A 144,179-nucleotide genomic window follows, 5' to 3' on the forward strand; every position below is an offset into this window, starting at 1 on the left:
GGGTGATGATGATGAGGTCGGAGATCCCACTTACTGTCAACCCACAGTCAGCCAAGAGATGAGGTCAGCAGAGGAGGTGGAGGAAGATGCTAGTGACGACGAGGTCAGGTTGCGCCTTCCTGGACAGAGACGTAATACTGGAAGCACGTCAACAACTGCATCCTCAAACACAACTCTGCCTCTCACCACAAGTCGTGGTGGCTCTTCAGGTCGCATGGGTGCTAAGCCTTGCATAGCCTGGGCATTTTTTCAGATCGATAAAGATGACCCAACTCGTGTTATCTGTAACATTTGTCAGCAAAAGCTAAGTAGAGGCCAAAAAATACATAGTTTGAGTACTTCATGCATGAACCGGCACATGGACATGAAGCATAAGTTGCAGTGGGAAGCTCAGTGTGCTACAATGCGGCCTAGCCGGCCGGGCCAACCACCGTCTGCCATATCTTGTGCATCCGCGGCCTCTTCATCCTCTGTGACTGGGGGGACAGCAGTCACACCTGTTTTGGGGCGCAGACCTGCCACCTCTTTACCCGCAACAGCCAGCGTGATTGGCAGGTCATCATTTTCTTTGGAGGTGGTAACACCAGCTGGTGTTGAGCGCTGTCCGACATCGATAGCACCACCTTTGGATCAAGGCAACCTAACATGTCCGCCTGCATCTTCCTCACAGACCGTCAGTTTGCCGGGGACACCCTTATCAACCCCGTCTAAGCACAATAGCCAGCCCTCGGTCCCTCAGATGTGGACAAGTAAAAGACCATTTCCTCCTAGCCATGAGAAAGCTAAGAGGTTGAATTTCACCATCTGCAAGCTCTTGGCTACAGAAATGCTGCCTTTCCGCCTGGTGGACACAGAGGATTTTCGAGACCTTATGTCCGTCGCAGTGTCCCAGTACCAGATGCCCAGTCGGCACGACTTCTCAAAGAAAGGTGTGCCTGCGCTCCACCAGCATGTCGCACATAACATCACCGCTTCTTTGAGAAACTCTGTGTGTGACAGGGTGCATTTCACCACAGACACTTGGACGAGTAGGCATGGACAGGGGCGTTACATGTCGCTGACTGGGCACTGGGCAACTATGGTGACAGCAGGACAAGGGGCTGCTGTCCAAGTTTTGCCGTCCCCACGAGTTGTGCGTCAATCCTCTTTATGTCAAAGTTCCTCCACTGCTTCTGCCTCCTCAACCTCCTCTCGGTCTTCCACCTGCACCCAAAGCCTGTCTGGTCATGCCACAAGCTTTCTAACTGCGCAGAAGGGATCCTGCACACCTCCTTACTATGCTGGCAGTAGGGCTCAACGTCATCAGGCGGTTTTTACATTGAAATGTCTGGGAAATGTGAGTCACACAGCTGAGGAGTTGTGGTCAGCTCTGGAGAACCAATTTCATGAATGGTTGTCTCCACTGGACCTGAAACCAGGGAAGGCCGTGTGCGACAATGCTGCAAACCTGGGTGCGGCCCTTCGCCGGGGCAATGTCACACACGTGCCTTGTATGGCTCACGTGTTGAACCTGGTTGTCCAGCAATTTTTAGCCCACTATCCCAGACTAGATGGCCTTCTGCAGAGGGCACGGTCGCTGTGTGCTCACTTCCGCCGTTCGCATCCCGCAGCTCAGCGACTTACATCTCTACAGAAGTCGTTGGGCCTGCCACTTCACCGGCTAAAATGCGATGTGCCTACCCGGTGGAATTCAACTCTGCACATGTTGCAGCGACTGTGGCAGCACCGACAAGCCCTGGTGCAATACGTTCTGACGTATAGCCTGGGCCAACGAGATTCAGAGGTGGGGCAAATCACGCTGGAGGAGTGGTCTCAGATCAGGGACCTATGCACCCTTCTGCACAGTTTTGAAATGGCGACGAAGATGTTTAGTGCTGACGATGCCATTATCAGCATGACTATTCCGGTGATTTACATGCTGGAGCACATGTTAAACAGAATTCGGAGTCAGGTGGTGGCACAAGAGGAGGTGGAGGAAGTAGAGGAGGAGGAGTTGTATGCGGAAGGGCTAATATCTGCAAGGTCCAGACGGTCGGCAGCACCAAGGCGGCAGGCATGTGAGGGTGGGGGGTGATGGTTTTACCAGGGCGCATGGTAGCAGCCAAACTAGTGAGGAAGGTGCAGGAGCCCAGGAAGAAGTGGAGGACGAACTGATGGAAGACTCATCAGATGAGGGAGACGTTGATCACATTTCTGTTGTGCGAGGTTGGGGGGAGAGGACAGAGGAAGGAAGCATGATTGTTACCTCGCCACCAACACAACAGGGACTTGGTGCTCCTGGATGCGCAACACACATGAGTGCCTTCTTGCTGCACTACCTGCAACATGACCCTCGAATTGTGAGAATTAGAAATAATCCTGACAACTGGGTTGCCACACTGTTAGATCCCCGGTACAAAAGTAAATTTGCAGAAATTATTCCTGCCATAGAAAGGGATGCACGCATGCAGGAGTATCGGCAGAGACTGTTGCAGAATCTTACATGTGCTTTTCCACAAAATACCAGTGGTGCACGTAGTGAATCTCACAGTTCCAACTTGCCAACCGTGGGACCGTCAAGTGTTCAGCACTCAAACCGTAACAGAACCACAGTATCTGCTGGTAACATCAATTTTGCGGAATCATTTCACCACTTTTTTAGCCCATCCTTTGCAAGGCCACAGGAGACAAGAAGTCTGACACATAGTCAACGCCTAGAGACGATGGTACAGGAGTATCTCCAAGTAAACATTGAAGCCACGACTGTGTCACTGGACCCTTGCTCTTTTTGGGCTTCCAATCTGGATAAATGGCCGGAGCTAGCCACTTACGCCTTGGAGATCTTGTCATGCCCCGCAGCCAGCGTTCTGTCTGAACGTGTATTCAGCGCTGCTGGTGGTGTGCTGACAGATAAGCGCACGCGGCTCTCCACTGATAATGTAGACAGACTCACGTTCATAAAGATGAACAAATCATGGATCCGAAACGACTTTTCTACCCCTATGTCATCCTGGGGAGAGTAAAAGCTTGATGATTGGTTAAAATCACCCTACCAACCGTTTTAAGCTTTCAAATTACTAATTCATGTTTATCTGTATCTTGACTGGAAAATAATTTGGGCTTTGTAGCAGTGTGCAGCACTGATCCTATTAGGCCATCTATACTAAAGCTTCACCAGATTTAAAATTAAAAATAATTTTTAGCTGCATCTAGCCCGGAAAATAATTTTGGGGCTCCGAGATGCGCAAGGCACATAAGTGCCTTCTTGCTGCACTACCTGCAGCATGACCCTCATATTGTCAGAATTCGAAGTAATCATGACTACTGCGTTGCCACACTCTTAGATCCCCCAAACTTTTCGATCAACCTTTTCATTTTAATAAAGACCAAAAAAATGGTCATTTTTGAAATTATAAGCATTAGCAGGTTGTTAGAAACTGAAATCAAACAGTTTTCAACTCAAAACTTTATTCTAGGTGATGTTACATTTTCACATAGGACCCCTTGTTCGAAAGGAGCTTCTGAACTCTCTCGTCCATTGAATTTGTCAGGTTTTGGATGGTTTCTGCTTCAATTGTTTTGCATGAGGACAGAATACCCTCCCAGAGCTGTTGCTTAGATGTGAACTGCCTCCCGCCATCATAGACACTCCTTTTAATGATGCTCCAAAGGTTCTGAATGGGGTAGAGGTCAGGGGAGCATGGGGGTCACACCATAAGTTTGTCCCCTTTTATGCCCATATCAGCCAGAGATGCAGATGTTTTATGTGCAGCATGAGATGGTGCATTATCATGCAGAAAAATGATCTTGCTGTGAAATACACGGTTCTTCTTCTTGAACCATGGCAGGAAGTGCTGTTTGAGAAAATCCACATACATTATGGAGTTCATCTTTAGCGCCTTCAGGGATCCTAAAGGGGCCGACAATCTCTCTCCCCATGATTCCAGCCCAAAACATTACTCCACCTCCTCCTTGTTGGCGCTGTAGCCGTGTTTGCGTGGGGTGTCCATCAACCAGCCATCCTCCACTCCATCCATCTGGACCATCGAGCGCTGCACGGCACTCATCCGTGAACAAAACAGTTTTGAAATCAGTCTTCATGTAATGTTTGGCCCACTGGAGCCGTTTCTGCTTGTGTGAAGTGGATAGAGGAGGTCGACAGGATGGCGCATGCACAGCTGCAAACCTCTGAAGGACCCTGCATCTTGTTGTTCGGGGGACGTTGGAGGCACAAGCAGCTTCAAAAACTTGTCTGCTGCTATGACAAGGCTTTTTTGCCGCTGCTCTTTCAACCTGACGTAATTGCCTGTAGGAAAGAGTCCTCAATTTGCCCTTATCAGCACGCACACGTGTGTACTGTGAATCAGCTACATACTTCTTGATTGCCAAGACACTTCATCCTGATCATCGCACAATGTTGATTGTAGTCATGCCTTGACCTAAACACTCCACAATTTGTTGATTCTCAGCAGCCGACACATCCTTTTTCTTTCCCATTTTGGCAGAAAATGTAGGCTGCTTAATAATGTGAGAGAGCCTTCTTAAGTAGTCTTGCCTTTCATTGGACACACCTGCCAAACTAATTAGCACAGGTGTCTGCAATTGCTTACAGTGATATAAAGAGCCCTGACACACATCACCATCAATGAGTTTAACTGACAAACAAACAAATTCTTCCCTTATCACTCCTAAACACTTTTTGCATAATAATTTGGAACGCAGTGTACATGTGCTTTTCCACAAAACACCAGTGGTTCACGTAGTGAATCTTACAGTTCTAACTTGCCAACCGTGGTCTGTATGGAGTTGTTCAATAAAGGGCCCAAAATTAAGATAACATAGATGGGAGAGGTCTCTATGAATAGGAATTCCTAAGTATTTGATACCCTGTGAGGGCCAGGCAAAGGGAAAGTTGGACTGGATGGAATCCTATATGGATTTGGGGAGGGAGACATCGAGGGCCTCAGACTTCGCTGCATTGATTTTAAAATTTTACCATGTAACAAAGTGATCTATTTCAGCCATAACAGCATGGATGGATATATGTGATTGAGTGATATATACTAGGACATCATCAGCAAATAGAGAGCACTTGTACTCGGTGCCTCCCACCTCAATCCACCTAATATTGGGGTTATGGCGAATTGATGAGAGCAGGTGCTCCGTCACTAGGATGTATAAGAGAGGGGACAGAGGACATCACTGCCTTGTCCCATTGGTGATTGTGAAAGGTGATGAAAATGTTCTGACGCACCCCCTGGGCCTTGGGACACCCGGAGCCGGACCCTTTTTGGTGGATGCTGGTGGTTGTAGTCTTCGTGGCGGTGACCCGGTTCCGTGGCTCAGGGCGGTCAAACCAGTGGCGGAACTATTTATGTGGTTTTGATGTTTAAATGTCCGACTATGCCACCCGTGGATTGCGGTCAGAGTGAACCGCCGCTACAGGGCAGACCGCTGAGGCTGGTGTTGTGGGTGCAGCAGAGCGTAGCATAACTCCCCACGGGAGGAGTATAGCCTCAGGGCAGTGTATGCGGAGGATGGGGGTGATGGTGCAGGGCAGCAGCAGTAACGACACGGAGTCAGTGATGCAGTTCAGGGCCTTTACTCACAGTTCTTATTATCCAGACCACGCCTGCAGGTAACGGCTGCCCACGTCGTACTGTGCTCACCAGGTGAGGGGCTCAGACAACTCCCAGATAACTTTGGAGCACTTCACAGGACCCCCTTTGTGTGTCCTTTGTCTGGCCTTTCTTACCAACACTTCTGTCCGGCTGCCTCGGGCCTCCTCTTGGTAAACTTGGCGCCAGTTTCCCTGACCCTATGTGGTGCCTTCCTAGCGGGTGTAGCGAGGGGCTGCGCCACATAAAATGTCAGAGCCTCCGGTTTCTAGCTGAGGGTCGTTTCCTGCCTCCACTAGTTCGGGGACCGGTCTCCCCCTTTGGCCTGACCCCTCCACGCAGGTGGATTCGGGCGTGCGGTGGCGACTCGCCCGTCCGCACCCCTGGGATCCCTTCATTCCTCGTTCCTGGAGCCTTCTCCGCTCCTCTTCCTTCCTTCTCCCTCTTCCAGGCCTGGGCCTCTGTTACTAGGCCCGCCTCCGGAGCAGAGCTCATGCAGAGCCCCTGCTCCCTGCCACTTCTGCTCAGACTTCTCTGCACTGAACTAAGATGGTGCCCACCTTTTATACTCCCTTCTCAATGCACCCAGGAACTGCTTCCTCCCTGCTCCTGCACTACAGGGTTCCCCTTCCTCAGTGTTCCCTCCCCCCACTCCAGCCAGGGACAGGGACTGTCGTGCCCATCTCAGGGGCATATTGGTCGCCCTGCCCCACGGAAATGTGGTGTAATGCATGCAGGTGTCGGGTCCTGATCCACACTCCATCCTTACCTGAGAGTGAGATATCACACCTCTGGGTGAGGTGCAATACGTCTGTAGCAATCGAGCCCTCAGGGTGCTACAGTTCCATTTATCTTCAGCCTAGGTGACGTATTGCGATACAGGCCCGTGATTTTGGCTATAAAAGGGTCCCCTAGACCCCTACCCCAAGCTTTTTAAGAGAATCATATATGGCGTGCCAGAAGACTCTATGGAATGCTTTCTCAGCATCCAACGAGAGTATCTAATTACAAATTTTTAACTGCATCTAGCCCAGGAAATACTTTGTGCCTAGTAGCAGTGTCTGCTAGTCAGCGGATTATCCCGGCTGTTAAGCAATCTGCACCACCTGTAGTTTAGACACTTAATTTTTTCAAAGGAAATGCTTCGGGACCATGGGATACTTAGTGAAGAGCATCAGGAGGCACCCCAAGGCATAGGGGCTGGGACTGGCAGTAGGATGCCTTGCGGTGGACAGCCGAGCTCGATCCTTATAAAAGCTTTTTAACTGCAGCAGCTTTAGTGGACGCTACTGGAGCTGGAATTACCGCGGCTGCTGGCATGAGACTTGCCCTCCAATAGATCCTTGTAAATGGATTTAAAGTGTATTCATTCAAATTAGAGAGACAATTTAAATTAAAAAGCTTAGAGCTGCCTCCACCACAGGGGGGCTCGCTCGACCCACCAGCGGACAGGCACCAGTATTGGGAGAGGGGGGCTGGCCGTCAGGGTTCACCGCGGCTCTGGCACAAACCCGGCGACACGGAGGTGGCACGGGCAGGAGCGGACTGGCCGTGTCGGCTTCTCACTTTTTGGATTTTTAGAAGGGCATGACATGCCTATATCTGTGTCTCCCCCTCCTTTTACTCCTCCACCTCTTTTATTTTCGCATGACTATATGTACTTGTCACTTTTCCATGTGTTAGTTATGTCTTCTGAGCAGTTTGTCAGCTTTTGGACACCTTTGAAGGTGTTTTCTATGTGTTTTTGTTTGCCTGCCATTGGTTTTAACGGTGTTCGAAGGTGTTCGACGAACAGTTCGGCGAACACACGGGTGTTCGACGAACCGAACCGAACTCGAACACTACGGGGGTGGCTCAACACTAATACTGACCTCCATCAGGTTGCAAATTAAAAATAATTTATATCTGCATCTAGCTCTGAAAAACTATTTGGCCTTCTAGCAGTGTGTGGGACTTTCTCTATTAGTCCATCTATACTGACCTCCATCAGGTTGCAAATTTAAAATAATTTTTTGTCTGCATCTAGCTCTGAAAAAATATTTGGCCTTCTAGCTGTTATGTTCTGCTACCAGAGCTAAGGAAAGAGAGGAGATCTGTCCCTACGATAGAACTCAGTTGAATCCCTACGATGTAACAGGGAACCTGATCCTGCGATCAGACCTGCTAAAGTCCTAAGCTAGTCTGTACGGAGACCTATAGATGTGGGGAAGGAATCCCTACAAGTACTAAGGACTGGGAGGAAAATGGGACACCTCCTAACAGAAATAGTAGCAGACAGACGAACAAACAAAATATATAGAACATAGAGGTCCGTAGACCAAGCAAACTAACAGAGTTAGATACAGAGCACAGGCTAGCTAGAAAGTAGTTATACAATGAAGTCCAGCAAAGCCAGAAGGGCGGAGCAGGATTAAATAGGCCAACAAGGTCATGTGACCAGCAAAGGAAAAAACCTAAGATCAAGGTTCTAACAGTACCCCCCCTTCTAAGAGGATCCTCCGGATCCCCTAGGACCAGGCTTATCAGGAAATCTCCTGTGAAACGCTCTGATAAGTCTGGACGCGGAAACATCATCTGACCTCACCCAAGAGTTATCCTCGGGTCCGAAACCTTTCCAGGCCACAAGATACTGCAAACTACCTCTATACCGTCTAGAGTTAAGGATGCGAGACACAACATCCGACACAACAGCTTTTTTTAACAGAGAGACATGAAATACCGGATTAATTCTCCAGGAGGTAGGAACCTCCAACCTAACAGCAGATTGGTTGACAACCTGAAGCACCTTAAAGGGCCCTACAAACTTGGGACCCAATTTCTTAGAAGGAATCCTCAACCGCAGATTCCTAGAGGACAACCAAACCATGTCACCAACAGCGAACAAAACCTCCTGTCGTTTCCTATCAAAGTAGTCTTTAGATTTTCTGTTGGCCTCCTGAAGATTACCACGCACATCCGTCCAAACTCTCACCAAATCACCGGAAAAATTCTCCTCCTCAGGCACGGCAGATCCCAACTTGGAGAACGACCCAAACGACGGATGTCTCCCAGAACAACAAAAAAAAGGCGAACAACCAGCAGAAGAAGATGTATGATTGTTCAGAGCAAATTCAGCAAGTGGCAGAAACTCAGACCACCCCTCTCGATTGTCTGCCACAAAACAACGCAAGAACTGCTCAACATCCTGGTTTTTCCTTTCTGTCTGGCCATTAGATTCAGGATGATATCCGGACGAGAACGACAAATGAACTCCCAACCTGTCACAAAAGGCACGCCAAAAACGAGCCACGAACTGAGGACTAGAGATGAGCGTTGTTCTACTCGAACTGTTCGCCAATCTCAAATTCGAGCTGTTTTGGGCGGTGTTCGAGCCGTTCGGCGAACACGAACAATTTGAGAAAAATTCGGCTGTTCGAGGTTATGTTCGATAACTGTTCGTGCACCAAAATCATAACTGGATTTTTTCTCAGTAATGATGAAAATTAATGTTAATACGCAGTTTGAGTGTACAGCGGGGTGGGGGGAGGGGCAGGGGATGGATCTCTGCAGGAACAATGAAGATCTCCATTTTTTTTCTCTTTCCCGCATTTACAGTGGGGAGGTGCAATCTGTCAGCCTATCAGCAGCGCACACACGGAGCGAAGTGCTTTTTTTCACACAAGCAAGGGCATGTGTCATTGGCAGTGTATGTCACATGTCCTTGCCCTATAAGACCAAGCCATTTTCCCCGTCGCCACCATTTTCTCACTGCTGCAGCTGCGTGTTAGACGGCACCGCTGTTGCTGTGTGCGCTATACCTTGTTAATTTCAAGCCAATTTTCGCACAAATATACAGATAGCTTGGGAGTAGGGAATAGTTGTGATTGCAGTCCTTTTAAGGACTAGGTTACAGCATTTCCTACGACTTTTATCAGGCAGGTCTGTGCTCTTAAATAGATAGGTTGTGGGAGTAAAGACTAATTGTAATTGGAGTCCTTTTCAGGACTAGGTTACATCAGTTCCTATCAGTTTTTGCCAGGCAGGTCTGTGCCAGTGCTGTGCAAGATTTTTCACAGCATTTGGCTGAATCTAGCAAAGCTAATCCTTTTTGGCCTATTGCAGAGTGTGTTAGTCAGTGGAGTAGCCTATCTGTGTTGCAAGATATACCACGTGTGTATAGAATACCAATTTTTTTACTGCACCTAGTGAAGTAAAATCTTTTGGGCATAGCATCATTCTATTAGTCCATCTATACTGACCTCCATCAGGTTGCAAACTGAATCTAATTTTTTTCTGCATCTAGCTCTGAAAAAATATTGGGCTTCTAGCTGTGTGTGGGTCTTGTTCTATTAATCCATCTATACTGACCTCTATCAGGTTGCAAACTGAATATAATTTTTTTCTGCATCTAGCTCTGAAAAAATATTGGGCTTCTAGCTGTGTGTGGGTCTTGTTCTATTAATCCATCTATACTGACCTCCATCAGGTTGCAAACTGAATATAATTTTTTTCTGCATCTAGCTCTGAAAAAATATTTGGCCTTCTAGTAGTGTGTGGGACTTTCTCTGTTAGTCCATCTATACTGACCTCCATCAGGTTGCAAACTGAATATAATTTTTTCTGCATCTACCTCTGAAAAAATATTGGGCTTCTAGCTGTGTGTGGGTCTTGTTCTATTAATCCATCTATACTGACCTCCATCAGGTTGCAAACTGAATATAATTTTTTTCTGCATCTACCTCTGAAAAAATATTGGGCTTCTAGCTGTGTGTGGGTCTTGTTCTATTAATCCATCTATACTGACCTCCATCAGGTTGCAAACTGAATATAATTTTTTTCTGCATCTAGCTCTGAAAAAATATTTGGCCTTCTAGCTGTGTGTGGGACTTGTTCTATTAGTCCACCTATACTGACCTCCATCAGGTTGCAAACTGAATGTATTTTTTTCTGCATCTACCTCTGAAAAAATATTTGGCTTCTAGCTGTGTGTGGGACTTGTTGTATTAGTCCATCTATACTGACCTCCATCAGGTTGCAAACTGAATATATTTTTTTCTGCATCTACCTCTGAAAAAATATTGGGCTTCTAGCTGTGTGTGGGTCTTGTTCTATTAATCCATCTATACAGACCTCCATCAGGTTGCAAACTGAATATAATTTTTTTCTGCATCTAGCTCTGAAAAAATATTTGGCCTTCTAGTAGTGTGTGGGACTTTCTCTGTTAGTCCATCTATACTGACCTCCATCAGGTTGCAAACTGAATATATTTTTTTCTGCAACTACCTCTGAAAAAATATTGGGCTTCTACCTGTGTGTGGGACTTGTTGTATTAGTCCATCTATACTGACCTCCATCAGGTTGCAAATTGAATATAATTTTTTTCTGCATCTAACCCAGCCAATAGTTTTGGCCTAATACCACAGTTTGGCCACTCAGCTCTGCTCGGTTACCATCCATTGTTTTTTTGTGCAAACAACTCCAGAGTTGTGAATTAGTTAACCACCAAAATGAGTGGAAAAAGGCCTGCTGCTGGTGGAAAGGGGAATAGGCGTGTTGGGAAGGGGAAAAAAGGTTGTGTCCGTGGGGTAGGTGTTAAAGCAACAGTAACATCTGCAGAAGAAAGACCATCTTCCAGCCAAACTAAAATGTCTACTTCTTTTAGCGGACAATGTGATAAGATCCCTTTCTTACGGCCACGCCAATCGCTACAAATTCCAGATGAGGCACACAAACAGCAGGTGCTTCAACGGATATCAAGTGCTCCTTTAAGTGGGCTCTCCTCCACATCAACTTCAACATCACAAATACTCCAGTCCTCAAAGGTGTCACCCAAATCGCACTTGCTTCCTCACAGCTCCCAAATCTCCAGCTGCCCGTCTGAGTATGAGGTAGAACAGATGGTTGAGTCTGCAGAGCTGTTTACTCATACTATAGCCTGGGAATCAGAGGTCGACTCCAGCGCTTCTGTGAATCCAGACGAGGAAATGATCTGCACTGATGCCCAGAATCTTTATGAGTCGGATCCAGGACCAGACGCAGAAGGTTCTGACCATAATGTAGACCCTCATTCCCAAACTGTAACTCCTGTTGGTGGAGACAATGAGGAAGACGATGATAAGACTCAAATACCTGATTGGAGCGACAACTTTAGTTTTTTGTCAGGGCAGGAACAGGTTGGCTCTGAGGACGACGGGTGTGATAACACACAGGGTGATGATGATGAGGTTGGAGATCCCACTTACTGTCAACCCACAGTCAGCCAAGAGATGAGGTCAGCAGAGGAGGTGGAGGAAGATGCTAGTGACGACGAGGTCAGGTTGCGCCTTCCTGGACAGAGACGTAGTACTGGAAGCACGTCAACAACTGCATCCTCAAACACAGCTCTGCCTCTCACCACAAGTCGTGGTGGCTCTTCAGGTCGCATGGGTGCTAAGCCTTGCATAGCCTGGGCATTTTTTCAGATCGATAAAGATGACCCAACTCGTGTTATCTGTAACATTTGTCAGCAAAAGCTAAGTAGAGGCCAAAAAATACATAGTTTGAGTACTTCATGCATGAACCGGCACATGGACATGAAGCATAAGTTGCAGTGGGAAGCTCAGTGTGCTAAAATGCGCCTAGCCGGCCGGGCCAACCACCGTCTGCCATATCTTGTGCATCCGCGGCCTCTTCATCCTCTGTGACTGGGGGGACAGCAGTCACACCTGTTTTGGGGCGCAGACCTGCCACCTCTTTACCCGCAACAGCCAGCGTGATTGGCAGGTCATCATTTTCTTTGGAGGTGGGAACACCAGCTGGTGTTGAGCGCTGTCCGACATCGATAGCACCACCTTTGGATCAAGGCAACCTAACATGTCCGCCTGCATCTTCCTCACAGACCGGCAGTTTGCCGGGGACACCCTTATCAACCCCGTCTAAGCACAATAGCCAGCCCTCGGTCCCTCAGATGTGGACAAGTAAAAGACCATTTCCTCCTAGCCATGAGAAAGCTAAGAGGTTGAATTTCACCATCTGCAAGCTCTTGGCTACAGAAATGCTGCCTTTCCGCCTGGTGGACACAGAGGATTTTCGAGACCTTATGTCCGTCGCAGTGCCCCAGTACCAGATGCCCAGTCGGCACTACTTCTCAAAGAAAGGTGTGCCTGCGCTCCACCAGCATGTCGCACACAACATCACCGCTTCTTTGAGAAACTCTGTGTGTGACAGGGTGCATTTCACCACAGACACTTGGACGAGTAGGCATGGACGGGGGCGTTACATGTCGCTGACTGGGCACTGGGTAACTATGGTGACAGCAGGACAAGGGGCTGCTGTCCAAGTCTTGCCATCCCCACGAGTTGTGCGTCAATCCTCTTTATGTCAAAGTTCCTCCACTGCTTCTGCCTCCTCAACCTCCTCTCGGTCTTCCACCTGCACCCAAAGCCTGTCTGGTCATGCCACAAGCTTTCTAACTGCGCAGAAGGGATCCTGCACACCTCCTTACTATGCTGGCAGTAGGGCTCAACGTCATCAGGCGGTTTTTACACTGAAATGTCTGGGAAATGTGAGTCACACAGCTGAGGAGTTGTGGTCAGCTCTGGAGAACCAATTTCATGAATGGTTGTCTCCACTGGACCTGAAACCAGGGAAGGCCGTGTGCGACAATGCTGCAAACCTGAGTGCGGCCCTTCGCCGGGGCAATGTCACACATGTGCCTTGTATGGCTCACGTGTTGAACCTGGTTGTCCAGCAATTTTTAGCCCACTATCCCAGACTAGATGGCCTTCTGCAGAGGGCACGGTCGCTGTGTGCTCACTTCCGCCATTCGCATCCCGCAGCTCAGCGACTTACATCTCTACAGAAGTCGTTGGGCCTGCCACTTCACCGGCTAAAATGCGATGTGCCTACCCGGTGGAATTCAACTCTGCACATGTTGCAGTGACTGTGGCAGCACCGACAAGCCCTGGTGCAATACGTTCTGACGTATGTTCTGGGCCAACGAGATTCAGAGGTGGGGCAAATCACGCTGGAGGAGTCGTCTCAGATCAGGGACCTATGCACCCTTCTGCACAGTTTTGAAATGGCGACGAAGATGTTTAGTGCTGACGATGCCATTATCAGCATGACTATTCCGGTGATTTACATGCTGGAGCACATGTTAAACAGAATTCGGAGTCAGGTGGTGGCACAAGAGGAGGTGGAGGAAGTAGAGGAGGAGGAGTTGTATGCGGAAGGGCTAACATCTGCAAGGTCCAGACGGTCGGCAGCACCAAGGCGGCAGGCATGTGAGGGTGGGGGAGATGGTTTTACCAGGGCGCATGGTAGCAGCCAAACTAGTGAGAAAGGTGCAGGAGCCCAGGAAGAAGTGGAGGACGAACTGATGGAAGACTCATCAGATGAGGGAGACCTTGATCACATTTCTGTTGTGCGAGGTTGGGGGGAGAGGACAGAGGAAGGAAGCATGATTGTTACCTCGCCACCAACACCACAGGGACTTGGTGCTCCTGGATGCGCAACACACATGAGTGCCTTCTTGCTGCACTACCTGCAACATGACCCTCGAATTGTGAGAATTAGAAATAATCCTGACTACTGGGTTGCCACACTGTTAGATCCCCGGTACAAAAGTAAATTTGCAGAAATTATTCCTGCCATAGAAAGGGATGCACGCATGCAGGAGTATCAGCAGAGACTGTTGCAGAATCTTACATGTGCTTTTCCACAAAATACCAGTGGTGCACGTAGTGAATCTCACAGTTCCAACTTGCCAACCGTGGGACCGTCAAGTGTTCAGCACTCAAACCGTAAAAGAACCACAGTATTTGCTGGTAACATCAATTTTGCGGAATCATTTCACCACTTTTTTAGCCCATCCTTTGCAAGGCCACAGGAGACAAGAAGTCTGACACATAGTCAACGCCTAGAGACGATGGTACAGGAGTATCTCCAAGTAAACATTGAAGCCACGACTGTGTCACTGGACCCTTGCTCTTTTTGGGCTTCCAATCTGGATAAATGGCCGGAGCTAGCCACTTACGCCTTGGAGATCTTGTCATGCCCCGCAGCCAGCGTTCTGTCTGAACGTGTGTTCAGCCCTGCTGGTGGTGTGCTAACAGATAAGCGCACGCTGCTCTCCACTGATAATGTAGACAGACTCACGTTCATAAAGATGAACAAATCATGGATCCGAAACGACTTTTCTACCCCTGTGTCATCCTGGGGAGAGTAAAAGCTTGATGATTGGTTAAAATCACCCTACCAACCGTTTTAAGCTTTCAAATTACTAATCATGTTTATCTGTATCTTGACTGGAAAATAATTTGGGCTTTGTAGCAGTGTGCAGCACTGATCCTATTAGGCCATCTATACTAAAGCTTCACCAGATTTAAAATTAAAAATAATTTTTAGCTGCATCTAGCCCGGAAAATAATTTTGGAGCTCCGAGATGCGCAAGACACATAAGTGCCTTCTTGCTGCACTACCTGCAGCATGACCCTCATATTGTCAGAATTCGAAGTAATCATGACTACTGGGTTGCCACACTCTTAGATCCCCCAAACTTTTCGATCAACCTTTTCATTTTAATAAAGACCAAAAAATGGTCATTTTTGAAATTATAAGCATTAGCAGGTTGTTAGAAACTGAAATCAAACAGTTTTCAACTCAAAACTTTATTCTAGGTGATGTTACATTTTCACATAGGACCCCTTGTTCGAAAGGAGCTTCTGAACTCTCTCGTCCATTGAATTTGTCAGGTTTTGGATGGTTTCTGCTTCAATTGTTTTGCATGAGGACAGAATACCCTCCCAGAGCTGTTGCTTAGATGTGAACTGCCTCCCGCCATCATAGACACTCCTTTTAATGATGCTCCAAAGGTTCTGAATGGGGTAGAGGTCAGGGGAGCATGGGGGTCACACCATAAGTTTGTCCCCTTTTATGCCCATATCAGCCAGAGAGGCAGATGTTTTATGTGCAGCATGAGATGGTGCATTATCATGCAGAAAAATGATCTTGCTGTGAAATACACGGTTCTTCTTCTTGAACCATGGCAGGAAGTGCTGTTTGAGAAAATCCACATACATTATGGAGTTCATCTTTAGCGCCTTCAGGGATCCTAAAGGGGCCGACAATCTCTCTCCCCATGATTCCAGCCCAAAACATTACTCCACCTCCTCCTTGTTGGCGCTGTAGCCGTGTTTGCGTGCGGTGTCCATCAACCAGCCATCCTCCACTCCATCCATCTGGACCATCGAGCGCTGCACGGCACTCATCCGTGAACAAAAACTGTTTTGAAATCAGTCTTCATGTAATGTTTGGCCCACTGGAGCCGTTTCTGCTTGTGTGAAGTGGATAGAGGAGGTCGACAGGATGGCGTATGCACAGCTGCAAACCTCTGAAGGACCCTGCATCTTGTTGTTCGGGGGACGTTGGAGGCACAAGCAGCTTCAAAAACTTGTCTGCTGCTATGACAAGGCTTTTTTGCCGCTGCTCTTTCAACCTGACGTAATTGCCTGTAGGAAAGAGTCCTCAATTTGCCCTTATCAGCACGCACACGTGTGTACTGTGAATCAGCTACATACTTCTTGATTGCCAAGACACTTCATCCTGATCATCGCACAATGTTGATTGTAGTCATGCCTTGACCTAAACACTCCACAATTTGTTGCTCCTCAGCAGCCGACACATCCTTTTTCTTTCCCATTTTGGCAGAAAATGTAGGCTGCTTAATAATGTGAGAGAGCCTTCTTAAGTAGTCTTGCCTTTCATTGGACACACCTGCCAAACTAATTAGCACAGGTGTCTGCAATTGCTTACAGTGATATAAAGAGCCCTGACACACATCACCATCAATGAGTTTAACTGACAAACAAACAAATTCTTCCCTTATCACTCCTAAACACTTTTTGCATAATAATTTGGAATGCAGTGTACATGTGCTTTTCCACAAAACACCAGCGGTTCACGTAGTGAATCTTACAGTTCTAACTTGCCAACCGTGGTCTGTATGGAGTTGTTCAATAAAGGGCCCAAAATTAAGATAACATAGATGGGAGAGGTCTCTATGAATAGGAATTCCTAAGTATTTGATACCCTGTGAGGGCCAGGCAAAGGGAAAGTTGGACTGGATGGAATCCTATATGGATTTGGGGAGGGAGACATCGAGGGCCTCAGACTTCGCTGCATTGATTTTAAAATTTGACCATGTAACAAAGTGATCTATTTCAGCCATAACAGCATGGATGGATATATGTGATTGAGTGATATATACTAGGACATCATCAGCAAATAGAGAGCACTTGTACTCGGTGCCTCCCACCTCAATCCACCTAATATTGGGGTTATGGCGAATTGATGAGAGCAGGTGCTCCGTCACTAGGATGTATAAGAGAGGGGACAGAGGACATCCCTGCCTTGTCCCATTGGTGATTGTGAAAGGTGATGAAAATGTTCTGACGCACCCCCTGGGCCTTGGGACACCCGGAGCCGGACCCTTTTTGGTGGATGCTGGTGGTTGTAGTCTTCGTGGCGGCGACCCGGTTCCGTGGCTCAGGGCGGTCAAACCAGTGGCGGAACTATTTATGTGGTTTTGATGTTTAAATGTCCGACTACGCCACCCGTGGATTGCGGTCAGAGTGAACCGCCGCTACAGGGCAGACCGCTGAGGCTGGTGTTGTGGGTGCAGCAGAGCGTAGCATAACTCCCCTCGGGAGGAGTATAGCCTCAGGGCAGTGTATGCGGAGGATGGGGGTGATGGTGCAGGGCAGCAGCAGTAACGACACGGAGTCAGAGATGCAGTCCAGGGCCTTTACTCACAGTTCTTATTATCCAGACCACGTCTGCAGGTAACGGCTGCCCACGTCGTACTGTGCTCACCAGGTGAGGGGCTCAGACAACTCCCAGATAACTTTGGAGCACTTCACAGGACCCCCTTTGTGTGTCCTTTGTCTGGCCTTTCTTACCAACACTTCTGTCCGGCTGCCTCGGGCCTCCTCTTGGTAAACTTGGCGCCAGTTTCCCTGACCCTATGTGGTGCCTTCCTAGCGGGTGTAGTGAGGGGCTGCGCCACATAAAATGTCAGAGCCTCCGGTTTCTAGCTGAGGGTCGTTTCCTGCCTTCACTAGTACGGGGACCGGTCTCCCCCTTTGGCCTGACCCCTCCACGCAGGTGGATTCGGGCGTGCGGTGGCGACTCGCCCGTCCGCACCCCTGGGATCCCTTCATTCCTCGTTCCTGGAGCCTTCTCCGCTCCTCTTCCTTCCTTCTCCCTCTTCCAGGCCTGGGCCTCTGTTACTAGGCCCGCCTCTGGAGCAGAGCTCATGCAAAGCCCCTGCTCCCTGCCACTTCTGCTCAGACTTCTCTGCACTGAACTAAGATGGTGCCCACCTTTTATACTCCCTTCTCAATGCACCCAGGAACTGCTTCCTCCCTGCTCCTGCACTACAGGGTTCCCCTTCCTCAGTGTTCCCTCCCCCCACTCCAGCCAGGGACAGGGACTGTCGTGCCCATCTCAGGGGCATATTTGTCGCCCTGCCCCACGGCAATGTGGTGTAATGCATGCAGGTGTCGGGTCCTGATCCACACTCCATCCTTACCTGAGAGTGAGATATCACACCTCTGGGTGAGGTGCAATACGTCTGTAGCAACCGAGCCCTCAGGGTGCTACAGTTCCATTTATCTTCAGCCTAGGTGACGTATTGCGATACAGGGCCGTGATTTTGGCTATAAAAGGGTCCCCTAGACCCCTACCCCAAGCTTTTTAAGAGAATCATATATGGCGTGCCAGGAGACTCTATGGAATGCTTTCTCAGCATCCAATGAGAGTATCTAATTACAAATTTTTAACTGCATCTAGCCCAGGAAATACTTTGTGCCTAGTAGCAGTGTCTGCTAGTCAGCGGATTATCCCGGCTGTTAAGCAAGCTACACCACCTGTAGTTTAGACACTTAATTTTTTCAAAGGAAATGATTCGGGACCATGGGATACTTAGTGAAGAGCATCAGGAGGCACCCCAAGGCATAGGGGCTGGGACTGGCAGTAGGATGCCTTGCGGTGGACAGCCAAGCTCGATCCTTATAAAAGCTTTTTAACTGCAGCAGCTTTATTAATGGACGCTACTGGAGCTGGAATTACGCGGCTGCTGGCATGAGACTTGCCCTCCAATAGATCCTTGTAAATGGATTTAAAGTGTATTCATTCAAATTAGAGAGACAATTTAAATTAAAATGCTTAGAGCTGCCTCCACCACAGGGGGGCTCGCTCGACCCACCAGCGGACAGGCACCAGTATTGGGAGAGGGGGGCTGGCCGTCAGGGTTCACCGCGGCTCTGGCACAAACCCGGCGACACGGAGGTGGCACGGGCAGGAGCGGACTGGCCGTGTCGGCTTCTCACTTTTTGGATTTTAGAAGGGCATTACATGCCTATATATCTGTGTCTCCCCCTCCTTTTACTCCTCCACCTCTTTTATTTTCACATGACTATATGTACTTGTCACTTTTCCATGTGTTAGTTATGTCTTCTGAGCAGTTTGTCAGCTTTTGGACACCTTTGAAGGTGTTTTCTATGTGTTTCTATGTGTTTTTGTTTGCCTGCCATTGGTTTTAACGGTGTTCGAAGGTGTTCGACGAACAGTTCGACGAACAGTTCGGCGAACACACGGGTGTTCGACGAACCGAACCGAACTCGAACACTACGGGGGTGGCTCAACACTACTGAGGACCCCTATCCGAAACAATGTCAGTAGGAACGCCATGAAGTCTGACAATTTCCTTGACAAAGGCCTTAGCGAGAGTTTTAGCGCAGGGCAGTTTGACGAAGGGAACCAAGTGACACATCTTGCTAAAACGGTCCACGACCACCCAGATGACAGTAAAACCCTCAGAGGGGGGAAGGTCAGTTATAAAGTCCATAGCCAAATGTGTCCAAGGAGCACTGAGAACCTCCAAAGGACAAAGCAACCCCGCAGCAGGAGTATGTGAGGACTTAGATCTAGCACATATAGTACATTGACGCACCCACTTAATGACCTCCTTCTGCCATCCAGGCCACCAAAAACTGAAACCCACCAGTCTCTTGGTCTCAGAGATTCTGGGATGACCTGCCAACCGAGACTCGTGACACTCAACAAACAAATCTCTCCTAAAGGTCCCAGGCACAAACAACCTCCCATGAGGAGTGTTAGATGGGGCATTCTCCTGTGCTTTAAGAATCTCATCTTCCAAAACGGAGTCCAAAGCAGCTATCACAACACCTTCTTGTAAAATGTTCTCCTCTTTCTCAGCACCGACTATGGGAGAAAAACTGCAAGACAAGGCATCCGCCTTAACATTCTTAGTACCAGGGACGTAAGTAACGGAGAAATTAAACCGCGAGAAAAACAGTGCCCACCTAGCCTGACGGGCATTCAGGCACTTGGCAGCATCAAGATATATCAGATTTTTATGATCCTTAAGAACCTGAACGGGAAATTCCGCACCTTCCAAGAAGTGGCGCCAGTGTTCAAATGCGAGTTTAATAGCCAATAATTCCCGATTACCAATATCGTAATTCAGTTCAGTCTCCGAAAATTTTTTTGAAAAAAAGGCACAGGGATGTAATCCACCCCCGTTATCCTGAGACAATACTGCGCCAACCCCCACAGAGGAAGCATCACCCTCAACCAAAAACGGCTTAGTCACATCAGGCTGCATAAGGATGGGAGCAGAGGTGAACCTCTCCTTGAGATACACAAAAGCTTCAATGGCCTCAGAAGACCACTGAACCGCATCAGCACCTTTCCTGGTGAGATCGGTCAGAGGTTTGACAATACTAGAAAATTTTTTTATGAATTTTCTGTAATAATTGGCGAAACCTAAAAACCTCTGTATCGATTTCAAACCAATAGGCCTAGGCCATTCCTGTACAGCTTGAACTTTAACCGGGTCCATCTCAAAACCATCGCTGGAGATAATGTAACCCAAAAAACTAATTCTCTGTACAGCGAACTCACATTTCTCCAGCTTAGCAAAAAGCGAATTGTCCATTAATAACTGTAATACCTCACGTACGCTCCGCCAATGAGACTCCAGATCCGGCGAATAAATCAAAATGTCATCCAAATACACAACCACATTTATGCCGATCAAAGGTCTAAGGATGTCATTAATAAGATTCTGAAAAAATGCAGGAGCATTAGTAAGACCAAAAGGCATAACCAGATTCTCAAAATGACCCACAGGAGTGTTAAAAGCAGTCTTCCATTCGTCACCCTCCTTCATGCGCAACAGATTGTATGCCCCCTTAAGGTCAATTTTAGAGAACCACTTGGCCCCCATTAACTGGTTAAACAGATCAGGAATCAATGGCAGTGGGTAAGGATTGCGTACAGTAATTTTGTTAATCTCACGAAAATCCAGACAAGGACGTAAACCGCCGTCCTTTTTTTTTACAAAAAAAAATCCAACCGCCACAGGAGACTTAGAGGGCCTAATGTGACCGGCGGCCAAACTTGTCTGTATGTATTCCTCCAAAGCCTTCCTCTCAGGAATAGTAAGGTTAAATAAACGACTTTTAGGAAGAGTCGCTCCAGGAACAAATTCAATAGAACAATCATAGTCTCTATGGGGAGGCAAAACCTGCGATTCCTTCTCAGAAAAAACTCTCCAAAAATCCTGAATAGGAACAGGCAATTCTCCCCTATCCAAAGCTGCAATACGCCCATTACAAAAACTTGTCATAACATTTATGGCTCCAGGATTTAATTTCACTGGTAGACCAATCCAGTACAGGATTGTGAAATTTTAACCAGGGCAATCCCAATATTACTGGAGAAGGCAAGTTATTCAAAACTACCAAATCCAATTTCTCATGGTGAACACCATTAATAGTGAGAGGAAATTCACAGACCTTGAGAGTAATATTCTTCAAAGGGGAACCATCCACAGAAACCACAGCAATGGGGGATGATAAAGGTTCGGGTTTTAAATTGAGTCTTTCCAAGAATCCCCCATCAATTACATTCAGAGTAGACCCACAATCAACAAACACCCGAAATTCCATTAATTTTTCCTGAGCAATCGTGGAAGCAGCTAAAAATACACCCTTGGAATTTAAACAGGCAATACGGGCATGACTGACCATTTTTTTTTTCTTTCTTCATACGAAGCTCACAGCCTTTAATCAAATGACCAGATTTTCCGCAATAGAAACACAAGCCTTCAAAAAATCTACGGTCTTTTTCTTGAGAGCGAGGTGCCACCGATCCAATCTCCATCGGTTCACCACTGTTAGTACACACATTCTCATAACCAGAAACTGACATAGCAGAGGATTTTCTCTCATTAACCCTTGCACGCAGTCTCCTATCCACCCGTATAGCTAATTGCATAGCCTGTTGCAAATCTTCAGGTGTAGGATAAGCAATTAGCAGGTCTTTAACCCTTTCATTGAGCCCAGCAAGAAATAGACTTTTCAGAGCAGAATCGTTCCACCCTGTTTGAGTAGACCAACGACGGAAATGAGTACAATATTTTTCCACATTACCTGATCCCTGTTTCAAACGTCTCAACTCAGTCTCAGCTGATGCGACACGGTCAGGATCATCATATAATAGTCCCAAAGCAGAAAAAAAACTATCCACTGATCTGAAGCATGTATCACTAGGTTGCAAAGAAAAGGCCCACTCCTGAGGCTCTTTGCGCAAAAGTGACATTATGAACCCTATGCGCTGGGATTCATCCCCAGAGAACTTGGGTCTCAAACGAAAATACAATAAGCAAGCATTTTTAAATGAAAAAAATTCTCGGTGTTCACCAAAAAATAAATCCGGCAAACATACCTTAGGCTCCAAGAAATGTGCTCCAGGACAGTTACTCACGTGCTGACGGAGCTCGGCCACCTCCAGAGAGAGTCCCTGCAGGCGATGAGCCAAATCCTGAACCGACACCATGATGGAACAGAAAAATCTTTCCTTAGAGAATTTGCAGGCTGGACTTACTGTTATGTTCTGCTACCAGAGCTAAGGAAAGAGAGGAGATCTGTCCCTACGATAGAACTCAGCTGAACCCCTACGATGTAACAGGGAACCTGATCCTGCGATCAGACCTGCTAAAGTCCTAAGCTAGTCTGTACGGAGACCTATAGATGTGGGGAAGGAATCCCTACAAGTACTAAGGACTGGGAGGAAAATGGGACACCTCCTAACAGAAATAGTAGCAGACAGACGAACAAACAAAATATATAGAACATAGAGGTCCGTAGACCAAGCAAACTAACAGAGTTAGATACAGAGCACAGGCTAGCTAGAAAGTAGTTATACAATGAAGTCCAGCAAAGCCAGAAGGGCGGAGCAGGATTAAATAGGCCAACAAGGTCATGTGACCAGCAAAGGAAAAAACCTAAGAGCAAGGTTCTAACACTAGCAGTGTGTGGGACTTTCTCTATTAGTCCATCTATACTGACCTCCATCAGGTTGCAAACTGAATATATTTTTTTTCTGCATCTACCTCTGAAAAAATATTGGGCGTCTAGCTGTGTATGGGACTTGTTCTATTAATCCATCTATACAGACCTCCATCAGGTTGCAATCTGAATATAATTTTTTCTGCATCTACCTCTGAAAAAATATTTGGGCTTCTAGCTGTGTGTGGGACTTGTTCTATTAGTCCATCTATACTGACCTCCATAAGGTTGCAAACTGAATATAATTTTTTTCTGCATCTAGCTCTGAAAAAATATTTGGCCTTCTAGCAGTGTGTGGGACTTTCTCTATTAGTCCATCTATACTGACCTCCATCAGGTTGCAAATTAAAAATAATTTATATCTGCATCTACCTCTGAAAAAATATTTGGCCTTCTAGCAGTGTGTGGGACTTTCTCTATTAGTCCATCTATACTGACCTCCATCAGGTTGCAAATTTAAAATAATTTTTTGTCTGCATCTAGCTCTGAAAAAATATTTGGCCTTCTAGCAGTGTGTGGGACTTTCTCTATTAGTCCATCTATACTGACCTCCATCAGGTTGCAAACTGAATATATTTTTTTTCTGCATCTACCTCTGAAAAAATATTGGGCTTCTAGCTGTGTATGGGACTTGTTCTATTAATCCATCTATACAGACCTCCATCAGGCTGCAAACTGAATATAATTTTTTTCTGCATCTACCTCTGAAAAAATATTTGGGCTTCTAGCTGTGTGTAGGACTTGTTCTATTAGTCCATCTATACTGACCTCCATCAGGTTGCAAACTGAATACAATTTTTTTCTGCATCTACCTCTGAAAAAATATTTGAGCTTCTAGCTGTGTGTGGGACTTGTTCTATTAGTCCATCTATACTGACCTCCATCAGGTTGCAAATTGAATATAATTTTTTTCTGCATCTAACCCAGCCAATAGTTTAGGCCTAATACCACAGTTTGGCCACTCAACTCTGCTCGGTTCCCATCCATTGTTTTTTTGTGCAAACAACTCCAGAGTTGTGAATTAGTTAACCACCAAAATGAGTGGAAAAAGGCCTGCTGCTGGTGGAAAGGGGAATAGGCGTGTTGGGAAGGGGAAAAAAGGTTGTGTCCGTGGGGTAGGTGTTAAAGCAACAGTAACATCTGCAGAAGAAAGACCATCTTCCAGCCAAACTAAAATGTCTACTTCTTTTAGCGGACAATGTGATAAGATCCCTTTCTTATGGCCACACCAATCGCTACAATTTCCAGATGAGGCACAAAAACAGCAGGTGCTTCAACGGATATCAAGTGCTCCTTTAAGTGGGCTCTCCTCCACATCAACTTCAACATCACAAATACTCCAGTCCTCAAAGGTGTCACCCCAATCGCACTTGCTTCTCACAGCTCCCAAATCTCCAGCTGCCCGTCTAAGTATGAGGTAGAACAGATGGTTGAGTCTGCAGAGCTGTTTACTCATACTATAGCCTGGGAATCAGAGGTCGACTCCAGCGCTTCTGTGAATCCAGACGAGGAAATGATCTGCACTGATGCCCAGAATCTTTGAGTCGGATCCAGGACCAGACGCAGAAGGTTCTGACCATAATGTAGACCCTCATTCCCAAACTGTAACTCCTGTTGGTGGAGACAATGAGGAAGACGATGATGAGACTCAAATACCTGATTGGAGTGGCAACTTTAGTTTTTTGTCAGGGCAGGAACAGGTTGGCTCTGAAGACGACGGGTGTGATAACGCACAGGGTGATGATGATGAGGTTGGAGATCCCACTTACTGTCAACCCACAGTCAGCCAAGAGATGAGGTCAGCAGAGGAGGTGGAGGAAGATGCTAGTGACGACGAGGTCAGGTTGTGCCTTCCTGGACAGAGACGTAGTACTGGAAGCACGTCAACAACTGCATCCTCAAACACAACTCTGCCTCTGACCACAAGTCGTGTTGGCTCTTCAGGTCGCATGGGTGCTAAGCCTTGCATAGCATGGGCATTTTTTCAGATCGATAAAGATGACCCAACTCTTGTTATCTGTAACATTTGTCAGCGAAAGCTAAGTAGAGGCCAAAAAATACATAGTTTGAGTACTTCATGCATGAACCGGCACATGGACATGAAGCATAAGTTGCAGTGGGAAGCTCAGTGTGCTACAATGCGGCCTAGCCGGCCGGGCCAACCACCGTCTGCCATATCTTGTGCATCCGCGGCCTCTTCATCCTCTGTGACTGGGGGGACAGCAGTCACACCTGTTTTGGGGCGCAGACCTGCCACCTCTTTACCCGCAACAGCCAGCGTGATTGGCAGGTCATCATTTTCTTTGGAGGTGGTAACACCAGCTGGTGTTGAGCGCTGTCCGACATCGATAGCACCACCTTTGGATCAAGGCAACCTAACATGTCTGCCTGCATCTTCCTCACTGACCGGCAGTTTGCCGGGGACACCCTTATCAACCCCGTCTAAGCACAATAGCCAGCCCTCGGTCCCTCAGATGTGGACAAGTAAAAGACCATTTCCTCCTAGCCATGAGAAAGCTAAGAGGTTGAATTTCACCATCTGCAAGCTCTTGGCTACAGAAATGCTGCCTTTCCGCCTGGTGGACACAGAGGATTTTCGAGACCTTATGTCCGTCGCAGTGCCCCAGTACCAGATGCCCAGTCGGCACTACTTCTCCAAGAAAGGTGTGCCTGCGCTCCACCAGCATGTCGCACACAACATCACCGCTTCTTTGAGAAACTCTGTGTGTGACAGGGTGCATTTCACCACAGACATTTGGACGAGTAGGCATGGACAGGGGCGTTACATGTCGCTGACTGGGCACTGGGTAACTATGGTGACAGCAGGACAAGGGGCTGCTGTCCAAGTCTTGCCGTCCCCACGAGTTGTGCGTCAATCCTCTTTATGTCAAAGTTCCTCCACTGCTTCTGCCTCCTCAACCTCTTCTCGGTCTTCCACCTGCACCCAAAGCCTGTCTGGTCATGCCACAAGCTTTCTAACTGTGCAGAAGGGATCCTGCACACCTCCTTACTATGCTGGCAGTATGGCTCAACGTCATCAGGCGGTTTTTACTTTGAAATGTCTGGGAAATGTGAGTCACACAGCTGAGGAGTTGTGGTCAGCTCTGGAGAACCAATTTCATGAATGGTTGTCTCCACTGGACCTGAAACCAGGGAAGGCCGTGTGCGACAATGCTGCAAACCTGGGTGCGGCCCTTCGCCGGGGCAATGTCACACATGTGCCTTGTATGGCTCACGTGTTGAACCTGGTTGTCCAGCAATTTTTAGCCCACTATCCCAGACTAGATGGCCTTCTGCAGAGGGCATGGTCGCTGTGTGCTCACTTCCGCCATTCGCATCCCACAGCTCAGCGACTTACATCTCTACAGAAGTCGTTGGGCCTGCCACTTCACCGGCTAAAATGCGATGTGCCTACCCGGTGGAATTCAACTCTGCACATGTTGCAGCGACTGTGGCAGCACCGACAAGCCCTGGTGCAATACGTTCTGACGTATAGCCTGGGCCAACGAGATCCAAAGGTGGGGCAAATCACGTTGGAGGAGTGGTCTCAGATTAGGGACCTATGCACCCTTCTGCACAGTTTTGAAATGGCGACGAAGATGTTTAGTGCTGACGATGCCATTATCAGCATGACTATTCCGGTGATTTACATGCTGGAGCACATGTTAAATAGAATTCGGAGTCAGGTGGTGGCACAAGAGGAGGTGGAGGAAGTAGAGGAGGAGGAGTTGTATGCGGAAGGGCTAACATCTGCAAGGTCCAGACGGTCGGCAGCACCAAGGCGGCAGGCATGTGAGGGTGGGGGAGATGGTTTTACCAGGGCGCATGGTAGCAGCCAAACTAGTGAGGAAGGTGCAGGAGCCCAGGAAGAAGTGGAGGACGAACTGATGGAAGACTCATCAGATGAGGGAGACCTTGATCACATTTCTGTTGTGCGAGGTTGGGGGGAGAGGACAGAGGAAGGAAGCATGATTGTTACCTCGCCACCAACACAACAGGGACTTGGTGCTCCTGGATGCGCAACACACATGAGAGCCTTCTTGCTGCACTACCTGCAACATGACCCTCGAATTGTGAGAATTAGAAATAATCCTGACTACTGGGTTGCCACACTGTTAGATCCCCGGTACAAAAGTAAATTTGCAGAAATTATTCCTGCCATGGAAAGGGATGCACGCATGAAGGAGTATCAGCAGAGACTGTTGCAGAATCTTACATGTGCTTTTCCACAAAACACCAGTGGTGCACGTAGTGAATCTCACAGTTCCAACTTGCCAACCGTGGGACCGTCAAGTGTTCAGCACTCAAACCGTAACAGAACCACAGTATCTGCTGGTAACATCAATTTTGCGGAATCATTTCACCACTTTTTTAGCCCATCCTTTGCAAGGCCACAGGAGACAAGAAGTCTGGCACATAGTCAACACCTAGAGACGATGGTACAGGAGTATCTCCAAGTAAACATTAAAGGCATGACTGTGTCACTGGACCCTTGCTCTTTTTGGGCTTCCAAACTCGATAAATGGCTGGAGCTAGCCACTTATGCCTTGGAGATCTTGTCATGCCCCGCAACCAGAGTTCTGTCTGAACGTGTGTTCAGCGCTGCTGGTGGTGTGCTAACAGATAAGCGCACGCGGCTCTCCACTGATAATGTAGACAGACTCACGTTCATAAAGATGAACAAATCATGGATCCGAAACGACTTTTCTACCCCTGTGTCATCCTGGGTAGAGTAAAAGCTTGATGATTGGTTAAAATCACCCTACCAACCGTTTTAAGCTTTCAAATTACTAATCATGTTTATCTGTATCTTGGCTGAAAAATAATTTGGGCTTTGTAGCAGTGTGCAGCACTGATTCTATTAGGCCATCTATAATAAGCTCCACCAGATTTAAAATTACTAATCATGTTTATCTGTATCTTGACTGGAAAATAATTTGGGCTTTGTAGCAGTGTGCAGCACTGATCCTATTAGGCCATCTATACTAAGCTCCACCAGATTTAAAATTAATAATAATTTTTAGCTGCATCTAGCCCGGAAAATAATTTTGGGGCTCCGAGATGCGCAAGACACATAAGTGCCTTCTTGCTGCACTACCTGCAACATTACCCTCATATTGTCAGAATTCGAAGTAATCATGACTACTGGGTTGCCACACTCTTAGATCCCCCAAACTTTTCGATCAACCTTTTCATTTTAATAAAGACCAAAAAAATGGTCATTTTTGAAATTATAAGCATTAGCAGGTTATTAGAAACTGAAATCAAACAGTTTTCAACTCAAAACTTTATTCTAGGTGATGTTACATTTTCACATAGGACCCCTTGTTCGAAAGGAGCTTCTGAACTCTCTCGTCCATTGAATTTGTCAGGTTTTGGATGGTTTTTGCTTCAATTGTTTTGCATGAGGACAGAATACCCTCCCAGAGCTGTTGCTTAGATGTGAACTGCCTCCCGCCATCATAGACACTCCTTTTGATGATGCTCCAGAGGTTCTGAATGTGGTAGAGGTCAGGGGAGCATGGGGGTCACACTATAAGTTTGTCCCCTTTTATGCCCATATCAGCCAGAGATGCAGATGTTTTATGTGCAGCATGAGATGGTGCATTATCATGCAAAAAAATGATCTTGCTGTGAAATACATGGTTCTTCTTCTTGAACCATGGCAGGAAGTGCTGTTTGAGAAAATCCACATACATTATGGAGTTCATCTTTAGCGCCTTCAGGGATCCTAAAGGGGCCGACAATCTCTCTCCCCATGATTCCAGCCCAAAACATTACTCCACCTCCTTCTTGTTGGCGCTGTAGCCGTGTTTGCATGGGGTGTCCATCAACCAGCCATCCTCCACTCCATCCATCTGGACCATCGAGCGCTGCACGGCACTCATCCGTGAACAAAACAGTTTTGAAATCAGTCTTCATGTAATGTTTGGCCCACTGGTGCCGTTTCTGCTTGTGTGAAGTGGATAGAGGAGGTCGACAGGATGGCGTATGCACAGCTGCAAACCTCTGAAGGACCCTGCATCTTGTTGTTCGGGGGACGTTCGAGGCACCAGCATCTTCAAAAACTTGTCTGCTGCTATGACAAGGCTTTTTTGCCGCTGCTCTTTTAACCTGACGTAATTGCCTGTAGGAAAGAGTCCTCAATTTGCCCTTATCAGCACGCACACGTGTGTACTGTGAATCAGCTACATACTTCTTGATTGCCAAGACACTTCATCCTGATCATCGCACAATGTTGATTGTAGTCATGCCTTGACCTAAACACTCCACAATTTGTTGCTTCTCAGCAGCCGACACATCCTTTTTCTTTCCCATTTTGGCAGAAAATGTAGGCTGCTTAATAATGTGAGACAGCCTTCTTAAGTAGTCTTGCCTTTCATTGGACACACCTGCCAAACTAATTAGCACAAGTGTCTGCAATTGCTTACAGTGATATAAAGAGCCCTGACACACATCACCATCAATGAGTTTAACTGACAAACAAACAAATTCTTCCCTTATCACTCCTAAACACTTTTTGCATAATAATTTGGAACACAATGTACATGTGCTTTTCCACAAAACACCAGTGGTTCACGTAGTGAATCTTACAGTTCTAACTTGCCAACCGTGGTCTGTATGGAGTTGTTCAATAAAGGGCCCAAAATTAAGATAATATAGATGGGAGAGGTCTCTATGAATTGGAATTCCTAAGTATTTGATACCCGGTGAGGGCCAGGCAAAGGGAAAGTTGGACTGGATGGAATCCTATATGGATTTGGGGAGGGAGACATCGAGGGCCTCAGACTTCGCTGCATTGATTTTAAAATTTGACCATGTAACAAAGTGATCTATTTCAGCCATAACAGCATGGATGGATATATGTGATTGAGTGATATATACTAGGACATCATCAGCAAATAGAGAGCACTTGTACTCGGTGCCTCCCACCTCAATCCACCTAATATTGGGGTTATGGCGAATTGATGAGAGCAGGTGCTCTGTCACTAGGATGTATAAGAGAGGGGACAGAGGACATCCCTGCCTTGTTCCATTGGTGATTGTGAAAGGTGATGAAAATGTTCTGATGCACCCCCTGGGCCTTGGGACACCCGGAGCCGGACCCTTTTTGGTGGATGCTGATGGTTGTAGTCTTCGTGGCGGCGACCCGGTTCCGTGGCTCAGGGTGGTCAAACCAGTGGCGGAACTATTTATGTGGTTTTGATGTTTAAATGTCCGACTACGCCACCCGTGGATTGCGGTCAGAGTGAACCGCCGCTGCAGGGCAGACGGCTGAGGCTGGTGTTGTGGGTGCAGCAGAGCGTAGCATAACTCCCCACCGGAGGAGTATAGCCTCAGGGCAGTGTATGCGGAGGATGGGGGTGATGGTGCAGGGCAGCAGCAGTAACGACACGGAGTCAGTGATGCAGTCCAGGGCCTTTACTCACAGTTCTTATTATCCAGACCACGTCTGCAGGTAACGGCTGCCCACATCGTACTGTGCTCACCAGGTGAGGGGCTCAGACAACTCCCAGATAACTTTGGAGCGCTTCACAGGGCCCCCTTTGTGTGTCCTTTGTCTGGCCTTTCTTACCAACCCTTCTGTCCGGCTGCCTCGGGCCTCCTCTTGGTAAACTTGGCGCCAGTTTCCCTGACCCTATGTGGTGCCTTCCTAGCGGGTGTAGCGAGGGGCTACGCCACATAAAATGTCACAGCCTCCGGTTTCTAGCTGAGGGTCGTTTCCTGCCTCCACTAGTTTCGGGGACCGGTCTCCCCCTTTGGCCTGACCCCTCCACGCAGGTGGATTCGGGCGTGCGGTGGCGACTCGCCCGTCCGCACCCCTGGGATCCCTTCACTCCTCGTTCCTGGAGCCTTCTCCGCTCCTCTTCCTTCCTTCTCCCTCTTCCAGGCCTGGGCCTCTTTTACTAGGCCCGCCTCCGGAGCAGAGCTCATGCAGAGCCCCTGCTCCCTGCCACTTCTGCTCAGACTTCTCTGCACTGAACTAAGATGGTGCACACCTTTTATACTCCCTTCTCAATGCACCCAGGAACTGCTTCCTCCCTGCTCCTGCACTACAGGGTTCCCCTTCCTCAGTGTTCCCTCCCCCCACTCCAGCCAAGGACAGGGACTGTCGTGCCCATCTCAGAGGCATATTGGTCGCCCTGCCCCACGGCAATGTGGTGTAATGCATGCAGGTGTCGGGTCCTGATCCACACTCCATCCTTACCTGAGAGTGAGATATCACACCTCTGGGTGAGGTGCAATACCTCTGTAGCAACCGAGCCCTCAGGGTGCTACAGTTCCATTTATCTTCAGCCTAGGTGACGTATTGTGATACAGGGCCGTGATTTTGGCTATAAAAGGGTCCCCTAGACCCCTACCCCAAGCTTTTTAAGAGAATCATATATGGCGTGCCAGGAGACTCTATGGAATGCTTTCTCAGCATCCAACGAGAGTATCTAATTACAAATTTTTAACTGCATCTAGCCCAGGAAATACTTTGTTCCTAGTAGCAGTGTCTGCTAGTCAGCGGATTATCTCGGCTGTTAAGCAAGCTACACCACCTGTAGTTTGGACACTTAATTTTTTCAAAGGAAATGCTTCAGGACCACGGGATACTCAGTGAAGAGCATCAGGAGGCACCCCAAGGCATAGGGGCTGGGACTGGCAGTAGGATGCCTTGCGGTGGACAGCCGAGCTCGATCCTTATAAAAGCTTTTTAACTGCAGCAGCTTTAGTGGACGCTACTGGAGCTGGAATTACGCGGCTGCTGGCATGAGACTTGCCCTCCAATAGATCCTTGTAAATGGATTTAAAGTGTATTCATTCAAATTAAATTCAAATTTAACGGGTGTTCGACGAACCGAACCGAACTCGAACACTACGGGGGTGGCTCAACACTACCTGAGACCTCCACTCCACCAGAGGCATTAAAAGAATCTTGTTAAGCTACTGGGACCTCCATGTCTCTTCTCAGGGGCATGAAAAGCGTCTTGTTAAGCTACTACGACCTCCACGTCTCTTCTGAGGTGCATTAAACGCATCTTGTTAAGCTACTGGGACCTCCACGTCTCTTCTGAGGGGCATTAAAAGCATCTTGCTAAGCTACTGTGACCTCTTCCACTATTCCAAGGGGTATAAAAAGCGTCTTGTAAAGCGACTGGGACCTTCAAGTCTCTTCTGAGGGGCATTAAAAGCATCTTGTTAAGCTACTGCGACCTCCACGTCTCTTCTGAGAGGCATTAAAAGTGTCTTGTTAAGCTACTGGGACTAGTGTTAAGCCACCCAAGTAGTGTTCGAGTTCGGTTCGGTTCGTCGAACACCCGTGTGTTCGCCGAACTGTTCGTCGAACTGTTCGTCGAACACTTTCGAACACCGTTAAAACCAATGGCAGGCAAACAAAAACACATAGAAACACATAGAAAACACCTTCAAAGGTATCCAAAAGCTGACAAACTGCTCAGAAGACATAACTAACACATGGAAAAGTGACAAGTACATATAGTCATGCGAAAAGAAAAGAGGTGAAGGAGTAAAAGAAGGGGGAGACACAGATATAGGCATGTCATGCCCTTCTAAAATCCAAAAAGTGAGAAGCCGACACGGCCAGTCCGTTCCTGCCCGTGCCACCTCCGTGTCGCCGGGTTTGTGCCAGAGCCGTGGTGGACCCTGACTGTCAGCCCCCCTCTCCCAATACTGGTGCCTGTCCGCTGGTGGGTCGAGCGAGCCTCCCTGTGGTGGAGGCAGCTCTAAACTTTTTAATTTAAATTGTCTCTCTAATTTCAATGAATACACTTTAAATCCTTTTACAAGGATCTATTGGAGGGCAAGTCTCATGCCAGCAGCTGCGTAATTCCAGCTCCAGTAGCGTCCACGAAAGCTGCTGCAGTTAAAAAGCTTTTATAAGGATCCAGCTCGGCTGTCCACCGCAAGGCATCCTACCGCCAGTCCCAGCCCCTATGCCTTGGGGTGCCTCCTGATGCTCTTCACTGATTATCCCGTGGTCTCGAAGCATTTCCTTTGAAAAAATTAAGTGTCCAAACTACAGGTGGTGTAGCTTGCTTAACAGCCGGGATAATCAGCTGACTAGCAGACACTGCTACTAGGAACAAAGTATTTCCTGGGCTAGATGCAGTTAAAAATTTGTAATTAGATACTCTCGTTGGATGCTGAGAAAGCATTCCATAGAGTCTACTGGCACGCCATATATTATTCACTTAAAAAGCTTGGGGTAGGGGTCTAGGGGACCCTTTTATAGCCAAAATCACGGCCCTGTATCGCAATGCGTCACCTAGGCTGAAGATAAATGGAACTGTAGCACCCCGAGGGCTCGGTTGCTACAGAAGTATTGCACCTCACCCAGAGGTGTGATATCTCACTCTCAGGTAAGGATGGAGTGTGGATCAGGACCCGACACCTGCATGCATTACACCACATTGTCGTGGGGCAGGGCGACCAATATGCCCCTGAGATGGGCACGACAGTCCCTGTCCCTGGCTGGAGTGGGGGGAGGGAACACTGAGGAAGGGGAACCCTGTAGTGCAGGAGCAGGGAGGAAGCAGTTTCTGGGTGCATTGAGAAGGGAGTATAAAATGTGGGCACCATCTTAGTTCAGTGCAGAGAAGTCTGAGCAGAAGTGACAGGGAGCAGGTGCTCTGCATGAGCTCTGCTCCGGAGGCGGGCCTAGTAACAGAGTCCCAGGCCTGGAAGAGGGAGAAGGAAGGAAGAGGAGTGGAGAAGGCTCCTGGAACGAGGAATGAAGGGATCCCAGGGGTGCGGACGGGCGAGTCGCCACCGCACGCCTGAATCCACCTGCGTGGAGGGGTCAGGCCAAAGGGGGAGACCGGTCCCCGAAACTAGTGGAGGCGGGAAACGACCCTCAGCTAGAAACTGTAGGCTGTGACATTTTATGTGGCGCAGCACCTCGCTACACCCGCTAGGAAGGCACCACATAGGGTCAGTTAAACTAGCGCCAAGTTTACCAAGAGGAGGCCCGAGGCAGCCGGACAGAAGGGTTGGTAAGAAAGGCCAGACAAAGGACACACACAGGGGGTCCTGTGAAGCGCTTCAAAGTTATCTGGGAGTTGTCTGAGCCCCTCACCTGGTGAGCACAGCACGACGTGGGCAGCCGTTACCTTCAGAAGTGGTCTAGATAATAAGAACTGTGAGTAAAGGCCCTGGACTGCATCACTGACTCCGTGTCGTTACTGCTGCTGCCCTGCACCATCACCCCCATCCTCCGCATACACTGCCCTGAGGCTATACTCCTCCCGTGGGGAGTTATGCTACGCTCTGCTGCACCCACAACACCAGCCTCAGCGGTCTACTCTGCAGCGGCAGTTCACTCTGACCGCAATCCACGGGTGGCATAGTCGGACATTTAAACATCAAAACCACATAAATAGTTCTACCACTGGTTTGACCGCCCTGAGCCACGGAACCGGGTCGCCGCCACGGAGACTACAACTACCAGCATCCACCAAAAAGGGTTCGGCTCCGGGTGTCCCAAGGCCCAGGGGTCGCGTCAGAACATTTTCATCACCTTTCATAATCACCAATTGGACAAGGCAGGGATGTCCTCTGTCCCCTCTCTTATACATCCTAGTGACGGAGCACCTGCTCTCATCAATTCGCCATAACCCCAATATTAGGTGGATTGAGGTGGGAGGCACCGAGTACAAGTGCTCTCTATTTGCTGATGATGTCCTAGTATATATCAATCAATCACATATATTCATCCCTGCTGTTATGGCTGAAATTGTTCACTTTGTTACATGGTCAAATTTTAAAATCAATGCAGCGAAGTCTGAGGCCCTCGATGTCCCCCTCCCCAAATCCATACAGGATTCCATTCAGTCCAACTTTCCCTTTGCCTGGCCCTCACAGGATATCAAATACTTAGGAATTCCTATTCATAGAGACATCTCCCGAATATGTTATCTTAATTTTGGGCCCTTGATTGAACAACTCCATACAGGCCACGGTTGGCAAGTTAGAACTGTAAGATTCACTACATGAACCACTGGTGTTTTGTGTAAAAGCACATGTACACTGTGATCCAAATTATTATGCAAAAAGTGTTTAGGAGTGATAAGGGAAGAATTTGTTTGTTTGTCAGTTAAACTCATTGATGGTTATGTGTGTCAGGGCTCCTTATATCACTGTAAGCAATTGCAGACACCTGTGCTAATTAGTTTGGCAGGTGTATCCAATGAAAGGCAAGACTACTTAAGAAGGCTGTCCCAAATTATTAAGCAGCCTACATTTTCTGCCAAAATGGGAAGGAAAAAGGACGTGTTGGCTGCTGAGAAGCAACAAATTGTGGAGTGTTTAGGTCAAGGCATGACTATAATCAACATTGTGCGATGATCAGGATGAAGTGTCTTGGCAATCAAGAAGTATGTAGCTGATTCACAGTACACACGTGTGCGTGCTGATAAAGGCAAATTGAGGACTCTTTCCTACAGGCAATTATGTCAGGTTAAAAGAGCAGCGGCAAAAAAGCCTTGTCATAGCAGCAGACAAGTTTTTGAAACTGCTGGTGCCTCCAACGTCCCCTGAACAACAAGATGCAGGGTACTTCAGAGGTTTGCAGCTGTGCGTACGCCATCCTGTCGACCCCCTCTATCCACTGCACACAAGCAGAAACGGCTCCAGTGGGCCAAGCAATACATGAAAACTGACTTCAAAACTGTTTTGTTCACGGATGAGTGCCGTGCAAAGCTCGATGGTCCAGATGGATGGAGTGGAGGATGGCTGGTTGATGGACACCCCACGCAAACACGGCTACAGCGCCAACAAGGAGGAGGTGGAGTAATGTTTTGGGCTGGAATCATGGGGAGAGAGATTGTCGGCCCCTTTAGGATCCCTGAAGGTGTAAAGATGAACTCCATAATGTATGTGGAGTTTCTAAAACAGCACTTCCTGCCATGGTTCAAGAAGAACCGTGTATTCCACAGCAAGATCATTTTCATGCATGATAATGCACCGTCTCATGCTGCACATAACACATCTGCATCTCTGGCTGATATGGGCATAAAAGGGGACAAACTTATGGTCTGACCCCCATGCTCCCCTGACCTCTACCCCATTCAGAACCTCTGGAGCATCATCAAAAGGAGTGTCTATGATGGCGGGAGGCAGTTCACATCAAAGCAACAGCTCTGGGAGGGTATTCTGTCCTCATGCAAAACAATTGAAGCAGAAACGATCCAAAACCTGACAAATTCAATGGACGAGAGAGTTCAGAAGCTCCTTTCGAACAAGGGGTCCTATGTGCAAATGTAACATCACCTAGAATAAAGTTTTGAGTTGAAAACTGTTTGATTTCAGTTTCTAATAACCTGCTAATGCTTATAATTTAAAAAATGACCATTTTTTTGGTCTTTATTAAAATGAAAAGGTTGATCCAAGACTGTGGGGGATCTAAGAGTGTGGCAGCCCAGTAGTCAGGATTACTTCGAATTCTGACAATCTGAGGGTCATGTTGTAGGTAGTGCAGCAAGAAGGCACTTATGTGTCTTGCGCATCTCGGAGCCCCAAAATTATTTTCCGGGCCAGATGCAGCTAAAAATTATTATTAATTTTTAATCTGGTGGAGATTAGTATAGATGGCCTAATAGAATCAGTACTGCACACTGCTACAAAGCCCAAATTATTTTCCAGCCAAGATACAGATAAACATGATTAGTAATTTAAAATCTGGTGGAGCTTAGTATAGATGGCCTAATATAATCAGTACTGCACACTGCTACAAAGCCCAAATTATTTTCCAGCCAAGATACAGATAAACATGATTAGTAATTTGAAAGCTTAAAACGGTTGGTGAGGTGATTTTAACCAATCATCAAGCTTTTACTCTCCCCAGGATGACACAGGGGTAGAAAAGTCTTTTCGGATCCATGATTTGTTCATCTTTATGAACGTGAGTCTGTCTACATTATCAGTGGAGAGCCGCGTGCGCTTATCTGTCAGCACACCACCAGCAGCGCTGAACACACGTTCAGACAGAACGCTGGCTGCGGGGCATGACAAGATCTCCAAGGCGTAAGCGGCTAGCTCCGGCCATTTATCCAGATTGGAAGCCCAAAAAGAGCAAGGGTCCAGTGACACAGTCGTGGCTTCAATGTTTACTTGGAGATACTCCTGTACCATCGTCTCTAGGCGTTGACTATGTGTCAGACTTCTTGTGTCCTGTGGCCTTGCAAAGGGTGGGCTAAAAAAGTGGTGTAATGATTCCGCAAAATTGATGTTACCAGCAGATACTGTGTTTCTGTTACGGTTTGAGTACTAAACGCTCGACGGTCCCACGGTTGGCAAGTTGGAACAGTGAGATTCACTACGTGCACCACTGGTGTTTTGTGGAAAAGCACATGTAAGATTCTGCAACAGTCTCTGCTGATACTCCTGCATGCGTGCATCCCTTTCTATGGCAGGAATAATTTCTGCAAATTTACTTTTGTACCGGGGATCTAACAGTGTGGCAACCCAGTAGTCAGGATTATTTCTAATTCTCACAATTCGAGGGTCATGTTGCAGGTAGTGCAGCAAGAAGGCAATCATGTGTCTTGCGCATCCAGGAGCACCAAGTGCCTATTGTATTGGTGGCGAGGTAACAATCATGCTTCCTTCCTCTGTCCTCTCCCCCCAACCTCGCACAACAGAAATGTGATCAAGGTCTCCCTCATCTGATGAGTCTTCCATCAGTTCGTCCTCCACTTTTTCCTGGGCTCCTGCACCTTCCTCACTAGTTTGGCTGCTACCATGTGCCCTGGTAAAACCATCTCCCCCACCCTCACATGCCTGCCGCCTTGGTGCTGCCGACCGTCTGGACCTTGCAGATGTTAGCCCTTCCGCATACAACTCCTCCTCCTCTACTTCCTCCACCTCCTCTTGTGCCACCATCTGACTCCGAATTCTGTTTAACATGTGCTCCAGCACGTAAGTCACCGGAATAGTCATGCTGATAATGGCATCGTCAGCACTAAACATCTTCGTCGCCATTTCAAAACTGTGCAGAAGGGTGCATAGGTCCCTGATCTGAGACCACTCCTCCAGCGTGATTTGCCCCACCTCTGAATCTCGTTGGCCCAGGCTATACGTCAGAACGTATTGCACCAGGGCTTGTCGGTGCTGCCACAGTCGCTGGAACATGAGCAGAGTTGAATTCCACCGGGTAGGCACATCGCATTTTAGCCGGTGAAGTGGCAGGCCCAACGACTTCTGTAGAGATGTAAGTCGCTGAGCTTCAGGATGCAAATGGCAGAAGTGAGCACACAGCAACCGTGCCCTCTGCAGAAGGCCATCTATTCCGGGATAGTGGGCTAAAAATTGCTGGACAACCAGGTTCAACACGTGAGCCATACAAGGCACGTGTGTGACATTGCCCCGGCAAAGGGCCGCACCCAAGTTTGCAGCATTGTCGCACACGGCCTTCCCTGGTTTCAGGTCCAGTGGAGACAACCATGCATGAAATTGGCTCTCCAGAGCTGACCACAACTCCTCAGCTGTGTGACTCACATTTCCCAGATATTTCAAAGTAAAAACCGCCTGATGACATTGAGCCCTACTGCCAGCATAGTAAGGAGTTGAGATGAGCGTTGTTCTACTCGAACTGTTCGCCAATCTCAAATTCGAGCTGTTTTGGGCGGTGTTCGAGCGGTTCGGCGAACACGAACAATTTGAGAAAAATTCGGCTGTTCGAGGTTATGTTCGATAACTGTTCGTGCACCAAAATCATAACTGGATTTTTTCTCAGTAATGATGAAAATTAATGTTAATACGCAGTTTGAGTGTACAGCGGGGTGGGGGGAGGGGCAGGGGATGGATCTCTGCAGGAACAATGAAGATCTCCATTTTTTTTTCTCTTTCCCGCATTTGCAGTGGGGAGGTGCAATCTCTCAGCCTATCAGCAGCGCACACACGGAGCGAAGTGCTTTTTTTCACACAAGCAAGGGCATGTGTCATTGGCAGTGTATGTCACATGTCCTTGCCCTATAAGACCAAGCCATTTTCCCCGTCGCCACCATTTTCTCACTGCTGCAGCTGCGTGTTAGACGGCACCGCTGTTGCTGTGTGCGCTATACCTTGTTAATTTCAAGCCAATTTTCGCACAAATCTACAGATAGCTTGGGAGTAGGGAATAGTTGTGATTGCAGTCCTTTTAAGGACTAGGTTACAGCATTTCCTACGATTTTTATCAGGCAAGTCTGTGCTCTTAAATAGATAGATTGTGGGAGTAAAGACTAATTGTAATTGGAGTCCTTTTCAGGACTAGGTTACATCAGTGTTTGCCAGGCAGGTCTGTGCCAGTGCTGTGCAAGTTTTTTTCACAGCATTTGGCTGAATCTAGCAAAGCTAATTTTTTTTGGCCTATTGCAGAGTGTGTTAGTCAGTGGAGTAGCCTATCTGTGTTGCAAGATATACCACCTGTGTATAGAATACCAATTTTTATACTGCACCTAGTGAAGTAAAATCTTTTGGGCATAGCATCATTCTATTAGTACATCTATACTGACCTCCATCAGGTTGCAAATTGAATATAATTTTTTTCTGCATCTAGCTCTGAAAAAATATTGGGCTTCTAGCTGTGTGTGGGACTTGTTCTATTAATCCATCTATACAGACCTCCATCAGGTTGCAAACTGAATATATTTTTTTCTGCATCTACCTCTGAAAAAATATTGGGCTTCTAGCTGTGTGTGGGACTTGTTCTATTAATCCATCTATACAGACCTCCATCAGGTTGCAAACTGAATATATTTTTTTCTGCATCTACCTCTGAAAAAATATTGGGCTTCTAGCTGTGTGTGGGACTTGTTCTATTAATCCATCTATACAGACCTCCATCAGGTTGCAAACTGAATATATTTTTTTCTGCATCTACCTCTGAAAAAATATTGGGCTTCTAGCTGTGTGTGGGACTTGTTCTATTAATCCATCTATACAGACCTCCATCAGGTTGCAAACTGAATATATTTTTTTCTGCATCTACCTCTGAAAAAATATTGGGCTTCTAGCTGTGTGTGGGACTTGTTGTATTAGTCCATCTATACTGACCTCCATCAGGTTGCAAACTGAATATATTTTTTTCTGCATCTACCTCTGAAAATATATTGGGCTTCTAGCTGTGTGTGGGACTTGTTGTATTAGTCCATCTATACTGACCTCCATCAGGTTGCAAACTGAATATATTTTTTTCTGCATCTACCTCTGAAAAAATATTGGGCTTCTAGCTGTGTGTGGGACTTGTTCTATTAATCCATCTATACAGACCTCCATCAGGTTGCAAAGTGAATATATTTTTTTCTGCATCTAGCTCTGAAAAAGTATTGGGCTTCTAGCTGTGTGTGGGACTTGTTCTATTAATCCATCTATACAGACCTCCATCAGGTTGCAAACTGAATATATTTTTTTTCTGCATCTACCTCTAAAAAAATATTGGGCTTCTAGCTGTGTGTGGGACTTGTTGTATTAGTCCATCTATACTGACCTCCATCAGGTTGCAAACTGAATATATTTTTTTCTGCATCTACCTCTGAAAAAATATTGGGCTTCTAGCTGTGTGTGGGACTTGTTCTATTAATCCATCTATACAGACCTCCATCAGGTTGCAAACTGAATATATTTTTTTCTGCATCTACCTCTGAAAAAATATTGGGCTTCTAGCTGTGTGTGGGACTTGTTCTATTAATCCATCTATACAGACCTCCATCAGGTTGCAAACTGAATATATTTTTCTCTGCATCTACCTCTGAAAAAATATTGGGCTTCTAGCTGTGTGTGGGACTTGTTCTATTAATCCATCTATACAGACCTCCATCAGGTTGCAAACTGAATATATTGTTTTCTGCATCTACCTCTGAAAAAATATTGGGCTTCTAGCTGTGTGTGGGACTTGTTCTATTAATCCATCTATACAGACCTCCATCAGGTTGCAAACTGAATATATTTTTTTCTGCATCTACCTCTGAAAAAATATTGGGCTTCTAGCTGTGTGTGGGACTTGTTCTATTAATCCATCTATACAGACCTCCATCAGGTTGCAAACTGAATATATTTTTTTCTGCATCTACCTCTGAAAAAATATTGGGCTTCTAGCTGTGTGTGGGACTTGTTCTATTAATCCATCTATACAGACCTCCATCAGGTTGCAAACTGAATATATTTTTTTCTGCATCTACCTCTGAAAAAATATTGGGCTTCTAGCTGTGTGTTGGACTTGTTGTATTAATCCATCTATACTGACCTCCATCAGGTTGCAAACTGAATATATTTTTTTCTGCATCTACCTCTGAAAAAATATTGGGCTTCTAGCTGTGTGTGGGACTTGTTCTATTAATCCATCTATACAGACCTCCATCAGGTTGCAAATTGAATATAATTTTTTTCTGCATCTAACCCAGCCAATAGTTTTGGCCTAATACCACAGTTTGGCCACTCAGCTCTGCTCGGTTCCCATCCATTGTTTTTTTGTGCAAACAACTCCAGAGTTGTGAATTAGTTAACCACCAAAATGAGTGGAAAAAGGCCTGCTGCTGGTGGAAAGGGGAATAGGCGTGTTGGGAAGGGGAAAAAAGGTTGTGTCCGTGGGGTAGGTGTTAAAGCAACAGTAACATCTGCAGAAGAAAGACCATCTTCCAGCCAAACTAAAATGTCTACTTCTTTTAGCGGACAATGTGATAAGATCCCTTTCTTACGGCCACGCCAATGGCTATAAATTCCAGATGAGGCACAAAAACAGCAGGTGCTTCAACGGATATCAAGTGCTCCTTTAAGTGGGCTCTCCTCCACATCAACTTCAACATCACAAATACTCCAGTCCTCAAAGGTGTCACCCCAATCGCACTTGCTTCCTCACAGCTCCCAAATCTCCAGCTGCCCGTCTGAGTATGAGGTAGAACAGATGGTTGAGTCTGCAGAGCTGTTTACTCATACTATAGCCTGGGAATCAGAGGTCGACTCCAGCGCTTCTGTGAATCCAGACGAGGAAATGATCTGCACTGATGCCCAGAATCTTTATGAGTCGGATCCAGGACCAGACGCAGAAGGTTCTGACCATAATGTAGACCCTCATTCCCAAACTGTAACTCCTGTTGGTGGAGACAATGAGGAAGACGATGATAAGACTCAAATACCTGATTGGAGCGACAACTTTAGTTTTTTGTCAGGGCAGGAACAGGTTGGCTCTGAGGACGACGGGTGTGATAACGCACAGGGTGATGATGATGAGGTTGGAGATCCCACTTACTGTCAACCCACAGGCAGCCAAGAGATGAGGTCAGCAGAGGAGGTGGAGGAAGATGCTAGTGACGACGAGGTCAGGTTGCGCCTTCCTGGACAGAGACGTAGTACTGGAAGCATGTCAACAACTGCATCCTCAAACACAACTCTGCCTCTCACCACAAGTCGTGGTGGCTCTTCAGGTCGCATGGGTGCTAAGCCTTGCATAGCCTGGGCATTTTTTCAGATCGATAAAGATGACCCAACTCTTGTTATCTGTAACATTTGTCAGCAAAAGCTAAGTAGAGGCCAAAAAATACATAGTTTGAGTACTTCATGCATGAACCGGCACATGGACATGAAGCATAAGTTGCAGTGGGAAGCTCAGTGTGCTACAATGCGGCCTAGCCGGCCGGGCCAACCACCGTCTGCCATATCTTGTGCATCCGCGGCCTCTTCATCCTCTGTGACTGGGGGGACAGCAGTCACACCTGTTTTGGGGCGCAGACCTGCCACCTCTTTACCCGCAACAGCCAGCGTGATTGGCAGGTCATCATTTTCTTTGGAGGTGGTAACACCAGCTGGTGTTGAGCGCTGTCCGACATCGATAGCACCACCTTTGGATCAAGGCAACCTAACATGTCCGCCTGCATCTTCCTCACAGACCGGCAGTTTGCCGGGGACACCCTTATCAACCCCGTCTAAGCACAATAGCCAGCCCTCGGTCCCTCAGATGTAGACAAGTAAAAGACCATTTCCTCCTAGCCATGAGAAAGCTAAGAGGTTGAATTTCACCATCTGCAAGCTCTTGGCTACAGAAATGCTGCCTTTCCGCCTGGTGGACACAGAGGATTTTCGAGACCTTATGTCCGTCGCAGTGCCCCAGTACCAGATGCCCAGTCGGCACTACTTCTCAAAGAAAGGTGTGCCTGCGCTCCACCAGCATGTCGCACACAACATCACCGCTTCTTTGAGAAACTCTGTGTGTGACAGGGTGCATTTCACCACAGACACTTGGATGAGTAGGCATGGACAGGGGCGTTACATGTCGCTGACTGGGCACTGGGTAACTATGGTGACAGCAGGACAAGGGGCTGCTGTCCAAGTCTTGCCGTCCCCACGAGTTGTGCGTCAATCCTCTTTATGTCAAAGTTCCTCCACTGCTTCTGCCTCCTCAACCTCCTCTCGGTCTTCCACCTGCACCCAAAGCCTGTCTGGTCATGCCACCAGCTTTCTAACTGCGCAGAAGGGATCCTGCACACCTCCTTACTATGCTGGCAGTAGGGCTCAACGTCATCAGGCGGTTTTTACATTGAAATGTCTGGGAAATGTGAGTCACACAGCTGAGGGGTTGTGGTCAGCTCTGGAGAACCAATTTCATGAATGGTTGTCTCCACTGGATCTGAAACCAGGGAAGGCCGTGTGCGACAATGCTGCAAACCTGGGTGCGGCCCTTCGCCGGGGCAATGTCACACACGTGCCTTGTATGGCTCACGTGTTGAACCTGGTTGTCCAGCAATTTTTAGCCCACTATCCCAGACTAGATGGCCTTCTGCAGAGGGCATGGTCGCTGTGTGCTCACTTCCGCCGTTCGCATCCCGCTGCTCAGCGACTTACATCACTACAGAAGTCGTTGGGCCTGCCACTTCACCGGCTAAAATGCGATGTGCCTACCCGGTGGAATTCAACTCTGCACATGTTGCAGCGACTGTGGCAGCACCGACAAGCCCTGGTGCAATACGTTCTGACGTATAGCCTGGGCCAACGAGATTCAGAGGTGGGGCAAATCACGTTGGAGGAGTGGTCTCAGATCAGGGACCTATGCACCCTTCTGCACAGTTTTGAAATGGCGACGAAGATGTTTAGTGCTGACGATGCCATTATCAGCATGACTATTCCGGTGATTTACATGCTGGAGCACATGTTAAACAGAATTCGGAGTCAGGTGGTGGCACAAGAGGAGGTGGAGGAAGTAGAGGAGGAGGAGTTGTATGCGGAAGGGCTAACATCTGCAAGGTCCAGACGGTCGGCAGCACCAAGGCGGCAGGCATGTGAGGGTGGGGGAGATGGTTTTACCAGGGCGCATGGTAGCAGCCAAACTAGTGAGGAAGGTGCAGGAGCCCAGGAAGAAGTGGAGGACGAACTGATGGAAGACTCATCAGATGAGGGAGACCTTGATCACATTTCTGTTGTGCGAGGTTGGGGGGAGAGGACAGAGGAAGGAAGCATGATTGTTACCTCGCCACCAACACAACAGGGACTTGGTGCTCCTGGATGCGCAACACACATGAGTGCCTTCTTGCTGCACTACCTGCAACATGACCCTCGAATTGTGAGAATTAGAAATAATCCTGACTACTGGGTTGCCACACTGTTAGATCCCCGGTACAAAAGTAAATTTGCAGAAATTATTCCTGCCATAGAAAGGGATGCACGCATGCAGGAGTATCAGCAGAGACTGTTGCAAAATCCTACATGTGCTTTTCCACAAAATACCAGTGGTGCACGTAGTGAATCTCAAAGTTCCAACTTGCCAACCGTGGACCGTCAAGTGTTCAGCACTCAAACCGTAACAGAACCACAGTATCTGCTGGTAACATCAATTTTGCGGAATCATTTCACCACTTTTTTAGCCCATCCTTTGCAAGGCCACAGGAGACAAGAAGTCTGACACATAGTCAACGCCTAGAGACGATGGTACAGGAGTATCTCCAAGTAAACATTGAAGCCACGACTGTGTCACTGGACCCTTGCTCTTTTTGGGCTTCCAATCTGGATAAATGGCCGGAGCTAGCCACTTACGCCTTGGAGATCTTGTCATGCCCCGCAGCCAGCGTTCTGTCTGAACGTGTGTTCAGCGCTGCTGGTGGTGTGCTGACAGATAAGCGCACGCGGCTCTCCACTGATAATGTAGACAGACTCACGTTCATAAAGATGAACAAATCATGGATCCGAAACGACTTTTCTACCCCTGTGTCATCCTGGGGAGAGTAAAAGCTTGATGATTGGTTAAAATCACCCTACCAACCGTTTTAAGCTTTCAAATTACTAATCATGTTTATCTGTATCTTGGCTGGAAAATAATTTGGACTTTGTAGCAGTGTGCAGCACTGATTCTATTAGGCCATCTATAATAAGCTCCACCAGATTTAAAATTACTAATCATGTTTATCTGTATCTTGACTGGAAAATAATTTGGGCTTTGTAGCAGTGTGCAGCACTGATCCTATTAGGCCATCTATACTAAAGCTTCACCAGATTTAAAATTAATAATAATTTTTAGCTGCATCTAGCCCGGAAAATAATTTTGGGGCTCCGAGATGCGCAAGACACATAAGTGCCTTCTTGCTGCACTACCTGCAGCATGACCCTCATATTGTGAGAATTCGAAGTAATCATGACTACTGGGTTGCCACTCTCTTAGATCCCCCAAACTTTTCGATCAACCTTTTCATTTTAATAAAGACCAAAAAAATGGTCATTTTTGAAATTATAAGCATTAGCAGGTTGTTAGAAACTGAAATCAAACAGTTTTCAACTCAAAACTTTATTCTAGGTGATGTTACATTTTCACATAGGACCCCGTGTTCGAAAGGAGCTTCTGAACTCTCTCGTCCATTGAATTTGTCAGGTTTTGGATGGTTTCTGCTTCAATTGTTTTGCATGAGGACAGAATACCCTCCCAGAGCTGTTGCTTAGATGTGAACTGCCTCCCGCCATCATAGACACTCCTTTTAATGATGCTCCAAAGGTTCAGAATGGGGTACAGGTCAGGGGAGCATGGGGGTCACACCATAAGTTTGTCTCCTTTTATGCCCATATCAGCCAGAGATGCAGATGTTTTATGTGCAGCATGAGATGGTGCATTATCATGCAGAAAAATGATCTTGCTGTGAAATACACGGTTCTTCTTCTTGAACCATGGCAGAAAGTGCTGTTTGAGAAAATCCACATACATTATGGAGTTCATCTTTAGCGCCTTCAGGGATCCTAAAGGGGCCGACAATCTCTCTCCCCATGATTCCAGCCCAAAACATTACTCCACCTGCTCCTTGTTGGCGCTGTAGCCGTGTTTGCGTGGGGTGTCCATAAACCAACCATCCTCCACTCCATCCATCTGGACCATCGAGCGCTGCACGGCACTCATCCGTGAACACATCAGTTTTGAAATCAGTCTTCATGTAATGTTTGGCCCACTGGAGCCGTTTCTGCTTGTGTGAAGTGGATAGAGGAGGTCGACAGGATGGCGTATGCACAGCTGCAAACCTCTGAAGGACCCTGCATCTTGTTGTTCGGGGGACGTTGGAGGCACAAGCAGCTTCAAAAACTTGTCTGCTGCTATGACAAGGCTTTTTTACCGCTGCTCTTTCAACCTGACGTAATTGCCTGTAGGAAAGAGTCCTCAATTTGCCCTTATCAGCACGCACACGTGTGTACTGTGAATCAGCTACATACTTCTTGATTGCCAAGACACTTCATCCTGATCATCGCACAATGTTGATTGTAGTCATGCCTTGACCTAAACACTCCACAATTTGTTGCTTCTCAGCAGCCGACACATCCTTTTTCTTTCCCATTTTGGCAGAAAATGTAGGCTGCTTAATAATGTGAGACAACCTTCTTAAGTAGTCTTGCATTTCATTGGACACACCTGCCAAACTAATTAGCACAGGTGTCTGCAATTGCTTACAGTGATATAAAGAGCCCTGACACACATCACCATCAATGAGTTTAACTGACAAACAAACAAATTCTTCCCTTATCACTCCTAAACACTTTTTGCATAATAATTTGGAACGCAGTGTACATGTGCTTTTCCACAAAACACCAGTGGTTCACGTAGTGAATCTTACAGTTCTAACTTGCCAACCGTGGTCTGTATGGAGTTGTTCAATAAAGGGCCCAAAATTAAGATAACATATTCGGGAGAGGTCTCTATGAATAGGAATTCCTAAGTATTTGATACCCTGTGAGGGCCAGGCAAAGGGAAAGTTGGACTGGATGGAATCCTATATGGATTTGGGGAGGGAGACATCAAGGGCCTCAGACTTCGCTGCATTGATTTTAAAATTTGACCATGTAACAAAGTGATCTATTTCAGCCATAACAGCATGGATGGATATATGTGATTGAGTGATATATACTAGGACATCATCAGCAAATAGAGAGCACTTGTACTCGGTGCCTCCCACCTCAATCCACCTAATATTGGGGTTATGGCGAATTGATGAGAGCAGGTGCTCCGTCACTAGGATGTATAAGAGAGGGGACAGAGGACATCCCTGCCTTGTCCCATTGGTGATTGTGAAAGGTGATGAAAATGTTCTGATGCACCCCCTGGGCCTTGGGACACCCGGAGCCGGACCCTTTTTGGTGGATGCTGGTGGTTGTAGTCTTCGTGGCGGCGACCCGGTTCCGTGGCTCAGGGTGGTCAAACCAGTGGCGGAACTATTTATGTGGTTTTGATGTTTAAATGTCCGACTACGCCACCCGTAGATTGCGGTCAGAGTGAACCGCCGCTGCAGGGCAGACGGCTGAGGCTGGTGTTGTGGGTGCAGCAGAGCGTAGCATAACTCCCCACGGGAGGAGTATAGCCTCAGGGCAGTGTATGCGGAGGATGGGGGTGATGGTGCAGGGCAGCAGCAGTAACGACACGGAGTCAGTGATGCAGTCCAGGGCCTTTACTCACAGTTCTTATTATCCAGACCACGTCTGCAGGTAACGGCTGCCGACGTCGTACTGTGCTCACCAGGTGAGGGGCTCAGACAACTCCCAGATAACTTTGGAGCGCTTCACAGGACCCCCTTTGTGTGTCCTTTGTCTGGCCTTTCTTACCAACCCTTCTGTCCGGCTGCCTCGGGCCTCCTCTTGGTAAACTTGGCGCCAGTTTCCCTGACCCTATGTGGTGCCTTCCTAGCGGGTGTAGCGAGGGGCTGCGCCACATAAAATGTCACAGCCTCCGGTTTCTAGCTGAGGGTCGTTTCCTGCCTCCACTAGTTTCGGGGACCGGTCTCCCCCTTTGGTCTGACCCCTCCACGCAGGTGGATTCGGGCGTGCGGTGGCGACTCGCCCGTCCGCACCCCTGGAATCCCTTCATTCCTCGTTCCTGGAGCCTTCTCCGCTCCTCTTCCTTCCTTCTCCCTCTTCCAGGCCTGGGCCTCTGTTACTAGGCCCGCCTCCGGAGCAGAGCTCATGCAGAGCCCCTGCTCCCTGTCACTTCTGCTCAGACTTCTCTGCACTGAACTAAGATGGTGCCCACCTTTTATACTCCCTTCTCAATGCACCCAGGAACTGCTTCCTCCCTGCTCCTGCACTACAGGGTTCCCCTTCCTCAGTGTTCCCTCCCCCCACTCCAGCCAGGGACAGGGACTGTCGTGCCCATCTCAGAGGCATATTGGTCGCCCTGCCCCACGGCAATGTGGTGTAATGCATGCAGGTGTCGGGTCCTGATCCACACTCCATCCTTACCTGAGAGTGAGATATCACACCTCTGGGTGAGGTGCAATACCTCTGTAGCAACCGAGCCCTCAGGATGCTACAGTTCCATTTATCTTCAGCCTAGGTGACGTATTGTGATACAGGGCCGTGATTTTGGCTATAAAAGGGTCCCCTAGACCCCTACCCCAAGCTTTTTAAGAGAATCATATATGGCGTGCCAGGAGACTCTATGGAATGCTTTCTCAGCATCCAACGAGAGTATCTAATTACAAATTTTTAACTGCATCTAGCCCAGGAAATACTTTGTGCCTAGTAGCAGTGTCTGCTAGTCAGCGGATTATCCCGGCTGTTAAGCAAGCTACACCACCTGTAGTTTAGACACTTAATTTTTGAAAGGAAATGCTTCGGGACCATGGGATACTCAGTGAAGAGCATCAGGAGGCACCCCAAGGCATAGGGGCTGGGACTGGCAGTAGGATGCCTTGCGGTGGACAGCCGAGCTCGATCCTTATAAAAGCTTTTTAACTGCAGCAGCTTTAGTGGACGCTACTGGAGCTGGAATTACGCGGCTGCTGGCATGAGACTTGCTCTCCAATAGATCCTTGTAAATGGATTTAAAGTGTATTCATTCAAATTAAAGAGACAATTTAAATTAAAAAGCTTAGAGCTGCCTCCACTACAGTGGGGCTCGCTCGACCCACTAGCGGACAGGCACCAGTATTGGGAGAGGGGGGCTGGCCATCAGGGTTCACCGCGGCTCTGGCACAAACCCGGCGACACGGAGGTGGCACGGGCAGGAGCGGACTGGCCGTGTCGACTTCTCACTTTTTGGATTTTAGAAGGGCATGACATGCCTATATCTGTGTCTCCCCCTCCTTTTACTCCTCCACCTCTTTTATTTTCGCATGACTATATGTACTTGTCACTTTTCCATGTGTTAGTTATGTCTTCTGAGCAGTTTGTCAGCTTTTGGACACCTTTGAAGGTGTTTTCTATGTGTTTCTATGTGTTTTTGTTTGCCTGCCATTGGTTTTAACGGTGTTCGAAGGTGTTCGACGAACAGTTCGACGAACAGTTCGGCGAACACACGGGTGTTTGACAAACCGAACCGAACTCGAACACTACGGGGGTGGCTCAACACTAGTAAGGAGGTGTGCAGGATCCCTTCTGCACAGTTAGAAAGCTTGTGGCATGACCAGACAGGCTTTGGGTGCAGGTGGAGGACCGAGAGGAGGTTGAGGAGGCAGAAGCAGTGGAGTAACTTTGACATAAAGAGGATTGACGCACAACTCGGGGGGACGGCAAGACTTGGACAGCAGCCCCTTGTCCTGCTGTTACCATAGTTACCCAGTGCCCAGTCAGCGACATGTAACGCCCCTGTCCATGCCTACTCGTCCAAGTGTCTGTGGTGAAATGCACCCTGTCACACACAGAGTTTCTCAAAGAAGCGGTGATGTTCTGTGTGACATGCTGGTGGAGCGCAGGCACACCTTTCTTTGAGAAGTAGTGCCGACTGGGCATCTGGTACTGGGGCACTGCGACGGACATAAGGTCTCGAAAATCCTCTGTATCCACCAGGCGGAAAGGCAGCAGAGCTTGCAGATGGTGAAATTCAACCTCTTAGCATTCTCATGGCTAGGAGGAAATGGTCTTTTACTTGTCCACATCTGAGGGACCGAGGGCTGGCTGTTGTGCTTAGACGGGATTGATAAGGGTGTCCCCGGCAAACTGCCGGTCTGTGAGGAAGATGCAGGCGGACATGTTAGGTTGCCTTGATCCAAAGGTGGTGCTATCGATGTCGGACAGCGCTCAACACCAGCTGGTGATACCACCTCCAAAGAAAATGATGACCTGCCAATCACGCTGGCTGTTGCGGGTAAAGAGGTGGCAGGTCTGCATCCGAAAACAGGTGTGACTACTGTCCCCCCAGTTACAGAGGATGAAGAGGCCACAGATGCACAAGATTGGGCAGACTGCGGTTGGCCCGGCAGGCTAGGCCGCATTGTAGCACAGTGAGCTTCCCACTGCAACTTATGCTTCATGTCCATGTGCCGGTTCATGCATGAAGTACTCAAACTATATATTTTTAGGCCTCTACTTAGCTTTTGCTGACAAATGTTACAGATAACACGAGTTGGGTCATCTTTATCGATCTGAAAAAATGCCCAGGCTATGCAAGGCTTAGCACCTGAAGAGCCACCACGACTTGTGGTCAGAAGCAGAGTTGTGTTTGAGGATGCAGTTGTTGACGTACTTCCAGTACTACGTCTCTGTGCAGGAAGGCGCAACCTGACCTCGTCGTCTCTAGCATCCTCCTCCACCTCCTCTGCTGACCTCATCTCTTGGCTGACTGTGGGTTGACAGTAAGTGGGATCTCCAACCTCATCATCATCACCCTGTGTGTTATCACACCCGTCGTCCTCAGAGCCAACCTGTTCCTGCCCTGACAAAAAACTAAAGTTGTCGCTCCAATCAGGTATTTGAGTCTCATCATCGTCTTCCTCATTGTCTCCACCAACAGGAGTTACAGTTTGGGAATGAGGGTCTACATTATGGTCAGAACATTCTGCGTCTGGTCCTGGATCCGAATCATAAAAATTCTGGGCATCAGTGCAGATCATTTCCTCGTCTGGATACACAGAAGCGCTGGAGCCGACCTCTGATTTCCAGGCTATAGCATGAGTAAACAGCTCTGCAGACTCAACCATCTGTTCTACCTCATACTCAGATGGGCAGCTGGAGATTTGGGAGCTGTGAGGAAGCAAGTGCGATTGGGGTGACACCTCTGAGGACTGGAGTATTTGTGATGTTGAAGTTGATGTGGAGGAGAGCCCACTTAAAGGAGCACTTGATATCCGTTGAAGCACCTGCTGTTTTTGTGCCTCATCTGGAATTTGTAGCGATTGTCGTGGCCGTAAGAAAGGGATCTTATCACATTGTCCGCTAAAAGAAGTAGACATTTTAGTTTGGCTGGAAGATGGTCTTTCTTCTGCAGATGTTACTGTTGCTTTAACACCTACCCCACGGACACAACCTTTTTTCCCCTTCCCAACATGCCTATTCCCCTTTCCACCAGCAGCAGGCATTTTTCCACTCATTTTGGTGGTTAACTAATTCACAACTCTGGAGTTGTTTGCACAAAAAAACAATGGATGGGAACCGAGCAGAGCTGAGTGGCCAAACTGTGGTATTAGGCCAAAACTATTGGCTGGGTTAGATGCAGAAAAAAAATATATTCAATTTGCAACCTGAAGGAGGTCAGTATAGATGGACTAATAGAACAAGTCCCACACACTGCTAGAAGCCCAAATATTTTTTCTGAACTAGATGCAGAAAAAAATTATATTCAATTTGCAACCTGATGGAGGTCAGTATAGATGGACTAATAGAACAAGTCCCACACACTGCTAGAAGCCCAAATATTTTTTCAGAGCTAGATACAGAAAAAAAATATATTCTATTTGCAACCTGGTGGAGGTTAGTATAGATGGACTAATAGAACAAGTCCCACACACTGCTAGAAGCCCAAATATTTTTTCAGAGCTAGATGCAGAAAAAAAATATATTCAATTTGCTACCTGATGGAGGTCAGTATAGATGGACAAATAGAACAAGTCCCACACACTGCTAGAAGACCAAATATTTTTTCAGAGCTAGATGCAGAAAAAAATTATATTCAATTTGCAACCTGGTGGAGGTCAGTATAGATGGACTAATAGAACAAGTCCCACACACTGCTAGAAGCCCAAATATTTTTTCAGAGCTAGATGCAGAAAAAAATTACATTCAATTTGCAACCTGATGGAGGTCATTATAGATGGACTAATAGAACAAGTCCCACACACTGCTAGAAGCCCAAATATTTTTTCAGAGCTAGATGCAGAAAAAAATTATATTCAATTTGCAACCTGGTGGAGGTCAGTATAGATGGACTAATAGAACAAGTCCCACACACTGCTAGAAGCCCAAATATTTTTTCAGAGCTAGATGCAGAAAAAAATTATATTCAATTTGCAACCTGGTGGAGGTCAGTATAGATGGACTAATAGAACAAGTCCCACACACTGCTAGAAGCCCAAATATTTTTTCAGAGCTAGATGCAGAAAAAAATTATATTCAATTTGCAACCTGATGGAGGTTAGTATAGATGGACTAATAGAATGATGCTATGCCCAAAAGGTTTTACTTCACTAGTAGAGATGAGCGTTGTTCTACTCGAACTGTTCGCCAATCTCAAATTCGAGCTGTTTTGGGCGGTGTTCGAGCCGTTCGGCGAACACGAACAATTTGAGAAAAATTCGGCTGTTCGAGGTTATGTTCGATAACTGTTCGTGCACCAAAATCATAACTGGATTTTTTCTCAGTAATGATGAAAATTAATGTTAATACGCAGTTTGAGTGTACAGCGGGGTGGGGGGAGGGGCAGGGGATGGATCTCTGCAGGAACAATGAAGATCTCCATTTTTTTTTTCTCTTTCCCGCATTTACAGTGGGGAGGTGCAATCTGTCAGACTATCAGCAGCGCTCACACGGAGCGAAGTGCTTTTTTTCACACAAGCAAGGGCATGTGTCATTGGCAGTGTATGTCACATGTCCTTGCCCTATAAGACCAAGCCATTTTCCCCGTCGCCACCATTTTCTCACTGCTGCAGCTGCGTGTTAGACGGCACCGCTGTTGCTGTGAGCGCTATACCTTGTTAATTTCAAGCCAATTTTCGCACAAATCTACAGATAGCTTGGGAGTAGGGAATAGTTGTGATTGCAGTCCTTTTAAGGACTAGGTTACAGCATTTCCTATGACTTTTGTCAGGCAGGTCTGTGCTCTTAAATAGATAGGTTGTGGGAGTAAAGACTAATTGTAATTGCAGTCCTTTTCAGGACTAGGTTACATCAGTTCCTATCAGTTTTTGCCAGGCAGGTCTGTGCCAGTGCTGTGCAAGTTTTTTTCACAGCATTTGGCTGAATCTAGCAAAGCTAATCCTTTTTGGCCTATTGCAGAGTGTGTTAGTCAGTGGAGTAGCCTATCTGTGTTGCAAGATATACCACCTGTGTATAGAATACCAATTTTTTTACTGCACCTAGTGAAGTAAAATCTTTTGGGCATAGCATCATTCTATTAGTCCATCTATACTGACCTCCATCAGGTTGCAAATTGAATATAATTTTTTTCTGCATCTAGCTCTGAAAAAATATTGGGCTTCTAGCTGTGTGTGGGACTTGTTGTATTAGTCCATCTATACTGACCTCCATCAGGTTGCAAACTGAATATATTTTTTTCTGCATCTACCTCTGAAAAATATTGGGCTTCTAGCTGTGTGTGGGACTTGTTCTATTAATCCATCTATACAGACCTCCATCAGGTTGCAAACTGAATATATTTTTTTCTGCATCTACCTCTGAAATAATATTGGGCTTCTAGCTGTGTGTGGGACTTGTTGTATTAGTCCATCTATACTGACCTCCATGAGGTTGCAAATTAAAAATAATTTTTATCTGCATCTACAGTACCTCTGAAAAAATATTTGGGCTTCTAGCTGTGTGTGGGACTTGTTCTATTAGTCCATCTATACTGACCTCCATCAGGTTGCAAATTGAATATAATTTTTATCTGCATCTAGCTCTGAAAAAATATTTGGCCTTCTAGCAGAGTGTGGGACTTTCTCTATTAGTCCATCTATACTGACCTCCATCAGGTTGCAAATTAAAAATAATTTTTATCTGCATCTACCTCTGAAAAAATATTTGGGCTTCTAGCTGTGTGTGGGACTTGTTCTATTAATCCATCTATACAGACCTCCATCAGGTTGCAAACTGAATATATTTTTTTCTGCATCTACCTCTGAAAAAATATTGGGCTTCTAGCTGTTTGTGGGACTTGTTGTATTAGTCCATCTATACTGACCTTCATCAGGTTGCAAACTGAATATATTTTTTTCTGCATCTACCACTGAAAAAATATTGGGCTTCTAGCTGTTTGTGGGACTTGTTCTATTAATCCATCTATACAGACCTCCATCAGGTTGCAAACTGAATATATTTTTTTCTGCATCTACCTCTGAAAAAATATTTGGGCTTCTAGCAGTGTGTGGGACTCATTATATTAGGCCATCTATACCAAGCTCCACCAGCTTTGAAATTAATAATAATTTTTAGCTGCATCTAGCCCTGGAAATAATTTTTCCCAATAGTGGTAGCAATAGAAATATGGGGCGCGAGCCTGGCTAACAAAAATATACGCTTCATAACACAAAACACCAGCCTAGCGCTCTGCATTAATAAGATGGCATCATCGTCTCTCCCAGTGCTAGGCCTACCACGCAGGCTAGTATTCCTGTGCCTAAAACACAATGTATGGGTCCGCGCTGGCCACTATGCTGAGGGGTATAAAGCTGCTGCTAACGCTTTATAACAATTCAATTGGCAGATTTTCACAGAGCTCTTCCACAACGCCCACCCATCGGGCAACAGTTGCCCACCCTCCCTATGGGATCTAGTGGCGAATAGTTGATGCCATTAATCAGAGCGTCAGTTGCCCCGTCAACGTGGCAAGCATACGGTAAGGCATGGGAAGAGTGGACACGACTAGTAGCAGGCAGACGGGTTGACCAATGTGAACAAGCCAGATCACAAGTCACCATAGAATTTCTCCACCAGCTAATGATGAGGGGCATATCAGGGGCGTCAGCGCAGCGGTGTCTGACCGGAGTAGCATTTCACTTCCAACTACTGAATTGGGGAGATGTGACAAAGATTCATCATCAGACAATCCATAAAAGGGTGGAAAAGGGGTCAGCCAAGTCAGGAATGTAGACGTCCCGTCCCGTGTCACTAAAACTGATTTCTCACATCTTATCCCTAACACCATTAACATGACACTCACAATTTGAAGCAACACTAATGTCTACCGCATTTGTGATCGCCTTCTTCGGGGCGCTATGTATAAGCGAATTAGTCCCTCAATCCAAAATTACCACCAGTGGACGCTTATTACACCAGGAAGTAGTCATAGCCAATAATGCAATACGTGTACGCATACACCAATCGAAAACGGTTCCAGCGGGCAGGGGTACTTGGGTACTTCTACAACCCACAAACGGTACACTGAGTCGGGTAACAATAGTAAAAACATATCTAACCATCAGATCACAAAGTAATTTCTTCGTATCACACATTGATGGAACGCCATTATCAAGATACCTGTTCTAAGCTATATTTAATAAATGCAGAACATCGGCAGGGAACCACCCCAAAGATTACGGGACACACTCATTCCGCATAGGTGCGGCCACGGAAGGAGCAAGAGCAGGACTGTCAGAAACGGAAGTTCAGAGGATAGGGAGATGGCGATCCACGTGTTTGGCGAGATACATAAGACCGGACTTGTTATCCTAACGTGGTTTGTTTCTTTTACAGGTGACGCTAAGCCAACAGTGTGAGTGATAGGCCACTCGTATATATATTGGGCACAAAAAAGGGCGAAAGTCCGCCCAGGCGGGAGGAAATTAGAGTTTCATAACACATATTTCAACTGGAGAGGTATTAGAGGCCTGCTATGGCCACAGGTACTAATGGAGGTAATCAAGGTAGGGAGAGAGGCAAGAGGTCCGGTCATCTTAGTTATACAGGCCGGGGGAAACAACCTAGGTCATCACAAGAGCGCATAACTAATGGCAATAATGAAACTAGACACTGAGCGCTTCAGAGAATTTTTCACAAAATTAGCTATAGTATGGTCAGAGATTGTGCCGATAGCGGTATGGCAAGGTGCGCGAGACATCACGGCCATCGAATGGACAAGGCGGGTAATAAATATTCGGATGGCAAAATTTAGAAGAGACAGAGGCGGTGTAGTGATACGACACCGACAACTGGAAGGAGATAAAGCAGGCCTCATACGGCCCGACGGTGTTCACTTAATAGATATTGGACTGGACCTATTCCTGTCAGGACTCCAGGACGGAGTGGAACAAGCGTTAAGAGTGATGGGTGGGGGTCAGAGTCCTGCATACGAGTACGCTGGATCCTCCGTGGCCTGGAAATAGAAAGGACATGTTGGAGAGTTACACTTGTTGGCCAACTTGCCGGAGTGGGGACCCAGGGCATGCTGCAACAAGCTGAATTATTTTAGAAATAAAATGCCTTTCTAATGGAATGAGTATAAAGAGTTAATAAAGCTGTGACCGATCCTCACCCATCCAGTTGTAAGAATTACATTATTGGGTTGTCCATGAAAGGGGGGCGGTAGGGGGGCTGAGCATCTGGGTTTGGTTGGGGTTCCCCACAGTCTGCCTAGGCTAGATTAATTTAAAAATTCTTATTAGATACACAGGCGGTGCAGCTTGCTTCGCAGCTGGGCTACTACGCCCAAAGTATTGCCTAGGCTAGATGCAGTTAAAAATTCTACGCTGACTAGCAGACACTGAAGATTTGGAGCAGACCTCTGAGTAAACAGCTCTTCAGACTCAACCATCTGTGTTACCCCAAGCCATAGTGTATGTAGTTTCTTACAGTTAAAAGGGGGGGGTGCGACCCAACCCACCTGGAATTGACGATGCCAACGTCACGTAAGACACAGCAAGGGGACTCCCAAAATTGTGGCACAGACACCACTTAACCCTAGAACGCATACCTGTGGCCTTGCAGGCCCGCCTAGTTAATTGTTTTCTATTTTCTGCAAGATTGCTTTAGTTAGAATTTTGAAACTCTAGGTATTCTTCATGTATATAGTTGTTTGTCATTTGAGTTTGAGTTATTCCATGTTATTTGCACACGGGCCTAAAGGGCCCCAGGTATGTGAAAGTGTAGATTTTTATGGTCATGCGTTCTAGGGTTAAGTGGCATCAATTGCCCCACTGTTGCTTAAAACGGTTGGTGAGGTGATTTTACCAAATCCCCAAGCTTTTAGTCTCCCAAGGATGACACAGGGGTAGAAATGTCCTTGCGAATCCATGATTTGATCATCTTTATGAACGTGAGTCTGTCTACATTCTCAGTGGACAGCCGCGTGCGCTTATCTGTCAGCACACCACCAGCAGCGCTGAACACACGTTCAGAGCAGGGGCGGAACTACCGCCCGTGCAGCCGGTTCATTGAACGGGGGCCCCGAGGGAGAGGGGGCCCCTCCAGCCTCCAGCAGGGCCGCCATCAGGGCATGACTGCCCTGACTCCAGTATGGGGCCCGGCCGGTAGGGGCCCCCTCGGGGGCCCCCCTCTTGTGCGTCTCTCTCCTCATGGGGCCCCCGGCCCCATGCTATGCGCCGGGTCCGGGACATTTCAGCGCTGAGCTGCGCTGTTGCAGCAGCGCCTTCATGATTCCCCTGACTTCCGGTCATGTGACGGTGCCGTCACATGGCCGGAAGTCAGGAGAACCTGCTGTCAGCGATTTGGACGAGCGCCAGGATTCTGCAGGGATCTCATGGGGGTAAGTATAACAAGTTTTATTTTTTTTAAAATACAATTAACTAGGAGTGGAGAGATGGGAGAAGCACATGTGTGTGTGTGTGTGTGTGTGTGTGTGTGTGGGGAGATGGGAGATGCACATGTGTGTGTGTGGGGGGGGAGATGGGAGATGCACATGTGTGTGGGGGGGGAGATGGGAGATGCACATGTGTGTGGGGGGGGAGATGGGAGATGCACGTGTGTGGGGGGGGAGATGGGAGATGCACATGTATGTGGGGGGGGAGATGGGAGATGCACATGTGTGTGGGGGGGGAGATGGGAGATGCACATGTGTGTGGGGGGGGGAGATGGGAGATGCACATGTGTGTGGGGGGGGGAGATGGGAGATGCACATGTGTGTGTGGGGGGGATGGGAGATGCACATGTGTGTGGGGGGGGATGGGAGATGCACATGTGTGTGGGGGGGGAGATGGGAGATGCACGTGTGTGGGGGGGGAGATGGGAGATGCACGTGTGTGGGGGAGATGGGAGATGCACATGTGTGGGGGGGGAGATGGGAGATGCACATGTGTGGGGGGGGAGATGGGAGATGCACATGTGGGGGGGGATGAGAGAGGTGCACATGTGGTGGAGGGGGATGAGAGAGGGGCACATGTGGGGGAGGGGGATGAGAGAGGGGCACATGTGGGGGAGGGGGATGAGAGAGGGGCACATGTGGGGGAGGGGGATGAGAGAGGGGCACATGTGGGGGAGGGGGATGAGAGAGGGGCACATGTGGGGGAGGGGGTGAGAGATGTGCACATGGAGGGGGATGAGAGCTGCACATGGGGGGGTTTGAGAGCTGCACATGGGGGAATTGGGAGTAGGGGGATAATGAGCTGCACATAACGAATGTGGGGTGGGGGAGAGTAATTGATAAATGATGATGGGGTGGGGAGAGCACGGACATGATATAATGAATTGGGGCAGGGGGTGCATGTAAATATTGAATGCGGGGAGCAGGAAGTATAGAGTAGGGGGCGTTGCGGATGCAGGAGTGTGACTGGTAACAAATTGGCGGAAAGAGTAGAGGTTCTAATTAAATTATATATTAAGTGCCTATTTACAGTTAATGGGGGCACAGTGGTGGATTACAATTTATATTTGGAATGGTAGGTTGCCTAATAACTAACCATATATTGATGGTGGATGCACGTCTGTATTCAGCTGCGTAATGTAGAAGTTGGGGAATGTGCTCTAGATAACTGTGTTATTTTATGCAGAGACGAGTCCTGGCTGGAAGACGTGATGGCGGTCTGTGCTGGATGAAGGAGAAAAGCGAAGATGAAGGACTTCACCTAGAGACGTCACCGGTGAGTCAGTCTATTACATGTACACTGTGTATAATGTCACTGGTGATCACTGTATTACCTGTACACTGACACTATATACAGAGCTCCTGTGTATAATGTCACTGGTGATCACTGTATTACCTGTACCCTGACACTATATACAGAGCTCCTGTGTATAATTTCACTGGTGATCACTGTATTACCTGTACACTGACACTATATACAGAGCTCCTGTGTATAATGTCACTGGTGATCCCTGTATTACCTGTACACTGACACTATATACAGAGCTCCTGTGTATAATGTCACTGATGATCACTGTATTACCTGTACACTATATACAGAGCTCCTGTGTATAATGTCACTGTATTACCTGTACACTGACACTATATACAGAGCTCCTGTGTATAATTTCACTGGTGATCACTAGATTACCTGGACACTTACGTTATACATACCATGTATAGAGCTCCCGTGTATAATGACACTTATGGTAATATTAGTAATGTGGTGGTAATATTAGTAATGTAGTGGTAATATGTGGTCTGGTCATGGTGTGGCAGTTTTTCTCCCTTCTGTGTGGTATTATTCGGTCACTATGTTGTGGTAATATGTGGTCTGGTCATGGTGTGGCGGTATTCCCTGTATGTGGTATTATTGGTCATTTAAAAAAAAAATGTATATGACACATTCCCTTAAAGAAAACTAAATAAAAATATATCTAAAAAGAGTATTGGATATTTTAAGAAAATTTTAATAGGTTAGAGTAGGGCCCGCCCAGAAGAGTCTACCTTATCGTGGTGGCGGCTTTAAAAATCTTTTGGCCAAAACAAAAGCTGATGGCTATGTATGTGGCGCCGTCACATGGCCGAACGTCAGGAGAACCTGGTGGCAGCGACGTGGACGAGCGCCAGGATTCTGCAGGGATTGCATGGGGGTAAGTATAACAAGTTTTATTTTTTTTAAATACAATTAATTAACTAGGAGTGGGGGGAATCAGAGATGCACGGGGGGGATGAGAGATGCACATGGGGGGGGTGAGAGATGCACATGGGGGGGGTGAGAGATGCACATGGGGGGGTGAGAGATACACATGGGGGGGTGAGAGATGCACATGGGGGGGTGAGAGATGTACATGGGGGGGTGAGAGATGCACATGGGGGGGTGAGAGATGCACATGGGGGGGTGAGAGATGCACATGGGGGGGTGAGAGATGCACATGGGGGGGTGAGAGATGCACATGGGGGGGATGAGAGATGCACATGGGGGGGATGAGAGATGCACATGGGGGGGATGAGAGATGCACATGGGGGGGATGAGAGATGCACGGGGGTGAGAGCTGCACATGGGTGGGATGAGAGCTGCACATGGGGGGGTGAGAGATGCACATGGGGGGTTATGTTTACATAACTTTGTTGCCTTATGAAGGGCAGGGGGGGCCCCCCAAAATTTCTTGCACAGGGGCCCACTACAGTCTGTGTCCGCCCCTGGTTCAGAGAGAACGCTGGCTGCATGGCATGACAAGATCTCCAAGGCGTGAGTGGCGAGTTCCGGCGATTTTTCAAGATTGGAATACCAAAATGAGCAAGGGTCCAGTGACACAGTCATGGCTTCGATGTTCACTTGGAGATTCTCCTGTACCATCCTCTCTAGGCATTGACTATGTGTCAGACTTCTTGTCTCCTGTGGCCTTGCAAAGGATGGTCTAAAAAACTGGTGAAACGATTCCACAAAATTGCTGTTACCAGCAGATACTGTGTTACTGTTACTGTTTGAGTGATGAAGACTCGACAGTCCCACCGTTGGCAAGTTAGAACTGTGAGATTCACTACGTGCACCACTGGTGTTTTGTGGAAAAGCACATGTAAGATTCTGCAACAGATACTCCTGCATTCGTCAATACCTTTTTATGGCAGGAATTATTTCGGCAAATATACTTTTGTACCGGGGATCTAAGAGTGTGGCAACCCAGTAGTCGGGATTACTTCGAATTCTGACAATCCGGGGGTCATGTTGCAGGTAGTGCAGCAAGAAGGCACTCATGTGTCTTGCGCATCCAGAAGGACCAAGTCCTTGTTGTGTTGGTAGCGAGGTAAGAATCATGCTTCCTTCCTCTGCCCTCTCCCTCCAACCTCGCACAACAGAAATGTGATCAAGGTCTCCCTCATCTGATGAGTCTTCCATGCCCATTGCCAGTTCGTCCTCCACTTCTTCCTCGGCTCCTGCACCTTCCTCAACAGTTTGGCTGCTACCATGCGCCCTGGTTAATCCCTCTCCCCCACCCTCCCATGCCTGCCGCCTTGGTGCTGCCAACCGTCTGGACCTTGGAGATGTTATCCCTTCCGCATACGACTCCTCTACTTCCTCCACCTCCTCTTGTCCCACCACCTGACTCCGAATTCTGTTTAACATGTGCTCCAGCATGTAAATCACCGTAATAGTCATGCTGATAATGGCATCGTCAGCACTAAACATCTTCGTCGCCATTTCAAGACTGTGCAGAAGGGTGCATAGGTCCCTGATCTGAGACCACTCCTCCAGCGTGATTTGCCCCACCTCTGGATCTCGTTGGCCCAGGCTATACGTCAGAACGTATTGCACCAGGGCTTGTCGGTGCTGCCACAGTCGCTGCAACATGTGCAGAGTTGAATTCCACCGTGTCGGCACATCGCATTTCAGCCGGTGAACTGGCAGGCCCAACGACTTCTGTAGAGATGTAAGTCATTGAACTGCGGGATGCGAACGGCGGAAGTGAGCACACAGCGACCGTGCACTCTGCAGAAGGCCATCTAGTCCGGGATAGTGGGCTAAAAATTGCTGGACAACCAGGTTCAACACGTGAGCCATACAAGGCACGTGTGTGACATTGCCCCGGCGAAGTGCCGCACCCAGGTTTGCAGCATTGTCGCACATGGCCTTCCCTGGTTGCAGGTCCAGTGGAGACAACCTTTCATGAAACTGGGTCTCCAGAGCTGACCAAAACTCCTCAGCTGTGTGACTCACATTTCCCAGACATTTCAAAGTAAACACTGATGCGTTGAGCCCTGCTGCCAGCATAGTAAGGAGGTGTGTAGGATTCCTTCTGCGCAGTTAGAAAGCAGGTGTCATTACCAGACAGGCTTTGGGTGCAGGTGGAGGACCGAGAGGAGGTTGAGGAGGCAGAAGCAGTGGAGGAAGTTCGAGATAAAGAGGATTAACACACAACTCGTGGGGACGGTAAGACTTGGACAGCAGCCCCTTGTCCTGCTGTCACCATAGTTACCCAGTGCCCAGTCAACGACATGTAACGCCCCTGTCCATGCCTTCTCGTCCAAGTGTCTGTGGTGAAGTGCACCCTGTCACACACAGAGTTTCTCAAAGAAGCGGTGATGTTGTGTGCGACATGCTGGTGGAGCGCAGGCACACCTTTCTTTGAGAAGTAGTGCCGACTGGGCATCTGGCACTGGGGCACTGTGATGGACATAAGGTCTTGAAAATCCTCTGTGTCCTCCAGGTGGAAAGGCAGCATTTCTGTAGCCAACAGCTTGCAGATGGTGACATTCAACCTCTTAGCTTTCTCATGGCTAGGAGGAAATGGTCTTTTACTTTTCCACATCTGAGGGACCGAGGGCTGGCTGTTGTGCTTAGACGGTGTTGAGTAGGGTGTCCCCGGCAACTGCCGGTCTCTGAGGAAGATGCAGGCGGACATGTTAGGTTGCCTTGATCCAAAGGTGGTGTTCTCGATGTCGGAGAGCGCTCAACACTAGCAGGTGTTTCCACTTCCCAATGAACTGACGACCTGCCAATCACACTGGCTGTTGCGGGTAAAGAGGTGGCAGGTCTGCGTCCAAAAACATGTGTGACTGCTGTCCCCCCAGTCACAGAGGATGAAGAGGCTGCGGATGCACAAGATGGGGCAGACGGTGGTTGGCCCAGCCGGCTAGGCCGCATTGTAGCACAGTGAGCTTCCCACTGCAACTTATGCTTCATATCCATGTGACGGTACATGCATGAAGTACTCAAACTATGTATTTTTTGGCCTCTACTTAGCTTTTGCTGACAAACATTACAGATAACACGAGTTGGGTCATCCTTATGGATCTGAATAAATGCCCAGGCTATGCAAGGCTTAGAGCCCATGTGACCTGAAGAGCCACTACGACTTGTGGTCAGAGGCAGAGTTGTGGTTGAGGATGCACTTGTTGACGTGCTTCCAGTACTCCGTCTCTGTTCAGGAAGGCGCAACCTAACCTCGTCGTCAATAGCATCTGTGATGCCCCGCTGCGCTTGGTATCACAGATCCTACAAGAGTGCATTGATGGAATCCTCCACAAGAGGCCCCCATAAACATTCACAAATCTCCACCTTCCACCTCCGACCAGCAGAGGGAGCCCGTTAGGGATATAAATAGGGAAGGTGGAGCTAGGCAGTTCAGTTCCTCTGAAGAGTTCCTGCAGTAGAGAAGCCTAAGAGAGGTCAGTCTGCAGTGGAGCTCAGTCTAGTCTAGAGAACGCAGTTAATAGTTCAGCAGTGGAGCACGAGGCTCCTGCTTGCTAGATTCAGGGAGCCCAGATAGAGCTTAAGGTGTGCCGGTGCCGTAAGATCAGTGAAGTGCGGCAAGCTGCCGTTAGTGTGTATAGCCTAGTGAGGGCCCGAGTAGGCCGAAGGCGAGTGGCGAGTTAGTACATAAGGGGCAGAGGAGCTTAACCAGCTCACCCCGAAGCATTTACCGGACACAGGATCCGAGCTTACCGGTATCTCTATGACCCAGTAAGGCATAACCGGAATCCCTGGAGAACTACAAGTCCCAGGATCGCTAAGTTGCTGATATGTAACAGAGCCAGGAGACGCTTAGGCCCCGCATACTGGGAGCGTGAACTCCAAGAGAAGGCCCTACCAAAAGGTCAGCCAGCGCAGGACAGAGACAAAGTTAGGCCTAGCTCCAGGCAGGTCAGAAACTTACTACGCAGAGGCAAGAAACAGGAGGCCCTACACCCGCTCATTGGGGAGGATCCTGATATGCACCCTTCGCCCTACAGTGCTCCGGGATGTGCCTGAATTTCCACCAGTAAAAGGTACTGAAGTGACTACCGTGTCCGTTCCCGTTCTTGCTGTGACCCAGCTGGGTCTCGCCTGTCCTGCATTCCCCCTGCATACGCTGCCCTGAGACCTAGCTCCACCTGTGGCGAGCTATACCATCGAGCTGCCTTATCACCGGCCTCAGTGGACTGCTGCAGCGCTGGTGCTTGTCACCAGATACCACAGGTGGCGTCATGAACTCTTATAAAATTAACAATTATCCACCCTTTTAAAGAGAGACCCCAGGGTACGGGCCAGGGAGCCGACCACCGCGACATCCCCAAGGCCAGGCAAATGCCCGGGTACCGAGTCATCCCCATCCCCAGGGCTAGTCACATCCTCCTCCACCTCCTCTGCTGACCTCATCGACTGTCTGACTGTGGGTTGACAATAAGTGGGATCTCCAACCTTGTCACCATCACCCTGTGTGTTATCACACCCGTCGCCCTCAGAGCCAACCTCTTCCTGTCCTGACCGAAAAGTCAAGTTGTCGCTCCAATCAGGTATTTGAGTCTCATCATCGTCTTCATCATTGTCTCCACCAACAGGAGTTACAGATTGGAAACAAGGGTCTACATTATGCTCAGAACCTTCTTCATCTGGTCCTGGATCCAACTTATAAAGATTCTGGGCATCGGATCAGATCATTTCCTCATCTGGATTAACAGAAGCTCTGGAGCAGACCTCCGTTTCCCAGGCTATAGTATGAGTAAACAGCTGGGCAGACTCAGCCATCTGTGTTATCCCATACTCAGACGGGCAGCTGGAGACTTGGGAGCTGTGAGGAAGCAAGGGCGATTGGGGTGACACCTCTGAGGACTGAGTATTTGTGATGTTGAAATTGAGGTGATGGAGAGCCCACTTGAAGGAGCACTTGATATCCGTTGAAGCACCTGCTGTTTTTGTGCCTCATCTAGAATTTGTAGCGATGGGCGTGTCCGTAAGAATGGGATCGTATCACATTGTCCACGAAAAGAAGTCGACATCTTAGTTTGGCTGGAAGATGGTCTTTCTTCTGCAGATGTTACTCCCCCCCCCCACCGTGGGGGGCCTCGACCCACCGGCGGACAGGCACCAGTATTGGGATAGGGGGGCTGGCCGTCAGGGTCCACCGCGGCTCTGGCACAAACCCGGCGACACAGAGGTGGCACAGGCAGGAACGGACTGGCCGTGTTGGCTTCTCACTTTTTGGATTTTAGAAGGGCATGACATGCCTATATCTGTGTCTCCCCCTCCTTTTACTCCTCCAGCTCTTTTCTTTTCGCATGACTATATGTACTTGTCACTTTTCCATGTGTTAGTTGTGTCTTCTGAGCAGTTAGTCAGCTTTTGGACACCTTTGAAGGTGTTTTCTATGTGTTTCTATGTGTTTTTGTTTGCCTGCCATTGGTTTTAACGGTGTTCGAAGGTGTTCGACGAACAGTTCGACGAACAGTTCGGCGAACACACGGGTGTTCGACGAACCGAACCGAACTCGAACACTACGGGGGTGGCTCAACACTATTCACTAGGTGCAGTAAAAAAATTGGTATTCTATACACAGGTGGTGTAGCTTGCAACACAGATAGGCTAATCCACTGACTAACACACTCTGTAATAGGCCAAAAAGGATTAGCTTTGCTAGATTTAGCCAAATGCTGTGAAAAAAACTTGCACAGCACTGGCACAGACCTGCCTGGCAAAAACTGATAGGAACTGATGTAACTTAGTCCTGAAAAGGACTGCAATTGCAATTAGTCTTTACTCCCAACGTATCTATTTAAGAGCACAGACCTGCCTGATAAAATTTTTAGGAAATGCTGTAACCTAGTCCTTAAAAGGACTGCAATCCCAACTATTACCTACTCCCAAGCTATCTGTAGATTTGTGCAAAAATTGGCTTTAAATTAACAAGGTATAGCGCACACAGCAACAGCGGTGCCGTCTAACACGCAGCTGCAGCAGTGACAAAATGGTGTAGACGGGGAAAATGGCTGGGTCTTATAGGGCAAGGACATGAGACATACACTGACAATGACACATGCCCTTGCTTGTGTGAAAAAAAGCAGTTCGCTCCGTGTGTGCGCTTCTGATAGGCTGACAGATTGCACCTCCCCACTGTAAATGCGGGAAAGAGAAAAAAAAATGGAGATCTTCATTATTTCTGCAGAGATCCATCCCCTGCCCCTCCCCCCGCCCCTCCCCCCACCCCACTGTACACTCAAACTGCGTATTAACATTAATTTTCACCATTACTGAGAAAAAATCCAGTTATGATTTTGGTGCACGAACAGTTATCGAACATAACCTCGAACAGCCGAACTTTTTTCAAATCGTTCGTGTTCGCCGAACGGCTCGAACACCGCCCAAAACAGCTCGAATTTGAGATTGGCGAACAGTTCGAGTCGAACAACGCTCATCTCTAACTGGGACCTCCACGTCTCTTCTGAGGGGCATTAAAAGCGTCTTGTTAAGCTACTGCGACCTCCACATCTCTTCTGAGGGGCATTAAAAGCGTCTTGTTAAACCACTCTGAACTCCACAGCTCATCCAAGGGTCATTGAAATGTTGTTTTTAATTAACTCTGACCTCCACGACTCTTCGAAAGGGCATTGCATTTCCTCCTAATTTTTGGCAGCTTTTGCTTGGAAGGCATAAGCAAAGACTATGGGAGATCCTCTCCCCAATAATGGGAATAATGTTTGCAATGTGCTGTACTGCATGGCTCTTGTAAGGGGCATTGCAATTTCCTCCGTCCTAAATTTTCACAGCTTTTGCTTCGAAGGCATAAGCAAATACTTTGGGAGACCCACTCCCCAATAATGGGAATAATGTTTGTAATATGCTGTACTGCATGGCTCTTGTAAGGGGCATTGCAAGTTCCTCCGTCCTAATTTTTGGCAGCTTTTGCTTGGAAGGAATTAGAAAAGACTATGGGAGACCCACTCCCCAATAATGGGAATAATGTTTGTAATATGCTGTACTGCATGGCTCTTCTAAGGGGCATTGCAAGTTCTTCCATCCTAATTTTTGGCAGCTTTTGCTTGGAAGGCATAAGCAAAGACTATGGGAGACAAACTCCCCAATAATGGAAATAATGTTTTTAAGATGCTGTACTGTATGGCTCTTGTAAGGGGCATTAAAATCATCTTGTTAAGCTACTGTGACCTCCACCACTTTTCCGAGGGGCATTAAAACCATCTTGTTAAGCTACTGTGACCTCCACGTCTCTTCCAAGGGGCATTCAAACCGTCTTGTTAAGCTACTGGGACCTTGATGTCTTTTCCGAGGGGCATTAAAACCGTCTTGCTAAGCTACTGTGACCTCCACGTCTCTTCAAAGGGGCATTAAAAGCGTCTTCTTAAGCCACTCTGAACTCCACAGCTCTACCAAGGGCATTGAAATGTTGTTTTTAATTACCTCTAACCTCCACGACTCTTCCAACGGGCAGTGCATTTCCTCCTAATTTTAGTTAGCTTTTGCTTTTCAATGCTAAGGCGAAAACTAAGGGAGACCCACTCCCCAATAATGGGTAGAAGGTTTTTAGTACACTGTAATCCACGTCTGTTTCAAGGGACATTGCAGTTCCTCATAATTTTTGGAAAGCCTTCCATTCACTGCTTAGGCCAACAGTGTACAGGAGACGCAGTTCCTATAAATGGAAAAAACGGTTTAGTTAAGGCTAGAGATGAGCGGTGTTCGACTAGAACTGTTCGCCAATCTCAAATTCGAGCTGTTTTGGGCGGTGTTCGAGTTGTTCGACGAACCCGAACGATTTGCAAAAAATTCGGCTGTTCGAGGTTATGTTCGATAACTGTTCGTGCACCAAAAGCGTGTCCTGCATGTCTGGTGCTATTTAGAGCACCAATCATGCAGGGATTGTCTGCCACTCACTGTAATGCCACAGCCATGGTGGTTGTGGCATTACAGTGATTGCCCAAATCGATGGGAACAGTGCCAACAGTGAAACATGAAAAGCCGGCAATTCAGCAGCGGCATACACCGGTACCCGACAATTTAGAACCGAAAGAATGGAGCTTCACACATAGATTAGATAGATATAAACATGTCAGCCACATATATACGAAGTACAGTGACAGTGCTGCTTACTGTACTTGTCATTTAGCGTAAAGGATTTATCAAAAAAAATAATAGTGTTTTCATGCACCGTCTCTTTAAAAAAGCCGGCCGGCAATTCAGCAGCGGTACCCGACAATTTAGAATAGAAGGAATAGAGAATCACACATAGATTAGATAGATAGAAACATGTCAGTCACATATATATGAAGTACAGTGACAGTGTTGATTACTGTACTTGTCATTTAGTGTAAAGGATTTATCAAAAAAAATAATAGTGTTTTCATGCACCGTCTCTTTAAAAAAGCCGGCCGGCAATTCAGCATCTGTACCCAACAATTTAGAATAGAAGGAATAGAGAATCACACATAGATTAGATAGATAGAAACATGTCAGTCACATATATATGAAGTACAGTGACAGTGTTGCTTACTGTACTTGTCATTTAGTGTAAAGGATTTATTAAAAAAAATAATAGTGTTTTCATGCACCGTCTCTTTAAGAAAGCCGGCCGGCAATTCAGCATCTGTACCCGACAATTTATAACAGACAGAATAGAGCTTCACACATAGATTAGATAGATAGAAACATGTCAGTCACATATATATGAAGTACAGTGATAGTGTTGGTTACTGTACTTGTCATTTAGTATTAAAATAAAGGATTTATTATTAAAAAAATTGGCGTGGGGTTCCCCTTAATTTTAGGCTCTAGCGGAGGTTAAGCAGACAGCTGGGGCAGATGTTTGAAGCCTGGGAAGGGGGTAATACCCACGGAGCTTCCCAGGCTACTAATATCAGCCCCCAGCTGAATACATAGCCTTTACTAGCTATTAAAATGGGGGACCCCCCCAAAAAATGACGTGGGGTCCCCCCTAATTTAATAGCTAGCAAAGGCTAGGCAGACAGCTGGGGGCTGATATTAATAGCCCAGGAAGGGAGCCATGAATATTGGCCCCCTCCCAGGCTAGAAACACCAGCCGTCAGCCGCCCCAGAAATGGCGCATTCATAGGATGCGCCAATTCTGGCACTTAGCCTCGCTCTTCCACGCTGCCCTGGTGCGGTGGCAGGGGGTAATAGGGCTGGGGTTGATGTCAGCTTATAATGCCAGCTGACATCAAGCCCAGGTTAGTTATGGAGAGGCGTCTATAAGACACCCCCCTTACTAACCCCATAGTCAAAGTTAAAAAAAACACAAACACCCAGAATAAAGTCCTTTAATTGAAATAAAGACACAATTCTTTATTGTTCTAAATTAAACCATACTTACCATCACGCCCATTCCAGCTGAAGCCAACGATCTCCTGTAATAAAAATAAAAAAATAAAGCAACCTCATCCTTACCTTTCCATGGTTCCCACGACAGCTTCAGCTCTGCTACATCGAGATGACAGGCTGGACCGCAGCAGAACGCTGCCATCCAGCCTGTCATCCCGCAGACACTGAGAAGAGCAGGCTTGCTTGCGCTCCACATTGTCTCTCTGTGACGGCATAAAGATGAGCCGAGGTCATGTCCAATGAACTCGGCTCACCTCATGCACGTCACTTACAGCGTGGGAGAATTCTCACGCTGAAGCGCTGAGTGCAGGAGAATTTTCCCACGCTGTCAGTGAGGTGCATGAGGTGAGCTGAGTTCATTGGACATGAGCTCACCTCAAGCACGTCACTGACAGCGTGGGAGAATTCTCCTGCACTCAGCACTTCAGCGTGAGAATTTTCCCACGCTGTCAGTGACGTGCATGAGGTGAGCTGAGTTCATTGGACATGAACTCGGCTCATCTGGATGCCGTCACAGCGAGACACTGAGGAGCGCAAGCATGCCTGCTCTTCTCAGTGTCTGCGGCATGACATGCTGGATGGCAGCGGTCCAGCCTGTCATCTCGATGTAGCAGAGCTGAAGCTGTCGTGGGAACCATAGAAAGGTAAGGATGAGGTTGGTTTATTATTTTTCTTTTATTGGAGGAGATCGTTGGCTTCAGCTGGAATGGGCGTGATGGTAAGTATAGTTTAATTTAGAACAATAAAGAATTGTGTGTTTATTTCAATTAAAGGACTTTATTCTGGGTGTTGTGTTTTTTTTAAATACTTTACTAGAAATTCATGGCGGTCATGTCTAATACTGGCGTGACCCCATGAATTTTGGGCCTGGGGCCAGCTGATAATACCAAGCTGGCCCTAACCCCTTTATTACCCAGTGAGCCACCGCACCAGGGCCCTGGATGAGTTGGGTACAGCGCCAGAAGATGGCGCTTCTATGAACGCGCCATTTTCCGGGGTGGCTGCGGACTGCAATTTGCAGCGGGGGGGGCCCAGAAAGCTTGGGCCTCCCTGCGCTGCAGATTCCAGCCCCCAACTGCCTAGTTGTTCCTGGCTGGACACAAAAATAGGGCGAAGCCCCACGTATTTTTTTTTTAATTATTTCATGAAATTCATGAAATAATTAAGAAAAAAAGGCCTTCCCTATATTGTTGTGTCCGGCCAGGTACAAATAGGCAGCTGGTGGTTGGGGGCAGCCCATTCCTGCCTGCTGTACCTGGCTGGACACAAATATAGTGCGAAGCCCCACGTCAATTTTTTTTAATTATTTCATGAAATTCATGAAATAATTAAGAAAAAAAGGCCTTCCCTATATTGTTGTGTCCGGCCAGGTACAAATAGGCAGCTGGTGGTTGGGGGCAGCCCATTCCTGCCTGCTGTACCTGGCTGGACACAAATATAGTGCGAAGCCCCACTTCAATTTTTTTAAATTATTTCAGGAAATTCATGAAATAATTAAAAAAAAATTGACTTGGGGCTTCGCACTATATTTGTGTCCAGTCAGGTGCAGCAGGCAGGAACGGGCTGCCCCCAACCACCAGCTGCCTATTTGTACCTGGCCGGACACAACAATATAGGGAAGCCCTTTTTTTCTTAATTATTTCATGAAATAATTTAAAGAAAATTGACGTGGGGCTTCGCCCTGTTTTTGTGTTCAGCCAGGTACAACTATGCAGCTGGGGGCTGGAATCCGCAGCGCAGGGAGGCCCAAGCTTTCTGGGCCACCCCCGCAGCAAATTGCAGTCCGCAGCCACCCCGGAAAATGGCGCGTTCATAGAAGCTCCATCTTCTGGCGCTGTACCCAACTCATCCAGGGCCCTGATGCGGTGGCTCACTGGGTAATAAAGGGGTTAGGGCCAGCTTGGCATTATCAGCTGGCCCTAAGCCCAAAATTCATGGGGTCACGCCAATATTAGACATGAACACCATGAATTTCTAGTAAAGTATTTTAAAAAAACACAACACCCAGAAAAAAGTCCTTTAATTGAAATAAACACACAATTCTTTATTGTTCTAAATTAAACCATACTTACCGTCACGCCCATTCCAGCTGAAGCCAACGATCTCCTGAAATAAAAGAAAAATATTAAAGCAACATCATCCTTACCTTTCCATGGTTCCCATGACAGCTTCAGCTCTGCTACATCGAGATGATAGGCTGGACCGCAGCAGAACGCTGCCATCCAGCCTGTCATCCCGCAGACACTGAGAAGCGCAGGCTTGCTTGCGCTCCACAGTGTCTCTCTGTGAGGGCATCTAGATGAGCCGAGTTAATGTCCAATGAACTCGGCTCACCTCATGCACGTCACTGACAGCGTGGGAAAATTCTCCTGCACTCAGCGCTTCAGCATGGGAGAATTCTCACGCTGAAGCGCTGAGTGCAGGAGAATTCTCCCACGCTGTCAGTGACGTGCAGGAGGTGAGCTGAGTTCATTGGACATGAGCTCGTCTCATCTTTATGCCGTCACAGCCAGACACTGCAGAGCGCAAGCAAGCCTGCGCTTCTCAGTGTCTGCGGGATGACAGGCTGGATGGCGGCGTTCTGCTGCGGTCCAGCCTGTCATCTCGATGTAGCAGAGCTGAAGCTGTCGTGGGAACCATGGAAAGGTAAGGATGATGTTGCTTTATTATTTTTCTTTTATTGCAGGAGATCGTTGGCTTCAGTTGGAATGGGCGTGATGGTAAGTATGGTTTAATTTAGAACAATAAAGGATTGTGTCTTTATTTCAATTAAAGGACTTTATTCTGGGTGTTTGTGTTTTCTTTTAACTTTGACTATGGGGTTAGTAATGGGGGTGTCTTATAGACGCCTCTCTATTACTAACCTGGGCTTGATGTCAGCTGGCATTATAAGCTGACATCAACCCCAGCCCTATTACCCCCTGCCACCGCTACAGGGCAGTGGGAAGAGCGAGGCTAAGTGCCAGAATTGGCGCATCCTATGAATGCGCCATTTCTGGGGCGGCTGACGGCTGGTGTTTCTAGCCTGGGAGGGGGCCAATATTCATGGCACCCTTCCTGGGCTATTAATATCAGCCCCCAGCTGTCTGCCTAGCCTTTGCTAGCTATTAAATTAGGGGGGACCCCACGTCATTTTTTTGGGGGGGTCCCCCATTTTAATAGCTAGTAAAGGCTATGTATTCAGCTGGGGGCTCATATTAGTAGCCTGGGAAGCTCCGTGGGTATTACCCCCTTCCCAGGCTTCAAACATCTGCCCCAGCTGTCTGCTTAACCTCCGCTAGAGACTAAAATTAAGGGGAACCCCACGCCAATTTTTTTTTAATAATAAATCCTTTATTTTAATACTAAATGACAAGTACAGTAACCAACACTATCACTGTACTTCATATATATGTGACTGACATGTTTCTATCTATCTAATCTATGTGTGAAGCTCTATTCTGTCTGTTATAAATTGTCGGGTACAGATGCTGAATTGCCGGCCGGCTTTTTTAAAGAGACGGTGCATGAAAACACTATTATATTTTTTAATAAATCCTTTACACTAAATGACAAGTACAGTAAGCAACACTGTCACTGTACTTCATATATATGTGACTGACATGTTTCTATCTATCTAATCTATGTGTGAAGCTCTATTCTGTCTGTTATAAATTGTCGGGTACAGATGCTGAATTGCCAGCCGGCTTTTTTAAAGAGACAGTGCATGAAAACACTATTATTTTTTTTAATAAATCCTTTACACTAAATGACAAGTACAGTAAGCAACACTGTCACTGTACTTCATATATATGTGACTGACATGTTTCTATCTATCTAATCTATGTGTGATGCTCTATTCCTTCTTGTCTAAATTGTCGGGTACCGGTGTATGCCGCTGCTGAATTGCCGGCCGGCTTTTTTAAAGAAAGCGTCTTCTGAGCAGTTTGTCAGCTTTTGGACACCTTTGAAGGTGTTTTCTATGTGTTTCTATGTGTTTTTGTTTGCCTGCCATTGGTTTTAACGGTGTTCGACGGTGTTCTAAGGTGTTCGACGAACAGTTCGACGAACAGTTCCTCGAACATCCCGGTGTTCGACGAACCGAACCGAACCCGAACACTACGGGGGTGGCTCAACACTAGTTAAGGCCCTCTGACCTCCATGTCATTTCGAAGGGGCATTGGAGTGGCTCAAAATTTTTGGTAGGCATTGAACTCACTGTATGCCCTGAAACTGTGTAGCCGAACCGCTCCTTTTGTTACAGAAACATATCCTACAAGACATATGTGGTTGACTGGCCTGATATTGATGTGAATGGTCCCTGTTCCTCCTGCTCTTTCTCCTTTGCCACTACCTCATCATCATTTATCACCTGAAGCTTTGTTTTAACGGGAGTCAAAGAACTGGGATAGTAGCAGGAAAACATCTAGCAATCCGCGGAGGAGGTAGGATATGCGTCAAAACACTGACCACCTCAGGCCTAGCCGCTACTACATACATGCGCTTGCATTCCAAGAAAACAAAGCAGATGCTAACTTCTATCATCATCATCATGGTCCTCACCTTGGCACTCTCAACTCCCCTGATGGAGAAGCCAGGGCTCACCAGAGGAGTCTGGTTCTCTGGTGGGCTCGTCCAATGCTGCCCTAAGCAGGTCGGACTAAGAAAAGTGTGTGGGGGGGAAGTTGACAGGAGAAATAGGGGTGGCTGGGGACCGTTTATGGACACCCGGCTGCCCCCAGGTGGCTGGGGACCGTGTGGACACCTGGCCGCGGGGCGGCTGGGGACTGAGTGTGGACACCCGGCCGACTGGCGGCTGGGGACAAAGTATGGATACCAGGCCGCCAACGCAGCCATGATGTGGTGGCCAGATTCAACCTCCACATGCCTAAGAGGCCCAATTTCAAGTGCAAGCAAGCAAGAAGTATGGTATTGCAGCCTGGGTGTGGGTGGGTGGCAGCCTGCACACTTACGCTTGCATTCCAAGAAAACAATGCAGATGCTAACTTTTATCATCATCATTATGCTCCTTACCTTGGCACTCTCAACTCCCCTGATGGAGAAGCCAGGGCCCACTGGAGGAATCTGGTTCTCTGGTGGGTTCGTCCAATGCTGCCCTAAAGCAGGCCGGGCTAAGAAAAGTGTGTGGGGGGAAGATGACAGGTGAAATAGGGGCAGCGGGGTACCCTTTATGCACACCCGGCTGCCCCCAGGCGGCTGGGTACCGTGTGTGGACTCCCAGCCACGGAGCGGCTGGGGACTGAGTATGGACACCTGGCCGCACACTGGCGGCTGGGGACCGAGTGTGGACACCCGGCCGCCGGGCGGCTGGGAACTGAGTATGGATACCAGGCCGCCAACGCAGCCATGACGTGGTGGCCATATTCAACCTCCACATGCCTAAAATGCCCAATTTCAAGTGCAAGCAAGCAAGCAGTATGGTATTGCAGCCTGGGGGTGGGTGGTTGGCTGCATATTTGCGCTTGCATTGCATGAAATGGGGGAAGTACAATTGAACACTGCCCTGGGACAAGAACTTGCACGGGGATAGTTGCAAGTCTGCATCTTCTGATGCAGCAAGGATGACTTCCGATGGGCACACTTTTAGGCAGTGACCTAGGTGTCAGAGATGCTTCAAGGGCTCTTCCCCATGCTGTTCCCATGTCTTTTCAGCACTGTATGCATGTGTCACACAGCACATGGCCAGATAAGGTTGTAAAATGTTAAAATGACATTTCCCGGTGAATGCATTTGTCACGGTTGAAAGCAATACAAAAGTGCAAAAACGCATAAAAATGCTACTTGTGAACATAGCCCAAGGTGTGGAGGAGTATTTTTGATTTTGGTTATTTATTTTACCTTATACACAAGTCTTTACCCTGGAAAGGAACTTCCTTAACATATTTCACAGGTAAGCACTTTCAGTTTCGTTGTTGAACGTTTTATTTTGAGCCCTTAATAGTGGCTTAATACCTCTGACCACATTGTTGACAGCAGTGACCTGGGGGTCAGAAATTCTTCCTGGGGCGATCCCCATGCTGTCCCCATGTCATTTGAGCACTGTCACTGTGACGCCCAGCTGCGTTTGGTATCACAGATCCTGGAAGGGTGCATTGATGGATTCCTCCACAATAGGCCCCCATAATCATTCACACATCTCCACCTTCCATATCAGACCAGCAGAGGGAGCCCGTTAGGGATAGATAAATAGGGAAGGTGGAGCCAGGCAGCAGTTAGTCTGTTGAGAGAGTTCCTGCAGTAAAGAAGCCTGAGAGAGGTCAGTCTGCAGTGGAGCACAGTCCAGACTCAGTTGTAGCTCAGAGTAGTGAGCTTTAGGTGTGCCGGCGCCATAAGATCGGTGATGCGCGGCAAGCTGCCGTTAGTGTGAGTAGCCTAGTGAGGGCCCGAGTAGGCCGAAGGCGAATGGAGAGTTAGTACATAGGGGGCAGAGGAGCTTAGCTAGCTCACCCCGAAGAAGCAGTTACCAGACACCAGGTCTGAAGCTTACCGGGATCTCCATGACCCAGTAAGATATAACCAGAATCCCTGGGGAACTACAAGTCCCAGGATCGCTAAAGTGCTGATACGTAACAGAGCCAGGAGACACACAGGCCCACAGCTAAGGTGCGTGTACTCCAAGAAAAGGCCCTACCACAAGGTCAGCCAGTGCAGGACAGAAACAAATTTAGGCCTAGCTCCAGGCAGGTCAGAAACTTATTACGCAGAAGCAAGAAACAGGAGACCCAAAACCCGCTCACTGGGGAGGATCCTGACATGCATTCCTCACCCTATAGTGCTCCGGGATGTGCCTGAATTTCCATCAGTAAAAGGTACTGAAGTGACTATCCTGTCTGTGCCTGTTCTTGCTCGGACCCGGCTGGGTCTCGCCTGTCCTGCATTCCCCTTCATACACTGCCCTGAGGCCTAGCTCCACCTGTGGGGAGCTATACCATCGAGCTGCCCTATCACATACCTCAGTGGACTGCACAGCGCTGGTGATCCTCACCAGAAGCCACGGGTGGAGAGACCCCAGGGTACGGGCCCAGGATCCGACCACCGCGACATCCCTAAAGGCAAAGGCCCGGGGACCGAGTCATCCCCATCCCATGGGCTAGTCATCACTATTGTTTTGGGGACTTGTTAGGCTTTTAAAAGACTGCCAGGGGTGCCGCCGCAAAAATGCTCTTGTCTCCCATAGACTAACATTGGGCTCGTTGCTCGGGTCGAGCACCCGAGTATCACGGCGAGCTCGGCCCGAGCTTCGAGCACCCGAGCATTTTAGTGCTCACTCAACACTAATTTTAATACATTATGCTTTATTGTTTGTATTCCAATTTCTGTGCTCTGTAATTTGAATATTATTTTGTTCTTGGTTTTAGACCACACTGATGAAGGCCGTCAATTCAGGCTGAAACGTCTGTTTTTGTTTGTACTGTAATAAATTCTACATTCATTTTTCATATCTGAGTGCCGAGGTTATTCTTTATATGCTTGGCTTTGGACCCAACTCGTGCACCTGTACAGTAGTGTGGCGATTCCCTTTTTGAGTGTATACGCCTATACTCCTGCACACTGTACACTGTGTGCAGAATTATTAGGCAAATGAGTATTTTGATCACATGATAATTTTTATATATGTTGTCCTACTCCAAGCTGCATCGGCTTGAGAGTAGTGTTGAGCCACCCCCGTAGTGTTCTGGTTCGGTTCGGTTCGTCGAACACCGGGATGTTCGAGGAACTGTTCGTCGAACTGTTCGTCGAACACCTTAGAACACCGTCGAACACCGTTAAAACCAATGGCAGGCAAACAAAAACACATAGAAACACATAGAAAACACCTTCAAAGGTGTCCAAAAGCTGACAAACTGCTCAGAAGACGCTCTCTTTAAAAAAGCCGGCCGGCAATTCAGCAGCGGCATACACCGGTACCCGACAATTTAGACAAGAAGGAATAGAGCATCACACATAGATTAGATAGATAGAAACATGTCAGTCACACATATAAGAAGCACAGTGACAGTGTTGCTTACTGTACTTGTCATTTAGTGTAAAGGATTTATTTAAAAAAATAATAGTGTTTTCGTGCACCGTCTCTTTAAAAAAGCCGGCCGGCAATTCAGCAGCGGTACCCGACAATTTATAACAGAAAGAATAGAGCTTCACACATAGATAGATATAAACATGCCAATCACATATATAATAAGTACAGTGATAGTGTTGGTTACTGTACTTGTCATTTAGTGTAAAGGATTTATTAAAAAAAATAATAGAGTTTTCATGCACCATCTCTTTAAAAAAGCCGGCCGGCAATTCAGTACCCGACAATTTAGAATAGAAAGAATAAAGAATCACACATAGATTAGATACATAGAAACATGTCAGTCACATATATAAGAAGTACAGTGACGGTGTTGCTTACTGTACTTGTCATTTAGTGTAAAGGATTTATTAAAAAAAATAATAGTGTTTTCATGCACCGTCTCTTTAAAAAAGCCGGCCGGCAATTCAGCATCTGTACCCGACAATTTAGAACAGAAAGATAGAGCATCACACATAGATTAGATAGATAGAAACATGTCAGTCACATATATAAGAAGTACAGTGACAGTGTTGATTACTGTACTTGTCATTTAGTGTTAAAATAAAGGATTTATTAAAAAAAAATTGGCGTGGGGTTCCCCGTAAATTTAGTCTCTAGCGGAAGTTAAGCAGACAGCTGGGGCAGATGTTTGAAGACTGGGAAGGGGGTAATACCCACGGAGCTTCCCAGGCTACTAATATCAGCCCCCAGCTGAATACCTAGCCTTTACTAGCTATTAAAATGGGGGACCCCCACAAAAAAATGACGTGGGGTCCCCCCTATTTTAATAGCTAGCAAAGGCTAGGCAGACAGCTGGGGGCTGATATTAATAGCCCAGGAAGGGTACCATGAATATTGGCCCCCTCCCAGGCTAGAAACACCAGCCGTCAGCCACCCCAGAAATGGCGCATCCATAGGATGCGCCAATTCTGGCACTTAGCCTCGCTCTTCCCACTGCCCTGTAGCGGTGGCAGTGGTGTAATAGGGTTGGGGTTGATGTCAGCTTATAATGCCAGCAGACATCAAGCCCAGGTTAGTAATGGAGAGGCGTCTATAAGGCACCCCCATTACTAACCCCATAGTCAAAGTTAAAAGAAAACACAAACACCCAGAATAAAGTCCTTTAATTGAAATAAAAACACAATCCTTTATTGTTCTAAATTAAACCATACTTACCATCACGCCCATTCCAGCTGAAGCCAACGATCTCCTGCAATAAAAATAAAATAATAAAGCAACCTCATCCTTACCTTTCCATGGTTCCCACGACAGCTTCAGCTCTGCTACATCGAGATGACAGGCTGTACCGCAGCAGAACGCTGCCATCCAGCCTGTCATCCCGCAGGCACTGAGAAGCGCAGGCATGCTTGCACTCCTCAGTGTCTCGCTGTGACGGCATAAAGATGAGCCGAGGTCATGTCCAATGAACTCAGCTCACCTCATGTACGTCACTGACAGCGTGGGAGAATTCTCACGCTGAAGCGCTGATTGCAGGAGAATTTTCCCACGCTGTCAGTGACGTGCATGAGGCTGATATTTAAATTTGGCGCACAAATCGGTGATTGGTCGCGGGCAGCGACCAATATCCGCCTGGTATCCGCCTGGTATCCATACTCAGTTCCCAGCCGACCGGCGGCCGGGTGTCCACACTCGGTCCCCAGCCGCCAGTGTGCGGCCAGGTGTCCATACTCAGTCCCCAGCCGCTCCGTGGCTGGGAGTCCACACACGGTACCCAGCCGCCTGGGGGCAGCCGGGTGTGCATAAAGGGTACCCCGCTGCCCCTATTTCACCTGTCATCTTCCCCCCACACACTTTTCTTAGCCCGGCCTGCTTTAGGGCAGCATTGGACGAGCCCACCAGAGAACCAGATTCCTCCAGTGGGCCCTGGCTTCTCCATCAGGGGAGTTGAGAGTGCCAAGGTAAGGAGCATAATGATGATGATAGAAGTTAGCATCTGCATTGTTTTCTTGGAATGCAAGCGTAAGTGTGCAGGCTGCCACCCACCGACACCCAGGCTGCAATACCATACTTCTTGCTTGCTTGCACTTGAAATTGGGCCTCTTAGGCATGTGGAGGTTGAATCTGGCCACCACATCATGGCTGCGTTGGCGGCCTGGTATCCATACTTTGTCCCCAGCCGCCAGTCGGCCGGGTGTCCACACTCAGTCCCCAGCCGCCCCGCGGCCAGGTGTCCACACACGGTCCCCAGCCGCCTGGGGGCAGCCGGGTGTCCATAAACGGTCCCCAGCCACCCCTATTTCTCCTGTCAACTTCCCCCCCACACACTTTTCTTAGTCCGACCTGCTTAGAGCAGCATTGGACGAGCCCACCAGAGAACCAGACTCCTCTGGTGAGCCCTGGCTTCTCCATCAGGGGAGTTGAGAGTGCCAAGGTGAGGACCATGATGATGATGATAGAAGTTAGCATCTGCTTTGTTTTCTTGGAATGCAAGCGCATGTATGTAGTAGCGGCTAGGCCTGAGGTGGTCAGTGTTTTGACGCATATCCTACCTCCTCCGCGGATTGCTAGATGTTTTCCTGCTACTATCCCAGTTCTTTGACTCCCGTTAAAACAAAGCTTCAGGTGATAAATGATGATGAGGTAGTGGCAAAGGAGAAAGAGCAGGAGGAACAGGGACCATTCACATCAATATCAGGCCAGTCAACCACATATGTCTTGTAGGATATGTTTCTGTAACAAAAGGAGCGGTTCGGCTACACAGTTTCAGGGCATACAGTGAGTTCAATGCCTACCAAAAATTTTGAGCCACTCCAATGCCCCTTGGAAATGACATGGAGGTCAGAGGGCCTTAACTAGTGTTGAGCCACCCCCGTAGTGTTCGGGTTCGGTTCGGTTCGTCGAACACCGGGATGTTCGAGGAACTGTTCGTCGAACTGTTCGTCGAACACCTTAGAACACCGTCGAACACCGTTAAAGCCAATGGCAGGCAAACAAAAACACACAGAAACACATAGAAAACACCTTCAAAGGTGTCCAAAAGCTGACAAACTGCTCAGAAGACGCTTTCTTTAAAAAAGCCGGCCGGCAATTCAGCAGCGGCATACACCGGTACCCGACAATTTAGACAAGAAGGAATAGAGCATCACACATAGATTAGATAGATAGAAACATGTCAGTCACATATATATGAAGTACAGTGACAGTGTTGCTTACTGTACTTGTCATTTAGTGTAAAGGATTTATTAAAAAAAATAATAGTGTTTTCATGCACTGTCTCTTTAAAAAAGCCGGCCGGCAATTCAGCATCTGTACCCGACAATTTATAACAGACAGAATAGAGCTTCACACATAGATTAGATAGATAGAAACATGTCAGTCACATATATATGAAGTACAGTGACAGTGTTGCTTACTGTACTTGTCATTTAGTGTAAAGGATTTATTAAAAAATATAATAGTGTTTTCATGCACCGTCTCTTTAAAAAAGCCGGCCGGCAATTCAGCATCTGTACCCGACAATTTATAACAGACAGAATAGAGCTTCACACATAGATTAGATAGATAGAAACATGTCAGTCACATATATATGAAGTACAGTGATAGTGTTGGTTACTGTACTTGTCATTTAGTGTTAAAATAAAGGATTTATTTAAAAAAAAATTGGCGTGGGGTTCCCCGTAATTATAGTCTCTAGCGCAGGTTAAGCAGACGGCTGGGGCAGATGTTTGAAGCCTGGGAAGGGGGTAATACCCACGGAGCTTCCCAGGCTACTAATATCAGCCCCCAGCTGAATATCTAGCCTTTACTAGCTATTAAAATGGAGGACCCCCCCCAAAAAATGACGTGGGATCCCCCCTAATTTAATAGCTAGCAAAGGCTAGGCAGACAGCTGGGGGCTGATATTAATAGCCCAGGAAGGGTGCCATGAATATTGGCCCCTCCCAGGCTAGAAACACCAGCCGTCAGCCACCCCAGAAATGGCGCATCCATAGGATGCGCCAATTCTCGCACTTAGCCTCGCTCTTCCCACTGCCCTGTAGCGGTGACAGTGGGGTAATAGGGCTGGGGTTGATGTCAGCTTATAATGCCAGCTGACATCAAGCCCAGGTTAGTAATGGAGAGGCGTCTATAAGACACCCCCATTACTAACCCCATAGTCAAAGTTAAAAGAAAACACAAACACCCAGAATAAAGTCCTTTAATTGAAATAAAGACACAATCCTTTATTGTTCTAAATTAAACCATACTTACCACCACGCCCATTCCAGCTGAAGCCAACGATCTCCTGCAATAAAAGTAAAATAATAAAGCAACATCATCCTTATCTTTCCATGGTTCCCACGACAGATTCAGCTCTGCTACATCGAGATGACAGGCTGGACCGCAGCAGAACGCTGCCATCCAGCCTGTCATCCCGCAGACACTGAGAAGCGCAGGCATGCTTGCGCTCCTCAGTGTCTCGCTGTGACGGCATCCAGATGAGCCGACAATGAACTCGGCTCACCTCATGCACGTCACTGACAGCGTGGGAGAATTCTCCTGCACTCAGCGCTTCAGCGTGAGAATTCTCCCACGCCGTCAGTGACGTACATGAGGTCAGCTGAGTTCAATGGACATGAATGAGCTCACCTCATGCACGTCACTGACAGCGTGGGAAAATTCTCACGCTGAAGCGCTGAGTGCAGGAGAATTTTGCCACGCTGTCAGTGACGTGCATGAGGTGAGCTCATTCATGTCCATTGAACTCAGCTGACCTCATGTACGTCACTGACAGCGTGGGAGAATTCTCACGCTGAAGCGCTGAGTGCAGGAGAATTCTTCCACGCTGTCAGTGACGTACATGAGGTGAGCTGAGTTCATTGGACATGACCTCGGCTCATCTGGATGCCGTCACAGCCAGACACTGAGGAGCGCAAGCATGCCTGCACTTCTCAGTGTCTGCGGGATGACAGGCTGGATGGCAGCGTTCTGCTGCGGTCCAGCCTGTCATCTCGATGTAGCAGAGCTGAAGCTGTCGTGGGAACCATGGAAAGGTAAGGATGAGGTTGCTTTATTATTTTTCTTTTATTGCAGGAGATCGTTGGCTTCAGCTGGAATGGGCGTGGTGGTAAGTATGGTTTAATTTAGAACAATAAAGGATTGTGTCTTTATTTCAATTAAAGGACTTTATTCTGGGTGTTTGTGTTTTCTTTTAACTTTGACTATGGGGTTAGTAATGGGGGTGTCTTATAGACGCCTCTCCATTACTAACCTGGGCTTGATGTCAGCTGGCATTATAAGCTGACATCAACCCCAGCCCTATTACCCCACTGTCACCGCTACAGGGCAGTGGGAAGAGCGAGGCTAAGTGCCAGAATTGGCGCATCCTATGGATGCGCCATTTCTGGGGTGGCTGACGGCTGGTGTTTCTAGCCTGGGAGGGGCCAATATTCATGGCACCCTTCCTGGGCTATTAATATCAGCCCCCAGCTGTCTGCCTAGCCTTTGCTAGCTATTAAAATAGGGGGGATCCCACGTCATTTTTTGGGGGGGGGTCCCCCATTTTAATAGCTAGTAAAGGCTAGATATTCAGCTGGGGGCTGATATTAGTAGCCTGGGAAGCTCCGTGGGTATTACCCCCTTCCCAGGCTTCAAACATCTGCCCCAGCCGTCTGCTTAACCTGCGCTAGAGACTATAATTACGGGGAACCCCAGGCCAATTTTTTTTTAAATAAATCCTTTATTTTAACACTAAATGACAAGTACAGTAATCAACACTATCACTGTACTTCTTATATATGTGACTGACATGTTTCTCTCTATCTAATCTATGTGTGATGCTCTATTCCTTCTATTCTAAATTGTCGGGTACCGCTGCTGAAATGCCGGCCGGCTTTTTTAAAGAGACAGTGCATGAAAACACTGTTATTTTTTTTGATAAATCCTTTACACTAAATGACAAGTACAGTAAGCAACACTGTCACTGTACTTCATATATATGTGGCTGACATGTTTCTATCTATCTAATCTATGTGTGAAGCTCTATTCTTTCGGTTCTAAATTGTCGGGTACCGGTGTATGCCGCTGCTGAATTGCCGGCTTTTCATGTTTCACTGTTGGCACTGTTCCCATCGATTTGGGCAATCACTGTAATGCCACAACCACCATGGCTGTGGCATTACAGTGAGTGGCAGACAATCCCTGCATGATTGGTGCTCTAAATAGCGCCAGACATGCAGGACACGCTTTTGGTGCACGAACAGTTATCGAACATAACCTCGAACAGCCGAATTTTTTGCAAATCGTTCGGGTTCGTCGAACAACTCGAACACCGCCCAAAACAGCTCGAATTTGAGATTGGCGAACAGTTCTAGTCGAACACCGCTCATCTCTACTTGAGAGCCAACTACCAATTAAGTAAATCTGGTCATGTGCATCTCTGTAATGAGGAGGGGTGTTGACTAATGACATCAACACCCTATATAAGTTGTGCTTAATTACAAGGCAACTTCCTTTCCTTTGGCAAAATGGGTCAGAAGAGAGATTTGACTGGCTCTGAAAAGTCCAAAATTGTGAGATGTCTTGCAGAGGGATGCTGCAGTCTTGAAATTTCCAAACTTTTGAAGCGTGATCACCGAACAATCAAGCGTTTCATGACAAATAGCCAACAGGGTCGCAATAAGCATGTTGGCCAAAAATGGCGCAAAATAACTGCCCATGAATTGAGGAAAATCAGGCGTGAATCTGCCAAGATGCCATTCGCCACCAGTTTTGCCATATTTCAGAGCTGCAACGTACGTTACTGGAGTATCAAAAAGCACAAGGTGTGCGATACTCAGGGACATGGCCAAGGTAAGGAAGGCTGAAAAACGACCACCTTTGAACAAGAAACATAAGATAAAACTTCAAGAATGGGCCAAGAAATACCTTAAGACTGATTTTTCAATAGGTTTTATGGACTGATGAAATGAGAGTGACTCTTGATGGGCCAGATGGATGGGTCAGAGGCTGGATCAGTAAAGGGCAGAGAGCTCCACTCCGACTCCGGCTGCTGCACGCAATGGTGATCGAAAACAGATCAAGCAACTGACAGAATCTATGTATGGAAGGCTGTTGAGTGTCATCATAAAGAAAGACGGCTATATTGATCACTAATTTTTTTGGTTTTTGGTTTTGCATGTCAGAAATGTTTATCCTAAATTTTGTGCACTGATATTGGTTTACCTGGTGAAAATAAATAAGTGAGATGGGATTATATTTGTTTTTTATTAAGTTGCCTAATAATTATGCACAGTAATAGTTACCTGCACAAACAGATATCCTCCTAAGATAGCCAAATCTAAAAAAAACCCACTCCAACTTCCAAAAATATTAAACTTGGATATTTATGAGGCTTTTGGGTTGATTGAGAACATAGTTGTTGATCAATAATAAAAGTAATCCTCTAAAATACAACTTGCCTAATAATTCTGCACACAGTATAGTGTCATGTCTACACCAATGACCTTTTCATATAATGCGGAGGAGACTTCCAGTATTTTGGCACAATCAAGCTTTTCAAGTGAATTTTTGAAAGTTGCACCCAAGGAGACTCGTGGGCGAGACCTTGAGAGGGAACATCGACATCTTGTCAACCAGGAACTACATTGTGCTACTCTTACCGAGTATTTAAAAACCCAAACGTATTCCAAGGGGATTGAGGGTAAAACTACGGCCAACCCTATTCTCTAATAATACTGAATACACTACAAAATTTGAAAAGATCTTAAATAAGTGTTCTTTTGATTTAATGACATTAACTGTTGATTTTCTAAATAAGGCCATCATCACGACGAAGGAGGAAATCAAGAACATAGAGACTTAACTCCAGGCGACTACTACTCCAGAGGAATACGTTGGTTTACAAAGCAAGATGAGGACTAGCATCGAGAATCACCGATGTGATACCGAAGCAAGGAAAAGATCCAAATTTGTTCGTGACACAGAAGATTACGAGTCCAATAGAGTCTACCGATGGCGCGACAATTATTCTACTGGAAAAAGTTCCCATCGCTACAGCAATCCCCCTCAGACGCCTCTACATCAGGTTCGGAAGTGGACAGATGGGATGATCATTCTCCTTCTGTTCCTTTTTTAGGCCTTCCACAAAGACAACCAAAAAGAAAACGCGGCGGGGCGGGCAACATAAGAAACATGGACTACAAACGAGTAACGAGATCTCAAGCAACCCCCTGGTGGTAAATATATCATCACACACCCTTAATATCCCTCAGCTGTCTGTACTACAATGGGGTCTGTCGTTTTGTCCACTGGGTAGATACAATACATTTTAGTTGGACATGGAGTTACAGCGATTTTATCGCACACTGCAGTTAAAGACCCATTTCTCCAAGACAGTACCCACCAAAGACAGAAGCCAGGTAGATACCATGGCACTTATCACAGACAAGGATCTCGGCTTACGGAATAAAAGCACCTACAGAGCACAATATGGCACCCACGCACTTGAGACATTCATCAGTTTCATTGATGGGTCATTTCAGAAATTACGTTCAGATTGCGATAGAGGTAAACTACATTACCAACAGAACTTGACACCACTTGACCAACAAGCTTTGAGGGAGTTAAGGGACAACAAATCACTCATAATCAAACCAGCCGATAAAGAGGGAGCAATTGTGGTGATGAACAAAATTGATTATATCAATGAAATAGAGCATCAATTGGGAGACACTACAACCTACCGACCATTACCAAGTGACCCCACCTCACATCTGAGTGCACTGATCCAAACCATGGTGCAGAGATACCTAACAGCAGTGGTCATAGATATCAAAACAAGTGAATTTCTAATCAAAAAAATTCCTATTACCCCGATTTTCTATGTTCTACATAAAATACATAAGAACCTGGAACATCCTCCTGGTAGACCCATAGTGGCCTCCACTGACTCACTACTTTCACTGCTCTCAATCTTTTTAGAGAAAATCCTCACTCCATTGACCCAACGAAGTCCATCTTATCTGCTGGACACAGGAGCTTTCCTAACAGGTTTAAGAGATATTGGACAGGTGCCCCCTAATGCTATCTTGGTTTCCTTTGACGTGAAAGATTTATATACATCCATACCTCATGAACGAGGCATTGCCATGGTCCAACGGCTACTGTCACACTCTGAAACAGATCCCAGGATCTCGAGCCTCTGTCTAGACCTCTTAACTAGAGTAGAGCCACCCCCGTAGTGTTCGAGTTTGGTTTGGTTCGTCGAACACCCGAATGTTTGCCGAACTGTTCGTCGAACTGTTCGTCGAACACCGTTGAACACTGTTAAAACCAATGGCAGGCAAACAAAAACACATAGAAACACATAGAAAACACATAGAAAACACTTCAAAGGTGTCCAAAAGCTGACAAACTGCTCAGAAGACACAACTAACACATGGAAAAGTGACAAGTACATATAGTCATGCAAAACGAAAAGAGGTTGCGGAGTAAAAGGAGGGGGAGACACAGCTATAGGCATGTCATGCCCTTCTAAAACCAAAAAAGTGTGAAGCTGACACGGCCAGTCCGTTCCTGCCCGTACGACCTCCATGTCGCCGGGTTTGTGCCAGAGCTGCGGTGGACCCTGACGGCCAGCCCCCCTCTCCCAATACTGGTGCCTGTCCGCTGGTGGGTCGAGCGAGCGCCCCTGCGGTGAAGGCAGGTCTAAGCTTTTTAATTTAAATTGTCTCTCTAATTTGAATGAGTACACTTTAAATCCTTTTACAAGGATCTATTGGAGGGCAAGTCTGGTGCCAGCAGCCGCGGGAATAACAGCTCCAGTAGCGTCCACTAAAGCTACTGCAGTTAAAAAGCTTTTATAAGGATCGAGATTGGGGTCCACTTCAAGGCGTCCTACCGCCAGTCCCAGATCCTGTGGCTTGGGGTGCCTCCCGATGCTCTTAACTGAGTGTCCCGGGGGCCTGAAGCATTTCCTTTGAAAAATTAAGTGTCCAAACTACAGGTGGTGTAGCTTGCTTAACAGCTGGGATAATCCGCTGACTAGTAAACACTAGAGATGAGCGTTGTTCGACTCGAATTGTTCGCCAATCTCAAATTCGAGCTGTTTTGGGCGGTGTTCGAGCCGTTCGGCGAACACGAACGATTTGAGAAAAATTCGGCTGTTCGAGGTTATGTTCAATAACTGTTCTTGCACCAAAATCATAACTGGATTTTTTCTCAGTAATGATGAAAATTAATGTTAATACGCAGTTTGAGTGTACAGCGGGGCGGGGGGAGGGGCACGGGATGGATCTCTGCAGGAATAATGAAGATCTCCATTTTTTTTTCTCTTTCCCGCATTTACAGTGGGGAGGTGCAATCTGTCAGCCTATCAGCAGCGCACACACGGAGCGAAGTGCTTTTTTTCACACAAGCAAGGGTATGTGTCATTGGCAGTGTATGTCACATGTCCTTGCCCTATAAGACCCAGCCATTTTCCCCGTCGCCACCATTTTCTCACTGCTGCAGCTGCGTGTTAGACGGCACCGCTGTTGCTGTGTGCGCTATACCTTGTTAATTTCAAGCCAATTTTCGCACAAATCTACAGATAGCTTGGGAGTAGGGAATAGTTGTGATTGCAGTCCTTTTAAGGACTAGGTTACAGCATTTCCTATGACATTTATCAGGCAGGTCTGTGCTCTTAAATAGATAGATTGTGGGAGTAAAGACTAATTGTAATTGCAGTCCTTTTCAGGACTAGGTTACATCAGTTCCTATCAGTTTTTGCCAGGCAGGTCTGTGCCAGTGCTGTGCAAGTTTTTTTCACAGCATTTGGCTGAATCTAGCACAGCTAATCCTTTTTGGCCTATTGCAGAGTGTGTTAGTCAGTGGAGTAGCCTATCTGTGTTGCAAGATATACCACCTGTGTATAGAATACCAATTTTTTTACTGCACCGAGTGAAGTAAAATCTTTTGGACATAGCATCATTCTATTAGTCCATCTATACTGACCTCCATCAGGTTGCAAATTGAATATAATTTTTTTCTGCATCTAGCTCTGAAAAAATATTTGGCCTTCTAGCAGTGTGTGGGACTTGGTCTATTAGTCCATCTATACTGACCTCCATCAGGTTGCAAATTAAAAATAATTTTTATCTGCATCTACCTCTGAAAAAATATTTGGGCTTCTAGCTGTGTGTTGGACTTGTTCTATTAGTCCATCTATACTGACCTCCATCAGGTTGCAAACTGAATATAATTTTTTTCTGCATCTACCTCTGAAAAAATATTGGGCTTGTAGCCGTATGTGGGACTTCTTCTATTAATCCATCTATACAGACCTCCATCAGCTTGCAAACTGAATATATTTTTTTTCTGCATCTAGCTCTGAAAAAATATTTGGCCTTCTAGCAGTGTGTGGGACTTTCTCTATTAGTACATCTATACTGACCTCCATCAGGTTGCAAACTGAATATATTTTTTTTCTGCATCTACCTCTGAAAAAATATTGGGCTTGTAGCTGTGTGTGGGACTTGTTCTATTAATCCATCTATACAGACCTCCATCAAGTTGCAAACTGAATATATATATTTTTCGGCATCTACCTCTGAAAAAATATTTGGCCTTCTAGCAGTGTGTGAGACTTTCTCTATTAGTCCATCTATACTGACCTCCATCAGGTTGCAAACTGAATATAATTTTTTTCTGCATCTAGCTCTGAAAAAATATTTGGCCTTCTAGCTGTGTGTGGGACTTTCTCTATTAGTCCATCTATACTGACCTCCATCAGGTTGCAAATTAAAAATAATTTTTATCTGCATCTACCTCTGAAAAAATATTTGGGCTTCTAGCTGTGTGTGGGACTTGTTGTATTAGTCCATCTATACTGACCTCCATCAGGTTGCAAACTGAATATATTTTTTACTGCATCTACCTCTGAAAAAATATTGGGCTTCTAGCTGTGTGTGGGACTTGTTCTATTAGTCCATCTATACTGACCTCCATCACGCTGCAAATTCAAAATAATTTTTTGTCTGCATCTAGCTCTGAAAAAATATTTGGCCTTCTAGCAGTGTGTGGGACTTTCTCTATTAGTCCATCTATACTGACCTCCATCAGGTTGCAAATTAAAAATAATTTTAATCTGCATCTACCTCTGAAAAAATATTTGGGCTTCTAGCTGTGTGTGGGACTTGTTCTATTAATCCATCTATACAGACCTCCTTCAAGTTGCAAACTGAATATATATTTTTTCGGCATCTACCTCTGAAAAAATATTTGGCCTTCTAGCAGTGTGTGAGACTTTCTCTATTAGTCCATCTATACTGACCTCCATCAGGTTGCAAACTGAATATAATTTTTTTCTGCATCTAGCTCTGAAAAAATATTTGGCCTTCTAGCTGTGTGTGGGACTTTCTCTGTTAGTCCATCTATACTGACCTCCATCAGGTTGCAAATTAAAAATAATTTTTATCTGCATCTACCTCTGAAAAAATATTTGGGCTTCTAGCTGTGTGTGGGACTTGTTGTATTAGTCCATCTATACTGACCTCCATCAGGTTGCAAACTGAATATATTTTTTTCTGCATCTACCTCTGAAAAAATATTGGGCTTCTAGCTGTGTGTGGGACTTGTTCTATTAGTCCATCTATACTGACCTCCATCACGCTGCAAATTCAAAATAATTTTTTGTCTGCATCTAGCTCTGAAAAAATATTTGGCCTTCTAGCAGTGTGTGGGACTTTCTCTATTAGTCCATCTATACTGACCTCCATCAGGTTGCAAATTAAAAATAATTTTAATCTGCATCTACCTCTGAAAAAATATTTGGGCTTCTAGCTGTGTGTGGGACTTGTTCTATTAGTCCATCTATACTGACCTCCATCTGGTTGCAAATTAAAAATAATTTTTATCTGCATCTAGCTCTGAAAAAATATTTGGGCTTCTAGCTGTGTGTGGGACTTGTTCTATTAGTCCATCTATAATGACCTCCATCAGGTTGCAAATTAAAAATATTTTTTATCTGCATCTAGCTCTGAAAAAATATTTGGCCTTCTAGCAGTGTGTGGGACTTTCTCTATTAGTCCATCTATACTGACCTCCATCAGGTTGCAACTTAAAAATAATTTTTTGTCTGCATCTAGCTCTGAAAAAATATTTGGCCTTCTAGCAGTGTGTGGGACTTTCTCTATTAGTCCATCTATACTGACCTCCATCAGGTTGCAAACTGAATATAATTTTTTTCTGCATCTAGCTCTGAATAAATATTTGGCCTTCTAGCAGTGTGTGGGACTTTCTCTATTAGTCCATCTATACTGACATCCATCAGGTTGCAAATTAAAAATAATTTTTATCTGCATCTACCTCTGAAAAAATATTTGGGCTTCTAGCTGTGTGTGGGACTTGTTCTATTAGTCCATCTATACTGACCTCCATCAGGTTGCAAACTGAATATAATTTTTTTCTGCATCTAGCTCTGAAAAAATATTTGGCCTTCTAGCAGTGTGTGGGACTTTCTCTATTAGTCCATCTATACTGACCTCCATCAGGTTGCAAATTCAAAATAATTTTTTGTCTGCATCTAGCTCTGAAAAAATATTTGGCCTTCTAGCAGTGTGTGGGACTTTCTCTATTAGTCCATCTATACTGACCTCCATCAGGTTTCAAACTGAATATATTTTTTTTCTGCATCTACCTCTGAAAAAATATTGGGCTTGTAGCTGTGTGTGGGACTTGTTCTATTAATCCATCTATACAGACCTCCATCAGGTTGCAAACTGAATATATTTTTTTTTCTGCATCTACCTCTGAAAAAATATTGGGCTTGTAGCTGTGTGTGGGACTTGTTCTATTAATCCATCTATACAGACCTCTATCAGGTTGCAAACTGAATATATTTTTTTTCTGCATCTAGCTCTGAAAAAATATTTGGCCTTCTAGCAGTGTGTGGGACTTTCTCTATTACTCCATCTATACTGACCTCCATCAGGTTGCAAACTGAATATATTTTTTTCTGCATCTACCTCTGAAAAAATATTGGGCTTGTAGCTGTGTGTGGGACTTGTTCTATTAATCCATCTATACAGACCTCCATCAGGTTGCAAACTGAATATATTTTTTTTCTGCATCTACCTCTGAAAAAATATTTGGGCTTCTAGCTGTGTGTGGGACTTGTTCTATTAGTCCATCTATACTGACCTCCATCAGGTTGCAAACTGAATATAATTTTTTTCTGCATCTACCTCTTAAAAAATATTTAGGCTTCTAGCTGTGTGTGGGACTTGTTCTATTAATCCATCTATACTGACCTCCATCAGGTTACAAACTGGATATATTTTTTTTCTGCATTTACCTCTGAAAAAATATTGGGCTTCTAGCTGTGTGTGGGACTTGTTCTATTAATCCATCTATACAGACCTCCATCAGGTTGCAAACAGAATATATTTTTTTTCTGCATCTACCTCTGAAAAAATATTTGACCTTCTAGCAGTGTGTGGGACTTGTTCTATTAGTCCATCTATACTGACCTCCATCAGGTTGCAAACTGAATATATATTTTTTTTCTGCATCTACCTCTGAAAAAATATTTGGGCTTCTAGCTGTGTGTGGGACTTGTTCTATTAGTCCATCTATACTGACCTCCATCAGGTTGCAAACTGAATATATTTTTTTTCTGCATCTACCTCTGAAAAAATATTGGGCTTCTAGCTGTGTTTGGGACTTGTTCTATTAAGCCATCTATACTGACCTCCATCAGGTTGCAAACTGAATATATTTTTTTTCTGCATCTACCTCTGAAAAAATATTGGGCTTCTAGCTGTGTGTGGGACTTGTTCTATTAATCCATCTATACAGACCTCCATCAGGTTGCAAACTGAATATATTTTTTTCTGCATCTAGCTCTGAAAAAATATTTGGGCTTCTAGCAGTGTGTGGGACTTGTTCTATTAGTCCATCTATACTGACCTCCATCAGGTTGCAAACTGAATATAATTTTTTTCTGCATCTAGCTCTGAAAAAATATTTGGCCTTCTAGCAGTGTGTGGGACTTTCTCTATTAGTCCATCTATACTGATCTCCATCAGGTTGCAAATTCAAAATAATTTCTTGTCTACATCTAGCTCTGAAAAAATATTTGGCCTTCTAGCAGTGTGTGGGACTTTCTCTATTAGTCCATCTATGCTGACCTCCATCAGGTTGCAAACTGAATATAATTTTTTTCTGCATCTAGCTCTGAAAAAATATTTGGCCTTCTAGCAGTGTGTGGGACTTTCTCTATTAGTCCATCTATACTGACCTCCATCAGGTTGCAAATTAAAAGTAATTTTTATCTGCATCTACCTCTGAAAAATATTTGGGCTTCTAGCTGTGTGTGGGACTTGTTCTATTAGTCCATCTATACTGACCTCCATCAGGTTGCAAACTGAATATAATTTTTTTCTGCATCTAGCTCTGAAAAAATATTTGGCCTTCTAGCAGTGTGTGGGACTTTCTCTATTAGTCCATCTATACTGACCTCCATCAGGTTGCAAATTCAAAATAATTTTTTGTCTGCATCTAGCTCTGAAAAAATATTTGGCCTTCTAGCAGTGTGTGGGACTTTCTCTATTAGTCCATCTATACTGACCTCCATCATGTTGCAAACTGAATATAATTTTTTTCTGCATCTAGCTCTGAAAAAATATTTGGCCTTCTAGCAGTGTGTGGGACTTTCTCTATTAGTCCATCTATACTGGCCTCCATCAGGTTGCAAATTAAAAATAATTTTTATCTGCATCTACCTCTGAAAAAATATTTGGGCTTCTAGCTGTGTGTGGGACTTGTTCTATTAGTCCATCTATACTGACCTCCATCAGGTTGCAAACTGAATATAATTTTTTTCTGCATCTAGCTCTGAAAAAATATTGGGCTTGTAGCTGTGTGTGGGACTTGTTCTATTAATCCATCTATACAGACCTCCATCAGGTTGCAAACTGAATATATTTTTTTTTCTGCATCTACCTCTGAAAAAATATTGGGCTTGTAGCTGTGTGTGGGACTTGTTCTATTAATCCATCTATACAGACCTCCATCAGGTTGCAAACTGAATATATTTTTTTTCTGCATCTAGCTCTGAAAAAATATTTGGCCTTCTAGTAGTGTGTGGGACTTTCTCTATTAGTCCATCTATACTGACCTCCATCAGGTTGCAAACTGAATATATTTTTTTTCTGCATCTACCTCTGAAAAAATATTGGGCTTGTAGCTGTGTGTGGGACTTGTTCTATTAATCCATCTATACAGACCTCCATCAGGTTGCAAACTGAATATATTTTTTTTCTGCATCTACCTCTGAAAAAATATTTGGGCTTCTAGCTGTGTGTGGGACTTGTTCTATTAGTCCATCTATACTGACCTCCATCAGGTTGCAAACTGAATATAATTTTTTTCTGCATCTACCTCTTAAAAAATATTTAGGCTTCTAGCTGTGTGTGGGACTTGTTCTATTAATCCATCTATACTGACCTCCATCAGGTTGCAAACTGGATATATTTTTTTTCTGCATTTACCTCTGAAAAAATATTGGGCTTCTAGCTGTGTTGGACTTGTTCTATTAATCCATCTATACAGACCTCCATCAGGTTGCAAACAGAATATATTTTTTTTTCTGCATCTACCTCTGAAAAAATATTTGACCTTCTAGCAGTGTGTGGGACTTGTTCTATTAGTCCATCTATACTGACCTCCATCTGGTTGCAAACTGAATATAATTTTTTTCTGCATCTACCTCTGAAAAAATATTTGGGCTTCTAGCTGTGTGTGGGACTTGTTCTATTAAGCCATCTATACTGACCTCCATCAGGTTGCAAACTGAATATATTTTTTTTCTGCATCTACCTCTGAAAAAATATTGGGCTTCTAGCTGTGTGTGGGACTTGTTCTATTAATCCATCTATACAGACCTCCATCAGGTTGCAAACTGAATATATTTTTTTCTGCATCTAGCTCTGAAAAAATATTTGGGCTTCTAGCAGTGTGTGGGACTTGTTCTATTAGTCCATCTATACTGACCTCCATCAGGTTGCAAACTGAATATAATTTTTTTCTGCATCTAGCTCTGAAAAAATATTTGGCCTTCTAGCAGTGTGTGGGACTTTCTCTATTAGTCCATCTATACTGATCTCCATCAGGTTGCAAATTCAAAATAATTTTTGTCTACATTTAGCTCTGAAAAAATATTTGGCCTTCTAGCAGTGTGTGGGACTTTCTCTATTAGTCCATCTATGCTGACCTCCATCAGGTTGCAAACTGAATATAATTTTTTTCTGCATCTAGCTCTGAAAAAATATTTGGCCTTCTAGCAGTGTGTGGGACTTTCTCTATTAGTCCATCTATACTGACCTCCATCAGGTTGCAAATTAAAAGTAATTTTTATCTGCATCTACCTCTGAAAAAATAGTTGGGCTTCTAGCTGTGTGTGAGACTTGTTCTATTAGTCCATCTATACTGACCTCCATCAGGTTGCAAACTGAATATAATTTTTTTCTGCATCTAGCTCTGAAAAAATATTTGGCCTTCTAGCAGTGTGTGGGACTTTCTCTATTAGTCCATCTATACTGACCTCCATCAGGTTTCAAATTCAAAATAATTTTTTGTCTGCATCTAGCTCTGAAAAAATATTTGGCCTTCTAGCAGTGTGTGGGACTTTCTCTATTAGTCCATCTATACTGACCTCCATCATGTTGCAAACTGAATATAATTTTTTCCTGCATCTAGCTCTGAAAAAATATTTGGCCTTCTAGCAGTGTGTGGGACTTTCTCTATTAGTCCATCTATACTGGCCTCCATCAGGTTGCAAATTAAAAATAATTTTTATCTGCATCTACCTCTGAAAAAATATTTGGGCTTCTAGCTGTGTGTGGGACTTGTTCTATTAGTCCATCTATACTGACCTCCATCAGGTTGAAAACTGAATATATTTTTTTTCTGCATCTACCTCTGAAAAAATATTGGGCTTGTAGCTGTGTGTGGGACTTGTTCTATTAATCCATCTATACAGACCTCCATCAGGTTGCAAACTGAATATATTTTTTTTCTGCATCTACCTCTGAAAAAATAATTGGCCTTCTAGCAGTGTGTGGGACTTGTTCTATTAGTCCATCTATACTGACCTCCATCAGGTTGCAAACTGAATATAATTTTTTACTGCATCTAGCTCTGAAAAAATATTTGGCCTTCTAGCAGTGTGTGGGACTTTCTCTATTAGTCCATCTATACTGACCTCCATCAGGTTGCAAACTGAATATATTTTTTTTCTGCATCTACCTCTGAAAAAATATTGGGCTTGTAGCTGTGTGTGGGACTTGTTCTATTAATCCATCTATACAGACCTCCATCAGGTTGCAAACTGAATATATTTTTTTTCTGCATCTACCTCTGAAAAAATATTTGGGCTTCTAGCTGTGTGTGGGACTTGTTCTATTAGTCCATCTATACTGACCTCCATCAGGTTGCAAACTGAATATAATTTTTTTCTGCATCTACCTCTTAAAAAATATTTAGGCTTCTAGCTGTGTGTGGGACTTGTTCTATTAATCCATCTATACTGACATCCATCAGGTTGCAAACTGGATATATTTTTTTTCTGCATTTACCTCTGAAAAAATATTGGGCTTCTAGCTGTGTGGGACTTGTTCTATTAATCCATCTATACAGACCTCCATCAGGTTGCAAACAGAATATATTTTTTTCTGCATCTACCTCTGAAAAAATATTTGACCTTCTAGCAGTGTGTGGGACTTGTTCTATTAGTCCATCTATACTGACCTCCATCAGGTTGCAAACTGAATATAATTTTTTTCTGCATCTACCTCTGAAAAAATATTTATGCTTCTAGCTGTGTGTGGGACTTGTTCTATTAGTCCATCTATACTGACCTCCATCAGGTTGCAAACTGAATATAATTTTTTTCTGCATCTACCTCTGAAAAAATATTTGGGCTTCTAGCTGTGTGTGGGACTTGTTCTATTAAGCCATCTATACTGACCTCCATCAGGTTGCAAACTGAATATAATTTTTTTTCTGCATCTACCTCTGAAAAAATATTGGGCTTCTAGCTGTGTGTGGGACTTGTTCTATTAATCCATCTATACAGACCTCCATCAGGTTGCAAACTGAATATATTTTTTCTGCATCTAGCTCTGAAAAAATATTTGGGCTTCTAGCAGTGTGTGGGACTTGTTCTATTAGTCCATCTATACTGACCTCCATCAGGTTGCAAACTGAATATAATTTTTTTCTGCATCTAGCTCTGAAAAAATATTTGGCCTTCTAGCAGTGTGTGGGACTTTCTCTATTAGTCCATCTATACTGATCTCCATCAGGTTGCAAATTCAAAATAATTTTTTGTCTACATCTAGCTCTGAAAAAATATTTGGCCTTCTAGCAGTGTGTGGGACTTTCTCTATTAGTCCATCTATGCTGACCTCCATCAGGTTGCAAACTGAATATAATTTTTTTCTGCATCTAGCTCTGAAAAAATATTTGGCCTTCTAGCAGTGTGTGGGACTTTCTCTATTAGTCCATCTATACTGACCTCCATCAGGTTGCAAATTAAAAGTAATTTTTATCTGCATCTACCTCTGAAAAAATAGTTGGGCTTCTAGCTGTGTGTGAGACTTGTTCTATTAGTCCATCTCTACTGACCTCCATCAGGTTGCAAACTGAATATAATTTTTTTCTGCATCTAGCTCTGAAAAAATATTTGGCCTTCTAGCAGTGTGTGGGACTTTCTCTATTAGTCCATCTATACTGACCTCCATCAGGTTGCAAATTCAAAATAATTTTTTGTCTGCATCTAGCTCTGAAAAAATATTTGGCCTTCTAGCAGTGTGTGGGACTTTCTCTATTAGTCCATCTATACTGACCTCCATCATGTTGCAAACTGAATATAATTTTTTTCTGCATCTAGCTCTGAAAAATATTTGGCCTTCTAGCAGTGTGTGGGACTTTCTCTATTAGTCCATCTATACTGGCCTCCATCAGGTTGCAAATTAAAAATAATTTTTATCTGCATCTACCTCTGAAAAAATATTTGGGCTTCTAGCTGTGTGTGGGACTTGTTCTATTAGTCCATCTATACTGACCTCCATCAGGTTGAAAACTGAATATATTTTTTTTCTGCATCTACCTCTGAAAAAATATTGGGATGGTAGCTGTGTGTGGGACTTGTTCTATTAATCCATCTATACAGACCTCCATCAGGTTGCAAACTGAATATATTTTTTTTCTGCATCTACCTCTGAAAAAATATTGGGCTTCTAGCTGTGTTTGGGACTTGTTCTATTAAGCCATCTATACTGACCTCCATCAGGTTGCAAACTGAATATATTTTTTTTCTGCATCTACCTCTGAAAAAATATTGGGCTTCTAGCTGTGTGTGGGACTTGTTCTATTAATCCATCTATACAGACCTCCATCAGGTTGCAAACTGAATATATTTTTTTCTGCATCTAGCTCTGAAAAAATATTTGGGCTTCTAGCAGTGTGTGGGACTTGTTCTATTAGTCCATCTATACTGACCTCCATCAGGTTGCAAACTGAATATAATTTTTTTCTGCATCTAGCTCTGAAAAAATATTTGGCCTTCTAGCAGTGTGTTGGACTTTCTCTATTAGTCCATCTATACTGATCTCCATCAGGTTGCAAATTCAAAATAATTTTTTGTCTACATCTAGCTCTGAAAAAATATTTGGCCTTCTAGCAGTGTGTGGGACTTTCTCTATTAGTCCATCTATGCTGACCTCCATCAGGTTGCAAACTGAATATAATTTTTTTCTGCATCTAGCTCTGAAAAAATATTTGGCCTTCTAGCAGTGTGTGGGACTTTCTCTATTAGTCCATCTATATTGACCTCCATCAGGTTGCAAATTAAAAGTAATTTTTATCTGCATCTACCTCTGAAAAATATTTGGGCTTCTAGCTGTGTGTGGGACTTGTTCTATTAGTCCATCTATACTGACCTCCATCAGGTTGCAAACTGAATATAATTTTTTTCTGCATCTAGCTCTGAAAAAATATTTGGCCTTCTAGCAGTGTGTGGGACTTTCTCTATTAGTCCATCTATACTGACCTCCATCAGGTTGCAAATTCAAAATAATTTTTTGTCTGCATCTAGCTCTGAAAAAATATTTGGCCTTCTAGCAGTGTGTGGGACTTTCTCTATTAGTCCATCTATACTGACCTCCATCATGTTGCAAACTGAATATAATTTTTTTCTGCATCTAGCTCTGAAAAAATATTTGGCCTTCTAGCAGTGTGTGGGACTTTCTCTATTAGTCCATCTATACTGGCCTCCATCAGGTTGCAAATTAAAAATAATTTTTTTCTGCATCTACCTCTTAAAAAATATTTAGGCTTCTAGCTGTGTGTGGGACTTGTTCTATTAATCCATCTATACTGACCTCCATCAGGTTGCAAACTGGATATATTTTTTTTCTGCATTTACCTCTGAAAAAATATTGGGCTTCTAGCTGTGTGGGACTTGTTCTATTAATCCATCTATACAGACCTCCATCAGGTTGCAAACAGAATATATTTTTTTTTCTGCATCTACCTCTGAAAAAATATTTGACCTTCTAGCAGTGTGTGGGACTTGTTCTATTAGTCCATCTATACTGACCTCCATCTGGTTGCAAACTGAATATAATTTTTTTCTGCATCTACCTCTGAAAAAATATTTGGGCTTCTAGCTGTGTGTGGGACTTGTTCTATTAAGCCATCTATACTGACCTCCATCAGGTTGCAAACTGAATATATTTTTTTTCTGCATCTACCTCTGAAAAAATATTGGGCTTCTAGCTGTGTGTGGGACTTGTTCTATTAATCCATCTATACAGACCTCCATCAGGTTGCAAACTGAATATAATTTTTTTCTGCATCTAGCTCTGAAAAAATATTTGGCCTTCTAGCAGTGTGTGGGACTTTCTCTATTAGTCCATCTATACTGATCTCCATCAGGTTGCAAATTCAAAATAATTTTTGTCTATATTTAGCTCTGAAAAAATATTTGGCCTTCTAGCAGTGTGTGGGACTTTCTCTATTAGTCCATCTATGCTGACCTCCATCAGGTTGCAAACTGAATATAATTTTTTTCTGCATCTAGCTCTGAAAAAATATTTGGCCTTCTAGCAGTGTGTGGGACTTTCTCTATTAGTCCATCTATACTGACCTCCATCAGGTTGCAAATTAAAAGTAATTTTTATCTGCATCTACCTCTGAAAAAATAGTTGGGCTTCTAGCTGTGTGTGAGACTTGTTCTATTAGTCCATCTATACTGACCTCCATCAGGTTGCAAACTGAATATAATTTTTTTCTGCATCTAGCTCTGAAAAAATATTTGGCCTTCTAGCAGTGTGTGGGACTTTCTCTATTAGTCCATCTATACTGACCTCCATCAGGTTTCAAATTCAAAATAATTTTTTGTCTGCATCTAGCTCTGAAAAAATATTTGGCCTTCTAGCAGTGTGTGGGACTTTCTCTATTAGTCCATCTATACTGACCTCCATCATGTTGCAAACTGAATATAATTTTTTCCTGCATCTAGCTCTGAAAAAATATTTGGCCTTCTAGCAGTGTGTGGGACTTTCTCTATTAGTCCATCTATACTGGCCTCCATCAGGTTGCAAATTAAAAATAATTTTTATCTGCATCTACCTCTGAAAAAATATTTGGGCTTCTAGCTGTGTGTGGGACTTGTTCTATTAGTCCATCTATACTGACCTCCATCAGGTTGAAAACTGAATATATTTTTTTTCTGCATCTACCTCTGAAAAAATATTGGGCTTGTAGCTGTGTGTGGGACTTGTTCTATTAATCCATCTATACAGACCTCCATCAGGTTGCAAACTGAATATATTTTTTTTCTGCATCTACCTCTGAAAAAATAATTGGCCTTCTAGCAGTGTGTGGGACTTGTTCTATTAGTCCATCTATACTGACCTCCATCAGGTTGCAAACTGAATATAATTTTTTACTGCATCTAGCTCTGAAAAAATATTTGGCCTTCTAGCAGTGTGTGGGACTTTCTCTATTAGTCCATCTATACTGACCTCCATCAGGTTGCAAACTGAATATATTTTTTTTCTGCATCTACCTCTGAAAAAATATTGGGCTTGTAGCTGTGTGTGGGACTTGTTCTACTAATCCATCTATACAGACCTCCATCAGGTTGCAAACTGAATATATTTTTTTTCTGCATCTACCTCTGAAAAAATATTTGGGCTTCTAGCTGTGTGTGGGACTTGTTCTATTAGTCCATCTATACTGACCTCCATCAGGTTGCAAACTGAATATAATTTTTTTCTGCATCTACCTCTTAAAAAATATTTAGGCTTCTAGCTGTGTGTGGGACTTGTTCTATTAATCCATCTATACTGACATCCATCAGGTTGCAAACTGGATATATTTTTTTTCTGCATTTACCTCTGAAAAAATATTGGGCTTCTAGCTGTGTGGGACTTGTTCTATTAATCCATCTATACAGACCTCCATCAGGTTGCAAACAGAATATATTTTTTTCTGCATCTACCTCTGAAAAAATATTTGACCTTCTAGCAGTGTGTGGGACTTGTTCTATTAGTCCATCTATACTGACCTCCATCAGGTTGCAAACTGAATATAATTTTTTTCTGCATCTACCTCTGAAAAAATATTTATGCTTCTAGCTGTGTGTGGGACTTGTTCTATTAGTCCATCTATACTGACCTCCATCAGGTTGCAAACTGAATATAATTTTTTTCTGCATCTACCTCTGAAAAAATATTTGGGCTTCTAGCTGTGTGTGGGACTTGTTCTATTAAGCCATCTATACTGACCTCCATCAGGTTGCAAACTGAATATAATTTTTTTTCTGCATCTACCTCTGAAAAAATATTGGGCTTCTAGCTGTGTGTGGGACTTGTTCTATTAATCCATCTATACAGACCTCCATCAGGTTGCAAACTGAATATATTTTTCTGCATCTAGCTCTGAAAAAATATTTGGGCTTCTAGCAGTGTGTGGGACTTGTTCTATTAGTCCATCTATACTGACCTCCATCAGGTTGCAAACTGAATATAATTTTTTTCTGCATCTAGCTCTGAAAAAATATTTGGCCTTCTAGCAGTGTGTGGGACTTTCTCTATTAGTCCATCTATACTGATCTCCATCAGGTTGCAAATTCAAAATAATTTTTTGTCTACATCTAGCTCTGAAAAAATATTTGGCCTTCTAGCAGTGTGTGGGACTTTCTCTATTAGTCCATCTATACTGACCTCCATCAGGTTGCAAATTAAAAGTAATTTTTATCTGCATCTACCTCTGAAAAAATAGTTGGGCTTCTAGCTGTGTGTGAGACTTGTTCTATTAGTCCATCTCTACTGACCTCCATCAGGTTGCAAACTGAATATAATTTTTTTCTGCATCTAGCTCTGAAAAAATATTTGGCCTTCTAGCAGTGTGTGGGACTTTCTCTATTAGTCCATCTATACTGACCTCCATCAGGTTGCAAATTCAAAATAATTTTTTGTCTGCATCTAGCTCTGAAAAAATATTTGGCCTTCTAGCAGTGTGTGGGACTTTCTCTATTAGTCCATCTATACTGACCTCCATCATGTTGCAAACTGAATATAATTTTTTTCTGCATCTAGCTCTGAAAAATATTTGGCCTTCTAGCAGTGTGTGGGACTTTCTCTATTAGTCCATCTATACTGGCCTCCATCAGGTTGCAAATTAAAAATAATTTTTATCTGCATCTACCTCTGAAAAAATATTTGGGCTTCTAGCTGTGTGTGGGACTTGTTCTATTAGTCCATCTATACTGACCTCCATCAGGTTGAAAACTGAATATATTTTTTTTCTGCATCTACCTCTGAAAAAATATTGGGATGGTAGCTGTGTGTGGGACTTGTTCTATTAATCCATCTATACAGACCTCCATCAGGTTGCAAACTGAATATATTTTTTTTCTGCATCTACCTCTGAAAAAATAATTGGCCTTCTAGCAGTGTGTGGGACTTGTTCTATTAGTCCATCTATACTGACCTCCATCAGGTTGCAAACTGAATATAATTTTTTTCTGCATCTAGCTCTGAAAAAATATTTGGCCTTCTAGCAGTGTGTGGGACTTTCTCTGTTAGTCCATCTATACTGACCTCCATCAGGTTGCAAACTGAATATATTTTTTTTCTGCATCTACCTCTGAAAAAATATTGGGCTTGTAGCAGTGTGTGGGACTTGTTCTATTAATCAATCTATACTGACCTCCATCAGGTTGCAAACTGGATATATTTTTTTTCTGCATTTACCTCTGAAAAAATATTGGGCTTCTAGCTGTGTGGGACTTGTTCTATTAATCCATCTATACAGACCTCCATCAGCTTGCAAACAGAATATATTTTTTTTCTGCATCTACCTCTGAAAAAATATTTGACCTTCTAGCAGTGTGTGGGACTTGTTCTATTAGTCCATCTATACTGACCTCCATCAGGTTGCAAACTGAATATAATTTTTTTCTGCATCTACCTCTGAAAAAATATTTATGCTTCTAGCTGTGTGTGGCACTTGTTCTATTAGTCCATCTATACTGACCTCCATCAGGTTGCAAACTGAATACAATTTTTTTCTGCATCTACCTCTGAAAAAATATTTGGGCTTCTAGCTGTGTGTGGGACTTGTTCTATTAAGCCATCTATACTGACCTCCATCAGGTTGCAAACTGAATATATTTTTTTTCTGCATCTACCTCTGAAAAAATATTTGGGCTTCTAGCTGTGTGTGGGACTTGTTCTATTAAGCCATCTATACTGACCTCCATCAGGTTGCAAACTGAATATATTTTTTTTCTGCATCTACCTCTGAAAAAATATTGGGCTTCTAGCTGTGTGTGGGACTTGTTCTATTAATCCATCTATACAGACCTCCATCAGGTTGCAAACTGAATATATTTTTTTCTGCATCTAGCTCTGAAAAAATATTTGGCCTTCTAGCAGTGTGTGGGACTTTCTCTATTAGTCCATCTATACTGATCTCCATCAGGTTGCAAATTCAAAATAATTTTTTGTCTACATCTAGCTCTGAAAAAATATTTGGCCTTCTAGCAGTGTGTGGGACTTTCTCTATTAGTCCATCTATGCTGACCTCCATCAGGTTGCAAACTGAATATAATTTTTTTCTGCATCTAGCTCTGAAAAAATATTTGGAATTCTAGCAGTGTGTGGGACTTTCTCTATTAGTCCATCTATACTGACCTCCATCAGGTTGCAAATTAAAAGTAATTTTTATCTGCATCTACCTCTGAAAAAATATTTGGGCTTCTAGCTGTGTGTGGGACTTGTTCTATTAGTCCATCTATACTGACCTCCATCAGGTTGCAAACTGAATATAATTTTTTTCTGCATCTAGCTCTGAAAAAATATTTGGCCTTCTAGCAGTGTGTGGGACTTTCTCTATTAGTCCATCTATACTGACCTCCATCAGGTTGCAAATTCAAAATAATTTTTTGTCTGCATCTAGCTCTGAAAAAATATTTGGCCTTCTAGCAGTGTGTGGGACTTTCTCTATTAGTCCATCTATACTGACCTCCATCATGTTGCAAACTGAATATAATTTTTTTCTGCATCTAGCTCTGAAAAAATATTTGGCCTTCTAGCAGTGTGTGGGACTTTCTCTATTAGTCCATCTATACTGGCCTCCATCAGGTTGCAAATTAAAAATAATTTTTATCTGCATCTACCTCTGAAAAAATATTTGGGCTTCTAGCTGTGTGTGGGACTTGTTCTATTAGTCCATCTATACTGACCTCCATCAGGTTGCAAACTGAAAATAATTATTTTCTGCATCTAGCTCTGAAAAAATATTTGGCCTTCTAGCAGTGTGTGGGACTTTCTCTATTAGTCCATCTATACTGACCTCCATCAGGTTGCAAATTCAAAATAATTTTTTGTCTGCATCTAGCTCTGAAAAAATATTTGGCCTTTTAGCAGTGTGTGGGACTTTCTCTATTAATCCCTCTATACTGACCTCCATCAGGTTGCAAACTGAATATATTTTTTTTCTGCATCTACCTCTGAAAAAATATTGTGCTTGTAGCTGTGTGTGGGACTTGTTCTATTAATCCATCTATACAGACCTCCATCAGGATGCAAACTGAATATATTTTTTTTCTGCATCTACCTCTGAAAAAATATTGGGCTTGTAGCTGTGTGTGGGACTTGTTCTATTAATCCATCTATACAGACCTCCATCAGGTTGCAAACTGAATATATTTTTTTCTGCATCTAGCTCTGAAAAAATATTTGGGCTTCTAGCAGTGTGTGGGACTTGTTCTATTAGTCCATCTATACTGACCTCCATCAGGTTGCAAACTGAATATAATTTTTTTCTGCATCTAGCTCTGAAAAAATATTTGGCCTTCTAGCAGTGTGTGGGACTTTCTCTATTAGTCCATCTATACTGATCTCCATCAGGTTGCAAATTCAAAATAATTTTTTGTCTACATCTAGCTCTGAAAAAATATTTGGCCTTCTAGCAGTGTGTGGGACTTTCTCTATTAGTCCATCTATGCTGACCTCCATCAGGTTGCAAACTGAATATAATTTTTTTCTGCATCTAGCTCTGAAAAAATATTTGGCCTTCTAGCAGTGTGTGGGACTTTCTCTATTAGTCCATCTATACTGACCTCCATCAGGTTGCAAATTAAAAGTAATTTTTATCTGCATCTACCTCTGAAAAAATAGTTGGGCTTCTAGCTGTGTGTGAGACTTGTTCTATTAGTCCATCTCTACTGACCTCCATCAGGTTGCAAACTGAATATAATTTTTTTCTGCATCTAGCTCTGAAAAAATATTTGGCCTTCTAGCAGTGTGTGGGACTTTCTCTATTAGTCCATCTATACTGACCTCCATCAGGTTGCAAATTCAAAATAATTTTTTGTCTGCATCTAGCTCTGAAAAAATATTTGGCCTTCTAGCAGTGTGTGGGACTTTCTCTATTAGTCCATCTATACTGACCTCCATCATGTTGCAAACTGAATATAATTTTTTTCTGCATCTAGCTCTGAAAAAATATTTGGCCTTCTAGCAGTGTGTGGGACTTTCTCTATTAGTCCATCTATACTGGCCTCCATCAGGTTGCAAATTAAAAATAATTTTTATCTGCATCTACCTCTGAAAAAATATTTGGGCTTCTAGCTGTGTGTGGGACTTGTTCTATTAGTCCATCTATACTGACCTCCATCAGGTTGAAAACTGAATATATTTTTTTTCTGCATCTACCTCTGAAAAAATATTGGGCTTGTAGCTGTGTGTGGGACTTGTTCTATTAATCCATCTATACAGACCTCCATCAGGTTGCAAACTGAATATATTTTTTTTCTGCATCTACCTCTGAAAAAATAATTGGCCTTCTAGCAGTGTGTGGGACTTGTTCTATTAGTCCATCTATACTGACCTCCATCAGGTTGCAAACTGAATATAATTTTTTTCTGCATCTAGCTCTGAAAAAATATTTGGCCTTCTAGCAGTGTGTGGGACTTTCTCTGTTAGTCCATCTATACTGACCTCCATCAGGTTGCAAACTGAATATATTTTTTTTCTGCATCTACCTCTGAAAAAATATTGGGCTTGTAGCTGTGTGTGGGACTTGTTCTATTAATCCATCTATACAGACCTCCATCAGGTTGCAAACTGAATATATTTTTTTCTGCATCTAGCTCTGAAAAAATATTTGGGCTTCTACCAGTGTGTGGGACTTGTTCTATTAGTCCATCTATACTGACCTCCATCAGGTTGCAAACTGAATATAATTTTTTTCTGCATCTAGCTCTGAAAAAATATTTGGCCTTCTAGCAGTGTGTGGGACTTTCTCTATTAGTCCATCTATACTGATCTCCATCAGGTTGCAAATTCAAAATAATTTTTTGTCTACATCTAGCTCTGAAAAAATATTTGGCCTTCTAGCAGTGTGTGGGACTTTCTCTATTAGTCCATCTATGCTGACCTCCATCAGGTTGCAAACTGAATATAATTTTTTTCTGCATCTAGCTCTGAAAAAATATTTGGCCTTCTAGCAGTGTGTGGGACTTTCTCTATTAGTCCATCTATACTGACCTCCATCAGGTTGCAAATTAAAAGTAATTTTTATCTGCATCTACCTCTGAAAAAATAGTTGGGCTTCTAGCTGTGTGTGAGACTTGTTCTATTAGTCCATCTCTACTGACCTCCATCAGGTTGCAAACTGAATATAATTTTTTTCTGCATCTAGCTCTGAAAAAATATTTGGCCTTCTAGCAGTGTGTGGGACTTTCTCTATTAGTCCATCTATACTGACCTCCATCAGGTTGCAAATTCAAAATAATTTTTTGTCTGCATCTAGCTCTGAAAAAATATTTGGCCTTCTAGCAGTGTGTGGGACTTTCTCTATTAGTCCATCTATACTGACCTCCATCATGTTGCAAACTGAATATAATTTTTTTCTGCATCTAGCTCTGAAAAATATTTGGCCTTCTAGCAGTGTGTGGGACTTTCTCTATTAGTCCATCTATACTGGCCTCCATCAGGTTGCAAATTAAAAATAATTTTTATCTGCATCTACCTCTGAAAAAATATTTGGGCTTCTAGCTGTGTGTGGGACTTGTTCTATTAGTCCATCTATACTGACCTCCATCAGGTTGAAAACTGAATATATTTTTTTTCTGCATCTACCTCTGAAAAAATATTGGGATGGTAGCTGTGTGTGGGACTTGTTCTATTAATCCATCTATACAGACCTCCATCAGGTTGCAAACTGAATATATTTTTTTTCTGCATCTACCTCTGAAAAAATAATTGGCCTTCTAGCAGTGTGTGGGACTTGTTCTATTAGTCCATCTATACTGACCTCCATCAGGTTGCAAACTGAATATAATTTTTTTCTGCATCTAGCTCTGAAAAAATATTTGGCCTTCTAGCAGTGTGTGGGACTTTCTCTGTTAGTCCATCTATACTGACCTCCATCAGGTTGCAAACTGAATATATTTTTTTTCTGCATCTACCTCTGAAAAAATATTGGGCTTGTAGCTGTGTGTGGGACTTGTTCTATTAATCCATCTATACAGACCTCCATCAGGTTGCAAACTGAATATATTTTTTTTCTGCATCTACCTCTGAAAAAATATTTGGGCTTCTAGCTGTGTGTGGGACTTGTTCTATTAGTCCATCTATACTGACCTCCATCAGGTTGCAAACTGAATATAATTTTTTTCTGCATCTACCTCTTAAAAAATATTTAGGCTTCTAGCTGTGTGTGGGACTTGTTCTATTAATCCATCTATACTGACCTCCATCAGGTTGCAAACTGGATATATTTTTTTTCTGCATTTACCTCTGAAAAAATATTGGGCTTCTAGCTGTGTGGGACTTGTTCTATTAATCCATCTATACAGACCTCCATCAGGTTGCAAACAGAATATATTTTTTTTCTGCATCTACCTCTGAAAAAATATTTGACCTTCTAGCAGTGTGTGGGACTTGTTCTATTAGTCCATCTATACTGACCTCCATCAGGTTGCAAACTGAATATAATTTTTTTCTGCATCTACCTCTGAAAAAATATTTATGCTTCTAGCTGTGTGTGGCACTTGTTCTATTAGTCCATCTATACTGACCTCCATCAGGTTGCAAACTGAATATAATTTTTTTCTGCATCTACCTCTGAAAAAATATTTGGGCTTCTAGCTGTGTGTGGGACTTGTTCTATTAAGCCATGTATACTGACCTCCATCAGGTTGCAAACTGAATATATTTTTTTTCTGCATCTACCTCTGAAAAAATATTTGGGCTTCTAGCTGTGTGTGGGACTTGTTCTATTAAGCCATCTATACTGACCTCCATCAGGTTGCAAACTGAATATATTTTTTTTCTGCATCTACCTCTGAAAAAATATTGGGCTTCTAGCTGTGTGTGGGACTTGTTCTATTAATCCATCTATACAGACCTCCATCAGGTTGCAAACTGAATATATTTTTTTCTGCATCTAGCTCTGAAAAAATATTTTTGCTTCTAGCAGTGTGTGGGACTTGTTCTATTAGTCCATCTATACTTACCTCCATCAGGTTGCAAAGTGAATATAATTTTTTTCTGCATCTAGCTCTGAAAAAATATTTGGCCTTCTAGCAGTGTGTGGGACTTTCTCTATTAGTCCATCTATACTGATCTCCATCAGGTTGCAAATTCAAAATAATTTTTTGTCTACATCTAGCTCTGAAAAAATATTTGGCCTTCTAGCAGTGTGTTGGACTTTCTCTATTAGTCCATCTATGCTGACCTCCATCAGGTTGCAAACTGAATATAATTTTTTTCTGCATCTAGCTCTGAAAAAATATTTGGAATTCTAGCAGTGTGTGGGACTTTCTCTATTAGTCCATCTATACTGACCTCCATCAGGTTGCAAATTAAAAGTAATTTTTATCTGCATCTACCTCTGAAAAAATATTTGGGCTTCTAGCTGTGTGTGGGACTTGTTCTATTAGTCCATCTATACTGACCTCCATCAGGTTGCAAACTGAATATAATTTTTTTCTGCATCTAGCTCTGAAAAAATATTTGGCCTTCTAGCAGTGTGTGGGACTTTCTCTATTAGTCCATCTATACTGACCTCCATCAGGTTGCAAATTCAAAATAATTTTTTGTCTGCATCTAGCTCTGAAAAAATATTTGGCCTTCTAGCAGTGTGTGGGACTTTCTCTATTAGTCCATCTATACTGACCTCCATCATGTTGCAAACTGAATATAATTTTTTTCTGCATCTAGCTCTGAAAAAATATTTGGCCTTCTAGCAGTGTGTGGGACTTTCTCTATTAGTCCATCTATACTCGCCTCCATCAGGTTGCAAATTAAAAATAATTTTTATCTGCATCTACCTCTGAAAAAATATTTGGGCTTCTAGCTGTGTGTGGGACTTGTTCTATTAGTCCATCTATACTGACCTCCATCAGGTTGCAAACTGAAAATAATTATTTTCTGCATCTAGCTCTGAAAAAATATTTGGCCTTCTAGCAGTGTGTGGGACTTTCTCTATTAGTCCATCTATACTGACCTCCATCAGGTTGCAAATTCAAAATAATTTTTTGTCTGCATCTAGCTCTGAAAAAATATTTGGCCTTTTAGCAGTGTGTGGGACTTTCTCTATTAATCCCTCTATACTGACCTCCATCAGGTTGCAAACTGAATATATTTTTTTTCTGCATCTACCTCTGAAAAAATATTGTGCTTGTAGCTGTGTGTGGGACTTGTTCTATTAATCCATCTATACAGACCTCCATCAGGATGCAAACTGAATATATTTTTTTTCTGCATCTACCTCTGAAAAAATATTGGGCTTGTAGCTGTGTGTGGGACTTGTTCTATTAATCCATCTATACAGACCTCCATCAGGTTGCAAACTGAATATATTTTTTTCTGCATCTAGCTCTGAAAAAATATTTGGGCTTCTAGCAGTGTGTGGGACTTGTTCTATTAGTCCATCTATACTGACCTCCATCAGGTTGCAAACTGAATATAATTTTTTTCTGCATCTAGCTCTGAAAAAATATTTGGCCTTCTAGCAGTGTGTGGGACTTTCTCTATTAGTCCATCTATACTGATCTCCATCAGGTTGCAAATTCAAAATAATTTTTTGTCTACATCTAGCTCTGAAAAAATATTTGGCCTTCTAGCAGTGTGTGGGACTTTCTCTATTAGTCCATCTATGCTGACCTCCATCAGGTTGCAAACTGAATATAATTTTTTTCTGCATCTAGCTCTGAAAAAATATTTGGCCTTCTAGCAGTGTGTGGGACTTTCTCTATTAGTCCATCTATACTGACCTCCATCAGGTTGCAAATTAAAAGTAATTTTTATCTGCATCTACCTCTGAAAAAATAGTTGGGCTTCTAGCTGTGTGTGAGACTTGTTCTATTAGTCCATCTCTACTGACCTCCATCAGGTTGCAAACTGAATATAATTTTTTTCTGCATCTAGCTCTGAAAAAATATTTGGCCTTCTAGCAGTGTGTGGGACTTTCTCTATTAGTCCATCTATACTGACCTCCATCAGGTTGCAAATTCAAAATAATTTTTTGTCTGCATCTAGCTCTGAAAAAATATTTGGCCTTCTAGCAGTGTGTGGGACTTTCTCTATTAGTCCATCTATACTGACCTCCATCATGTTGCAAACTGAATATAATTTTTTTCTGCATCTAGCTCTGAAAAAATATTTGGCCTTCTAGCAGTGTGTGGGACTTTCTCTATTAGTCCATCTATACTGGCCTCCATCAGGTTGCAAATTAAAAATAATTTTTATCTGCATCTACCTCTGAAAAAATATTTGGGCTTCTAGCTGTGTGTGGGACTTGTTCTATTAGTCCATCTATACTGACCTCCATCAGGTTGAAAACTGAATATATTTTTTTTCTGCATCTACCTCTGAAAAAATATTGGGCTTGTAGCTGTGTGTGGGACTTGTTCTATTAATCCATCTATACAGACCTCCATCAGGTTGCAAACTGAATATATTTTTTTTCTGCATCTACCTCTGAAAAAATAATTGGCCTTCTAGCAGTGTGTGGGACTTGTTCTATTAGTCCATCTATACTGACCTCCATCAGGTTGCAAACTGAATATAATTTTTTTCTGCATCTAGCTCTGAAAAAATATTTGGCCTTCTAGCAGTGTGTGGGACTTTCTCTGTTAGTCCATCTATACTGACCTCCATCAGGTTGCAAACTGAATATATTTTTTTTCTGCATCTACCTCTGAAAAAATATTGGGCTTGTAGCTGTGTGTGGGACTTGTTCTATTAATCCATCTATACAGACCTCCATCAGGTTGCAAACTGAATATATTTTTTTTCTGCATCTACCTCTGAAAAAATATTTGGGCTTCTAGCTGTGTGTGGGACTTGTTCTATTAGTCCATCTATACTGACCTCCATCAGGTTGCAAACTGAATATAATTTTTTTCTGCATCTACCTCTTAAAAAATATTTAGGCTTCTAGCTGTGTGTGGGACTTGTTCTATTAATCCATCTATACTGACCTCCATCAGGTTGCAAACTGGATATATTTTTTTTCTGCATTTACCTCTGAAAAAATATTGGGCTTCTAGCTGTGTGGGACTTGTTCTATTAATCCATCTATACAGACCTCCATCAGGTTGCAAACAGAATATATTTTTTTTCTGCATCTACCTCTGAAAAAATATTTGACCTTCTAGCAGTGTGTGGGACTTGTTCTATTAGTCCATCTATACTGACCTCCATCAGGTTGCAAACTGAATATAATTTTTATCTGCATCTACCTCTGAAAAAATATTTATGCTTCTAGCTGTGTGTGGCACTTGTTCTATTAGTCCATCTATACTGACCTCCATCAGGTTGCAAACTGAATATAATTTTTTTCTGCATCTACCTCTGAAAAAATATTTGGGCTTCTAGCTGTGTGTGGGACTTGTTCTATTAAGCCATCTATACTGACCTCCATCAGGTTGCAAACTGAATATATTTTTTTTCTGCATCTACCTCTGAAAAAATATTTGGGCTTCTAGCTGTGTGTGGGACTTGTTCTATTAAGCCATCTATACTGACCTCCATCAGGTTGCAAACTGAATATATTTTTTTTCTGCATCTACCTCTGAAAAAATATTGGGCTTCTAGCTGTGTGTGGGACTTGTTCTATTAATCCATCTATACAGACCTCCATCAGGTTGCAAACTGAATATATTTTTTTCTGCATCTAGCTCTGAAAAAATATTTTTGCTTCTAGCAGTGTGTGGGACTTGTTCTATTAGTCCATCTATACTTACCTCCATCAGGTTGCAAAGTGAATATAATTTTTTTCTGCATCTAGCTCTGAAAAAATATTTGGCCTTCTAGCAGTGTGTGGGACTTTCTCTATTAGTCCATCTATACTGATCTCCATCAGGTTGCAAATTCAAAATAATTTTTTGTCTACATCTAGCTCTGAAAAAATATTTGGCCTTCTAGCAGTGTGTGGGACTTTCTCTATTAGTCCATCTATGCTGACCTCCATCAGGTTGCAAACTGAATATAATTTTTTTCTGCATCTAGCTCTGAAAAAATATTTGGAATTCTAGCAGTGTGTGGGACTTTCTCTATTAGTCCATCTATACTGACCTCCATCAGGTTGCAAATTAAAAGTAATTTTTATCTGCATCTACCTCTGAAAAAATATTTGGGCTTCTAGCTGTGTGTGGGACTTGTTCTATTAGTCCATCTATACTGACCTCCATCAGGTTGCAAACTGAATATAATTTTTTTCTGCATCTAGCTCTGAAAAAATATTTGGCCTTCTAGCAGTGTGTGGGACTTTCTCTATTAGTCCATCTATACTGACCTCCATCAGGTTGCAAACTGAATATAATTTTTTTCTGCATCTAGCTCTGAAAAAATATTTGGCCTTCTAGCAGTGTGTGGGACTTTCTCTATTAGTCCATCTATACTGACCTCCATCATGTTGCAAACTGAATATAATTTTTTTCTGCATCTAGCTCTGAAAAAATATTTGGCCTTCTAGCAGTGTGTGGGACTTTCTCTATTAGTCCATCTATACTGGCCTCCATCAGGTTGCAAATTAAAAATAATTTTTATCTGCATCTACCTCTGAAAAAATATTTGGGCTTCTAGCTGTGTGTGGGACTTGTTCTATTAGTCCATCTATACTGACCTCCATCAGGTTGCAAACTGAATATAATTTTTTTCTGCATCTAGCTCTGAAAAAATATTGGGCTTGTAGCTGTGTGTGGGACTTGTTCTATTAATCCATCTATACAGACCTCCATCAGGTTGCAAACTGAATATATATTTTTTTCTGCATCTACCTCTGAAAAAATATTGGGCTTGTAGCTGTGTGTGGGACTTGTTCTATTAATCCATCTATACAGACCTCCATCAGGTTGCAAACTGAATATATTTTTTTTCTGCATCTAGCTCTGAAAAACATATTTGGCCTTCTAGCAGTGTGTGGGACTTTCTCTATTAGTCCATCTATACTGACCTCCATCAGGTTGCAAACTGAATATATTTTTTTTCTGCATCTACCTCTGAAAAAATATTGGGCTTGTAGGTGTGTGTGTGACTTGTTCTATTAATCCATCTATACAGACCTCCATCAGGTTGTAAACTGAATATATTTTTTTTCTGCATCTACCTCTGAAAAAATAATTGGCCTTCTAGCAGTGTGTGGGACTTGTTCTATTAGTCCATCTATACTGACCTCCATCAGGTTGCAAACTGAATATAATTTTTTTCTGCATCTAGCTCTGAAAAAATATTTGGCCTTCTAGCAGTGTGTGGGACTTTCTCTATTAGTCCATCTATACTGACCTCCATCAGGTTGCAAACTGAATATATTTTTTTTCTGCATCTACCTCTGAAAAAATATTGGGCTTGTAGCTGTGTGTGGGACTTGTTCTATTAATCCATCTATACAGACCTCCATCAGGTTGCAAACTGAATATATTTTTTTTCTGCATCTACCTCTGAAAAAATATTTGGGCTTCTAGCTGTGTGTGGGACTTGTTCTAATAGTCCATCTATACTGACCTCCATCAGGTTGCAAACTGAATATAATTTTTTTCTGCATCTACCTCTGAAAAAATATTTGGGCTTCTAGCTGTGTGTGGGACTTGTTCTATTAAGCCATCTATACTGACCTCCATCAGGTTGCAAACTGAATATATTTTTTTTCTGCATTTACCTCTGAAAAAATATTGGGCTTCTAGCTGTGTGGGACTTGTTCTATTAATCCATCTATACAGACCTCCATCAGGTTGCAAACAAAATATATTTTTTTTCTGCATCTACCTCTGAAAAAATATTTGACCTTCTAGCAGTTTGTGGGACTTGTTCTATTAGTCCATCTATACTGACCTCCATCAGGTTGCAAACTGAATATAATTTTTTTCTGCATCTACCTCTGAAAAAATATTTGGGCTTCTAGCTGTGTGTGGGACTTGTTCTATTAAGCCATCTATACTGACCTCCATCAGGTTGCAAACTGAATATATTTTTTTTCTGCATCTACCTCTGAAAAAATATTGGGCTTCTAGCTGTGTGTGGGACTTGTTCTATTAATCCATCTATACAGACCTCCATCAGGTTGCAAACTGAATATATTTTTTTCTGCATCTAGCTCTGAAAAAATATTTGGGCTTCTAGCAGTGTGTGGGACTTGTTCTATTAGTCCATCTATACTGACCTCCATCAGGTTGCAAACTGAATATAATTTTTTTCTGCATCTAGCTCTGAAAAAATATTTGGCCTTCTAGCAGTGTGTGGGACTTTCTCTATTAGTCCATCTATACTGATCTCCATCAGGTTGCAAATTCAAAATAATTTTTTGTCTACATCTAGCTCTGAAAAAATATTTGGCCTTCTAGCAGTGTGTGGGACTTTCTCTATTAGTTAATCTATGCTGACCTCCATCAGGTTGCAAACTGAATATAATTTTTTTCTGCATCTAGCTCTGAAAAAATATTTGGCCTTCTAGCAGTGTGTGGGACTTTCTCTATTAGTCCATCTATACTGACCTCCATCAGGTTGCAAATTAAAAGTAATTTTTATCTGCATCTACCTCTGAAAAAATATTTGGGCTTCTAGCTGTGTGTGAGACTTGTTCTATTAGTCCATCTATACTGACCTCCATCAGGTTGCAAACTGAATATAATTTTTTTCTGCATCTAGCTCTGAAAAAATATTTGGCCTTCTAGCAGTGTGTGGGACTTTCTCTATTAGTCCATCTTTACTGACCTCCATCATGTTGCAAACTGAATATATTTTTTTTCTGCATCTACCTCTGAAAAAATATTGGGCTTGTAGCTGTGTGTGGGACTTGTTCAATTAATCGATCTATACAGACCTCCATCAGGTTGCAAACTGAATATATTTTTTTTCTGCATCTACCTCTGAAAAAATAATTGGCCTTCTAGCAGTGTGTGGGACTTGTTCTATTAGTCCATCTATACTGACCTACATCAGGTTGCAAACTGAATATAATTTTTTTCTGCATCTAGCTCTGAAAAAATATTTGGCCTTCTAGCAGTGTGTGGGACTTTCTCTATTAGTCCATCTATACTGACCTCCATCAGGTTGCAAACTGAATATATTTTTTTTCTGCATCTACCTCTGAAAAAATATTGGGCTTGTAGCTGTGTGTGGGACTTGTTCTATTAATCCATCTATACAGACCTCCATCAGGTTGCAAACTGAATATATTTTTTTTCTGCATCTACCTCTGAAAAAATATTTGGGCTTCTAGCTGTGTGTGGGACTTGTTCTATTAGTCCATCTATACTGACCTCCATCAGGTTGCAAACTGAATATAATTTTATTCTGCATCTACCTCTTAAAAAATATTTAGGCTTCTAGCTGTGTGTGGGACTTGTTCTATTAATCCATCTATACTGACCTCCATCAGGTTGCAAACTGGATATATATTTTTTCTGCATTTACCTCTGAAAAAATATTGGGCTTCTAGCTGTGTGGGACTTGTTCTATTAATCCATCTATACAGACCTCCATCAGGTTGCAAACAGAATATATTTTTTTTCTGCATCTACCTCTGAAAAAATATTTGACATTCTAGCAGTGTGTGGGACTTGTTCTATTAGTCCATCTATACTGACCTCCATCAGGTTGCAAACTGAATATAATTTTTTTCTGCATCTACCTCTGAAAAAATATTTATGCTTCTAGCTGTGTGTGGGACTTGTTCTATTAGTCCATCTATACTGACCTCCATCAGGTTGCAAACTGAATATAATTTTTTTCTGCATCTACCTCTGAAAAAATATTGGGGCTTCTAGCTGTGTGTGGGACTTGTTCTATTAAGCCATCTATACTGACCTCCATCAGGTTGCAAACTGAATATATTTTTTTTCTGCATCGACCTCTGAAAAAATATTGGGCTTCTAGCTGTGTGTGGGACTTGTTCTATTAATCCATCTATACAGACCTCCATCAGGTTGCAAACTGAATATATTTTTTTCTGCATCTAGCTCTGAAAAAATATTTTTGCTTCTAGCAGTGTGTGGGACTTGTTCTATTAGTCCATCTATACTGACCTCCATCAGGTTGCAAACTGAATATAATTTTTTTCTGCATCTAGCTCTGAAAAAATATTTGGCCTTCTAGCAGTGTGTGGGACTTTCTCTATTAGTCCATCTATACTGATCTCCATCAGGTTGCAAATTCAAAATAATTTTTTGTCTACATCTAGCTCTGAAAAAATATTTGGCCTTCTAGCAGTGTGTGGGACTTTCTCTATTAGTCCATCTATGCTGACCTCCATCAGGTTGCAAACTGAATATAATTTTTTTCTGCATCTAGCTCTGAAAAAATATTTGGAATTCTAGCAGTGTGTGGGACTTTCTCTATTAGTCCATCTATACTGACCTCCATCAGGTTGCAAATTAAAAGTAATTTTTATCTGCATCTACCTCTGAAAAAATATTTGGGCTTCTAGCTGTGTGTGGGACTTGTTCTATTAGTCCATCTATACTGACCTCCATCAGGTTGCAAACTGAATATAATTTTTTTCTGCATCTAGCTCTGAAAAAATATTTGGCCTTCTAGCAGTGTGTGGGACTTTCTCTATTAGTCCATCTATACTGACCTCCATCAGGTTGCAAATTCAAAATAATTTTTTGTCTGCATCTAGCTCTGAAAAAATATTTGGCCTTCTAGCAGTGTGTGGGACTTTCTCTATTAGTCCATCTATACTGACCTCCATCATGTTGCAAACTGAATATAATTTTTTTCTGCATCTAGCTCTGAAAAAATATTTGGCCTTCTAGCAGTGTGTGGGACTTTCTCTATTAGTCCATCTATACTGGCCTCCATCAGGTTGCAAATTAAAAATAATTTTTATCTGCATCTACCTCTGAAAAAATATTTGGGCTTCTAGCTGTGTGTGGGACTTGTTCTATTAGTCCATCTATACTGACCTCCATCAGGTTGCAAACTGAAAATAATTTTTTTCTGCATCTAGCTCTGAAAAAATATTTGGCCTTCTAGCAGTGTGTGGGACTTTCTCTATTAGTCCATCTATACTGACCTCCATCAGGTTGCAAATTCAAAATAATTTTTTGTCTGCATCTAGCTCTGAAAAAATATTTGGCCTTTTAGCAGTGTGTGGGACTTTCTCTATTAGTCCCTCTATACTGACCTCCATCAGGTTGCAAACTGAATATATTTTTTTTCTGCATCTACCTCTGAAAAAATAATGTGCTTGTAGCTGTGTGTGGGACTTGTTCTATTAATCCATCTATACAGACCTCCATCAGGATGCAAATTGAATATATTTTTTTTCTGCATCTACCTCTGAAAAAATATTGGGCTTGTAGCTGTGTGTGGGACTTGTTCTATTAATCCATCTATACAGACCTCCATCAGGTTGCAAACTGAATATATTTTTTTCTGCATCTAGCTCTGAAAAAATATTTGGCCTTCTAGCAGTGTGTGGGACTTTCTCTATTAGTCCATCTATACTGACCTCCATCATGTTGCAAACTGAATATAATTTTTTCTGCATCTAGCTCTGAAAAAATATTTGGCCTTCTAGCAGTGTGTGGGACTTTCTCTATTAGTCCATCTATACTGACCTCCATCAGGTTGCAAACTGAATATAATTTTTTTCTGCATCTAGCTCTGAAAAAATATTTGGCCTTCTAGCAGTGTGTGGGACTTTCTCTATTAGTCCATCTATACTGACCTCCATCATGTTGCAAACTGAATATAATTTTTTTCTGCATCTAGCTCTGAAAAAATATTTGGCCTTCTAGCAGTGTGTGGGACTTTCTCTATTAGTCCATCTATACTGGCCTCCATCAGGTTGCAAATTAAAAATAATTTTTATCTGCATCTACCTCTGAAAAAATATTTGGGCTTCTAGCTGTGTGTGGGACTTGTTCTATTAGTCCATCTATACTGACCTCCATCAGGTTGCAAACTGAATATAATTTTTTTCTGCATCTAGCTCTGAAAAAATATTGGGCTTGTAGCTGTGTGTGGGACTTGTTCTATTAATCCATCTATACAGACCTCCATCAGGTTGCAAACTGAATATATTTTTTTTTCTGCATCTACCTCTGAAAAAATATTGGGCTTGTAGCTGTGTGTGGGACTTGTTCTATTAATCCATCTATACAGACCTCCATCAGGTTGCAAACTGAATATATTTTTTTTCTGCATCTAGCTCTGAAAAACATATTTGGCCTTCTAGCAGTGTGTGGGACTTTCTCTATTAATCCATCTATACTGACCTCCATCAGGTTGCAAACTGAATATATTTTTTTTCTGCATCTACCTCTGAAAAAATATTGGGCTTGTAGGTGTGTGTGTGACTTGTTCTATTAATCCATCTATACAGACCTCCATCAGGTTGTAAACTGAATATATTTTTTTTCTGCATCTACCTCTGAAAAAATAATTGGCCTTCTAGCAGTGTGTGGGACTTGTTCTATTAGTCCATCTATACTGACCTCCATCAGGTTGCAAACTGAATATAATTTTTTTCTGCATCTACCTCTGAAAAAATATTTGGGCTTCTAGCTGTGTGTGGGACTTGTTCTATTAAGCCATCTATACTGACCTCCATCAGGTTGCAAACTGAATATATTTTTTTTCTGCATTTACCTCTGAAAAAATATTGGGCTTCTAGCTGTGTGGGACTTGTTCTATTAATCCATCTATACAGACCTCCATCAGGTTGCAAACAGAATATATTTTTTTTCTGCATCTACCTCTGAAAAAATATTTGACCTTCTAGCAGTGTGTGGGACTTGTTCTATTAGTCCATCTATACTGACCTCCATCAGGTTGCAAACTGAATATAATTTTTTTCTGCATCTACCTCTGAAAAAATATTTGGGCTTCTAGCTGTGTGTGGGACTTGTTCTATTAAGCCATCTATACTGACCTCCATCAGGTTGCAAACTGAATATATTTTTTTTCTGCATCTACCTCTGAAAAAATATTGGGCTTCTAGCTGTGTGTGGGACTTGTTCTATTAATCCATCTATACAGACCTCCATCAGGTTGCAAACTGAATATATTTTTTTCTGCATCTAGCTCTGAAAAAATATTTGGGCTTCTAGCAGTGTGTGGGACTTGTTCTATTAGTCCATCTATACTGACCTCCATCAGGTTGCAAACTGAATATAATTTTTTTCTGCATCTAGCTCTGAAAAAATATTTGGCCTTCTAGCAGTGTGTGGGACTTTCTCTATTAGTCCATCTATACTGATCTCCATCAGGTTGCAAATTTAAAATAATTTTTTGTCTACATCTAGCTCTGAAAAAATATTTGGCCTTCTAGCAGTGTGTGGGACTTTCTCTATTAGTCCATCTATGCTGACCTCCATCAGGTTGCAAACTGAATATAATTTTTTTCTGCATCTAGCTCTGAAAAAATATTTGGCCTTCTAGCAGTGTGTGGGACTTTCTCTATTAGTCCATCTATACTGACCTCCATCAGGTTGCAAATTAAAAGTAATTTTTATCTGCATCTACCTCTGAAAAAATAGTTGGGCTTCTAGCTGTGTGTGAGACTTGTTCTATTAGTCCATCTATACTGACCTCCATCAGGTTGCAAACTGAATATAATTTTTTTCTGCATCTAGCTCTGAAAAAATATTTGGCCTTCTAGCAGTGTGTGGGACTTTCTCTATTAGTCCATCTATACTGACCTCCATCAGGTTGCAAATTCAAAATAATTTTTTGTCTGCATCTAGCTCTGAAAAAATATTTGGCCTTCTAGCAGTGTGTGGGACTTGTTCTATTAGTCCATCTATACTGACCTCCATCAGGTTGCAAACTGAATATATTTTTTTTCTGCATCTACCTCTGAAAAAATATTGGGCTTGTAGCTGTGTGTGGGACTTGTTCAATTAATCGATCTATACAGACCTCCATCAGGTTGCAAACTGAATATATTTTTTTTCTGCATCTACCTCTGAAAAAATAATTGGCCTTCTAGCAGTGTGTGGGACTTGTTCTATTAGTCCATCTATACTGACCTCCATCAGGTTGCAAACTGAATATAATTTTTTTCTGCATCTAGCTCTGAAAAAATATTTGGCCTTCTAGCAGTGTGTGGGACTTTCTCTATTAGTCCATCTATACTGACCTCCATCAGGTTGCAAACTGAATATATTTTTTTTCTGCATCTACCTCTGAAAAAAATATTGGGCTTGTAGCTGTGTGTGGGACTTGTTCTATTAATCCATCTATACAGACCTCCATCAGGTTGCAAACTGAATATATTTTTTTTCTGCATCTACCTCTGAAAAAATATTTGGGCTTCTAGCTGTGTGTGGGACTTGTTCTATTAGTCCATCTATACTGACCTCCATCAGGTTGCAAACTGAATATAATTTTTTTCTGCATCTACCTCTTAAAAAATATTTAGGCTTCTAGCTGTGTGTGGGACTTGTTCTATTAATCCATCTATACTGACCTCCATCAGGTTGCAAACTGGATATATTTTTTTTCTGCATTTACCTCTGAAAAAATATTGGGCTTCTAGCTGTGTGGGACTTGTTCTATTAATCCATCTATACAGACCTCCATCAGGTTGCAAACAGAATATATTTTTTTTCTGCATCTACCTCTGAAAAAATATTTGACCTTCTAGCATTGTGTGGGACTTGTTCTATTAGTCCATCTATACTGACCTCCATCAGGTTGCAAACTGAATATAATTTTTTTCTGCATCTACCTCTGAAAAAATATTTATGCTTCTAGCTGTGTGTGGGACTTGTTCTATTAGTCCATCTATACTGACCTCCATCAGGTTGCAAACTGAATATAATTATTTTCTGCATCTACCTCTGAAAAAATATTGGGGCTTCTAGCTGTGTGTGGGACTTGTTCTATTAAGCCATCTATACTGACCTCCATCAGGTTGCAAACTGAATATATTTTTTTTCTGCATCTACCTCTGAAAAAATATTGGGCTTCTAGCTGTGTGTGGGACTTGTTCTATTAATCCATCTATACAGACCTCCATCAGGTTGCAAACTGAATATATTTTTTTCTGCATCTAGCTCTGAAAAAATATTTTTGCTTCTAGCAGTGTGTGGGACTTGTTCTATTAGTCCATCTATACTGACCTCCATCAGGTTGCAAACTGAATATAATTTTTTTCTGCATCTAGCTCTGAAAAAATATTTGGCCTTCTAGCAGTGTGTGGGACTTTCTCTATTAGTCCATCTATACTGATCTCCATCAGGTTGCAAATTCAAAATAATTTTTTGTCTACATCTAGCTCTGAAAAAATATTTGGCCTTCTAGCAGTGTGTGGGACTTTCTCTATTAGTCCATCTATGCTGACCTCCATCAGGTTGCAAACTGAATATAATTTTTTTCTGCATCTACCTCTGAAAAAATATTGGGCTTGTAGCTGTGTGTGGGACTTGTTCTATTAATCCATCTATACAGACCTCCATCAGGTTGCAAACTGAATATATTTTTTTCTGCATCTAGCTCTGAAAAAATATTTGGCCTTCTAGCAGTGTGTGGGACTTTCTCTATTAGTCCATCTATACTGACCTCCATCATGTTGCAAACTGAATATAATTTTTTCTGCATCTAGCTCTGAAAAAATATTTGGCCTTCTAGCAGTGTGTGGGACTTTCTCTATTAGTCCATCTATACTGACCTCCATCAGGTTGCAAACTGAATATAATTTTTTTCTGCATCTAGCTCTGAAAAAATATTTGGCCTTCTAGCAGTGTGTGGGACTTTCTCTATTAGTCCATCTATACTGACCTCCATCATGTTGCAAACTGAATATAATTTTTTTCTGCATCTAGCTCTGAAAAAATATTTGGCCTTCTAGCAGTGTGTGGGACTTTCTCTATTAGTCCATCTATACTGGCCTCCATCAGGTTGCAAATTAAAAATAATTTTTATCTGCATCTACCTCTGAAAAAATATTTGGGCTTCTAGCTGTGTGTGGGACTTGTTCTATTAGTCCATCTATACTGACCTCCATCAGGTTGCAAACTGAATATAATTTTTTTCTGCATCTAGCTCTGAAAAAATATTGGGCTTGTAGCTGTGTGTGGGACTTGTTCTATTAATCCATCTATACAGACCTCCATCAGGTTGCAAACTGAATATATTTTTTTTTCTGCATCTACCTCTGAAAAAATATTGGGCTTGTAGCTGTGTGTGGGACTTGTTCTATTAATCCATCTATACAGACCTCCATCAGGTTGCAAACTGAATATATTTTTTTTCTGCATCTAGCTCTGAAAAACATATTTGGCCTTCTAGCAGTGTGTGGGACTTTCTCTATTAATCCATCTATACTGACCTCCATCAGGTTGCAAACTGAATATATTTTTTTTCTGCATCTACCTCTGAAAAAATATTGGGCTTGTAGGTGTGTGTGTGACTTGTTCTATTAATCCATCTATACAGACCTCCATCAGGTTGTAAACTGAATATATTTTTTTTCTGCATCTACCTCTGAAAAAATAATTGGCCTTCTAGCAGTGTGTGGGACTTGTTCTATTAGTCCATCTATACTGACCTCCATCAGGTTGCAAACTGAATATAATTTTTTTCTGCATCTACCTCTGAAAAAATATTTGGGCTTCTAGCTGTGTGTGGGACTTGTTCTATTAAGCCATCTATACTGACCTCCATCAGGTTGCAAACTGAATATATTTTTTTTCTGCATTTACCTCTGAAAAAATATTGGGCTTCTAGCTGTGTGGGACTTGTTCTATTAATCCATCTATACAGACCTCCATCAGGTTGCAAACAGAATATATTTTTTTTCTGCATCTACCTCTGAAAAAATATTTGACCTTCTAGCAGTGTGTGGGACTTGTTCTATTAGTCCATCTATACTGACCTCCATCAGGTTGCAAACTGAATATAATTTTTTTCTGCATCTACCTCTGAAAAAATATTTGGGCTTCTAGCTGTGTGTGGGACTTGTTCTATTAAGCCATCTATACTGACCTCCATCAGGTTGCAAACTGAATATATTTTTTTTCTGCATCTACCTCTGAAAAAATATTGGGCTTCTAGCTGTGTGTGGGACTTGTTCTATTAATCCATCTATACAGACCTCCATCAGGTTGCAAACTGAATATATTTTTTTCTGCATCTAGCTCTGAAAAAATATTTGGGCTTCTAGCAGTGTGTGGGACTTGTTCTATTAGTCCATCTATACTGACCTCCATCAGGTTGCAAACTGAATATAATTTTTTTCTGCATCTAGCTCTGAAAAAATATTTGGCCTTCTAGCAGTGTGTGGGACTTTCTCTATTAGTCCATCTATACTGATCTCCATCAGGTTGCAAATTCAAAATAATTTTTTGTCTACATCTAGCTCTGAAAAAATATTTGGCCTTCTAGCAGTGTGTGGGACTTTCTCTATTAGTCCATCTATGCTGACCTCCATCAGGTTGCAAACTGAATATAATTTTTTTCTGCATCTAGCTCTGAAAAAATATTTGGCCTTCTAGCAGTGTGTGGGACTTTCTCTATTAGTCCATCTATACAGACCTCCATCAGGTTGCAAACTGAATATATTTTTTTTCTGCATCTACCTCTGAAAAAATAATTGGCCTTCTAGCAGTGTGTGGGACTTGTTCTATTAGTCCATCTATACTGACCTCCATCAGGTTGCAAACTGAATATAATTTTTTTCTGCATCTAGCTCTGAAAAAATATTTGGCCTTCTAGCAGTGTGTGGGACTTTCTCTATTAGTCCATCTATACTGACCTCCATCAGGTTGCAAACTGAATATATTTTTTTTCTGCATCTACCTCTGAAAAAATATTGGGCTTGTAGCTGTGTGTGGGACTTGTTCTATTAATCCATCTATACAGACCTCCATCAGGTTGCAAACTGAATATATTTTTTTTCTGCATCTACCTCTGAAAAAATATTTGGGCTTCTAGCTGTGTGTGGGAGTTGTTCTATTAGTCCATCTATACTGACCTCCATCAGGTTGCAAACTGAATATAATTTTTTTCTGCATCTACCTCTTAAAAAATATTTAGGCTTCTAGCTGTGTGTGGGACTTGTTCTATTAATCAATCTATACTGACCTCCATCAGGTTGCAAACTGGATATATTTTTTTTCTGCATTTACCTCTGAAAAAATATTGGGCTTCTAGCTGTGTGGGACTTGTTCTATTAATCCATCTATACAGACCTCCATCAGGTTGCAAACAGAATATATTTTTTTTCTGCATCTACCTCTGAAAAAATATTTGACCTTCTAGCATTGTGTGGGACTTGTTCTATTAGTCCATCTATACTGACCTCCATCAGGTTGCAAACTGAATATAATTTTTTTCTGCATCTACCTCTGAAAAAATATTTATGCTTCTAGCTGTGTGTGGGACTTGTTCTATTAGTCCATCTATACTGACCTCCATCAGGTTGCAAACTGAATATAATTTTTTTCTGCATCTACCTCTGAAAAAATATTGGGGCTTCTAGCTGTGTGTGGGACTTGTTTTATTAAGCCATCTATACTGACCTCCATCAGGTTGCAAACTGAATATATTTTTTTTCTGCATCTACCTCTGAAAAAATATTGGGCTTCTAGCTGTGTGTGGGACTTGTTCTATTAATCCATCTATACAGACCTCCATCAGGTTGCAAACTGAATATATTTTTTTCTGCATCTAGCTCTGAAAAAATATTTTTGCTTCTAGCAGTGTGTGGGACTTGTTCTATTAGTCCATCTATACTGACCTCCATCAGGTTGCAAACTGAATATAATTTTTTTCTGCATCTAGCTCTGTAAAAATATTTGGCCTTCTAGCAGTGTGTGGGACTTTCTCTATTAGTCCATCTATACTGATCTCCATCAGGTTGCAAATTCAAAATAATTTTTTGTCTACATCTAGCTCTGAAAAAATATTTGGCCTTCTAGCAGTGTGTGGGACTTTCTCTATTAGTCCATCTATGCTGACCTCCATCAGGTTGCAAACTGAATATAATTTTTTTCTGCATCTAGCTCTGAAAAAATATTTGGAATTCTAGCAGTGTGTGGGACTTTCTCTATTAGTCCATCTATACTGACCTCCATCAGGTTGCAAATTAAAAGTAATTTTTATCTGCATCTACCTCTGAAAAAATATTTGGGCTTCTAGCTGTGTGTGGGACTTGTTCTATTAGTCCATCTATACTGACCTCCATCAGGTTGCAAACTGAATATAATTTTTTTCTGCATCTAGCTCTGAAAAACTATTTGGCCTTCTAGCAGTGTGTGGGACTTTCTCTATTAGTCCATCTATACTGACCTCCATCAGGTTGCAAATTCAAAATAATTTTTTGTCTGCATCTAGCTCTGAAAAAATATTTGGCCTTCTAGCAGTGTGTGGGACTTTCTCTATTAGTCCATCTATACTGACCTCCATCATGTTGCAAACTGAATATAATTTTTTTCTGCATCTAGCTCTGAAAAAATATTTGGCCTTCTAGCAGTGTGTGGGACTTTCTCTATTAGTCCATCTATACTGGCCTCCATCAGGTTGCAAATTAAAAATAATTTTTATCTGCATCTACCTCTGAAAAAATATTTGGGCTTCTAGCTGTGTGTGAGACTTGTTCTATTAGTCCATCTATACTGACCTCCATCAGGTTGCAAACTGAATATAATTTTTTTCTGCATCTAGCTCTGAAAAAATATTTGGCCTTCTAGCAGTGTGTGGGACTTTCTCTATTAGTCCATCTATACTGACCTCCATCAGGTTGCAAATTCAAAATAATTTTTTGTCTGCATCTAGCTCTGAAAAAATATTTGGCCTTTAAGCAGTGTGTGGGACTTTCTCTATTAGTCCCTCTATACTGACCTCCATCAGGTTGCAAATTCAAAATAATTTTTTGTCTGCATCTACCTCTTAAAAAATATTTAGGCTTCTAGCTGTGTGTGGGACTTGTTCTATTAATCCATCTATACTGACCTCCATCAGGTTGCAAACTGGATATATTTTTTTTCTGCATTTACCTCTGAAAAATTATTGGGCTTCTAGCTGTGTGGGACTTGTTCTATTAATCCATCTATACAGACCTCCATCAGGTTGCAAACAGAATATATTTTTTTTCTGCATCTACCTCTGAAAAAATATTTGACCTTCTAGCAGTGTGTGGGACTTGTTCTATTAGTCCATCTATACTGACCTCCATCAGGTTGCAAACTGAATATAATTTTTTTCTGCATCTACCTCTGAAAAAGTATTTATGCTTCTAGCTGTGTGTGGGACTTGTTCTATTAGTCCATCTATACTGACCTCCATCAGGTTGCAAACTGAATATAATTTTTTTCTGCATCTACCTCTGAAAAAATATTGGGGCTTCTAGCTGTGTGTGGGACTTGTTCTAATAAGCCATCTATACTGACCTCCATCAGGTTGCAAACTGAATATATTTTTTTTCTGCATCTACCTCTGAAAAAATATTGGGCTTCTAGCTGTGTGTGGGACTTGTTCTATTAATCCATCTATACTGACCTCCATCAGGTTGCAAACTGAATATAATTTTTTTCTGCATCTAGCTCTGAAAAAATATTTGGAATTCTAGCAGTGTGTGGGACTTTCTCTATTAGTCCATCTATACTGACCTCCATCAGGTTGCAAATTAAAAGTAATTTTTATCTGCATCTACCTCTGAAAAAATATTTGGGCTTCTAGCTGTGTGTGGGACTTGTTCTATTAGTCCATCTATACTGACCTCCATCAGGTTGCAAACTGAATATAATTTTTTTCTGCATCTAGCTCTGAAAAAATATTTGGCCTTCTAGCAGTGTGTGGGACTTTCTCTATTAGTCCATCTATACTGACCTCCATCAGGTTGCAAATTCAAAATAATTTTTTGTCTGCATCTAGCTCTGAAAAAATATTTGGCCTTCTAGCAGTGTGTGGGACTTTCTCTATTAGTCCATCTATACTGACCTCCATCATGTTGCAAACTGAATATAATTTTTTTCTGCATCTAGCTCTGAAAAAATATTTGGCCTTCTAGCAGTGTGTGGGACTTTCTCTATTAGTCCATCTATACTGGCCTCCATCAGGTTGCAAATTAAAAATAATTTTTATCTGCATCTACCTCTGAAAAAATATTTGGGCTTCTAGCTGTGTGTGGGACTTGTTCTATTAGTCCATCTATACTGACCTCCATCAGGTTGCAAACTGAATATAATTTTTTTCTGCATCTAGCTCTGAAAAAATATTTGGCCTTCTAGCAGTGTGTGGGACTTTCTCTATTAGTCCATCTATACTGACCTCCATCAGGTTGCAAATTCAAAATAATTTTTTGTCTGCATCTAGCTCTGAAAAAATATTTGGCCTTTAAGCAGTGTGTGGGACTTTCTCTATTAGTCCCTCTATACTGACCTCCATCAGGTTGCAAACTGAATATATTTTTTTTCTGCATCTACCTCTGAAAAAATATTGTGCTTGTAGCTGTGTGTGGGACTTGTTCTATTAATCCATCTATACAGACCTCCATCAGGATGCAAACTGAATATATTTTTTTTCTGCATCTACCTCTGAAAAAATATTGGGCTTGTAGCTGTGTGTGGGACTTGTTCTATTAATCCATCTATACAGACCCCCATCAGGTTGCAAACTGAATATATTTTTTTCTGCATCTAGCTCTGAAAAAATATTTGGCCTTCTAGCAGTGTGTGGGACTTTCTCTATTAGTCCATCTATACTGACCTCCATCAGGTTGCAAACTGAATATATTTTTTTCCTGCATCTACCTCTGAAAAAATATTGGGCTTGTAGCTGTGTGTGGGACTTGTTCTATTAATCCATCTATACAGACCTCCATCAGGTTGCAAACTGAATATATTTTTTTTCTGCATCTACCTCTGAAAAAATATTTGGCCTTCTAGCAGTGTGTGGGACTTTCTCTATTAGTCCATCTATACTGACCTCCATCAGGTTGCAAACTGAATATATTTTTTTCCTGCATCTACCTCTGAAAAAATATTGGGCTTGTAGCTGTGTGTGGGACTTGTTCTATTAATCCATCTATACAGACCTCCATCAGGTTGCAAACTGAATATATTTTTTTTCTGCATCTACCTCTGAAAAAATATTTGGCCTTCTAGCAGTGTGTGGGACTTTCTCTATTAGTCCATCTATACTGACCTCCATCAGGTTGCAAACTGAATATAATTTTTTTCTGCATCTAGCTCTGAAAAAATATTTGGCCTTCTAGCAGTGTGTGGGACTTTCTCTATTAGTCCATCTATACTGACCTCCATCAGGTTGCAAATTAAAAATAATTTTTATCTGCATCTACCTCTGAAAAAATATTTGGGCTTCTAGCTGTGTGTGGGACTTGTTGTATTAGTCCATCTATACTGACCTCCATCAGGTTGCAAACTGAATATAATTTTTTGTCTGCATCTAGCTCTGAAAAAATATTTGGCCTTCTAGCAGTGTGTGGGACTTTCTCTATTAGTCCATCTATACTGACCTCCATCTGGTTGCAAATTAAAAATAATTTTTATATGCATCTACCTATGAAAAAATATTTGGTCTTCTAGCTGTGTGTGGGACTTGTTCTATTAGTCCATCTATACTGACCTCCATCTGGTTGCAAATTAAAAATAATTTTTATATGCATCTACCTCTGAAAAAATATTTGGTCTTCTAGCTGTGTGTGGGACTTGTTCTATTAGTCCATCTATACTGACCTCCATCAGGTTGCAAATTAAAAATAATTTTTATCTGCATCTAGCTCTGAAAAAATATTTGGGCTTCTAGCTGTGTGTGGGACTTGTTCTATTAGTCCATCTATACTGACCTCCATCAGGTTGCAAATTAAAAATAATTTTTATCTGCTTCTAGCTCTGAAAAAATATTTGGGCTTCTAGCAGTGTGTGGGACTCATTGTATTAGGCCATCTATACCAAGCTCCACCAGCTTTGAAATTAATAATAATTTTTAGCTGCATCTAGCCCTGAAAATAATTTTTCCCAATAGTGGTAGCAATAGAAATATGGGGCGCGCGCCTGGCTAACAAAAATATACGCTTCATAACACAAAACACCAGCCTAGCGCACTGCATTAATAAGATGGCATCATCGTCTCTCCCAGTGCTAGGCCTACTACGCAGGCTAGCATTCCTGTGCCTAAAACACAATGAATGGGTCCGCGCTAGCCACTATGCTGAGGGGTATAAAGCTGCTGCTAACGCTTTATAACAATTCAATTGGCAGATTTTCACAGAGCTCTTCCACAACGCCCACCCATCGGGCAACAGTTGCCCACCCTCCCTATGGGATCTAGTGGCGAATAGTTGATGCCATTAATCAGAGCGTCAGTTGCCCCGTCAACGTGGCAAGCATACGGTAAGGCATGGGAAGAGTGGACACGACTAGTAGCAGGCAGACGGGTTGACCAATGTGAACAAGCCAGATCACAAGTCACCATAGAATTTCTCCACCAGCTAATGATGAGGGGCATATCAGGGGCGTCAGCGCAGCGGTGTCTGACCAGAGTAGCATTTCACTTCCAACTACTGAATTGGGGAGATGTGACAAAGATTCATCATCAGACAATCCATAAAAGGGTGGAAAAGGGGTCAGCCAAGTCAGGAATGTAGACGTCCCGTCCCGTGTCACTAAAACTGATTTCTCACATCTTATCCCTAACACCATTAACATGACACTCACAATTTGAAGCAACACTAATGCCTACTGCATTTGTGATCGCCTTCTTCGGGGCGCTATGTATAAGCGAATTAGTCCCTCAATCCAAAATTACCACCAGTGGACGCTTATTACACCAGGACGTAGTCATAGCCAATAATGCAATACGTCTACACATACACCAATGGAAAGCGGTTCCAGCGGGCAGGGGTACTTGGGTACTTCTACAACCCACAAACGGTACATTGAGTCGGGTAACAATAGTAAAAACATATCTAACCATCAGATCACAAAGTAATTTCTTCCTATCACACATTGATGGAACGCCATTATCAAGATACCTGTTCCAAGCTATATTTAATAAATGCATAACATCGGCAGGGAACCACCCCAAAGATTACGGGACACACTCATTCCGCATAGGTGCGGCCACGGAAGCAGCAAGAGCAGGACTGTCAGAAACGGAAGTTCAGAGGATAGGGAGATGGCGATCCACGTGTTTGGCGAGATACATAAGACCGGACTTGTTATCCTAACGTGGTTTGTTTCTTTTACAGGTGACGCTAAGCCAACAGTGTGAGTGATAGGCCACTCGTATATATATTGGGCACAAAAAAGGGTGAAAGTCCGCCCAGGCGGGAGGAAATTAGAGTTTCATAACACATATTTCAACTGGAGAGGTATTAGAGGTCTGCTATGGCCACAGGTACTAATGGAGGTAATCAAGGTAGGGAGAGAGGCAAGAGGTCCGGTCATCTTAGTTATACAGGCCGGGGGAAACAACCTAGGTCATCACAAGAGCGCATAACTAATGGCAATAATGAAACTAGACACTGAGCGCTTCAGAGAATTTTTCACAAAATTAGCTATAGTATGGTCAGAGATTGTGCCGATCGCGGTATGGCAAGGTGCGCGAGACATCACGGCCATCGAATGGACAAGGCGGGTAATAAATATTCGGATGGCAAAATTTAGAAGAGACAGAGGCGGTGTAGTGATACGACACCGACAACTGGAAGGAGATAAAGCAGGCCTCATATGGCCCGACGGTGTTCACTTAATAGATATTGAACTGGACATATTCCTGTCAGGACTCCAGGACGGAGTGGAACAAGCGTTAAGAGTGATGGGTGGGGGTCAGAGTCCTGCATACGAGTATGCTGGATCCTCCGTGGCCTGGAAATAGAAAGGACATGTTGGAGAGTTACACTTGTTGGCCAACTTGCCGGAGTGGGGACCCAGGGCATGCTGCAACAAGCTGAATTATTTTAGAAATAAAATGCCTTTCTAATGGAATGAGTATAAAGAGTTAATAAAGCTGTGACCGATCCTCACCCATCCAGTTGTAAGAGTTACATTATTGTATTGTCCATGAAAGGGGGGCGGTAGGGGGGCTGAGCATCTGGGTTTGGTTGGGGGTCCCCACAGTCTGCCTAGGCTAGATTCATTTAAAAATTCTTATTAGATACACAGGCGGTGCAGCTTGCTTCGCAGCTGGGCTACTACGCCCAAAGTATTGCCTAGGCTAGATGCAGTTAAAAATTCTACGCTGACTAGCAGACACTGAAGATTTGGAGCAGACCTCTGAGTAAACAGCTCTTCAGACTCAACCATCTGTGTTACCCCAAGCCATAGTGTATGTAGTTTCTTACAGTTAAAAGTGGGGGGGTGCGACCCAACCCACCTGGAATTGACGATGCCAACGTCACGTAAGACACAGCAAGGGGACTCCCAAAATTGTGGCACAGACACCACTTAACCCTAGAACGCATACCTGTGGCCTTGCAGGCCCGCCCAGTTAATTGTTTTCTATTTTCTGCAAGATTGCTTTAGTTAGAATTTTGAAACTCTAGGTATTCTTCATGTATATAGTTGTTTGTCATTTGAGTTTGAGTTATTCCATGTTATTTGCACACGGGCCTAAAGGGCCCCAGGTATGTGAAAGTGTAGATTTTTATGGTCATGCGTTCTAGTGTTAAGTGACATCAATTGCCCCACTGTTGCTTAAAACGGTTGGTGAGGTGATTTTACCAAATCCCCAAGCTTTTAGTCTCCCAAGGATGACACAGGGGTAGAAATGTCCTTGCGAATCCATGATTTGTTCATCTTTATGAACGTGAGTCTGTCTACATTCTCAGTGGACAGCCGCGTGCACTTATCTGTCAGCACACCACCAGCAGCGCTGAACACACGTTCAGAGAGAACGCTGGCTGCATGGCATGAATAAAACGATCTCCAAGGCGTGAGTGGCGAGCTTCGGTGATTTTTCCAGATTGGAATACCAAAATGAGCAAGGGTCCAGTGACACAGTCATGGCTTCGATGTTCACTTGGAGATTCTCCTGTACCATCCTCTCTAGGCATTGACTATGTGTCAGACTTCTTGTCACCTGTGGCCTTGCAAAGGATGGTCTAAAAAGGTGGTGAAACGATTCCACAAAATTGCTGTTACCAGCAGATACTGTGTTACTGTTACTGTTTGAGTGATGAAGACTCGACAGTCCCACCGTTGGCAAGTTAGAACTGTGAGATTCACTACGTGCACCACTGGTGTTTTGTGGAAAAGCACATGTAAGATTCTGCAACAGATACTCCTGCATTCGTCAATACCTTTTTATGGCAGGAATTATTTCGGCAAATATACTTTTGTACCGGGGATCTAAGAGTGTGGCAACCCAGTAGTCGGGATTACTTCGAATTCTGACAATCCGGGGGTCATGTTGCAGGTAGTGCAGCAAGAAGGCACTCATGTGTCTTGCGCATCCAGAAGGACCAAGTCCTTGTTGTGTTGGTAGCGAGGTAAGAATCATGCTTCCTTCCTCTGCTCTCTCCCTCCAACCTCGCACAACAGAAATGTGATCAAGGTCTCCCTCATCTGATGAGTCTTCCATGCCCATCGCCAGTTCGTCCTCCACTTCTTCCTCGGCTCCTGCACCTTCCTCAACAGTTTGGCTGCTACCATGCGCCCTGGTTAATCCCTCTCCCCCACCCTCCCATGCCTGCCGCCTTGGTGCTGCCAACCGTCTGGACCTTGGAGATGTTATCCCTTCCGCATACGACTCCTCCTCTACTTCCTCCACCTCCTCTTGTCCCACCACCTGACTCCGAATTCTGTTTAACATGTGCTCCAGCATGTAAATCACCGGAATAGTCATGCTGATAATGGCATCGTCAGCACTAAACATCTTCGTCGCCATTTCAAAACTGTGCAGAAGGGTGCATTGGTCCCTGATCTGAGACCACTCCCCCAGCGTGATTTGCCCCACCTCTGGATCTCGTTGGCCCAGGCTATACGTCAGAACGTATTGCACCAGGGCTTGTCGGTGCTGCCACAGTCGCTGCAACATGTGCAGAGTTGAATTCCATCGTGTCGGCACATCGCATTTCAGCCGGTGAACTGGCAGGCCCAACGACTTCTGTAGAGATGTAAGTCGTTGAACTGCGGGATGCGAACGGCGGAAGTGAGCACACAGCGACCGTGCCCTCTGCAGAAGGCCATCTAGTCCGGGACAGTGGGCTAAAAATTGCTGGACAACCAGGTTCAACACGTGAGCCATACAAGGCACGTGTGTGACATTGCCCCGGCGAAGTGCCGCACCCAGGTTTGCAGCATTGTCGCACATGGCCTTCCCTGGTTGCAGGTCCAGTGGAGACAACCTTTCATGAAACTGGGTCTCCAGAGCTGACCACAACTCCTCAGCTGTGTGACTCACATTTCCCAGACATTTCAAAGTAAACACTGATGCCGTTGAGCCCTGCTGCCAGCATAGTAAGGAGGTGTGCAGGATTTCTTCTGCGCAGTTAGAAAGCAGGTGGCATTACCAGACAGGCTTTGGGTGCAGGTGGAGGACCGAGAGGAGGTTGAGGAGGCAGAAGCAGTGGAGGAACTTCGAGATAAAGAGGATTGACGCACAACTCGTGGGGACGGTAAGACTTGGACAGCAGCCCCTTGTCCTGCTGTCACCATAGTTACCCAGTGCCCAGTCAGCGACATGTAACGCCCCTGTCCATGCCTTCTCATCCAAGTGTCTGTGGTGAAGTGCACCCTGTCACACACAGAGTATCTCAAAGAAGCGGTGATGTTGTGTGCGACATGCTAGTGGAGCGCAGGCACACCTTTCTTTGAGAAGTAGTGCCGACTGGGCATCTGGTACTGGGGCATTGTGACTGACATAAGGTCTTGAAAATCCTCTGTGTCCTCCAGGTGGAAAGGCAGCATTTCTGTAGCCAACAGCTTGCAGATGGTGAAATTCAACCTCTTAGCTTTCTCATGGCTAGGAGGAAATGGTCTTTTACTTTTCCACATCTGAGGGACCGAGGGCTGGCTGTTGTGCTTAGACGGTGTTGAGTAGGGTGTCCCCGGCAAACTGCCGGTCTGTGAGGAAGATGCAGGCGGACATGTTAGGTTGCCTTGATCCAAAGGTGGTGCTCTCGATGTCGGAGAGCGCTCAACACTAGCAGGTGTTTCCACTTCCCAATGAACTGACGACCTGCCAATCACACTGGCTGTTGCGGGTAAAGAGGTGGCAGGTCTGCGTCCAAAAACATGTGTGACTGCTGTCCCCCCAGTCACAGAGGATGAAGAGGCTGCGGATGCACAAGATGGGGCAGACGGTGGTTGGCCCATCCGGTAGGCCGCGTTGTAGCACAGTGAGCTTCCCACTGCAACTTATGCTTCATATCCATGTGACGGTACATGCATGAAGTTCTCAAACTATGGATTTTTTGGCCTCTACTTAGCTTTTACTGACAAATATTACAGATCGATCGATCTGAATAAATGCCCAGGCTATGCAAGGCTTAGAGCCCATGTGACCTGAAGAGCCACTACGGCTTGTGGTCAGAGGCAGAGTTGTGGTTGAGGATGCAGTTGTTGACGTGCTTCCAGTACTCCGTCTCTGTTCAGGAAGGCGCAACCTAACCTCGTCGTCAATAGCATCTGTGATGCACCGCTGCGCTTGGTATCACAGATCCTAGAAGAGTGCATTGATGGAATCCTCCACAAGAGGCCCCCATAAATATTCACACATCTCCACCTTCCACCTCAGACCAGCAGAGGGAGCCCGTTAGGGATATAAATAGGGAAGGTGGAGCTAGGCCGTTCAGTTCCTCTGAAGAGTTCCTGCAGTAGAGAAGCCTAAGAGAGGTCAGTCTGCAGTGGAGCTCAGTCTAGTCTAGAGATCGCAGTTAATAGTTGAGCAGTGGAGCACGAGGCTCCTGCTTGCTAGATTCAGGGAGCCCAGATAGATCTTAAGGTGTGCCGGTGCCGTAAGATCAGTGAAGCGCAGCAAGCTGCCGTTAGTGTGTATAGCCTAGTGAGGGCCCGAGTAGGCCGAAGGCGAGTGGCGAGTTAGTACATAAGGGGCAGAGGAGCTTAACCAGCTCACCCCGAAGCATTTACCGGACACAGGATCCGAGCTTACCGGTATCTCTATGACCCAGTAAGGCATAACTGGAATCCCTGGAGAACTACATGTCCCAGGATCGCTAAGGTGCTGATATGTAACAGAGCCAGGAGACGCTTAGGCCCTGCATACTGGGAGCGTGAACTCCAAGAGAAGGCCCTACCACAAGGTCAGCCAGCGCAGGACAGAGACAAAGTTAGGCCTAGCTCCAGGCAGGTTAGAAACTTACTACGCAGAGGCAAGAAACAGGAGGCCCTACACCCGCTCATTGGGGAGGATCCTGATATGCACCCTTCACCCTACAGTGCTCCGGGATGTGCCTGAATTTCCACCAGTAAAAGGTACTGAAGTGACTACCGTGTCCGTTCCCGTTCTTGCTGTGACCCAGCTGGGTCTCGCCTGTCCTGCATTCCCCCTGCATACGCTGCCCTGAGACCTAGCTCCACCTGTGGGGAGCTATACCATCGAGCTGCCTTATCACCGGCCTCAGTGGACTGCTGCAGCGCTGGTGCTTGTCACCAGATACCACAGGTGGAGTCATGAACTCTTATAAAATTAACAATTATCCACCCTTTTAAAGAGAGACCCCAGGGTACGGGCCAGGGAGCCGACCACCGCGACATCCCCAAGGCCAGGCAAATGCCCGGGTACCGAGTCATCCCCATCCCCAGGGCTAGTCACATCCTCCTCCACCTCCTCTGCTGACCTCATCGACTGGCTGACTGTGGGTTGACAGTAAGTGGGATCTCCAACCTCGTCATCATCACCCTGTGTGTTATCACACCCGTCGTCCTCAGAGCCAGCCTCTTCCTGCCCTGACCGAAAAGTCAATTTGTCGCTCCAATCAGGTATTTGAGTCTCATCATCGTCTTCATCATTGTCTCCACCAACAGGAGTTGCAGTTTGGGAACAAGGGTCTACATTATGCTCAGAACTTTCTTCATCTGGTCCTGGATCCGACTTATAAAGATTCTGGGCATCAGATCAGATCATTTCCTCATCTGGATTAACAGAAGCTCTGGAGCAGACCTCCGTTTCCCAGGCTATAGTATGAGTAAACAGCTGTGCAGACTCAACCATCTGTGTTACCCCATACTCAGATGGGCAGCTGGAGACTTGGGAGCTGTGAGGAAGCAAGTGCGATTGGGGTGACACCTCTGAGGACTGGAGTATATGTGATGTTGAAATTGAGGTGATGGAGAGCCCACTTGAAGGAGCACTTGATATCCGTAGAAGCACCTGCTGTTTTTGTGCCTCATCTAGAATTTGTAGCGATGGGCGTGTCCGTAAGAATGGGATCGTATCACATTGTCCACGAAAAGAAGTCGACATCTTAGTTTGGCTGGAAGATGGTCTTTCTTCTGCAGATGTTACTCCCCCCCCCACCGTGGGGGGCCTCGACCCACCGGCGGACAGGCACCAGTATTGGGATAGGGGGGCTGGCCGTCAGGGTCCACCGCGGCTCTGGCACAAACCCGGCGACACAGAGGTGGCACGGGCAGGAACGGACTGGCCGTGTCAGCTTCTCACTTTTTGGATTTTAGAAGGGCATGACATGCCTATATCTGTTTCTCCCCCTCCTTTTACTCCTGCAACTATTTTCTTTTCGCATGACTATATGTACTTGTCACTTTTCCATGTGTTAGTTGTGTCTTCTGAGCAGTTTGTCAGCTTTTGGACACCTTTGAAGGTGTTTTCTATTTGTTTCTATGTGTTTTTGTTTGCCTGCCATTGGTTTTAACGGTGTTCGAAGGTGTTCGACGAACAGTTTGACGAACAGTTCGGCGAACACACGGGTGTTCGACGAACCGAACCGAACTCGAACACTACGGGGGTGGCTCAACACTAGTAAACACTGCTACTAGGTACAAAGGATTTCCTGGGCTAGATGCAGTTAAAAATTTGTAATTAGATACTCTCGCTGGATGCTAAGAAAGCATTCCATAGAGTCTTCAAAGAGCAGCGGCAAAAAAGCCTTGTCATAGCAGCAGACAAGTTTTTGAAGCTGCTGGTGCCTCCAACATGCCCAGAACAACAAGATGCAGGGTCCTTCAGAGGTTTGCAGCTGTGTGTAAGCCATCCTGTCGACCTCCTCTATCCACTGTACACAAGCAGAAATGGCTCCAGTGGGCCAAACAATACATGAAGACTGACTTCAAAACTGTTTTGTTCACTGATGAGTGCCGTGTAACGCTCGATGATCCAGATCGATGGAGTGGAGGATGGCTGGTTGATGGACACCCCATGCAAACACGGCTATGGTGCCAACAAGGAGGAGGTAGAGTAATGTTTTGGGCTGGAATCATGGGGAGAGAGATTGTCGGCCCCTTTAGGATCCCTGTAGGGGTAAAGATGAAATCCATAATGTATGTGGAGTTTCTCAAACAGCACTTCCTGCCATGGTTCAAGAAGAAGAACCGTGTGTTCCTCAGCAAGATCATTTTCATGCATGATAATGCGCCATCTCATGCTGCACATAACACATCTGCATCTCTGGCTGATATTGGCATAAAAGGGGACAACCTTATGGTGTGACCCCCATGCTCCCCTGACCTCAACCCCATTGAGAACCTCTGGAGCATCATCAAAAGGGGTGTCTATGATGGCGGGAGGCAGTTCACATCTAAGCAACAGCTCTGGGAGGGTATTCTGTCCTCATGCAAAACAATTGAAGCAGAAACCATCCAAAACCTGACAAATTCAATGGATGAGAAAGTTCAGAAGCTCCTTTCGAAAAAGGGATCCTATGTGCAAATGTAACATCACCTAGAATAAAGTTTTGAGTTGAAAACTGTTTGATTTCAGTTTCTAATAACGTGCTAATGCTTATAATTTCAAAAATGACCATTTTTTTGTTCTTTATTAAAATGAAAAGGTACTGCAAACTGCTATAAGGCCAAAATTATTTTACAGGCAAAATAGAGATAAACATGATTAGTAATAATTTGAAATTTGATGGAGCTTAGTATAGATGGCCTAATAGAATCAGTACTGCACACTGCTACTATGCCCAAAATTATTTTCCAGGCAAGATACAGATAAAAATGATAATTAATTTGAAAGCTTAAAACGGTTGGTGAGGTGATTTTACCAAATCCTCAAGCTTTTACTCTCCCCAGGATGACACAGGGGTTGAAAAGTCCTTGTGGATCCATGATGTGTTCATCTTTATGAATGTGAGTCTGTCTACATTGTCAGTGGACAGCCGCATGCGCTTATCTGTCAGCACACCACCAGCAGCGCTGAACACACTTTCAGAGAGAACAAAAATTATTATTAATTTGAAATTTGGTGGAGCTTAGTATAAATGGCCTAATAGAATCAGTACTGCAAACTGCTACAAGGCCAAAATTATTTTACAGGCAAGATACAGATAAACATGATTAGTAATAATTTGAAATCTGGTGGAGCTTAGTATAAATGGCCTAATAGAATCAGTACTGCAAACTGCTACAAGGCCAAAATTATTTTACAGGCAAGATACAGATAAACATGGTTATTAATAACACTGGTGTACAAGAAAAAAAAATTTCTGGCATGGACTTTAAGAACAGTTTTAGACTAATTTGAGGGTGCTGAATTCAAATCTGATCTTATAATTTCTCTATCACATCACGTTTTTGCGCTATAGGTATATAGCCCATTTTCAATAATTCCAAGAAAAATATAAGTAGTGTATGAAAAGTGCCGGTTTATATGGTTCACTAAGGTAAATTTAGTTTTCATTTAGTCTCCCAATAAATGTGAGAATATCTTTGTTTTGTTTGAACATGCATAATTCCCATTTGTTATGATAAGAAAGTAAAAAAACAGTTTTCAAACACTCTTGTTTTCTGTGCTACTGGGACAGTAGAGCTACAGCAGAGCTTTGGGTGAAAACTGAATGGCCTCAGCGACAGAGTTTGGCATCTGGTGATAAGAATGTCATCCATGATCCTCTAGTGGATAGGAAGAACATTGTCTTTCCTCCCTTGCACATAAAACTTGGATTGATGAAGCAGTTCGTCAAAGCTCTCAATCACAGTGGAGAATGCTTTAACTATATATGTTCAACTTTTCCTGGTCTTAGTGAAGAGAAGAAAAAGGCTGGAATATTTGATGTACCTCAAATAAGAACACTTATGAGAGACCCAAACTTTATCACATCAATGAATGAGACAGAAGAAAGAGCTTGGAATGCATTTTGTAATGTGGTGCAGAATTTTCTAGGGAATAAGAAAGCAGACAACTATGAAGAGATTGTGGAAGAGCTACTAATGAGTCTGCAAAATCTTGGATGTAGAATGAGTATCAAGATTCACTATTTACACAGCCATTTGGACTTTTTTCCAGAGAACCTTGGGGATGTGAGCAAGGAACAAGGGGAGCGTTTTCATCAGGACATTAAAACAATGGAAGAACGGTATCAAGGCCGGTGGGACTCACATATGATGGCTGACTATTGCTGGAGCTTGATGAGAGACAACCCAGAAGCTGTACATCACAGATCAGCCAAGAAAAGAAAGTTCAAATAACTGCCATTTGCCATTTATCTGTGTGCCATATATATGTGTTTTTATATTTTGTAGTTTAATTTTGTAAGTATATTTGATTTGCTGTACACAGACTTTGTAATTTTTGTTATTCCTTTATTAAAAATATACAAAATGTAGTAACGAAAATCATGAGGTTTTTATAAAAAAACATTCGATAGGAGTAACTTCCATCAAAAATATCTCGAAATTCTGATGTGATAGCCAAAAACGGAGTTCGTATTAGTAATCAGCAGCCAAAATTGACTTAAAATATCTTTTAAAACCTTTTGACAGAAAAATTGCGTTGACCAGTGTAATTTTAAATCTCGTGGAGCTTAGTATAGATGGCCTAATAGAATCAGTACTGCAAACTGCTACAAGGCCCAAATTATTTTCCAGCCAAGATACAGATAAACATGATTAGTAATTTGAAATCTGGTGGAGTTTAGTATAGATGGCCTAATAGAATCAGTACTTTCCAGTGCTACAAGGCCAAAATTATTATACAGGCAAGATACAGATAAACATGATTAGTAATTTGAAAGCTTAAAATGGCTGGTGAGGTGATTTTAACAAATCATCAAGCTTTTACTCTCCCCAGGATGACACAGGGGTAGAAAAGTCGTTTCGAATCCATGATTTGGTCATCTTTATGAACGTGAGTCTGTCTACATTATCAGTGGAGAGCCGCGTGCGCTTATCTGTTAGCACACCACCAGCAGCGCTGAACACACGTTCAGACAGAACGCTGGCTGCAGGGCATGACAAGATCTCCAAGGCGTAAGTGGCGAGCTCCGGCCATTTATCCAGATTGGAAGCCCAAAAAGAGCAAGGGTCCAGTGACACAGTCATGGCTTCAATGTTTACTTAATAATAATAATAATAGTTTTTATTTTTATAGCACCAACATATTCTGCAGCACTTTACAAATTTTAGGGAGGACATATACTGACAATACAGAATAAGCATATCTCATATCGAAAGGAGTGAGGGCCCTGCTCGCAAGCTTACAGTCTATGAGGAAATGGGGGAGACACAAAAGGTAAAAAGTACATATATTGTATAATGCAAAACCTACAAAAGACAAAAAATATCTCATACCCTACCATCATTATATATAAATGTAAAGCAAAGTTGCATATGAAATATAGGGTACTTAGTGAACTATTTTTGATCAAAAAAAGTATACAAGCCGTCCCACCAGCGACAAGGTGACCCTAAATTGGGACGGTCCTACACTGTCTATATTAAAAACCTTACTTATCCTATATTTCATATGCAACTTTGCTTTACATTTATATATAATGATGGTAGGGTATGAGATATTTTTTGTCTTTTGTAGGTTTTGCATCTTTTTGCTAGTGTGAACATGCTCCTATTTCTTGCATGTGTACCATCTTAGACCTCAGTTCACATTGCTTGGTTTTTTATATATTGTATAATGCAGCCTTGATATACTGAACAGGATAAATAATAATACATGGACTGGTCGCCAGCCAGTATGTGTGCAGTCCTGACAGAGGCTATTATGTGCATGGTTGGTATGAACCTGAAGTTGAAGAAGATTTTAATATGGGGGAAAACTGGGTCGGACAGATTGTGTTTAGGCGATATGCCAGTCTAAAGAAATGTGTTTTTAGGGTTCGCTTGAAACTGTGGGTATTGGGAATTAATCGAACTGACCTGGGTAGTGCATTCCAAAGAATTGGCGCAGCACGCGAGAAATCTTGGAGACGGGAGTGGGAAGTTCGGATTATGGAGGATTTTAGTTTTAAGTCATTTGCAGAACGGAGGACACGTGTAGGGTGGTAGACTGAGACAAGGGAGGAGATGTAGGTGGGTACTGAAGCATGGAGCGCTTTGTCGGTAAGCATGATAAGTTTAAAATGAACTCTATATTGGATGGGCAACCAATGCAATGACTGGCACAGGGAAGAGGCATCGGTGTAGCGGTTGGCGAGGAATATGATCCTGGCTGCTGCATTAAGGACGGATTGGAGAGGGGAGAGTTTAGTAAGAGGCCGACCGATTAGTAGAGCGTTGATGTTACCAGCAGATACTGTGTTTCTGTTACGGTTTGAGTGCTGAACACTCGACGGTCCCACGGTTGGCAAGTTGGAACTGTGAGATTCACTACGTGCACCACTGGTGTTTTATGGAAAAGCACATGTAAGATTCTCCAACAGTCTCTGCTGATACTCCTGCATGCGTGCATCCCTTTCTATGGCAGGAATAATTTCTGCAAATTTACTTTTGTACCAGGGATCTAACAGTGTGGCAACCCAGTAGTCAGGATTATTTCTAATTATCACAATTCGAGGGTCATGTTGCAGGTAGTGCAGCAAGAAGGCACTCATGTGTCTTGCGCATCCAGGAGCACCAAGTCCCTGTTGTGTTGGTGGCGTGGTAAAAATCATGCTTCCTTCCTCTGTCCTCGCCCCCCAACCTCGCACAACAGAAATGTGATCAAGGTCTCCCTCATCTGATGAGTCTTCCATCAGGTCATCCTCCACTTCTTCCTGGGCACCTGCACCTTCCTCACTAGTTTGGCTGCTACCATGCGCCCTGGTAAAATCATCTCCCCCACCCTCACATGCCTGCCGCCTTGGTGCTGCCGACCATCTGGACCTTGCAGATGTTAGCCCTTCGGCATACAACTCCTCCTCCTCTACTTCCTCCACCTCCTCTTGTGCCACCACCTGACTCCGAATTCTGTTTAACATGTGCTCCAGCATGTAAATCACCGGAATAGTTATGCTGATAATGGCATTGTCAGCACTAAACATCTTCGTCGCCATTTCAAAACTGTGTAGAAGGGCGCAGAGGTCCCTGATCTGAGACCACTCCTCCAGCGTGATTTGCCCCACCTCTGGATCTCATTGGCCCAGGCTATACATCAGAATATATTGCACCAGGGCTTGTCGGTGCTGCCACAGTTGCTGCAACATGTGCAGAGTTGAATTCCACTAGGTAGGCACATCGCATTTTAGCCGGTGAAGTGGCAGGCCCAACGACTTTTCAAGATATGTAAGTCGCAGAGCTGCGGGATGCGAACGGCGGAAGTGAGCACACAGCGACCGTGCCCTCTGCAGAAGGCCATCTGCTCCGGGATAGTGGGCTAAAAATTGCTGGACAACCAGGTTCAACATGTGAGCCATTCAAGGCACGTGTGACATTGCCCCGGCAAAGGGCCGCACCCAGGTTTGCAGCATTGTCGCACCCGGCCTTCCCTGGTTTCAGGTCCAGTGGAGACAACCATTCATGAAACTGGTTCTCCAGAGCTGACCACAACTCCTCAGCTGTGTGACTCACATTTCCCAGACATTTCAAAGTAAAAACCACCTGATGACGTTGAGCCCTGTTGCCAGCATAGTAAGGAGGTGTGCAGGATCCCTTGTGTGCAGTTAGAAAGCTTGTGTCATGACCAGACAGGCTTCGGGTGCAGGTGGAGGAACGAGAGGAGGTTGAGGAGGCAGAAGCAGTGGAGGAACTTTGACATAAAGAGGATTGACGCACAACTCGTGGGGATGGCAAGACTTGGACAGCAGCCCCTTGACCTGCTGTCACCATAGTTACCCAGTGCCCAGTCAGCGACATGTAACGCCCCTGTCCATGCCTACTCGTCCAAGTGTCTGTGGTGAAATGCACCCTGTCACACACAGAGTTTCTCAAAGAAGCGGTGATGTTGTGTGCGACATGCTGGTGGAGTGCATGCACAACTTTCTTTGAGAAGTAGTGCCAACTGGGCATCTGGTACTGGGGCACTGCGACGGACATAAGGTCTCGAAAATCCTTTGTGTCCACCTGGCGGAAGGGAAGCATTTCTGTAGC

The sequence above is a fragment of the Phyllobates terribilis genome, unplaced genomic scaffold (genome assembly GCF_046119375.1).
Source record: "Phyllobates terribilis strain yellow unplaced genomic scaffold, ASM4611937v1 Scaffold_9__5_contigs__length_417890890, whole genome shotgun sequence".
Taxonomy (NCBI): Eukaryota; Metazoa; Chordata; class Amphibia; order Anura; family Dendrobatidae; genus Phyllobates; species Phyllobates terribilis.